Genomic DNA, 105,429 nt, shown 5'->3' on the forward strand with positions numbered 1-105,429 from the left:
TTTCCACATTGGGCGGCTGCCCAGGCGCCCACCTTAGAGAGAACCCTGATTACAGGTGCCATTTTAACAACCGGTTCCGATGGGGCTGAATCCCACCACTGCTCCCCACCCACAGGATGTCTCTGGAGCTAACGTCTCCCGAACTGCAGGCGTCCACCTGCGCTACTGCCTTTCCGCAAAGGAAGCTCTCCCGCCCTGTCGGGGCGCGGTGCTTCTCCAAAGACCCCTCCCTCCGTGTCCTCTTCGGCTCTGCAGGCAGGCGCGCTGCGAGGGCCGCCATGAGCACTTCCTGTGGGAACCGTGGGCCCACACTTTCAACTGAAAACTGCGGCGGTGTCCTGCACTCACTCCCCCTGACTTTCGCTCGCCTCTTAATAGACTTTGCCAGGCGCCGCTGCACCAGCAGATACAGATACGTCCCAGCCCTCTCGCCGCCGGGTCCGCAGAGCCCCGTCACGCTCCCCGGAAACGCTCTTTCCCGGGGTGCCTCGACCGCGGAGGAGTCTGGGAAGCAAATCTTTCGGACTGATCTGCGCCTGCGCGGGCACAATTCTGCACAGAGCAGCCGGGCAGCGCATGCGCAGGCCTTCGGCTTTCGGTTGAGAAGGTGTCCCGGCGGCGCGGGAGGTAGGAGGGGCTGGGCTTTGGGGCTAGGAGTCTACACCCGGGAGGAGGAGGTACAACCATCTCGGCCCTTTCTCGCTCTCCCGAGGGAGAAGATCCTTTCTCCCCCCCTCCAGGGGCGATGTAGAGGCAGAAGCCGCTCGTGGGTGGGGGAAGCTGGGGCTGCCGGAAGGGAGGAGAGGTAGGGGGATCCGGATACCCACGGAGTCACTGTCGGGGGCTCAGTCTGGTGACTGGAATTCGCTGTCCGAGTCCTTGGCAGCCCTCCCCCAGGGTGCGCCCCCTACCCGTTTCCCGTGTGTTACCGGGTTGAGGGGAGTGGGAGGGTCCGCCCCCCACCTGCCCATTCATTCCGCGTCTGCTGTGAGCCTGGCGCCGCGGTAGGTACAATGCTGAGTAGGACGAACCGCGGGCCCTATAGAAATTTGCGGTCCTGTACGACCCGCTACTTCCTTCAGTAAATATTGATTGAGTTCGTATTGGAGATGGACTGTTTTAGCAACAGAGATGTGGAGACTGTAGTATTGAGGCCGGAATTTGCTTATGCCGCACACATCCAACAGGATAAGATTCAGTTTGGTTAGCTTGACGTCCCAAGCGTTAGGACACTGATCTCTGCTTCTTCCTGAAGCCTTCTCTCATGCACCCCCACTTTATCTTAGCTCGGAATGTACCAAAGTCTTAGCAGTTAACTAAATAATTGTCGAGCACTCTTTTTTTTTTTTTTTTTTTTTTTTAACAGAGACAGAGATAGAGTCAGAGACAGGGACAGACAGGAACGGAGAGATGAGAAGCATCAATCAGTTTTTCGTTGCACGTTGCAACACCTTAGTTGTTCATTGATTGCTTTCTTATATGTGCCTTGACCGCTGGCCTTCAGCAAACCGAGTAACCTCTTGCTCGAGCCAGCGACCTTGGGTTTAAGCTGGTGAGCTTTTGCTCAAACCAGATGAGCCCACGCTTAAGCTGGAGACCTCGGAGTCTCGAACCTGGGTCTTCCGCATCCCAGTCCGACGCTCTATCCACTGTGTCACCACCTGGTCAGGTTGTTGAGCACTCTGTATAAGTAAGGTGCCTAAGTAATACGAAGTAAAATGGATGAATCTGTACCTTCAAATTATTTTTAAAGATGTATTAATTTTAGAGCGAGGAGACAGAGAAGGGGGGGGGCAGGAAGCATCACCTCGTAGTCTCTCTGTGCCTTGTCCTGGCAAGCCCCGAATTTCAAACCCGTGACCTCAGCCTTTCAGGTGGATGCTTTATCCGCTGTGCCACCACAGGGCAGGATCCTCCTCAGTTTTGAGTGTAGTAGGGTATATAATTAAGTAAATGAGTGAAAATATAAGAGCTGATGCCCTGGAACCATACTGTTTGGATTTGATCCCAGCCCTGCCACTTCCAAAGCTGTGTGAACTTGAGCCATTTCCTCATTCATGTTGATTCCTTACTATAGAGAAAGGATGGTAATAGATTCTACTGAATAGGATGGTTATAGGGATTAAATGAATTAGACTTGTAAAGCGATTGACCTGGTGCCGAGCATACAGTAAGCTTTCAATAAATGTTACCTATTACATATGATTGTAACTTGGGATAAGCCCTGTTGTGAAAACTATGATGAAAGAAAATAATAAGGATGGAGAGAGTGTACTTAAAGGAGAAGGGGAAACTTCTCAAAGAAGGTGACATGGAAGATGTGAATGAGACAGCCATGCTAAATAGATTCTGGGTCTGTGTGTCTGCCCAGCTCTGGAAAACTAGATGATTAATCGAATTACTGGGCAGTGAAGATTGCATTATTGAATTTGAAGTGAACTTTCTGCCATTGAGTCATTCAGTTTGATTTTCGAACCTATCAGGCCCAACCTTTGCATTTGGTCATCATTCTAGTCACCTGAGTTTGGAGAGCCCTTGCTAGGGTAAAAGGATGGAGAAAGTGGCCTTTTTTTTTTTTTTTTTTTTTTTTTTTTAAGTGAGAAAAGGGAAGATAAAGAGACAGACTTCTGCATGCACCATGAGCGGGAGCCACCCAGCGCTCCCCGGGCTGGAGTATGCTCAAATCAACCAAGCTATCCTTAGTGCCTGAGGCCAATGCTTGGACCAAACCAAGCTATCCTCAGCGCCTGGGGCTGTTGCTTGAACCAGTCAAGCCACTGGCTGCGAGAAGGGAAGAGAGAAAGACAGGGGAGAGGGAGAAGAGAAGCAGATGGATGCTTCTCATATGTGCCCTGACCGGGAATTGAACCTGAGACATTCACACACCAGGCTGACCCTTTATCCACAAAGCCAACTGGCCAGGGACAAAGTGGTCTCTTTTTGACTTGGAAAAATAGATTTTATCAGTGAAGGATGAGCCTCCTGTGTTCTTATCTTTTCTTTGTTCCTGTATCCTGAGTGTCCAAGAGCAAATTCATTCACACTTTCTCTCTGTGTGTCTCTGTCTCTCTCATTACATTGACCGCTGATAGAGTCTCTGGTAGCTGGAGGCCTTGGACCAGCATAGACCTAAGAAATACTTTTTCTGGATTTGGGAGTCATCATGTTTTAGTGGTGACATCCCCTCATGGGATTAATTCCCTAGGCTTCAGCAAAAACAATACTCTTCCAAGATACCCAGATTTTTCTGCCTGTGAAAGACCATGCTTTGATGGGTTTCTAGACACCCCCAGCCCGCATTGTGTTGTGATGTCCTATAGGATGATGGGTCTGTATTAAATAGGCTTTACCTGAGTTTTGACAGAGGTATTGTTACTCCCATACTCTACATGATCTTATACCTTCCTGAAAGAAATGGCATAAAATGACAGTATCTGTCTAATTACACTTAAATGCTTTTGTTTTTCCACAGATGTGAAAGAACCAAATATACTTGATCACCATGGAGATCTTGGAGAATAACTTGAACACCAAGTTCATATGTATTCTATCTCAGAGGCATCTATTGGACAACAAAACCTCTCAGATGTGAACTTTAACAGAGGGAAGCTTTAAACATGCTGTTTAACACAGGCTCAATTTGAAGAAAAACATTTAAAATCATTATGGAGGGGGAAACAGTACTTTTTGCTCAATTTTGCATGCTCTCCAGGTATCTCAGTGAGAAGTAGAGAGGAGCCCTAATGAAGTTGTGGTTCTGAATGAGGCCCAGCTAGGCTCATTCTTGAGCCCCCAGACTGACCCTCACACCTCTGAAAACCAGCTTAAAAGCTTTCAAACTCACCAGATGATGGATGAGTCAGATGATGATTTTAAGGAACTATGTGCCAGTTTTTTCCAAAGGGTGAAAAAGAATGGCACTAAGGAAGCGTCAGGGGCAAGGAAGACACAGAAGGCTTCAAACAGCATTCAGATAACAAGCAAACTGGAAAGGACTAAACAAACTGCTACTAAGAGCAAAACCCTGCAACGCCCCAGGGAGAAGAAAACTCGATCTGGCAGCCAGGCCACGAGGACCAGAAAGCAAGGGGTACCCAAGTGGCAGGAGAGTGAACCAGCTCCCCCTGAGAATGGGGAGGGAAGGGGGACTGCTTCCGCTGGGCTCTGGGAGAGCAGATGGAGCACCCAGACAGGTGACCCAGCTGGAATCACTGCCAGGGCTTCCGGAGAAGAAACCAAAGGTGATTTGTACTGTTTTAAACTAAGAGTCGGACAATTTTCTGTAAAGGGCCAGGTAGTAAATTCTTTTGGCTCTGTAAGCCATACAGTCTCTGTCACAACTCCTCAGTCCCCTAGACAAGATGTAAGTGAACGAGCAGTGTTCCAACAAACCTTCATTTACAAGAACAGGCACCCAGCCTAAGGACCACAGTTTGCCAACTCCTGTTTTAAATAATAATCATAAAAAATATATAACCCCTGTTTGAATTTTCCACATGATTATGTTTGGAGCCCTCTTCTCTTTCTGTTTCCTATTATTGTTTACATTATATAGTGGACACGAGTTACGTGAACTTGAAAATAATGCTGCTTCCCCCATTTTCTCACATCTATTCTATAGTGGGTGCCATGTGGGTTTGAGTTCCAGGAGAATCTTTAATCCTTCCTTTCTCGTCCAGTTACCGTTTTTTTTTTTTTATTCATTTGTTTAAAGCAGCTTCCTTACTCTGCTGCCCTTGATGTGCTAAACCATATGCCTAGTGTACTTTCTTCATGCACAGCTGAAAACCAGCCTTGCATATATAATAATACAGCACAAGGTTTTTGGGCTCCTGAGTTCTGTTTCTAAATTTTTCTTACCTTCACTTCCTGATCTTAAATAATATTTTTTACCCAATGTGGTCAGCATAACTTCTCAGTGGAGTGGTTGGTGGTGAAGACTTAGCTCCCAGAGACTGTTGTGAGGCTTCAGTAGTGTAGTAGTGTTGAAATATTGTTTCAAGCTTCCCCTGAGAGTTGAGTGAAAGGTATACATGATTTCCCCCACACATATCTGCAAAATTGACATATGACTCCAAGGGCTTCATGGAACTCCACTAGAGGCCATCTGAGGACACCGAGTTAAAGGAAACTCTTGACATAGAAAGATATAAATGTTTTTCATTAATATTTATTTAATAACGGCTTTATAGAGATATTCATGTTCTGTAAAATTCACTCTTAAAGTATACAGTTCAATGGTTTTAGTATATTCTAAGTTGTGCAATCATCGCCACTACCTAATTTTAGAACATTTTCATCACCCCCAAAATAAACCCTGTGCTCATTAGCAGTCACTCTCCTGTCATAGATCTTTATAAAGGTACGTTTATATGAGCACAAACAGTGAGGTTACCAAAAACAATCAGTCCTATTCACACTTGAGAGTTAAATCTAAACTCTAAATTAGTTGGTGAAGGACCTCTTTGAAACTTGGGTCTAACCTGTATTTGGTGGAAAGTCTTGTTTCTCGAGCTGGAACAGACGCATGTGAATATTTTGCTCTGCAGAGGCTGCTCCTAACAGCGACTCCCAGCACTGTCCCGGTCTGACCGCCGTGGTGCCCAGTCCCTCCAAACCGCGTGCTGCGGAACTGGTCCTGCAGCGAATGCAGCAGTTCAAGAGAGCAGACCCCGAGCGTTTGCAGCATGCTTCAGAAGGGTGCTCCCGCCAGGCTGCGCTAGAAGGAAACGTTCTGAAGGACCCTGGCGATGCTACGATGGCAGGGAATGGTATGATGGGAGTTTTCTGTCTTCCCAACAGGAATAAGTTCTAACTGGAGGGAAGGAGCAGGAAGCAGCCAACCTTCATTGTGTTTCTGTGGAAGGTGGGCTCTCGCCGGCTTGGGCGTTCTGCCTTTGCCACTTCGTGTATCTGGCCACAGACTGAACGGTCCCTTGGGTCATTTCTGACTTACGTCTCTTTGACGATGTACCTCTTCCTCTTTTTTTTCTTTTGTTTTTTTGTTTTTCTCCTGTATTTTTCTGAAGCCGGAAACGGGGAGAGACAGTCAGACAGACTCCTGCATGCGCCCGACCGGGATCCACCCGGCATGCCCACCAGGGGGCGACGCTCTGCCCACCAGGGGGCGATGCTCTGCCCATCCGGGGCGTCGCTCTGTTGCGACCAGAGCCACTCTAGCGCCTGGGGCAGAGGCACAGGAGCCATCCCCAGCGCCTGTGCCATCTTTGCTCCAGTGGAGCCTCTGCTGCAGGAGGGGAAGAGAGAGACAGAGAGGAAGGAGAGGGGGAGGGGTGGAGAAGCAGATGGGCGCTTCTCCTGTGTGCCCTGGCTGGGAATCGAACCCCGGACTTCTGCACGCCAGGTCGACGCTCTACCGCTGAGCCAACCGGCCAGGGCCCCTCTTCCTCTTGTTTAAATTTTGACTTTTTATTTTGCATTTTTTCCATGCAGAAAAGTAAAATATATATGACAACAAATCCGCTGTATCCTCAGCCTGGGTTTAACGGTTGTTAACATTTGCCATCTATTTTTTTGTCTCTATAAATATACGTGTTTCTGTACTATATGAAAGTAAGTTATGTACATCATTATCCTTTACCTCTGGATTCTCTTCATAACCATTACCACAGTAATTCCATATTATTTCCTGGTGTCCAGTTCATATTCACATTTCCCCAGCTGTCTCAAGGGTAGCTTTTGTAGCTGGTTTCTGAGTATTTGTCAGAACCGTCAGTTTGCACACTGCATATGACTATAGCCAGTATAAGGTCTAAACTCAAGAACAGTCCCTGTGTCTTGTTTTGTTCTGTTTTTTTTTTAATGACTTTTTTTGAAGAGTCCAGGATAATTGTCTTTTAGCATTTGCCACTTTCTGGATTTGCTTGATTGTTTCTTCATGATGTCATTTAACCCCTTCCTGCAACCCCTGAGCTGCACTACACTGAGTAAACCAGAGGATTCATTGGCTCCAGGTTAAACAGTTTGGCAACAGCGCTTTGCAGGATTTACACCACCCTGAGAAGCGCGTCATGTCTGGTGGTTCTATTCTTCATCCCCTGAACAATAGGAATCCTCATCTTGGATGCAAATATAAAGAAGGGAAAGAAAGGAAGAAACTGTTGACAGACCTACAGCTAATGACCATGTAGTGTCTGGTATTGCATTTGCAGATCTCACCTCAGGAGCACTGACCATTCTCAGGCTACTCTGAAGGTCCACACAGGGAGCGAGGTGACATCTGCCCTGGCATCAGACCTTGAGCACCCAAAGGGTACAAAGGAGTTGCTCAGCCAGTGTGTGAGTCCAGCACCTCCCCTACATGTGACTCAGTTGCTCCCATATATCCTTTTTTAAAATTTATTGATTCTAGAGAGAAGAAGGGAGAGAGAAACATTGATTTGTTTTACTTATTTATGCTTTCATTGGTTGGTACTTGTATGTGTCCTAACAATCGAACCCACAACCTTGGCATATTGGGATAGTACTGTAGCCAACTGAGCTATCTGGTCAGGGCTGCTTCCATATATCTGCTCATCATACCCAGTAATACTCAACTGCTTTGCTTAAAAAGAAGAAGAAGAAAAGGAAAGAAAATAGGGAATTAAAATAAAGCAGGATGCTTTACTGGCTTTGGTAGAAAGAGTGATATAGGCCATTAAATATCCAAGAACTGAGGAGTCATGTTTTCAGAACGTATCCTTCGTGAACACCAAGGGTCTGCTCCAGCAGTATCAGACGTGACGGGGTAGCAGAGGTGGGCGTGGCTACCTGGGAGCCATCTCAAGCTATTTCACTCTGACCTGGTTCTTCTGCTCTGGGCAGTAAAGGTCATAGCAATAGGAAAGGTTGAACTTTGAAGAGAAAACTTAGATTTGTTGGGGTAGGAGTCTTATAAACCTGGCATGTCCAAGACAGCTGACTTTAGAAGAAATGGGAAAACTGAAAGGAAAGTTCTCCAGGACTTGATACTCAAAAGAGTGGTCCTGGACCACCAGTATCAATGAGCCTCACCTGGGTGTTGTTAGAAATGCAGGACCTGACCTGACCAGGTGGTGGTGCAGTGGATAGAGCATCTACTTGGGATACTGATGACCCAGGGTCACCGGCTTAAGCGTGGGATCACAGACATGACCCATGATCACTGGCCGGAAGCCCAATGTTGCTGGCTTAAGTCCAAGGTTGCTGGCTTGAGCAAGAGGTCACCGGCTCAGCTGGAGCCCCACTCCTACCCTGTCAAGGCACATATGAGAAATCAATCAATGAACAACTAAAGTGCTGCAACTACAAGTTGATGCTTCTCATCTCTCTCCCTTCCTGTCTGTCTCTCACTCGCTTAAAAAAAATGCAGGGTCTCAGGATCCACCTAGACCTCTATAACGTGAACCTTCATTTTAGGTAGGTCCCCAGGTGATTTTTACATACCTTAAAGTTTGAGACGTACTGTTCTAGGGGCCCTGTGTAGTGCCCCACTTTACTGGATGGTGCCCGGCATGAGGCAGGATAGCGCCCCTGCTCTGGGAGATCTGACACGTGCAGAGGTCTGAAGATGAGCTCATGCCCATGGCTCTGTGTGCCTCTCCACAGGGTCTGGGGCCTGGCTTCCTGCCACAGACAGCGACACTGCAGTGGCACTGGCCCTGCAGCAGGAGTTTGGTCAGGAACGAGCCTCCTCACATGAAGACGGCCTGGAGGAGAAGGGTCTGTTCTTCTGCCAGATCTGTCAGAAGAACCTCTCGGCTATGAACCCCACGCGGCGGGAGCAGCACGTGAATCGGTAGGAGCGGCTCCGCTGTCACTGTTCCTGTGGGTGTGACCTGAGCCAGGGAACCCTGTGGCTGTAATGGCAATCTTGAGATACCTTACTGTGACAGCACCTCAGTGTTGGTATCAAGCTGCTCTTGCTTTTTATTTATTTATTTTTTATTGTATTTTTCTGAAGCTGGAAACGGGGAGAGACAGACAGACTCCCGCATGCGCCTGACCGGGATCCACTCGGCACGCCCACCAGGGGGTGATGCTCTGCCCCTCCGGGGCATCGCTCTGCTGCGACCAGAGCCACTCCAGTGCCTGGGGCAGAGGCCAAGGAGCCATCCCCAGCGCCCGGGCCATCTTTGCTCCAATGGAGCCTTGGCTGCGGGAGGGGAAGAGAGAGACAGAGAGGAAGGAGGGGGGGTAGAGAAGCAAATGGGCGCTTCTCCTATGTGCCCTGGCCGGGAATCAAACCCGGGTCCCCCGCATGCCAGGCCGACGCTCTACCACTGAGCCAACTGGCCAGGGCCTGCTCTTGCTTTTTATTAACAGCTTTGTTGAGATATAATTCACACACCATACGGTTCACCCCTTTAGAGTAAACAATTCAATGGCTTCATTTAGTAATGTTCACAGTTATGCAACCATCACCCCAATCAGTTTTAGAATATTTTCATCACCCCGAAAAGGGAACTTGTGCCCATTAGCACTGGCTTACCATTCCTCCTCCCCCCAGCCCCTGGCAACTGCTAATCCGCTTTCTATCTCTCGATTTGCCTGTTCTGGATGTAAGTAGAATCAAACACTATGTGGCCTTCTGTGTCTGGCTTCTTCACTCGGCGTCGTATTTTCAGGGCTCACCCATGTTGTAGCATGTGTCAGTGCTTGAAGTGCTTTATGGCTGAATAATATTCCATCGTATGGATGGACTACATCTTGTTTATCTGCTCACCCACTGATGGACATTGTGTTGTTTCCACCGTTTGGAGAGTGTGAATAGAGCTTCTATGAACATGCATTTCATGAGTTTGCTTAAGTGTCTGTTTTCAGTTCTTTTGGGAATATACTCAGTAGTGGAACTTCTAGATCATACGGTGACTCCGTGCTTATGTTTAATCTGTCCTCGCTTTCTTCGGTCACCTTTGCTAACAGATACCTAAACTCCGTGTCTGGAGGCTGACTACAGGCTGTGTGGAGGAACAAGGTTTGGGGGAACAAGGTGTGGCCCCCAACATGTCCACGTAGCTGTGGATCCATGTTTGCTTCGATTCACATTACCAGGGAAGGTGGTTCTCCTGTGTTTACTGTCCTCCCTCAGGTGCTTGGATGAGGCTGAAAAGGCACTGAGACCCTCTGCACCTCAAATCCCTGAATGTCCAATTTGTGGCAAGCCATTTCTCACCCCAAAGAGCAGAATCAATCATTTGAAACAGTGTGCGGTGAAGATGGAGGTCGGCCCCCAGCTCCTGCTCCAGGCCGTGCGGCTGCAGGCGGCTCAGCCCGCGGGGGCCTGCGGCAGGCTGGCTCACGCGTCCAGGTGAGTCAAGTGAAACAGAGACAAGCAGAGAAGTACTCTGACTTGTTTAAACATAAAGCCATCTGTGGTGTCAGAGGACAATAGGCCCTCTTTGATTCTGGAAATGAAAGATACGAGGAGGAAATCAGTCATGGTCTCCACAGGGATTGAGGACGGCACTAATTCTGCATCCCGGAAGGCTTTGAAATGGCCCGCGTGAGCGTGGGTCTGTCTGTGGAAGTGACTGTTGGACTGCTTTCCGTGAGGTCCTTCCTCCGGAGAGCTTTTCACTCCGCATCCTGTGGGCCCTGCCTGTGGAGCAGCCGGGAATTCGGAAGTTCACTAGACCACATTTATTTTGTGTGAGGTGCAGCCTCACCATCTCCGTGTAGTCGGTTTTCATGCTGATAATACAGATTACTCAGCAGAGTTCAAAGAGTTGGTGAGACAGAACCACAGGCCTTTAAAAAAATATTTGCATGAATTAGATCTTAAGCGTTAAAATAGGCTGTGCTGATGACACAAGTCTTGAGCATGCAAACCACAGGCACAGAGGTGGCAGAGGGTGGCTTGGCGCCACATACCCCTGCATTATAGGGAACACAGGCGGCGTGGGCCCCGGACTGATGCAGGTTTGGGATTTCTTTCCTTGGACAGCTTTCAAGAACAAAGGGAAGCCCTGGCTGGGTAGCTTAGTTGGTTAGAACATCGTCCTGATACACCAAGGTTGCGGGTTTGATCCGCAGTTAGGACACATATAAGAGTCAACCAATACGTGCTTAAGTGAGTAGAACAACAAAATCGATGTCTCTTTCTATTGATCTCTCTTCCTTCTTCTCTGTCTCTAAAATCAATTAAAAATAAAAAAGCAAAGGGAATGCCATGGACGGTTTGTTTTCCTGGCCACTGCCTGGCACACGGGCCCTGGGCCTGTGAGCTGGGTCATTGCTGAGATGGGGGCAGAGGCTGAGTCTTCGCGGGTGAGCCGGTCTGCCTTCTAGCACGTCCGCACTACCCTCGTGGACTTGGAGGCCTTAAGGCTGAGAACGGACCTTACCGAAGCCATCGCTTGCCTTTTGGCAGGACCACGCTGAAACTACCTGCTCAGATAAAATGTACGTGCTTTTTAAATAACTCCCATGAAGTGAAACAAGGTGTGTGAAGGGCCTCCTAGAAGGTTGTTAGAGTAGAAAGCAAAAATGGACGCCTCACTGAGGGGTCCTCACTTAGGGCCTCCCTTGCCCTGAGGCCAAGCCTGGGGTGTTTGGAACTCAGGTAGGCAGGCCTCCCTGGCCAGGGCACTTGGGCTGCTCAGAGTACCCCACCTGTCCCTGAACCCCTCGCCTGCTTCCATCTGGACCCAGGCCTGCCAGAGGTCCAGCCTACACAGCGGCAGGGCCCCGCATGTTAGGGTGGCTCCTTTTCCTCTTGGAAGCTCTGGTTATCTATCGTGTAGGGTTCCCAGGAAGTTAGAACTGAATCAGGGCTTGCTTGGATCTTCCAAGACGATGCCTGGCCCAGTGGAGGGCATGAGCTTTTGTGAAGGTCAGAGGCGCTCAGAATGCCCTACAGCTGAGGGAGCGTGATCTGAAGGCTGCCCCAGCTCCGTTCCCACCGGTACCCTTCTACTTGCCCAGCCTCAGGAGTCAGCAGGCAGTCTAGGTTCTCTCGGCCAGAAAATCTTTCAGTCAATCTCCGAGCCAAATGAGTTGCTACATGATAGCCTCTTAGGCCACTGGCCACATTGGTGGCCCAAGCTGAGAGGCTTCCCTTCCGGCCTTGGGCAGAGGCACTGCCCTGCAGCCCCTGCAGGAGGGAAGGGTCCTTTCATGGCCGGCGTGTCCATGGTCGCCTAGGTGGCATCTGAAGAATCGATGGGCAGTTGGTGGAATCCAGGGTGCCGACTTGGAGCTGTTGAGTGTTGACGCCACTACATGGGTCTGGCCACATCTGGGGTGTGCAGGTACCAGTGGTGGCATTGTACAGCCACCAAGAACCCGGCTGGGCAGGATCACACAGAAGACCCCAGACCCTTCTGTGTCTCGATTGCGCCGGACTTTTGGCCTAGGTTCGTATGCGCTTACATGAGTCACAAAATGAGGATTGTGAATTCCCGGAGCACTCGAGGCCGCTGTCTGATAAGTCCACATTTACCCTTTCTCTTCCCCACAGAGGAGAAGGGGTCCAGCTCTCTGGTCTAGTGGGGACCGCCTCCGAACAGGAAGTGCTCGCACCTCTGGCGTCACTAACCTTTCTGTTTGGCTGCCCTTAAAGCTTCAGTAATCATGGTGGAGGTCTGAAGCGGAAGGGAGCCCCCAGAAAGAAGGAGCCACAGAAGCGGCAGAAGGTCAGTGAGCACGAGGTGCTGTCTGAGGACCTGCTGGTGGCCATGGCTCTGTCCAGGTCTGAGCTGGAACAGGAGGCTGTGTCTGCGGAGCTCACGCCGGGAACTGCTTTTTCTGAGAGGACCAGGCTGTCAGCAGGTATGTGTGACCACAGTGGTGGCTTCAGGGGCCTCACCGTGCTGCCTCTGGCTAAAGTTACCTCTGGCCCTCAGGCTGTGCGGGTGGCCCTGGTACTGACTCCCACTTCTGTTTCTCTCTAGAGAAGAAGAGTCGCAAAAAGAAAGCGCCCCCTCTCCCACCCCAGCTGTTAGTCCAGGACTCGGAGACCACGGGGAGACAGATCGAGGATCGTGTGGCCCAGCTCTTTGCACAGGAAGAAGCGGAGTTGCCCAGCACGCCACCACTTCCTGAAAGCAGGCTTTTAAAGGAAGAGCTGGGAAAGGCCAGCAGTTGTCTTCAGCCACCTGAAAGGAAGCAGAACTTTCTGTGGGAAGGCAGTGCCCTGACTGGAGCCTGCACTTTGGAATCCTTCTATACAGCAAGCCTGGTGCCTCCCATGGTGCCCCAGTCCACCAAGGTGCACCCCCTTCCGACACATGTGGGCGGGCGCTGGGGACGGGTTGGCAGCTCCAGGATTATAGCACTGGGAGTTAACAGCTGGGGGACAGAAAGTTCTAGAAAGAGCAGAGGGGAAGAGAGAAAGCCTAGGGGTGTCAGTTACAGGGTGTTTCTCTTTGCAATGTCTAGATGGCTCTCTTGGTAAGAATAGGGAGGACCAGCCCTGGCCAGGTTGCTCAGTGGATAAAGCATCGATTCAATGTACCAGGGGTCGGGGGTTCGACTCTGAGTCAGGGTACCTACGAGAAGCAGTCAATGAGTATACAACTAGATGGAACTAAGTGAAACAACTAGTTGATGCTTCTTTCTTGATCTCTCTCCCTTCTCTCCACTCTCAAATCATTAGAAAAAAAAAAGACAGGACCTGGAGAGTTTGTTTAAAATGCAGAGTTCCAGGCGCCACCCCCAGGCGTCTGACAGGATTTGCCTGTGATGGCCCAGGAGCCTGGCAAAGCCGATGCAGGTGGTCTGAGAGTTGGTACTCGCTTGAGGCCATTTAGATGACATTAGGAGAATGGGGCTCCCAGGGATCTTTCTGCAGGTGTGGATGCCACAGGCATGGCCTCTGCCATGATAGAGGCCGGCTGACATAGTGATGAAGAGAAGCTTCCCAGGGTCGCTCTGGGCTGTGGCTGGTACCTTCGGGGACTGCCTGGGTGGTGGCTGCTATGGCAGCCACAAGATCATTCTGGCTTCCGACTTCTTTCAGGGTCTCACACAGGAGCCCATGCTGCCACCAGTGTCACCTGATCGGCCACAGCCAGACGTGTGCATGCCACCTGCCCTCCATAGCACCTGTCCCAGGAACCAGTTGCCCTCTGCCAGCCAAAAGGAATACCAGGCCCTGCAGGACCTCATGGACCTGGCAAGAGAGGGGCTGAGTGTCAGCCCATTGCCCTGCCCTGGGGGGAATACAGGTGAGACACAGTACGGGGCACCTGGACCCTCGCCTCCCCGTGACCCAGACCACGGAGGCCGCTCAGATCTGCGGTTCCCTGGCTCATCCCCGTATGATGGGAGAAAGGCAGTCTCTGTAGGGGCTTTCTTTTTCTTCTCAAAAATAAATGTGACACAGGTAAGTTCATCACCATTTCCTAAACTTTAACCAAGGACAGAACAAGTGATCTGTGGGCTAATTCTGTTTATTTCAGTGCTGTGTCCCTCTCTGTTGGGAGGGGTAGTGGTAAGAGTGGTGTGTGGGCATCACTTTCACTAAAGAAGTCCCAGATAATAATCACTTCCTAGGCGCCTCTGGGGTCAGCTCAACCCCCAGTTCATGCCTTTTCCCTGGAGGCCGACGTTGCCAGGAGGTGATTTTTCTTTTTAACCAGTGAATCCTTCTTTCAGGGATGGATCTGTTGCCTGATGGCCTTCCCCTGACTGGGTTTGTCCTGCCTCCCGAGGAGCAGCACTTGGACACGGGCAGCCAGGCTTCGGTAAGGACCCCTCTGTGGGGCCTGGCCCTGCTCCGCTCTGCAGTGTTGGCTGCCGGGGCTTGTCGTACATTCAGTGGGGTCAGCTCACCGGCCTTCAGGCCCTTGCAGGAGTCCACTGGTCCCGCTGACAGTATTTGAGCTGAGCCAGGCAAAAGCCCACAGGAGCCTCCTGTCCTCTGTCAGGGCTCCACCATGAGGCTTTGTCTCTTTTGTCACTGAACATGGGGGGTAGCTCATTCTCCCAGCCCTGGGGCCTGCTCTGCCTGAAGCCCAGAGGAACCACCAGCACTCTGTGCGGTCACCTCATTCAGCTGACTGCTCTGTTTACTCGCTTCTCAGAGTTTCATTCATTCACTCTGGGCTCACTGTGTCCTCCACCGTGGGTCATGGGCTGGCCTCCCCCAACAGTTCATGTTCTGTGTTGGTGATGAATTGGGTGAAAAGGGGGTTTCCATTAGCGTGTACATCACCCCATTAGTATATCAGTGTCACTCCAAGTTTCCTGGTGACCATGGCACACAGAGAAAGGCCTTAGACCTCCTTTCAGCCCAGTGCCTGAATCGAGTAGACTGGGGTCCTCATCTGTTATTCCGGGATGGTAAGTTTCTTCACGGGGCCACCAACAGTGAGTGTGGAACACTTGGCCTGGCACACAGCGCTCAGCAGCTACCACTGCTGCAGCTCCATCTTTGTTAGAGCAGCCATGCCCCTCCACGTGCGGGCCCCTCCCACTTTAGGCCAGGAAACTCGGTGATGAGAATTGGAGAAAGTTAGTGTATGGCTTGCTGTTCCATGCCACTGCGTGACTTAAGGTGACTTACAGCTGCAACCCAATGGAGGTTCTCCGTTGAGAGGACTGAGAGGGTCCCACCTGGCCACCTCAGCACCATCCCAGTTGGGGAACTGGCACAGTTAGAGAGGTGAGTGACCGGTGGCAGTAACAGCTCTCCTGTTCCAGCTCGCCCTCAGTCTGCTGGCTGCCGACTTCAGTGCCATGGTCAATAACCCACAGCTGAGTGACGTCCAGTTTCAGACGGACAGCGGGGAGGTGCTGTATGCCCACAAGTTCGTGCTTTATGCCCGGTGCCCGCTTCTCATTCACTATGTAAGTGCACGGCGAGCGCGCTGTGCCCGAGCCCTCCATCCCCCTCAAGCCTGTCTCTCTCACCCCCGCCCTGCCTTCGTCCTTCTCTGCTTTCTCCTGTTCCTCACCGCTCTGCCCAGGCTCTCTCTCCGTCTCCCTGCCCCCTGCCCCCCCCAGCCGCCTCACTCCCCCCACTCTCACCCCTCTCCCCTTCTGCCCGCCTCCCACTGCTTTCAACGTTTTCCCCCAATTTGGTGCCATAATGGTTACATTTTTGTGGAGAAGACATGTTTGAGATTAGAAAGTGCTATGAGGAAATGAGTTCAGGATTGGGAAACATCAGCTTTCTTGTTCTGTTGAATAAAAATCCTTTTCCCTCCAGAATTGTTTCTTTTTTCTCTATTTGTGTAATTATGAAGACTAATCATCGATGTCTTTAAAGTTGAGCTGATGACAGATATCTCCGTGTTGACCTGTGTTTGACTTGAATACTGTGTTGTTGGAATCCAAGAAACTGCTGTAGTCACTCAGAAAGTTCTAGTGCCTTTGATATGTCTGTCAGGAGGGAATCAACTAGGTTCTTGAACATCTACTCCTGATTTGATTTTGAAAAGTTTTATGCAGAATTTATGGTCAACAAAATGGAGCGACACTGGCTAATGCTTGTGCCCATGCTGAGGCTGTTTGTAACTTAGAGACTGACAGGAGCCACCCAGCCCCCAGGCCATCTGCGTTGTCCCAAGTCATGACTGTCCAGGAGTAAACCTTCTATACTTTATTTCACCCTCAGGTGAACAGCGAAGGGTTCTTTGCTGCAGAAGATGGCGACCTAAGGACCCAGCGCGTCCTGCTGAGTGACGTGAGCACCGAGGCTGCCCGTGCGTTCCTGCGCTATCTCTACACTGCCAACCCCGGCCTGCCTCCCCAGCTGGTCCCAGACCTGAGCTCCCTGGCCTGCAGGTCAGCACTGTCCTTTCCATTTACTTCATGGCCTCGGACATGAACTGACAGGTTACTGGGGTACTGGCTCATGGGAGGATCAGGGCTGGGGCCTTTCTACACCTTCTAATCCCAGGGTTATGCCCAGTGGTGACTTTGAGCAAGGTGTATTGATAGGTGTCTGGCCAGAAATGGACTCTTGCAGGAGAACTGAGTGCTGTTTAAAGAGTCCTCTGTCAAGTCCTGTGGCTTTAGCTCCCTGGGCATGATGAGAGGGTGGCCCTCCGCCTCCGCCATCCCTAAACACCTGCTCCCCGATGGTCCCAGCACTGAGGCTGGACAACAGCAGGCCTCTCCCAGCCCCAGAAACAGAAAGTAGAGAGGAGGCATAGTCCAAGCCCCGTGAATCTGCACCAGCCAGCCTTATCCACACCCAATATCTCAGAAGAGGTGACAGGTAGCTCAAAAGAAGAAAAAAAAAAAAAGAAAGCATTTTACCTCCTGACAAGATGTGAGGGCTTCTGGGATTTTTTTAAAAAAGGAAACAAACCTTATTTATTCAAGGAAAGGATTGGCTCAGCCTCTAGAGCGGGGGTCCCCAAACTTTTACACAGGGGCCAGCTCACTGTCCCTCAGACCGGTGGAGGGCCCGACTATAAAAAAAACTATGAACAAATCCCTATGCACACTGCACATATCTTATTTTAAAGTAAAAAAACAAAACGGGAACAAATACAATATTTAAAATAAAGAACAAGTAAATTTAAATCAACAAACTGACCAGTATTTCAATGGGAACTATGCTCCTCTCACTGACCACCAATGAAAGAGGTGCCCCTTCCAGAAGTGCGGCGGGGACCGTATAAATGACCTCAGGGGGCCGCATGTGGTGTAGTTTGGGGACCCCTACTCTAGGGTTTTAAGTGTGCCGATTAGACCACAGAGCCTTCAGTCAGGTGGCAGGCTGGTGTACTCCTCGGCCTGGGTGACCTGCGACAGGGTTAGTCTGCTTTGGTGTGCATCAGTCACAACACTGGGTGAGTTTCAAGGCAGCACGTGCTCCCCGGTTCTGCAGCGCCGCCAGTTGTTGTCCTCGGCTCAGCCTGACAGTCACTATCACGTGTGCACAGTGGAGTTAGTGAGCCCTGCCTTCAAGTCCCACAAGTCTCTGTTTTGTTTTTTGTTTTTATTACTTATTTTTTGGTATTTTTCTGAAGTGAAAAGCGGGGAGGTAGAAAGACTCCCACATGTGCCTGACCAGGATCCACCTGGCATGCCCACCAGGGGGCGATGCTTTGCCCCTCTGGGCCGTTGCTCTGTTGCAACTGGAGCCATTCTAGCGCCTGAGGCAGAGGCCATGGAGCCATCCTCAGCACCTGAGGCAGAAGCCATGGAGCTATCCTCAGTGCCCGGGGCCAATTTTGCTCCAGTGGAACCTTGGCTGCGGGAGGGGAAGAGAGAGATAGAGAGGAAGGAGAGGGGGAGGGGTGGAGAAGCAGATGGGCGCTTCTCCTATGTACCCTGGCCGGGAATCGAACCCAGGACTTCCACACGCCAGGCTGACACTCTACTGCTGAGCCAACTGGCCAGGGCTACAAGTCTCTATTTTTAGAGCTGAGTGGCCGGGGCTGGTGCACATGAACCCTGGTTGCAGGTGGGCAGGGAGAAGACCGAGACTGAGCCGTGGTTGTTCCTCTGGGAGGACTTCTGCTCCAGACCTGGCCTGGCCGGGCGCCCAGTTCGCAGCCGCCATCAGGATGGTGATGAGACATGGCGTTTCCTGTTGCAGGTTTGGTGTGAGCAAGCTTGTTCACCTGTGTGAACAAGCGTCCGTCTTGATGGATTCAGAGGGCACACCGCAGAAGGAGAAGGAAGATGAGGATTGTGAAAGCAGAGCAGAGAATTTCCAAGAACTCTTGAGGTCAATGTGGGTAGATGAAGAGGAGGACGCAGAAGCCTTGCTAAAACCCGAGGCCCTCGGAGGAGATGGAGAAAAGGTCAATGAAGCAGAAATGGAAGAAATTTATGAATTCGCAGCTAGTCAGCGAAAGCTGCTCCAGGAGGAAAGTGCCCCAGAGGTTGAGGAAACCAAGCAGCTTGAGGACGGTCCGGGCTCCGGACAGATCCTAGCAGGGGTCCGGGGTAAAGAGCAGGCGGAAAGTGCGGAGCTAACGGCAGCCTCCAGGCAGGGAAGAGACGCTGCCCCAGCCGAAAGGAAGAACGTGAGCCAGTCCAGGTTCCTGCCACTTGGGGGCCAGTGTTCCGATGGAGAGGGGGAGGCAGGAGCCCCAGAGGAAGCCCTGGCTCACACTAGCTCCTCCAGCCCTTCTAAGGGCTGCTGGGCAGAGAGAAAGGAAGGGCCCTTGCTGTACTCAGTTGATGACGAGGACGATGAACAGCCCTTTTCATCAACTCCAGAAGGATACCCTCAGCCGTCCCAAATAATAAGTCATCACAAGAGAGGCAGTGGCACTAGCAGAGAAAGGGGGAGAAGGAGCTCCCGTCCGCCCACTCGCCGGCAGACACCTCCATCACAGCCTGCTCCGGGCAGGAGTCCTGGACAGCCGCACCCTCACTTCCATCGCACAGGTGACTCATCCCCACCCGCTCCCCAGTCGCAGGGCAGAGCTTCCAGGGTGGCCTCCCAGGACTCACCATCAAAGCAGAAGAGGGGCCGGAGCCTTCTCACGCTGCTTAACCATCCAGACTGCCAGAAGGGCAAAGAACGTGGTTCCATGATGGAATACAGAAATACAGGGCTCCTGATCTCACCAGAAAAGTCTCCATCCATTGACCTAACTCAGGCCAAACCGAGCCACCAGAGCTCCAGATCTCAGAATTCTCCATCCAGCATGAACAGAGAAGATGAAATTATTCTTTTATTGGATTCAGATGAAGAGCTGGAGCTAGAAAGAAACAAAATAAAGTCAGGTTTTAATGGTTCCTTGGAAGAAGGAAAAGTTCTAGAAGTTAGCCCCAAGTTCTCTGACCTGTTTTCCATCATCGACGTTGATGCAGAACAGGAACCTTCCCAAAGCCCACCAGAGAGAGAGGCCCCAGCGCAGCAGGACGAGGGGCAGCCGTCAAGGAACGAGGGCTGTGTGGGTGGCAGAGGGACCCCCCAGCTGTTCTGCAACCCCGAGACCAGTCCCAACGAGGACAGCACGACAGACACCTCGTGGCTGGTGCCCGCCACCCCACTTGCCAGCAGAAGCCACGACTACTCGTCGCAGACCCAAATCATGGGCCTCAGATCCAAGACTTCAGCAAGTGAAATAGCTCAGCTTCAGCCCAGGACCCCATTAGGGAACAGGGAAGGGCCCCAGGCCTCCAGTAAGTTTACAGTAATTGTGCCCCAGACGTCGTCGTCCTGCCCGGTGCCTGTCAATCCTAGAAGCCCCTCTAGTCCCCGTCCCAGACGCCACAAGCACTTTTCTCTGCTGGCTCCCTGTCCAACCTCAGGAGGCCTCACTGATTTCAGTGGGCAGTTCCGGAAGCATTCACTGCCTGGGCCGAGTCTGCCCAGTCAGGTCACAGCCAGTGAGGTGGTGGAGGTGGAGGACAGTGAAGATGAGCAGGAAGTGGCCTCCCACCCGGCCAGCAGCAGTCCGCTGCCGGACAGCGGCCCCCCCATTCCGACTGATGACTGTTACTGGCATGTGGAGCCCCTCTCGCCAATTCCTATCGACAACTTGAACCTTGAGCGGACTGGTCCCCTCAGCACCAGTAGTCCGGGCGGTAGAGTGGGGGAGGCCCCAGACAGTACTGACTGCCACTCCCCTGCACCCCCATCCTACTCCACTCCCCTGCACCCCACTCAGATGGGTACCACCCCCACCCGAGGGAGCTGCACCGGCCACAGGAAGCCTCAAGAGAAATCCCCTCCGGCCAGCTCCCCTGGCAGCAGCAGGCTCAGCTTCTTGACCTCCGCTCTGTGGGACGATTGGGATGGAGAAGAAGAGCAGAAGTCTCCAGAGGGTTTTCCTCTGGCCCAGACACCAAATGCCGATCGAGCTCAGAAATCGGATGACTTAGAGAAGCCGAGTGAGTAGTGGGAAGAGCTGTTTATCTTTTACATTCTTTTACACCAAGGGCCCAAGAGGAAACCAGTAATGACAGCATGGGGTGGCAATGCTGAAGGGCCTGCTGGCCTGTGACGAGCCCCTTCCTTGCCTTCCAGACCCCTCTCCAGAGTTGAGGGAGAACAGGCTTGCTATCAAACACAAAATTCTTAGCCGGTAAGTCAGGGCTTTCTCCACTGGCCTGGACTCTACAGCTCACCTGGGCACACTAAAAATCCCTGCCTGTGGACCCCACTTCAGAATTCTGAACCAGCACCCTGGGAGGCCAAAGTGCACACCTCAGGTGGGCCTTAGGACTGGGCGAGTGGAGTTCCTCAAACAGTTTAACATAGAATTGCCATTACAACCCAGCAATTTCACTCCTATGTATACATCCAAAAGAATTAAAATTGGGACTCAGACAGATCCTTGTACACAGATGTTTATAGCAGCTCCATTCACAATAGCTAAAAGGTAGAAACAACCCAAATGCCCCTCAACTGATTGAGTAGGTATATAAAATATGGTCTAATCCAAAAATAAAAGGAATATTATTCAGCTATTGAAAGGAATAAAAGCAATCATACCTGCTACAACACAGCTGAACCTTGAAAACATGTTAAGTGAAAGAAGCCAGTCACAAAAGATCACATATTGTAATTCCATTTATATGAAATAACCAGAACAGTCAGATCCATAGAAAGCAGATTAGTGTTGCCAGGACAGAGAGGAGTGGGGTGACTGCTTGCTGGCTACAGAATTTCCTCTGGAGGGATTCAAACATTTTGCGACTAGACAGAAGTGCTTGTTGTACAACACTGAATATACTAAGTGCCACTGACTTACTTTAAAAAAATGTTTTGAAGTGAGAGGAGGTGAGACAGAGAGATAGACTCCCACACATGCCCTGACCAGGATCTATCCGGCAACCCCATCTGGGGCTGATGCTTGAATCAACCGAGCTATCCTCAGCACCTGAGGCTGATGCTCGGACCATCCAAGCTATCCTCAGCACACAAGGCCTACACTTGAGCCAGTCGAGCCACTGGTTGCAAAAGGGGAAGAGAGAAAGAAGGGGGAGCAGGAGGGGAAGAGAAGCTGACGGTCGCTTCTCATGTGTGCCCTGACCAGAGATCAAACTCAGGACTTCTGCACGTGGGGCTGATGCTCTATCCACTGACCCAACCAGCCAGGGCTTAAATTTTTGTGTAAATTTCATGTCAATTTAAAACAACAGATGCGGCTGTGAGAGAGGCCTGTTGTGGGCCTCAGTCCATCCTTGGATGATGCCAATTCCCAGCTCATTTCAGTCATGGGGAAAACCAAAGCAGCCAGTGTGGGCCCCTGAAGGTGCTGCCTCTCCTCCAGCAGGGCAGACCAAGGGGAGCCACGAAGGGCAGGGTGGCACTGAGCAGTGACCAGGAATGGAAGCAGAGCTTAAGGAGATCGCATCTGCTTGCGACCTGGTGTTTCGTTTCCTCTTTAAGTCCTAACCAATTGGGCTTGACTGACCAGCACTTTCAGCCTTGGGTGGGCATCAGAATTGCCTGGAGAGCTTTTTAAAATGCATGTGGCCGGGCCCCACCCCAGAGTTTCTGCTTCAGGAGGTCTGGGGTGCAGCCAAGAATTTGCATTTCTGCCTGGTTCCCAGGTGATGCCGTGAGAACTGCTATAGGAGACTTGAGACCCACACGCCCAGACTAAGTCAGGGGCCTTCGTCTGAATCTGAGGCGGGCTTTAGGGGTGACAGACTCTGAAATTTTATAAAGGATTTTGTGCAGTTTTTAGGGGACAGCCTGTTCTCGCTGGCGTTTCCAAGTGCTCCATGCTCACAAAAGGGATGAGAAACAAAGTCCCTCTTTTCCTGACTACCCCGTTCACCTTTCATTTTCCCGTCGATTTGAGGGAGAGGGCGGGAGAAGCATCAGCTTGTTTCACTTAGTTGTTCCATTTTGTTGTGCACGCTCTGGTTGTTTCTTGTACATGCCCTGACGGCTTTGAACCCACAACCTCTGGCGCGCTGGGTCAACGCTTTGTCCATGGAACCACCAGCCCAGGGCCCCATTTATATTTAAAATACCTGTTTCTTTCTTCTTCTTTTTTTTTTTTTTTTTGTGGTAGAGACAGAGAGTCAGAGAGAGGGACACACAGACAGGAAGGGAGAGAGATGAGAAGCATCAATTCTTCATTGTGGCTCCTTAGTTGTTCATTGATTGCTTTCTCATATGTGCCTTGGCCCTGGGGCTACAGCAGACCGAGTAACCTCTTGCTCGAGCCAGCAACCTTGGGCTCAAGGTGATGAGCCTTGCTCAAACCAGATGAGCCCACGCTCAAGCTGGCGATCTCGGGGTCTCGAACCTGGGTCCTCTGCATCCCAGTCTGACGCTCTATCCACTGCGCCACTGCCTGGTCAGGCTACCTGTTTCTTTTTTTAAAATAACAGCTTTATCGGGACATTTTCACATACTATAACATTCACCCTTGAAATGTTCCATTCAGCGGGTTTTAGTGTGCTCACAGTTCTGCAGCCATTGCCACTATATCCAGAATGTTTTTATCACCCCAGAGATAAGTCCTGTCACTGCCATTGCACCATTACTCAAACCTATGTCAACCACTTAGCTGCTTCTCCATTCACAAAGCATCAGCATTGCACAAGGCCACCAGGGGCCTCTGTGTTCCGAGTGACACTTTCCAACAGGAAGTCAGGGTGGCAGAGTCAAACGGTGAAGGGGTGGACATCGTTGTTCTCATGGAACAGATGGGACTGGGCTTTCTCCACGTGCATCTTTCTCTTGGTTACACTAAGGATTGGAAAGGGGGAAACCCAGGTCCCTCTTTCTGAAACGTGTCTGTTTTGTTCTACCTGTAAGGTGCTAACCGGAGGAGGAACTTGCCCCCGAAAGTGCCCATAACGCCAATGCCACGGTATTCCATCATGGAGACCCCGGTACTAAAGAAGGAGCTGGATAGGTTTGTGGTGTGCTTGAACAATTGCCCATTTGTGGTACCTTCTCTCCCACGAGTGACCGGGCTTAGCAAGGCTGGGAGCTGAAGGCCCTGCCGCCAGATCTGCCCCGGGCTCTGGTGTGTGGGCTGTGGGGGGCGGGCCCTGTGCCTGCCAGCTTTCTGCGTGCTGTTCCCCAAACTCCCCAGGCCCCAGGAAGCTAAGAAATGAGACTCCCCCGCTTACCCATTAGATGACAGGTCTCCTTGTCATGTGGGTGGTGATGGGACCCTGGCCTTAACAATCTGAATAAGGAGACATCTCTTTTTTTGTTTTTGAGAGTGTGTGTATGGCCATGCAGATTGGCAGTGAATTCGGGCAGATGGTAAAAGAACTGTGGAGCCGGAGGATGGTGGGCCATTCTGATTTATTGGAGGCTCACAAAGACAGGCAAGCCAAAGGAAGAAAGAAAAAGAAAATATACAAAGGGAAAGGAAAACCTGCTTTTCGCAGTGGAGGGCAAGGGATCAGAAACCGACGGCACCTCTCAGTGGCGGGCGCAATCTAATCCCCTCGCCCGGGAAGCACTGTCTCCTTACACTAGTGCTGTCCTGTGCGCCTGCACCAACTGCACAAAGCGCTTGCAGCTAGTAAACCTGTGCGCAAGCTTAACAGCTGTTTTCCCCACAGAGAGTGAAGGGAAAGAAATGAGACGCTGAGAAGCATCAAGCTGCAGTCGCGGCACCTTAGTTGTTCACTGACTGCTTTCTCATATGTGCCTTGACCGGGGGGTTACAGCAGAGCCATAGACACCTTGCTCAAGCCAGCGTCCATGGGGTCATGTCGATGATCCCATGCTTGAGTTGGCGACCCTGCACTCAAGTTGGTGACCTCAGGGTTTCCAGCCTGGGACCTCAGCATCCCAGGTTGATACTCTTATCCACTGTGCCACCATCGGTTAACCTTAGAGACATCATTTTCTTTTAAGATTTTTATTTATTCATTATAGGGAGGGGAGAGAGAGAGAAAGGAGGAGAAGCAGGAAGGATCAACTCCCATATGTGCCTTGACCAGGCAAGCCCAGAGTTTTGAACCAGCAACCTCAATGTTTCCAGGTTGACGCTTTATCCACTGCGCCACCACAGATCAGGCAGAGACATCATTTTTTAAGAGAACATATATCCTAATGAATGCTGCTCTTCACATTGGGCCTAGAGAAATCATTGCCACCACTATTGCTCAGAACATGGGGAACAGCCCTTCTGGAATATTTTTTTCTTTTTCAAGTGAGAGGAGGGGAAGTAGATTCCCACATATACCCCAGCCGGGATCCACCTGGCACCCCCCATCTGGAGCCAATCTCTGCCCATCTGAGGCCATGCTCACAACTGAGCTATTTTTAATGCCTAAGGCGGAGGCTCCACGGAGCCATCTTCAGCACCCAGCATTCAGGGACAGTGTGCTCGAACCAGTTGAACCAAGGCTGCGGCAGAAGAGTGAGAGAGAAGGGGAGGGGGAGGGTTGGAGAAGCAGATGATTGTTTATCCTGTGTGCACTGACTAGGAATCAAACCTGGGACATCCACACACTGAGCCGATGTTCTACCATTGAGCAAACTGGCCAGGACTGGAATATTCTTCAGAGTAAGCTCAATCGGCATGCAGGATAGACACTAACCTCTGAATGAATACTCATAAAAGCCAAACATTTTAAGATTTCAGTTACACAAAACCAGTGATTTGTTGACAATTGTTTACTCTTTGCTGAAGTCAACCTGTTTCCCACTCAGATTTGGAGTACGCCCTCTGCCCAAACGCCAGATGGTCCTGAAACTGAAGGAGATATTCCAGTACACTCACCAGACCCTGGAGTCCGACTCTGAGGACGAGAGCCAGGCCTTACAGGTGCCCGCAGAGGCTCCTTGCAGCCAGACGCACACCACCAAGACCTCTAAGGCTTCAAAGGCAGCTGGCCGCACCAGGCTGGAGGCCACTTCTGACCCTAATCCCCACAGATCCAAGGGACTGGCTAAGGCCAAGGGCACCCAACGTCGAAAGCAGCAGCCTGGCAGACGCGTCCCCCCCATGTCACCAGCCAAAGAGGTGCCACTAGGCCCTGATGATGACGCCCAGCTCCCAGCCTCCCAGGAATCCACGGCTACCTCTGTGGACGGCAGTGACAGCTCCTTAAGCTCACAGAGGTAACCAGAGCAAAGGACAGGGCCGGTGGCTTCACAGGTCCTTTGACCAGGTCTGAGGGTTGGCATAAGCAAAGCCTCATGGCCAATGTAGGAAACCCCAGTTGCTTTCTGGTTTTAAACTCCAGGAAGTCCAGCTGGGGTTCCAGGGTAGCCCCCTGTGGGCCTCCTGAGCCGTCCTTTAAAGTTCCCACATCCGTGAGTGGGGCTGGCCCAGCATGCCTTCTTGGTGGGGGCCTGCTGCCACTGGCCAAGGACAGGAGCCTGACAGCTCAAGTGCCAGGAACACAGCCCTGGGGGGTCATCCATGCCTGAAACCCACTCCTTAAAGAGCCTCCTGGTCTTAGCGGGGCTGGAGGGAAGGGGTGTTGCGAAATACTAATATCTGGTTCTTTGCAGTTCTTCCTGTGAGTTTGGAGCAGCCTTTGAGTCCGCAGGGGACGAGGAGGGTGAGGAGGAGGCCAGCTCTTCGCAGGCGGCCATCCCGGCGGCGGCCACAGAGGAGGCAGTGCGGCGCTACATCCGCTCCACGCCAGCGCTCTACCGCAAGGTCCTGCTGTACCAGCCCTTCGAGCTGGCGGTGCTGCAGGCTGAGCTGAAGCAGCAGGGCATCCGCATGGCCGCGGGGAAGCTGCTGGACTTCCTGGACGCCCACTGTATCACCTTCACCACTGCCGCGGCCCGGAAGGAAAAGGGGAGGAAGAGGCGGCAGCCCAAGGGCCGGAAGAAGGCAGGCAGAACCGCCCGGCCTGCGCCCTGCTCCCCGTGCGTGGCCGTCGGCAGCCTGTGAGGGGCTGTGAGTCCAACTCTGGGCTCCTTGAGCGAAACAGGCTCCACGGGCGTTTCTGGGCCCTGCGGCCACTTCTACTGCCCCCGTGAAAGTGACGACCAGCTTCCTTCCTCTGTTCCCTGGAGTGGTGCTCAGAGCATGTCACCCACGGGCTTCGGGCCGGGCTGCCTCCTTTTAGCCCTGCTAGCCTCTATGTGTTTCAGAGGCCGGCCTCCCCCAGCGGCCAGGGCAGGCAGGGCCCGCTTGGCACACCTGTTCTCTACGTTTATCAACTGCAGTATGTCCATTCCGAGCTAGCTGTGCAGACAGTGTGCCCCGTCTGTCTTCCTTCTTAGCACTTGTGCCGTGACCCCAGGCCCCACCAGCAGACCAGGTGTCCACAGGCCTCCACACTGCCATGCCCCAGGTACTCACTGGTCCTGCCATCCTGCCCAGACACCGATCACTGTCACCAGCAGTCTCCAAACTGGACAGTGCAGAAGGGCCCCGCGCAGCTCTGAAGCCCCCGGAACAAGCATGTGTTTGTAAGCTGGTTTGGGGGTGTGTGGAAGGCTGCCTCCAGCTTCGGGGGCAGTGCAGACCACAGGTAAGGCCTGGAGGAGAAAACGAGTGGGCCTCTGTGTCTTTGTGAACATCCTGTCTGTTTTAAATACCGTGTAGTCCATTTTATATGATGTGCAATAAAAAAGACTGCTTTATGAAAACCTTCCGAATTCTCCCTCTAGGAAAATGAGGGAAAGCAACCGTGACCCTCACCCCCTGTCCCTAAAGTATGTCTGCAGAGGCCTTTGTGCCTGTTCTTTATCGTAAGGGGTCACCCAGGCCTGTTGGCCCCTCATTTCACTTTGGCTCTTAAATAATTTGGCTCTTAGATAATAGATGTTCATTCATCTACACATTTGTCTTTCCATGCCGCCATGTAAAGAGAGCCCTTATCACCTGACCAGGTCGTGGCGCAGTGGATAGTGTCGGACTGGGATGCAGAGGACCCAGGGTCAAGACCCCGAGGTCACCAGCTTGAGCATGGGCTCATCTGGTTTGAGCAAGGCTCACCAGCTTGGACCCAAGGTCGCTGGCTCGAGCAAGGGGTCATTCGGTCTGCTGTAGCCCCCGGTCAAGGCACATATGAAAAAGCAATCAACAACTAAGGAGCCGCAACAAAGAATTGATGTTTCTCATCTCTCTCCCTTCCTCTCTGTCCCTCTCTCTGTCTGTCTCTGCCACACACACACACACACACACACACACACAAAAGCCTTTATCAGGTGCTGCGCTCCAAGGGGACACAAAGCCAGTAGCCTCACCTGGACTTTGACACATTTGCAGGTTCAGGCCACCAGGCCCAGAGTCAGAATCTGCATTTTAACCGGACAAGTTTGTGAAGCCTGCTCTGGCCTTGTGGGAGCCTCAGTAAGGAGGGAAATAAGTTGACGCTTCCAGTCACTTAGTGGAAAAAACAGAGTCTGGCCTGGCCTGTGCTTGGTGTGAGGGTCAGTGCTCAGGTGGCCCGAAGGGACAGCTTCCTGGGGGGGGCTTTGTGAACTGGGCCTCAGGTATCCAGGGAGGTGAGATGGGTTTCCTCAGACACCTACTGCATCCTGGTTCATGACCACGTGGAGAGGACCTGGGCCTCCCAGCATACACTGGCGCCAGGGATGCCAGGGCTCAAATTATCCAGCTAAAGCAGCGGTTCTCAACCTGTGGGTCGCAACCGCGGCGGGGGTCGAATGACCAAAACACAGGGGTCGCCTAAAGCCATCGCAAAATACATATTTCCGATGGCTTTAGCCGCTGAGAAGCCGCACTACCGTCTGCAGCAGTGCTATTCAGCTTGAACGCAGGCCGTTATGGACGTGTGTTCCAAAATGAATACCTGCGGTCATGCGCAGACGTGATTGCATCATCCGTCCGGGGCCTAAGGGGCGGGGGAAGCGGAGGGAACGCTCCACAGTCCCTAGCAGCGCGGCTGCTCGTGCATAGCAGCGCATTACGTGTGTCCGACGCTTGCTGACGTCATCAGTGAGCGGGTGCAGCAAGCGCCGGAGGACAGAAGCCTAGGAGGTGGAGAGGCAATGAGAATACATAATGCATATCAGGTATTTATATTCCGAATAACTGTAGCAAAATTACAGTTATGAAGTAGCCACCAAAATTATTTTTTGGTTTGGGGTCACTGCACCATGAGGAACTGTATTGCCAGGGTCACGGCATTAGAAAGGTTGAGAGGCCCTGGCCGGTTGGCTCAGCGGTAGAGTGTCGGCCTGGCGTGCGGGGGACCCGGGTTCGATTCCCGGCCAGGGCACATAGGAGAAGTGCCCATTTGCTTCTCCACCCCCCCCCCCCTTCCTCTCTGTCTCTCTCTTCCCCTCCCGCAGCCAAGGTTCCATTGGAGCAATGACCTGGGCGCTGGGGATGGCTCCTTGGCCTCTGCCCCAGGCGCTAGAGTGGCTCTGGTCGCGGCAGAACAACGCCCCCTGGTGGGCAGAGCGTCGCCCCTGGTGGGCGTGCCGGGTGGATCCCGGTCGGGCGCATGCGGGAGTCTGTCTGACTGTCTCTCTCCGTTTTCAGCTTCAGAAAAATACAAAAAAAAAAAAAAAAAAGGTTGAGAACCACTGAGCTAAGGACAGATGCTGCTCTGATCAGACTAGTGGAGTCTGGCTGCCTGACCCGGGATGGCGCAGTGGATAGAGTCAACCTGGAACGTTGAGGTTGCCGGTTTGAAACCCCCCGGCTTGCCGGGTCGGGGCACATGTGAAAAGCAACTACTATGAGTTGACGCTTTCTGCTTCTCACCCACCCCTCTCCTCTCTCTAAAATCAATAAATAAAATCTTTAAACAAAAAAGGAAAAGATGGAGTCTGGCCTATTTTAGAAGGTACCATGTGTTTCTCACATGAAAGGCTTTATCTCCCTCCCCTAATATGGACTATTTTAGGGAAGTGAGATGGAGTTAGGAAAGTAGCAACGGGGTCCTTACCCAGCTTCACTGTTTCACAGAAATCATGGACCCAGGTGCAGTGGAAACCGGACCGGGATGTGGTGGAGACTGTGGACCTGGACATGCAGCTTGGGTCGTGGTTCCCTGGGAGAGGCCTGGAAGCCCTCACTCCTGGAAGGCATGGCAGACGCAGAACCTTACCAACTCCAGGTCGATAAGGAGCTGTTGGGGAGAGGTAAAAAGTGGTAAAAAGCCAAAGGCCGGGAAGGCCAGGCTTTGTGGCAGGTCGGGTTTGCATGGAGTGCCCCCCCCCCCAAGGAGCCAGCAGGGGCCAGCAGTGGACCTGGTCAGCAGTGGACCTGGCCAGGGCGCTAGCTGAGAGCTTGAACCTGTGTGCCAAGCAGGAAACTGGGTTAAAAACCAGCCACGGCCTGACCGGTCATGGAGCAGTGGAGTGTCGGCCCAGAATTCTGAGGTCCCCAGTTTGAAACCTCAAGATCCCAAACTTCAGTGCAGGATCATTGACACGATTCCCAAGGTCACTGACTTAAGCAAGGGGTCACTGGCTCAGCTTGAGCTCCTGATCAAGGCACATATGAGAAGCAATCAATCACTAAAGTGAAGCAACTGTAAGTTAATAGTTCTCATCTCTCTCAAAAAAACAAAAAACCCAGCTACCAGAAACCTCCACAATCAGAGACTCAGCGGTCTCCAGGGAAAGAACCTCGAGGCTTCTGAGTTAGCTCTGACTCAGGAACTGGGAAATTCGGGCCAGCTGATTGGTTGGAAAGGAAAACATGGCGGAAGCTGCCCTCTCCCAGACCAACAATGGGCCTCTTGGTGGACCGTAGGCGCAGAGGTTTCCTTCCAGAACCTCTGCCCTGCCAGGCAGGGGACATAGCGCAAGAAGAAAGTATCCTGGGCCTGAAGCAGTGGACCCTTCACTACTCAGCGCAGCTGCTACACCCACACTGCACTGGGACGTGACAGTCTCCTGGGTCTGCCCCACTTCCTGTGGCCCAGCCACGGCCTGGGCATCGTCACTCAAGGCAATTAAAAGAGAACCACAGGAGCATTTGAGAGCTGGTTTGTTCCTCAACATGTGTCATCAGTTTGATCCAAATAAACTTAAACTCTTATAAAAACTTCAAAAAAGGGGAGAGAGAGAGAACAGCAGCCTAGCCTTTGCAGGACCCAGGCAAGGTGGCCCCAAGGCCTGCACAACCCCAGCAGGCCCCACCCCTGCAGGCAAGAAGCCTCAGGCTGTCATCCAGTCGGGATGGGAAGGTTCCAGGCTACTGCTGGTCAGGATGACCGCAGCTCTGGGCGGACAGAACGCCCCAGAGTGAGAACAACCGGGACGACACTGCCCCAAACAGGCAAACATCCTCGGGAGAGGCAGGAGAAAGCCCCCTGCTTCTGGCAGGAGCCGGCAGAGGGAGCCCGTGGGCCAGCCCAGTCCGGTGGTGGGCCGTCCCTTGGGAGTGGGGAGGAACGGTGTGGGCAGGAAAGTGCCCACTCCGGGACGTTCCCCGAGATCCCCGTGGTGGAGGCTGTCCCCTCTTGTGCTCAGGATCCATCCACTCGGAGTTGTGAGAGGAGGAACAGAGAAGGTCTCTTGGCCTCTTTCAGGGTGACAGATAGCCCCGGGCCCCTGCGGTTTCCAACATCCTGTGGGCGGCCTGGTTTCAGCCGCCTTTGCTGCACCTCGAGGCTGCGCTGCAGGCGCCAGTCTGTGCTCTGCAGACCTGGAGCCTCAGAAGGCTTCCCCAGGGCAGCTGCCGGGTCTCCCAGCACCAGGGAAATCGTGGTGCTCAGAAAGCACTGATGGGGTGGGGAAGGCCATGGTAAGGAACAAACACTTCTAACCTGCCCCAGCATCTCCCCTGCCCCTCCCCTCTGTCACTCACACACAACTGTTGAGAAAAGACCAAGTAAGCACACACCTCCTCCCACGTCCCCTTATCCACAGATTGCTGCATGCATCCAAACCCGTTACTCTCCTGCCCTACAGCCATCTCTGGCTCCCACATGCTTGGTGAGGAAACCTGAGGTTCCTATCACTTGGCTCCCACCTTGTCACCTGCTTCTCTCAGTGGCTTGCTCCCTGTCCCTAGAGGATGTACTGTACTTTTCTGCTACTGAAACGTTTCTCGTGTTTTTCACTCTGTTCCTTGTCCTTCCCCCTCACATCTACCCATTGGTACAGCCCACGTGCTGAAGTCCAACTCTGGTGGCCTGAGTGAAGTGGCCCATTCTGCCGTTTCAGGGTGCAGGTAACCTGCCGAGACTCACAGGAAGACACTGTGGGGTACAGCTGGGTTGCAGGCGCCTCTCGGGTGCCAGAGAGAAGTAAAGCAAAGGGGGTTAGAGAGGGTGATGAGGGCCATAGCATACCAAGGCACGCAGGCCTGGCAGTGGGGACATAGGTCCTGCCCCGGAGAGGTGATTTCCCTCTGTGTGGCCTTGAGCGAGTCACTGACTGACCTCACCGCTCACCTGCTCCCCCCTCCCCCCCCCCCCAAGCAAAGGCCTGCTGGTGGCGAGCCTGCTTTTCTCCGTGGCCCCCACTGGACACCGTCTCCTATGCATCAGCTCTGCCGGACCGGGGTGGCGCCCCCTGCCCCTCTGACTTAGGGGGCGGTGATGACAGAGAACCAGCAAGGCAGCCAAGGCTCAGTGATTTGTCTGAGAAGCTGTTGGCTTTTGAAATCAGACAGGAAGGAGGGCTGAGGTGGAGCCGGCACAGGAAGAGGTAAGAAGCCCTCGCTGCTGTGACAGCCGGTGGGCTCCGAGACTGCAGAAGCAGGCGGACTGTGTCCCAGCTGCCCGGAGCACGGCCTCACCCCTGTCCTGGACAGACCCTGAGGGCCCAGGATCCCGCTGACCAGCCACAGAGAGACCCGGAACTTTCCCGCCACCACCTAGCTGTCTCTGTCCACAGGGGCAGGGCCAAGCCTGGAAGCCCTGGGATGGAGCGCGCCCCGGCCCCCTCGTTTTGGCAGCCCTGAGGCAACGAGGCCCAGGAGGTAAGTCAAGTCCAGGCTGCCTCAGTGCAGGACAGGGCAGGAAGAGGAGACGGTTGGCAGGCAGGACTGACTTTTTAGGAGTTGCCCTGGGGAGGGTGGCTGGGGTAAACTCCAGGAGGGTGTCTCCATGGGTGCCACGAGCTACTGAGCAGGACCAGTTCATGGTGTGGAATAAACAAAGTGCCCAAGGACGGCCAAGGGCGCAACACCCAGCTCCTGAGGTACCAGTGATGGGGCGGGAGGAGCAGAAAGTGGCCGAAAGTGCAGCAGATAGGCAAAGGGGACACAGCAGAGCAGCCCACTAGTGAAACTTGGTATCAGCAGACCTGAGCACCTTCCACTGTAAGGTGGAGGCTTCAGTAGCAGACCTGCCCCACGGGCCTGAGGGCGAAGGGAGGCAGTGCGGTGGGTGGGGCCAGCACCCCGTGCCTGCGCCATAAATGCTGCCCTCCTGTCGGGGAGCAGCCCCCGGGATCTCTCCCAGCCCCACCCTGGGATGGAGATGAAGTTCTATCATGCTGAGAGGAACAGTAACCGTGGAGGACTTCTCAGAAGAGGCACTGCTGAACTGGGCCAGGGGTGGCTGCTGGCCCTGGGGTCCTCCCCTGTGGCCAAACTCCTGGAGCCCTGGGGTTCCTTCCAGGCCCCTCAATGGAGACACATGCTTTCCTCAAGCCTGGGGTTCACTCTTGGCCATCACAGGTCATCCTGTGGCTGACTTCCAGGTAGGGTACAGATTGCGTGTCCCCTCCTTCATCCAAGGGGCACTGGGCTCACCTGTCCCTGTCTTCCCACTGGGACTCCAGGGGCCAGTGCAGGAGGAGCAGGAAGCATCAACTCCCGTATGTGCCTTGACCAGGCAACCCAGGGTTTTGAACCAGCAACCTCAGCGTTCCAGGTGGACGCTTTACCCACTGCGCCACCACAGGTCAGGCAGGAGGGCTATGTCTTGCAGCAAAGGAGCCACTCCCTCCCCTGGGAAAGGCCAGTTGGTCTCAGGTCGGGAGAGAGGAGCACCCAAGAAGCTGTGGCCTGTGATACCGACAGCCCAGGCAGGAGGCCAGCAGGGCGGGCCCGCACAGTCAGCCGTGCCGGTGGGCAAAGCCGAGGCTGCTGTTCATGCACAGGCCAAGCAGACAGCTAGGGCTGAGGCCCCTGGGAGGGAGGCTTAGGCCAAGATGAGACTCACTGGCAGAGTCTACGAGTAAATTGAGAACCCGAGTCTTCTCAGGGATGAGGCAGAAGTCCCGTTGTCCAGCCTGAGGGACGGGGTCTGAGCGGCCAACAATAGGGAGCACAGGTCCTTAGCTGCGCGGCCTGCCTCACAGATGAAACTGGGGATGTGTGGGAGCAGGACAGCCTGGCTCCACGGGAGTGGCAGTGGTCCCCAACTGCACGGCTTTGCCCTGCCCCTCCAGCTCAGACCCCTGCAGACAGAAGGCCTCCAGCCTTTGGGTCTCTAAAGGGGACCCGAGGCCCTCTTGCTTGCGGGGGGGGGGGGGGGCTGCGGCTCCCACTGGCTGTCGGCACTGGGCAGAGCCTACCGACGGACCGCCCCTGGTGGCATGTGCGGCCACCCGACCTCACCCCACTCAGAGGCCCGCCGTGGGTTCCACCCTGCCCGGGGTGACATCTGGGGCCAAGGAGCACCCCCTCAGGGAGACTCTCACCAGCTCTGATGCTGGCTCTGGGAGGTCACAGGGGTAGGCTACCTGGTTCCCCTGCTGGAGTCTCCTCCTCTGTCCTTACGGAAACCAGGTGTCTGAAGATAAAGCCAGGTTGGGGAAAGGGGAGTCCTATCTGATTGGGGTCTGAGGGGGAGGGGTGCCAGATAAAATACAGGACACCTGTTAAATTTGAATTTCAGATAAACAACAAGATTTTTAAAACAGTATAAGTTTGTCCCAAGTAGTAGATGGGATGTACTTATACTAAAAGAATTATTTGTTGTTTATCTGAAATTTAAATATCACTGGATGTTCTGTATCTTACTTTGCTAGATTTGGCAACCCAAAGCCCAAGGTCTGTGGAGCAAGAAAGACAGGTGTCTGCTAAGGAGGGCGAGTTGACCCCCACACTGAGAGTAGGGGACGCTTGCCCCTCCCACCTGCCCAGGCACAGTCCCTGCCTTTTCTTCCTGCCTGCTGTTGTCCCTCCTTTGCCCCTTCGCAAGCCTCTCTCTGGTCCAGTGATTCACAGTCCGGCTGCTCATTAGAATCACCAGGGCAGCTTTGAAATACATTCATGCTGGGGCCCTACCCCAGACCAACTAAATTTCTGGGTGGTTGGACTGAGCAGGGGCGTTTTATTTTTTTATTTTTTATTTTTCCAAAGCTGGAAATGGGAAGGCAGTCAAACAGACTCTCGCAGGCGCCCGACCGGGATCCACCCGGCATGCCCAACAGGGGGCAATGCTCTGCCCCTCTAGGGCATCGCTCTGTTGTGACCAGAGCCATTCTAGCGCCTGAGGCAGAGGCCATGGAGCCATCCTCAGCGCCTGGGCCAACTTTGCTCCAATGGAGCCTCGACTGCGGGAGGGGAAGACAGAGACAGAGAGGAAGGAGAGGGGGAGGGGTGGAGAAGCAGATGGGTGCCTCTCCTGTGTGCCCTGGCCGGGAATCAAACCCAGGACTCCCGCACGCCAGGCCGATGCTCTACCACTGAGCCAACCAGCCAGGGCCTGAGCAGGGGCGTTTTAAAAATAGCGTTCTATTAAAAAAAAAACTTGTATGACTCAGCAATTCCGCTTCTGGGTATATGTCCCCCAAAGAATTAAACACGGGGACTTAAACAGATATTTGTACACCTATGTTCCTAGGTGCATTATTCACAAGAATCAAAAAGTGGAAACAACCCAAGAGCCATTGACAGATGAATGAATACACAAAATGTGGTCTTCCCATCAAATGGAATATTATTTAGCCTTAAAAAGGAATGAAATTCTGATACCTGTTACAACACATGTGTGTGTTACAACACAAATGACCTGTAAAACATTCCACTCATTGAAAGAGGTCAGATGCAAAAGGACAAATACTGTATGATTTCAATTCTGTGAGGTCCCCCAGTCGGGCTCACGCAGAAAGAACGGTGGGCGCCGGGGCTGGGAAGGCGGGACGGGCGTTAGTGTTCAATGAGCACAGAGTTTCCATTTGGGAAGATGAGGAACTGCTAGAGGTACATGTTGGGGATAATGGTACAACACTGGAAATGTACCTAACGCCACTGAATTGTACACTTAAAAAAGGTTAAAGTGGTAAATTTTGTTATGCATATTTTACTACAATAAAAAATTTAATTAAAACTATAGTTCTCCAGCCTGACCAGTGGTTCAAAACCTCGCTGGCTTGAGCATGGGCTCACCAGCTTGAGCCACAGGGTTGCTGGCTTGAGTGTGGGATCATAAACATGACCCCATGGTCGCTGGCTTGAGTCCAAAGTTGCTGACTTGAACAAGGGGTCACTCGCTCTGCTGAAGCCCCCCAGTCAAGGCATGTATGAGAGAGAAATCAATGAACACTTAAGGTGCCACAACAAAGAACTGATGTTTCTCATCTCTCTCCCTTCCTGTCTGTCTATTCCTATCTGCCTGTCTGTCACTCTGTCTCTGTCTCTCTCTGTCTCTGTCTCTCTCTGTCTCTCTCTCTCTCTCTCTCTCTCTCACACACACACACACACACACACACACACACACACACACACACACACAGTTCTCCAGACTATGTACTGCCAAGACTGAGAAGCTCTAGGTCTGGCCCTTCTTTAAGGTGGTCTCCTCTTACTCCTGGCCCCCACCTCACCCCCAGCAGTATCACAGTTTGTCACCTGGTCATGGTCCACCTCTGGGCCCTCCCTGGTATCACCCAGTCCAAGAGCAGGACACAGACCCTGGGTACACTAAGAGGCTGCGATTGCATTTCTTCATTTTCATTTATATACATTTAAAATTTTAGATAACTGCTAGTCTAACTTTAAAAAAAAATTTTTTTTTAATTTATCTTATTTATTCATTTTAGAGAGGAGAGGGAGAGACAGAGAGAGAGGAGAGACGGAGAGAGAGAGAAGGGGGAAGAAACTGGAAGCATCAACTCCCATATGTGCCTTGACCAGGCAAGCCCAGGGTTTCGAACCAGCGACCTCAGCATTTCCAGGTCGACGCTTTATCCACTGTGCCACCACAGGTCAGGCCTAACTTTTTTTTTTTTTTTATGAGAGAGAGAGAGAGGGAGAGGGAGAGATACAGACAGACAGAAAGGGAAAGAGATGAGAAGCATCAACTCATAGTTGAAGCACCTTAGTTGTTCATTGATTGCTTCTTATATGTGCCTTAACCAGGGTGCTTCAGCCGAACCAGTGACCCCCTGCTCAAGCCAGAGACCCACGCTCAAGCTGGATGAGCCCATGCTTAAGCCAGCGACCTCAGGGCCTCAAACCTGAGTCCTCAGCATCCCAGGTCAATGCTCTGTCCACTGTGCCACTGCCTGGTCAGGCCAGTGAACCCTCCCCTCTTTTTTTCTTAGGTTAGAGGAGGGGAGGTAGTGAGACAGACTCCTGCATGCGCCCTGACCGGAATCCACCCAGCAACCTTGCCTTGGACTAATGCTCTAGTACCAAGCTATTTTTAGCACCTGAAGCTGACTCTCTTGAACCAACTGAACTATCCTCTGCATCGGGGCCATGCTTGAACCAACTGAGCCACTGGCTGCAGGAGAGGAAGAGGGAGAGAAGGGGTAGAGGGAAAAGCAGATGGTCACTTCTCATATGTGCCCTGACTGGGAATCAAACCAGTACATCCATATGCTGGGCTGGCGCTCTATCCACTGAGCCACTGGCCAGGGACACAAAACCTCTTTTTAAGTGCATAACACTGAGACCCAGAAAACACAGGGCTGGGAGCATGACTGGACCTGGTGCCATGAACTAGGTGTGATTTCTGCCCAGCTCTAAGTCCTGTTTTCTCTTCTAGACCCCTGGAGAAGGGAATGGCTGACCCCCAACCCCGGAGTTCCTAAGTCCCTGCTGGAGGAGCTGCTGTGAGTGGGCCATGGGCTGGACATCCTGCCCTCTGCAGGTGAAAAGGGGGTGGTAAGGCAGGCTTGGGGGTCCTCAAGTGTCTCCCTTAGCTGAGGGAAGGACATGGGGGGATACACAGGAGGGCGGCTGGCCTCGGCCACAGGGAGGGAAGGACATGTGAGCGGGTGGGACTGAGACTTGGCTCCGCCTCTGAGCGCCTCTGCATTCCCATCCCTGTGGAGAGCGGTGCTGCCTGTGGGTCAGGGGCCCTTGTTCTTCCAGGAGACGCCAGGAAACCAAGAAAATGAACTACGCTACTGCTCTGAGGACGAGCTTCCCTCTCTTTTGACTCTTCCATTCTTTTTGTTTGGTTCTTTTCTAACCACTGGACTTTAGTTATTAGAGCAGTTTTAGGTTTACAGAAAGATCGAGAGAAAAACTGAGCACAGAGATTTCCATCTGCCCCCCGCCCCTGTGTATACCCTCCCCCCCCCATTGGGCATCGCCGCCAGAGTGGCACATTGATTACGACAGAGGAGCCTGCACTGACACGCCATTAACAGCCAGAGTCCAAGCTTCCATTAGGGTTCACTCTTGGTGGTGTACATCCTACACACGTGTACAAATGTATGATGACATGCATCCACCACTGTAGTATATCACACAGAGTGTTTCGCTGCCCTGAAAACCCTCTGTGCTCCCTTGAGTCAACCTTCCCTCCTCACCCCAAACCCCTGGCAATCACTGATCTTTTTTTTTTTTTTTAATTTTTATTTATTGATTTTAATGAGTGAGGAAGGGAGGGAGAGAGAGGGACAGGAACATTGATCTGTTCCTGTATGTGCCCTGACTGGGGATCGAACTGGGAACCTCTACGCTTCGGGACAATGTTCTAACCAACTGAGCTATCCGGCCAGAGCAGCCCCTGATCTTTTTACTGTCTCTACAGTTTTACCTTTTCTGGAATTACATAGAGTTGAAATCAAACAGGATGTAGCCTTTCCAGATTGGCTCTTTTCAATCTTCCCTTCTTATAACCACATCGCCGCTTCCAGGTTACAAATGAGGACACCACGGCACAGAGAGCTCAGGCGGCCTACCCTGCGTCACACAACCGGTAAGTGGCAGCGCTCAGGTTCGAGTTTGGGCCTGGGTTCTTATCCACTTGGCCCCCTGCCTCTGAGCAATGCTCCTGACACCAGGGACTATCCTCAGCATCCGGGAACAAATAGTCCTTCCTACCCCTCCCTGGAAGCCAGACTGTGGGCCACTAGCTGGGGTAGCAGAGAGGGTGGGTCCCCAGAGGGTGGGTCCCCACACATCCCCGAAGCCCCTTACCTGTCCCAGGCCCCTGGGCAGGGCGGCAGCAGGCGGCAGGCCCAGGCCCTCTCTGCACAGCTCCCGGCAGCAACCCTGGACTCCATGAGGAAACAGGAGGTGCGCGTGGGTGGGGAGGCCGGCCAGGGCCACGGCCAGGGCGCCGGCTCCCCCGCCGAGCAGGTGAAAGCCCTCGTTGACCTGCTGGCCGGGAAGAGTGGTCAGGGCTTCCAGACCCCGCAGACCCCTGACAGGACACCCGACTCCCTGCAGGAGCCTCATGGCAATGGTAGGCAGACGGAGGGACATCCCCAGGCCTTCTCCCCTCTTCTCCTCTCGCCCCCCATTCTATCCCCTTCTTCTTCCTTGTCCCTCTCCTTGCTCTCACCCACCCTTCCCACCCTCTCCTCTGGCCTCCACCCCACAGACTCAAGGATCCAGAGACACTGGGAGGCCCTTCTGAGCAGGGCAGGAGGCGGCCTGGAGCTGGGGGGTCCCTCGCCCAGGCTGGCCAACCTCCTGCTGGTGGAGGGCCCGACGGACTTGCAGCTGAAGGAGCACGACTTCACCCAGGTGGAGGCCACACGGGGCAGCTGGCGCTCTGCCAAGACCATCGCCCTGAACCGGCTCTTCCTGCCTCTGTCGCGGGTGTCCATCCCACCCCGCAACTCCATCACCATCGGGGTGGCCGGTGTGGGCAAGACCACCCTGGTGAGGCACTTTGTCTGCCTCTGGGCCCGGGGGCAAGTCGGCCGGGACTTCTCACTGGTGCTGCCTTTGACGTTCCGGGATCTCAACACCCACGAAAAGCTGTCCGCAGACAGACTCCTCCGCTCCGTCTTTCCCCACATCGGGGAGTCTGGCCTGGACGTGGCAGCCCTGGCCAAAGTCCTCCTCATCCTGGACGGCCTGGATGAGTGTAAGACTCCTCTAGACTTCTCCAACACCGTGGCCTGCACCGACCCCAGGAAGGAGATGCCGGTGGACCACCTGATCACCAACATCATCCGGGGCAACCTCTTCCCCGAAGTTTCTGTCTGGGTTACCTCCCGTCCCGGCGCAGCTGGCCAGATCCCAGGGGGCCTGGTGGACAGGATGACCGAGATCCGGGGCTTTAATGCCGAGGAGATCAGAGTGTGTTTGGAGCAGATGTACCCTGAGGACCAGGCCCTCTTGGACTGGGTCCTGAGCCAGGTGCAGGCCGACAGGGCCCTGTACCTGATGTGCACTGTCCCCGCCTTCTGCCGGCTGGCAGGGTTAGCACTGGGCCACTTGGGCCGCCACCGGCGGGGGCCTCAGGACGCAGAGCTGCTGCCTCCAAGGACCCTATGTGAGCTCTACTGCTGGTACTTCCGGATGGCCCTGGGCGGGGAGGGGCAGGAGAAGGGCAAGGGGAGCCCGCGCATTGAGCAGCTGGCCCACAGCGGCCGCAAGCTGGTGGGGACGCTGGGCCGGCTGGCCTTCCACGGGCTGGTCAGGAAGAAGTACGTGTTCTATGAGCCGGACCTGAAGGCCTTCAGCGTGGACCTTGCTCTGCTGCAGAGCAGTCTGTGCGGCTGCTTCCTGCAGCGGGAGGAGACGCTGGCCTCCTCGGCCGCCTACGGCTTTAGCCACCTGTCCCTGCAGGAGTTCCTGGGGGCTGCATACTACTACAGCGCCTCCAAGAGGGCCGTCTTCGACCTCTTCACCGAGGGCAGCGTGTCCTGGCCGCGGCTGGGCTTCCTCACGCACTTCAGGAGCGCAGCCCAGCGGGCCATGCAGGCTGAGGACGGACGGCTGGACGTGTTCCTCCGCTTCCTCTCCGGCTTCTTGTCTCCCGGGGTCAATGCCCTGCTGGCTGGCTCCCTGCTGGCCCCGGGCGAGCACCAGGGCTCCCGGCTGCAGGCAGCCCAGCTCCTGCAGGGCTGCCTGCGCCCCGACACGGCGGTCTGTGCCCGCGCGGTCAATGTGCTGCACTGCCTGCGAGAGCTGGGGCACACCGAGCTGGCCTGCAGCGTGGAGGAGGCCCTGCGGAGCGGGGGCCTGGCCAGGCTGACCGGCCCCCCGCACCGAGCCGCCCTGGCCTACCTCCTGCAGGTGTCAGATGTCTGCACCCCGGAAGCCAATCTGTCCCTGGGCGTCAGCCAGAGCGTCCTCCAGAGCCTGCTGCCCCAGCTGCTCTACTGCCAGAGCCTGAGGTGGGCGCCGGGGTGGGGTGCGCAGGGGTGTCGGCAGAGAGGGTGGAGGACCTGGCAGGTGCTGCTCCTGCACCATGACCATCCATATCAGCATCCTGGGGCCGCTGTAACAGGCTGGACTGCACACTAGGTGGCTCAGAGCAACAGAAACATGTCCTCTCACAGATCTGGAGGCCAGAGTCCGCGTCAAAGGTGTCGGCGGGGCCGTGCTCCCTCTGGCACCTGCCCCTCTAGCTTGTGGTGGTGTTCATAGTCTTGGCCTCATAAATGCATCAGTCCAGTCTCTGCCTCTGTGGTCATGTGACCACCTTCCCTGCGTCTTTATGCAGAGCTTTCCTCGCCTGTGAGGGCACTTACCCCAGTATGACCTCACCTCACTTAATTATGTGCATGCGCAACAACCCTACTTCCAAGTCAGATCACACTTTTTTTATTTTTTATTTTTCTTTCTTTTTTTTTTTTTTGTATTTTTCAGAAGCTGGAAACGGGGAGAGACAGTCAGACAGACTCCCGCATGCGCCCGACCGGGATCCACCCGGCACGCCCACCAGGGGCAACGCTCTGCCCACCAGGGGGCAATGCTCTGCTCCTCCGGGGCGTCGCTCTGCGCGACCAGAGCCACTCTAGCGCCTGGGGCAGAGGCCAAGGAGCCATCCCCAGCGCCCGGGCCATCCTTGCTCCAATGGAGCCTTGGCTGCAGGAGGGGAAGAGAGAGACAGAGAGGAAGGGGGGGGGTGAAGAAGCAAATGGGCGCTTCTCCTATGTGCCCTGGCCGGGAATCGAACCCGGGTCCCCCGCACGCCAGGCCGACACTCTACCGCTGAGCCAACTGGCCAGGGCCTATTTTTTATTTTTCTGAAGTTAGAAGCGGGGAGGCAGAGAGACGGACTCCCACATGTGCCCAACTGGGATCCACCCGGCATGCCCACCAGGGGGCGATGCTCTGCCCATCTGAGGTGTTGCTCCATTGCAACAGAGCCATTCTAGCACCTGAGGTGGAGGCCATGGAGCCGTCCTCGGCACCCAGGCCAACTTTGCTCCAATGGAGCCTTGGCTGCGGGAGGGAAAGAGAAAGGAAGGAAAGGGGGAGGGTTGGAGAAGCAGATGGGCGCCTCTCCTGTGTGCCCTGGCTGGGAATCGAACCCAGGACTTCCACACACCAGGCCAAAGCTCTACCACTGAACCAACTGACCAGGGCCCAGATCACACTCTTGAGGCACTGGAAGGTTAGAATGCCAATGTGTCTTTTTTGCAAGGGACACAATTCAATCCATAACACCCTGTGAACCATCCCAGTGCTGACAGAAGCCACACCCACTCACTCCACCCTCAGCCTATCCTCTGTCCACTGCTCTGGACCTAAGTAAGGGGTCAGGGTGGGGAGAAGACACAAGGGCCAGGACCTTTCAGAACCTGAGTGAGTTCCCATGTCCTCAGAAGGGGGAGAGCTAGCAGCAAGTGTCCCACGGATGCACGTGGTGTGTGGGGCTGCTGGGAGACACCCCTCTGAACAGGAGCCCCAGGGCCTCGCAGAGATTGGAGTTCTGCATTCCTAAGACTTTGTAGGAAAACCCTGTGGGCATGGGGGGTGCTGTCCTAGACCTCTGGGCTGTGGAGTGGGGGCTCCATTGGAATGGAGAGAAGGGGAAGGGAGGGTCCCAGCCTGGGTGTCTGAGCTTAGCGCCCCCTCTTGCTGCCCCGATGCCAGCCAGGGACCTCATCTAACCTGCTGTGGGCCGTGGTGCCACTCACTATTGCTGTCCCCCTGACCAGGCTGGACACCAACCAGTTCCAGGACCCCGTGATGGAGCTGCTGGGCAGTGTGCTGAGTGGAAAGGACTGTCGCATTCAGAGGATCAGGTAAGGCTGACCCAGAGACTCCGCCCAGGGTGCTCACGTGTCTCTCGGGGTCTGGGAGTCCTTTCTCATCCTCTCTGCTCCACTGGCAAGGAGGGTGCCTTTGAAGCATATGTCTCAGGCTGCAGGCTGCTCGTTTCTGCCCGTTCCAAAAAGTGCTGGAGGCTCAGGCACTCATTTATAAGAAAAGAGAAAGGATAAGGTGAGAATCAGAGGCTGTCGCGGACATGGAAGCCTTTCTCCAAACACTGTAGGAGCTGATTTGGTCCCAGACCCAATTTTCTCAAAGTTAGCCCTCAAATAGTGTTCTGGGCACAGGATTCTATCTTTAAATAAAATTTTCTTTAAATTTTTTAATTAAAAAATTTAAAATGGAAACTGCATCTTTAATGTAATTAGATTAAAGGTTCTACGCTGCCCGCAGAACAGACCTATGTGCGTATGAAATCTCTTCTGTAATAAGTTCCAAGTTGGAGTAAGACCCCTGTTCATAGTTGAAATGATACCATGACCTGAGGGTGGCCTTCAGAGAGTTAGGGAGGTGATTTTGGGGAACAGGACCAAAAACTGATTTGTTCTTCACACAAGGTTTTGGGTTCTGAAAATAATCTTTAACTGAAAAAAACAAGAATGTGTAATGGGTCAGGAGTAAGACCTTCATTGAGGATAGTGGTTAGAGTGATAGGCTCCATGTGACCTTGTACGGACTCCTCTGTGTCTAAGAAGGAACAAAATGAGATTGCAACTGTATCTACGTGTGAGTCCCGGGGCTCCCGTTACCACCCTGAGGTTCAGTGTTGCTAGAAGGACTCACAGGACCCAGGAAATCTGTCATCTCCACGCTTACAGTTCATTACACAGAAAGGATACAGATTAAAATCTGTAGAGGGAAACAGTGAATGGGGCAGGTCACAGAGAGACCAGGCACGAGCCTCCAGCTATCCCCTCCCAGTGGAGTCCCAGCGATGACATAGGACAACACACACACAGAGCATTCCAACCAGGGAAGCCCACCCACGCCTAGATGTCCAGAGTCTTTATTGGGGGTCGGTCACGAAGACATACCCAACCTCGCGCATGCTGACCATATTCTCTAGCTCCTCCAGAGGTCAAGCTGACACTGCATGGCACAAGGTCCCCAACATATTGTAAATTGTGAGATAAACTATTCAGCAAAACCTAAGTCCTCCAAGTAAGCAGAGATATTCTTATCAGGCAGGGCATTCCAAGAGTTTAGAGGTCACCTCTTAAGAACCAGGGGCAAAATTAATCCTTTGCCAGATATCGCCTCCTAAAGTTGTTGTGAAGTTTCAATGAGTTAATTCAAGGAAAGTGCTTAGGACAAGGCCAGACACTGTATAAGGACCAGCTATTATTAGCAGAACTATCTTTGTCTTGTTATCCATAGATATAACTATAATCCCTTTAAAAGAAACATGATAATGATAATTTCTCATTATTAATGTTTTGTTTTTGTTCTTGTTTTCTTCCTGCATGGGAGCCATCAGCAAAATAGTCAACTTTCAGGTCCTGGCCGGTTTGCTCAGTGGTAGAGCATCGGCCTGGCGTGCAGGAGTCCCGGGTTCGATTCCCGGCCAGGGCACACAGGAGAAGCACCCATCTGCTTCTCCACCCCTCCCCCTCTCCTTCCTCTCTGTCTCTCTCTTCCCCTCCCTCAGCCAAGGCTCCATTGACGCAAAGTTGGCCCAGGTGCTGAGTATAGCTCCATGGCCTCCACCTCAGGTGCTAGAATGGCTCTGGTTATAATGGAGCAACGCCCCAGATGGGCAGAGCATCGCCCCCTGGTGGGCATGCCAGGTAGATCCCAGTTGGGCACATGCGGGAATCTGTCTCTCTGACTCCCTGCTCTCACTTCAGGAAAAAAAAAAAGTCAACTTTCAGTGTTTGGCTTAAAGGAGTCTAGTCTAGATAGTGCTCAGAAATTTTTCTGAATAAAGCCAAATACTTTTTCTTAGGGCCACACCCTCTTTCTCACCTCTCTATAGTTGGAGTACCACATCTCTGTTTGAAATACTCAAGGAATCCTTTACAAAGCCCACATGGCTCATGAAATATTACTTACAAAATATTATAAAAATCTTGGGGTGAGGGGTTTGGACAGAGACTCCCTAGAACCTGAAGTCCTCAAATGTTTTTTAAAGCAGTAGAACCCCTTTCTAAAAAGTGGTATATCCAGCCGAATCCCAGTAAGTCAAACAGACAAAAGGGAAAGCTGCTAAGACTGAGGAAGAGGGGCTGGAGTCCACGCGTCTGGCCCTCTCTGAGACTCCTGGGGGCTCCTGAGCTTTCCTGTAGAACCCAGAGGCCCTTGAAACACAGCTTGAAAAGCACTGGGGAATCTAAGTGTATCCACGGGGCATCCCCACAGTTTTAAATATCTGAGAAACATTAAACCTTATCAGCTACCGTTTCTGAAATTGGGTACAGGAAGCAACATTAGGTTGATCCACCGACATATTTCTGGACTCACCCTTTCGGCAGATATAGATATACTTTTTTTACTTTAAAGTTAGTATGTAATATCTACCATTTTTCTTTCTTGCATTGGAAAAAGGGCTGGAACCAGGAATAAGCTGGAACCGAGTTAATGAGAGCTGATTGATAAATTTTCAGGAATTTTTTTGCAAGCTGTGAGTGCTTGAAATTGGCCACGGTGGGAGTATTTACACCATGAAAATTGGCCAAGGCTACAAATCAGTGTTTTTATACTTTGTTTTTTCCTGGGAGCCAGTTTTCTAGCATACCCTGGCTGGGGTCTATGTGCTAGTCTTCCGTTCCTGCCTGCCCTTTGTCCTGTGTGGTGTAGCAGCTGTTGTGCTGGATTCTGGCCAGACTTTCCTGGGACCCTTTGCCAGCGTGCCCACTCTGGTCCTACCTTGCCCAGCTTAGAGGCTTTTCTGGGCCTGGCATTCCGTTCCAGTACTCACATGATCTCTGCTGGCGTCCGAGCCCTGACGGCACTGGTGAGGGGGAGGGGTTTGGATCATGAGCCTGGAGCGGAGGAAGAGATGATGAGATTTATAGATTTGCAATAACCACTCCTCTCCCTCTCTTTGGGCAGCTTGGCTGAGAACCAGATCAGTAACAAAGGGGCCAAAGCTCTGGCCAGATCCCTCCTTGTAAACAGAAGTCTGACTACTCTAGAGTAAGTACAACACCGAAGGCCAGTCTTTCACCGTTCAGACAGGGGGCGCTTGCGAGTCGTCTTGTGAAGTCACTTTGACCACACTCTCCCCTGGGTGGGCTGGAAGAACAGCTGAGAAAACAGTTATGGTTCCTGCTCAGCCATTCAGACTCACCCAGGAAGCACCAGCATTTTGGCCCTGACCTGGTGCTATCCTTCTCCTCTCCATTCTTGGCCCAAGCCCACTCGTCCATCAGATCCTGTTTTCTTCTCCTCATCACATAGGGCTGCCTTAGGAAATTCCTTGTTTGCCTACATAAAAATCTCTGTCCTGCTTCCACCCAACATGAAATCCTAAGCTCATACATTCTGTTCAGGATGCAGAGTTAAAGATCAGTGTAACTTCTGTTCCTCCTTCCTTCCCCGGGACCTGGATGGAAGGTCACGGTTCCTCTCTCCTCCTTCCACCAGCCTCCGCGGTAACTCCATCGGACCTCAGGGGGCCAAGGCGCTGGCAGATGCTCTGAAGATCAACCGTACTCTGGCCTCCCTGAGGTATATGTCACCTGCTTCCCCCTGCAGAGGGACCAAAAAACCTTGTCAGGTGCCACCCATGGAGTGGGAGGTGATTCAAAATGCAGCCATGAGATAGCAGCTCCCGCCATGGATTCCACAGGATCTTGTATCCTGAGCAAGTTTCCAGGTTTCAGCTCCTCCCTGGTTATCGTGCTTGTTTATGGCCTGAGCAGGGGGTAGAGGTATGTAGAGGGGGAGGGGCAAAATGATCTATGAGGAAAACCTCTTGTCCTCCGTGAGTGAGAAATCCCCGAGACCATGGCGTCAGAATGTTTCCCTGAGGTGTTTTCCAAGACCTCGAAGCCCGACCTCCGGAAGGGTCTCGTGGTAGGCTGTGGTTTGCTGGGCTCCATTTCGGGCCCTTGGTTGTATCCGTCCTTAGTTGAATGTGCACCACCATTTTGTTTTGTTTTGTTTCCATTTGTTTATATAGAAGTGAAATTCACACAAAACTCACTATTTTGAGGCGTGCAGTTCAGTGGCACAAAATACACCCACAACTGAGCAGCTATCACCTCCAGCAACCACCAATTTGCTTTCTGCTCAATGGTGTAGCCTATTCTGGATATTTCACATAAATGGAAGCATGCAGTAGGACCTTTAGTGCCTGTCTTCTGTCACATAACTTGTGTTCCAACTTTATCCACCTATCTACCTTTGAGCATTTATCAGTTCATTCCATTTTAAGGCTGACTAATATTAACGGGCACGTAGGTTGTTTGCACTGTTTGGCAGCGTGAATGATGTTGCCGCACACATTTGTGTACAGCATTTGAGTACGTGTTTTTAATTCTTTCAGGGAGATGCCCAGTAGTGGAGTTTGCGGGTCACATGGTAACTCTGTGTTTAAACTTTTGAGGAACTGCCAGTCTGTTTTCTACAGTGGCCACACCATTTTACATTCCCACCAACAGTGGACGAGAGTTCCAATTTCTCTACCTCCATGACAACACGTGGGTGCTGTGACTTGTACCTGTAATTAGGATTTTGGATGACGTAGCTAGATCACCATGGGCATGTTGGCCCCAGTCAGCAGGCAGGTGCTCAGAGACCCAGAGGGGAGCCTGAGGCTAGAGCAGCAGAGGAAAGGACCAATGGTTCCCTAGTTCCTGTGTGGTGGGCACTGAGGGCACGCAGTGGTCACAACTCCTTCTCTTGCCTGACCAGGCTGTGGCACAGTGGATAGAGCATCAGCCTGGGATGCTGAGGACCCAGGTTCAAAACCTGGAGGTTGCCGGCTTGAGTGTGGGGCTGCCAGCTTGCATGTGGGATCATAGACATGACCCCATGGTCGCTGGCTTGAGCCCAAAGGTCACTGACTTGAAGCTCAACGTTGCTGGCTTGAGTAAAAGGGTCACTCGCTCTGCTGGAGCCCCCCAGTCAAGGCACATATTAGAAGCAATCAATGAACAACTAAGGTGCCGCAATGAAGAATTGATGCTTCTCATCTCTCTCCCTTCCTGTCTGTCTGTCCCTGTCTGTCTGTCTGTCTCTCTCTAGCTAAAAGAAGATAAAAACAAAACAAAACTGCCCCCCCGCTTGGGCACTGGTGACACTGTGGTGATGGTTCCGACCACCACTGGGTGCCCTCGTGTGCTCCATCAGTGACGCAGCTCTTTCTTGCCTCCACAGCCTGCAGAGCAACAGAATCAGTGACGATGGCGCCAGGTCCATGGCCGAGGCTGTGGCAGCCAACCGGACCCTCTCTGTGGTTCAGTGAGTGGACGTGCTGGCCTCCCCTCCGCGTTCTCTCATCTCCTCCTCCAGGGGCCTCTCTACCTGTTTTCTGCAAGGAGGGCTGGGTGGGGCAAGGTCCTGAGGCTTTCTGGCCTGTATTATTATTATTTTTTTAGAGAGAGGAAGAGGGAGAAATTGAGGGAGAGAGAAAGAGAAAAAGAGAGATAGGAAGGGAGAGAGATGAGACGCATCAACTCATAGTTGCAGCACTTTAGTTGTTCATTAATTCAGTGGTCCCCAATCTTTTTTGGGCCACGGACTGGTTTAATGTCAGAAAATATTTTCACAGACCGGCCTTTAGGGTGGGACGGATAAATGTATCACGTGACCGAGACAAGCGTAAAGAGTGAGTCTTAGACGGATGTAAGAGGGAATCTGGTCTTTTTATTTATTTATTTTTTTATTTTATTTTATTTTTTTTACAGAGACAGCAAGAGAGTCAGAGAGAGGGATAGATAGGAACAGACAGACAGGAACAGAGAGAGATGAGAAGCATCAATTATTAGTTTTTCGTTGCGCATTGCGACACCTTAGTTGTTCATTGATTGCTTTCTCATATGTGCCTTGACCATGGGCCTTCAGCAGACCGAGTAACCCCTTGCTCAAGCCAGCGACCTTGGGTCCAAACTGGTGAGTTTTTTGCTCAAACCAGATGAGTCCTCACTCAAGCTGGGGACCTCGCGGTCTCGAACCTGGGTCCTCTGCATCCCAGTCCGATGCTCTATCCACTGCGCCACCACCTGGTCAGGCGAATCTGGTCATTTTTTAAAAATAAAACATCGTTCAGACTTAAATAGAAATAAAATGGAAATAATGTAAGTTATTTATTCTTTCTCTGCGGACCGGTACCAAATGGCCCACGGACCGGTACCAAATGGCTCATGGACCAAATGGTCCATGGCCTGGGGGTTGGGGACCACTGCATTAATTGCTTCCAATTTTTGCCTTGATGGGGGGGCTCCAGCTGAGTCAGTGACCCCTTGCTCAAGCCAGGGATCTTGGGATCATATCTATGATCCTGCACTTAAGCCTACAAGTCCATGCTTCAGATGGCAACTTTCGGGTTTCCAACTGGGTCCTCCGCGTCCTGGGTTGACGCTCCAACCACTGCGCCACCAGATGGTCAAGGTACTTTCTGCCCTGTCTTAATGGCCCCTAGAAAACTTTATGTCCATTGCTTTTCCAGAGAACAGGTGTTGGGCAAAATATTAAAAATGAAGCTTCTTGCCAATCCATAAAATCCTCTCCACAAACATGAGAAAGAAAAAACCAGCTTATTATATGGTAAGCATTCAACTAGACTGTAATGTGGATCATAGGTAACCCACTGATGAGATTGCCAAGACAGAAAGAATTCACACCTCTTTCCACAGCCAACAGCTAGAACCCATTACATACGTGCTTTCTCTCATCCAAGTACTAACCAGGCCCGACCCTGCTTAGTTTCCGAGACATGTTTTTAAGATAAACAACAACTTGGTGGCACGGTGGATAAAGCATTGACCTGGCATGCTGAGGTCACCAGTTGGAAACCCCAGGCTTGCCCAGTCAGGGCACCTATGAGAAGCGACTACTACGAGTTGATGCTTCCCGTCCCTTCCCCTCTTTCTCTCTCTGAAATCAATGAATAAAACTTTAAACAACAACAACAACAAAAATCTTGTCCTCGATTAAGAGGACTGGAGAGCACTGTTTGTCACATGCAGTTCATTCTAAATTAGCCTGGCAGTTGGGGAAGCCATCTGTGTCTGCTAATTGCTTTCAGCCAAAGGAAAGTTAAAACCTCTTATCTTAGGACAGGAAGGCACTTACAATTAGGAGGTTGCTGGATATCATCAGTATCTACTGGTCACTGCTTTCCAGTTTCTGACAAGAGAGGGCCCTTGCCTCTTACTCTCCACGTAATGTCAGTCTCTGGGCCTCACTTTGGCGACAATCGGCAGCCCGTTCCAGGTGCCCCTCCTCCCATGCTGTCATTCATGAGGCCAGCACATGGCACTCAGTAGTCTCTGACCTCTCACCACGAGTCAGAGTATCTTCGGCTTGGGAACGGCTGTGACCAGCTTGGCTGCAGGACCCTCTCTTCTCCCACAGGCTGCAGAAGAACACCATCGGCCCCGCGGGAGCCCAGCGGATGGCAGAGGCCCTGAAACAAAACAGGAGTCTGAAGGAGCTCATGTGAGAAATGCAGAAGGGGCAAATTGGCATCCTCAGTGATTAAAACCCTTTGAGTAGTGAGTTTTTTTTCATGCTCGCTGACCCCCGGGAGTGAGTTTTTCAAAAGATGAAATTAGTTCTAGTTACAGTTTTATTCACTTAAAATCATGCTCGTTTGATAACCAATTTATGGAAACAACAAGGACATACATTTGCCTTTTTTTAATGTTGCCTTACACATGTCTGATCGTTCTCTGGGTGGTCAGGAGGCACGAGGAGGTACAGGAACAATCATACTACTCTCAGGGTTAATACAATGCCCAGCACATCACAAATATTTATGAGCATGGGGATGGGTGGATGGATAGATGGATGGGTGGATGGGTGAATGGATGGGTGAATGGATGGGTGGATGGGTGAATGGATGGGTGGATGGGTGAATGGATGGGTGGATGGGTGAATGGATGGGTGGATGGGTGGATGGGTGAATGGATGGGTGGATGGATGGGTGGATAGGTGGATGGGTGGATGGGTGGATGGATGGGTGGGTGGATGGATGGGTGGATGGGTAGATGGATGGGTGGATGGGTAGATGGATGGGTAGGTGGGTGGGTGGGTGGATGGATGGGTGAATGGATGGACAGATGGATGAATATATGGGTGCAGGATAGCTGGCTTTGGACTCCAAAGCACTGGACCAGGAGAATGGAGACCCAGATTCCCAGGACTGAGTGAGCCATGACTGTCTCAGGCTCACATTTACTGCCTTCTCAGCTGGCAGAAGAAAACATTTCCTAGCCACCTTCACATAAAGAATCACAAACAATTGTCACTACAGAATTGGTCCTGCCCCCTGGCCTTTACCCCCTGCCAGGGAGCCAAGAAAGACTTTGCTACCTTGATCTCTTACAGGAAGCAGGAGGTCACTAATAGACTCAAGCAGGAGAAACCATGTCCTGGCACCTTTGAGACAACAGACAGCCCTCCCCTAGGCCCTTCCCTGCCCAGCTGCTGCCGGAGGCCGGCTCACCCATGCCCCATCTCTTGCAGGTTCTCCAGTAACAGCATTGGTGATGGAGGTGCCACGGCCCTAGCCGGGGCTCTGAAGGTGAACCAGGGCCTGGAGAGCCTGGAGTGAGTCAGCTTGATCACCCTCCAGGGGTGGCTGTGGGCAGGGGTTGGCTTCCCCCAACTCCTCTCTGGTTCCCCGTTCAAAGGGTGGGGGGGGTCTGGAGGAAGGCTCTCAGTCAGGGCCACTTTCCTGCCGGAACCCAACCCACCACCAGCCCTGGGCACACTAGGATCTCGGTGTCTCTCACTTCATGCCCACCCCACTTGACCCACCCTACTATACCAGCTCCACTTCCCTGGACAATTGGGTTTGGTATTGGTTCTGGAGTTTTCAGAGCGACAACAACTACTGAGAGCCCTTTAGAAGTTGGCGCAGGTAACTAAAGAGGGAGTCAGCTGCAGGGGCCGTGGTGTGGGGTCGGGGAGCTCGGCGCTGCCCCCTTACTGGGGACAGCTGTGCCCCTTTCTCCGGGGGCTGCAGACACAGCACATGCCCCTCTCAGAGGCTGTTCGGAACCATCCAGACCCAGGCAGAGTCTGAACTTGGGGGCTGGTTGTACTGGCCCCGCCTGCCCTGCCCTAGCAGGGGCTGGGACGTGGGGGATGGGAGAGGAAAGAGGAGTGATAAAAGTACCAGGTGGGGTGGCACCTGCCTCAGGAATCCCCAGCTCCCTGCTGAACTCAGTGCTTCGGCGGGACCGTGGCTCTCTCCGGGTCCTGAGACAGCCTCACCGAATGTGCCCCCTCTTCTGTCTGTAGCCTGCAGAGCAATTCCATCAGTGACGCGGGAGTGGCAGCACTGACGGGGGCCCTCGGTGCCAACCGAACCCTCCTCAGCCTCAAGTAAGTCCCAGCCTCCCTCGAAAACAGGTATGGACTTCGGGACTGGGAAGAAGAGGCTGGCGCTGGGACGCCCACACCTGACCCCGTGGGCTGGTTACAGTGAAGACCTGTGGTTGGGCAGCTTGGTACTGGAGCTGGCATCCTGCCCGCTTCCTGCTCGCGGAGGGCAGGGCCGCTGGGGCCCGCAGCTGGCCGCTCCTGCTGCTCCCTGCATGTACACAAGTCCTTAGGCACCCAGGCCTGCCCACCTGCCTGCTCCTCCCAACAGAGGGCCCACTGTCCCATTCTCCTCACTGTCCTACCGGTGACAGGCCCGAAGGGGAGACCCTGGCTCGCTCAGCTCCAGAACCCGGGCTTGCTGGAGGCACACGCCACTCCCAGCTCGCTCAGGAAGGCGGTCCCCCCGAAGGTCCTCTGGTTCTGTACGCCCGTCTGCCCGGGCCAGTCTGCCCGTCCCCCGTCTGCCCGGGCCCGTCTGCCTGGAGGCCTCAGCTGCCCGGGCAGCAGCTCAGGGCTCTTCTCTCTCCTCAGCCTGAGAGAAAACTCCATCAGCCAGGACGGAGCCCGGCACCTGGCGCGAGCTCTCTGCGAGAACAGCACCCTGGAGAACCTGGAGTACGTGGGCTGGGGGGCAGGCTGCGCTCCCCAAGGCCCTTCCATGCCCAGGCCTCGGCCCTGCAGGCGCAGGGGCTGACGGCCCAGGCCGTGGTCACTCCTGCCGCTGTGAAATGCTGAAAGGGGTCTGGCTGGGAGGAGGCAGCATGGCCCCTGGCCCCTGGCGACTCTGGCACAAACAAGTCTCCCGCTCTCGTGTCATAAATCACACGAGGATGAAGACAGTGGTGACTCCGCCTGGCCCCCACCCCGTCCCATAGCAACGCACGAGCGTGTGGAAGGGGCCACATCGTGGGGGGCGGCACAGCACAGGGCTCAGGAGCGAACCCGAGCACCTCTGCCGCCTCCTGGGCAGTGACCTATCACAGGCCCTCACCGGCTGAGGCTGAGCCCACTCCCCAGGGGGGTGTCAGAATTGGTTACGACAGCCCAGGGCACAGGCCCGGCACACGCAGGTGCTCCGTAAGCACGTGCGAGGCTGCCCTAGTGGACGGGATGAGCCCTTGGGCTGGAGGACAGCGGTCTGGATTCCTGGGGGCAGGATGGGGCATCCTGGCCGGCTTCTGCTCACTTGCTCCTGTTCCCCTCCCCCCAGCCTGACAGCCAACCTCCTCCACGACCAGGGTGCCCAGGCCATCGCAGTGGCAGTGAGAGAAAATCACACCCTCCTGACCCTTCAGTGAGTCCTGGGTGCCCCCCACCCCCTCCCCTGCAGAGCTGCAAGGACAAGCTGACACAGGAGGCCGAGTCCAGCTTTGGGCATCCCCCACACGGTCTCGGGGGCCTCCGGCAGGCTGCAAGTGGCCCTGCCCTCTGCTCTGCTTCCTGAGGTTGATCCTCGGAGAGGTCAATGGTGGGAGGTGGGTACCCACTGCTGTGCCTCCGTGTCACGTGCTTTAGGCAGGGGCCATCTGGAGTCTTTATTTGAGCCTGTCCCTGTGCCCCCCCCACCCCAACCAGAGAGTAAAAGCTGACTCCTTGGGACTAAAGGTGCAGAGGGTTTCAGTTCTGCCCATCAGTGGTCCTTCTAGATTCTAGAATCTAGAATCCGCCCTGCGGGGACCCCATTCCCTGGTGTCAGACTCTCCTGGGAGAAGCCCCCTCTTTCAGAAGCCCCGGGATGTCCTGGGCTGCCCTGGGCCACTAGTCATGTGGTCTGTGTCTGCCTAGCCTGCAATGGAACTTCATCCAAGCCGGTGCCGCCAAGGCCCTGGGACAAGCACTACAGTTCAACAGGAGCCTGACCAGCCTCGAGTAAGTGGGGCCCCCTGGGGGCCAAGGAGCAGGGGAGTCGGAAACCTCAGCTCCCACCAGGCGCAGGGCTCCCGCCCGCAGCACACAGCCGCCTCTGCCCTGAGGCCTGTGCCACGCTTCCATCACCATCTACTTCTCAAAGAAATCACAGCTTTATTGAGAAATAATCTACCCATTTAAGGTGTATTGATTCACTGATTTTTTTTTGTTTTTGTTTTTTTACACAGAGAGTCAGAGAGAGGGACAGACAGGGACAGACAGGAATGGAGAGAGATGAGAAGCATCAATCATTAGTTTTTTGTTACGACACCTTAGTTGTTCATTGATTGCTTTCTCATATGTGCCTTGACCACGGGCCTTCAGCAGACCGAGTAACCCCTTGCTCAAGCCAGCGACCTTGGGTCCAAGCTGCTCAGCTTTGCTCAAACCAGATGAGCCCATGCTCACGCTGGTGACCTCAGGGGTCTCGAACCTGGGTCCTCCGCGTCCCAGTCCAACGCTCTATCCGCTGCACCATCACCCGGTCAGGCAATTCACTGGTTTCTAGTATGATATATTCACAGCTGTGCAACCATTACCACCATCAAATTTAGAACATTTCTATCACCCTCAAAGAAAACCCAGATCCATCACCAGTCAGTCCCCGCTCCAAAGAGGAGGTTCTAGGCAACCGCTAACTTACCGTCTCTATAATTTACCTATTCTTGACATTTCATATAATGAAATCATACAATATGTGGTCCTTTGAGTCAGGCTACTTTTTTTCAATATAATGTTTTCAAGGTTCAACCACATCATAACACTTCATTCCTTTTTACGACTAATACCACTGTATGGAGGGACCACATTCTGTTTAACCTTCCATCTGCTGTTGCACATCTGGGCTGTTTCCACGTTTTGGTTCTTAGGAACAGTGCTGCTGTGAACATCCATGTCCAAGTTTCTGTGCAGACACGTATGCTTTCGGTTCTCCTGTGTATACACCGGGGACTGGAACTGCTGGGTCAAAAGGCAACTCTAACCTTTCCTGAGTTTCATCTGCTTTTCATCCTGACTGCTTCTCTCTCAGCGTCCAGCCATCTGTCTCTGGGTGGTTCTGTTTGACTCTGAAATAGTGGTGCTCCCCAGTTGTCCCAGGCTGTTTTCCCTTGACCAGCATTGCTTCTGGAAGCTCCCCTCCCCTCCCCTCCCAGGCTTTGCAGTCCTGATGGCCCCACATCTGAATCCGACTTCTCTCCTGAGCTCCAGACCTACGTGTCCACTGTCCATTCTGTCCCTCCCCATGGGTCTCACCGGCACTTCACATTACCCAACGACCTCCCGCATGAGCCGGCTTCTTGGTTCCCCATCATACGAACAGACCCAGCCCACCGTGAAAAGTGGAAACACTGTCATCGCTCTTTCCCAAGTCCTGTCGATGCATGTCCGAGTCCTGTTGATTCTCCTCCCCGTATCTGAGCCTCACGGCCACTGTACAAGCCACCAGCATCACTCACCTGCGTCACTGCAGCAACCTCTACATCCAGTCCACCTTCTGCTGGCCAAGATCTTTCCAGAATGCGAATCTGTCCCTGTCCTGGTGAGAGGTTTCAATGGCTGCCCAGTGCCTACCGAGTGCAGTCCAACCTTTAGCGTGGCTTCTAGGCCCCCAAACATCTGCTTCCTTATGCCTCCTCAGCCTTGTCTCACACTCTAGGGACTTGACTCAGTTTCTCTGGGTTCCTTAGATGGGCCAGGCCCTCTTCGCTACCGCTTAGCCTGTCTAGACCCATTTCTCTGGGTAGTCCGTGGGATCACACTGCAGCCCCGCTTGGCTTGTAGTGACTGCTCATTTAATCACATCTCCCCACCTGAGTTCCAAAAAGGCAGAGCCGGCCTTGCCGGCACACAATATACTCAAATGTCATTTATTTATTTATTTATTTATTTTTACAGAGTCAGAGAGAGGGACAGACAGGGACAGACAGACAGGAACGGAGAGATGAGAAGCATCAATCATTAGTTTTTCATTGCGCATTGCAACACCTTAATTGTTCATTGATTACTTTCTCATATGTGCCTTGACCACAGGCCTTCAGCAGACCGAGGAACCCCTTGCTTAAGCCAGCAACCTCGGGCTCAAGCTGGTGAGCTTTTGCTCAAACCAGATGAGCCCTCGCTCAAGCTGGTGACCTCGGGGTCTCGAACCTGGGTCCTCAGCATCCCAGTCCGACGCTCTATTCACTGTGCCACTGCCCGGTCAGGCTTAAACATCTTTTAAATTATTAATGCAAGCTAGCAAGAGTGGCCTGAGGATAGGGGGCTTTTAGTTTTCTAGTTGGTTTTTTTTTTTCTTTTCTTTTTTTTTTTTTTTTTTACAGAGGCAGAGATAGACAGGGACAGACAGACAGGAATGGAGAGAGATGAGAAGCATCAATCATTAGTTTTTCGTTGCGCATTGCAACTTCTTAGTTGTTCATTGATTGCTTTCTCATATGTGCCTTGACCGCGGGCCTTCAGCAGACCGAGTAACCCCTTGCTGGAGTCAGTGACCTTGGGCTCAAGCCAGTGAGCTTGGGTTCAATCTGGTGGGCTTTTTGCTCAAACCAGATGAGCCCGCGCTCAAGCTGGAGACCTCGGGGTCTTGAACCTGGGTCCTTCCACATCCCAGTTTGATGCTCTATCCACTGCGCCACGACCTGGTCAGGCTCTAGTTGGTTTTGAAAAACATGCGCTTTATGTCCCAAGCCCTCGCTGACAGTGCTTCCATGTATCCTTTTTCTTGATTGCCTCTGATGGCCCAGAATCGTGCAGACCCCAGACTCCTCTGCACATTAATTAGGAGGCCATGGGACTACAGTGGCCACACAGGGTGACCCGGGAGTATCATCGGTGTGTGTGTGTGGTTTGAATTAAACAGAAGGTCCAAGCTCAGCATGTCAAGCTAGAGAGCCGGACCTATGCCCTGTGTGCCCAGGGGGCACTCTGTGTGTTCAGTTTACAGGAGAACGCCATTGGGGACGAAGGTGCCTGTGCTGTGGCCAGTGCACTGAAGGCCAACACAGCCCTCACTGCTCTCTAGTAAGTCCCAATGTGCGCGGCAGCCGGGAATGGACCCTTCCCCGTCCTTCCATACAAAAACCTGTTTGTTTCCCAACCAAGGAACGTGTATCTCTTTTCCTAATGTTAGCCACCTGGCAGGGAAAAGGGTGTCCAGATCAGCCCTGCTCCCGCAGTTCTAACAAGATTTAGGGGTACAAGAAGCGTTTCCCTGCTAACTCTCCAGACTACCTCTACTTCCCGTACCCGCAGTATCTAGACAAGTCCTAGGCAGCAGACGGTGCAGGTGCAAGATGCACTGTTCTTTGGACAGATCACAGGCCAACAATTTTTAGTGCGATCTTCAGCACTTTCAGTCCTAGGTCAAGGGTTGTGAAAACAAAGGGCGACTATGAATGGAAGCGGGGCTCAGGGCCGGGGTGAGGGCTGGAGAGCCTGCCTGTCGGCCAGGCTGTGGCTGCGGCTGCATTGACAGCGTCTCCTCCTACAGTCTCCAGGTGGCCTCCATTCGAGCACCGGGGGCCCAGGCCCTGGGGGAGGCCCTGGCTGTGAACAGAACCTTGGAGATTCTCGAGTAAGTAGCCCAACTCCCAGCTAAAGTCTCTTGCCTAAAGAAACCAAGCCGTTGATTCAAGATGAACAGATATTGAGAATTAAGTGTCAACTTACATCTAACTCAAATCATTTAAGTATCTTCACTTAGAGCAAGCATGCCCCAGATCCCCCACTCCTACGTCACCCCTTTTCCTTGGGAGTCACTTTGTTGGCCCTCCTTTCCCCGAGTACCCGCCCTTCTTGGTCTTGCCCAAGCTGAACATGTCATGAGGTCCTGTTTAGGACTCCGTGGGGTGGTCTGTGTCCTCTGATCTCCATCTTTGAGATCCAGGAGTTTGGGGGCCTCGAGCTCTGCGGGGCTTTCAGGCATGTCCAGGTCACCCCTGCTCCTGCGGCGCTGTGATGCCGAACACACAGGGGCTGCTGGATGGAGTGTTGTCACCTCTGTCTCGGCCCAGCTCCCCCTTTGGAACGGAAAAGGAGAATGAAGGCTCCCACAAACCACCCAGGTTGGGCCGGCTCAGCCCGTCCTGGGTGCCCTTCTTGCTCCCCAGAGCCAAACTCAGTCCTGTGCCCAGGAATGGGGAAGGGGCACCCTGACACCCTCAGCTGCCCAGCCCACACTCATCCGCAGAGGTATCATTTCCACCTCTTAGCTGTCTCTCTTCTTACAGCTTAAGAGGAAACGCCATTGGGGTAGCTGGAGCCAAAGCCCTGGCAAATGCCCTGAAGGTCAACTCAAGCCTCCGAAGACTCAAGTGAGTGGTTGTTGAGCCCTGTCTGCACCCAGAACACACTTCTTCGCTGGAGCCGGAACCTCCCCCCTGGGAGAAGATGCTTTTGATTTCTTCTGTAGCTTCTTCCTTTTGAATAGAAAAAGTTCAGATTATTCTGGTTATTATAGTCTATATATGGTGGATGGGCTTGTTCATTCTGCCTAGCTTAAGTCAGAGGTAAATCACTTAACATCTACAATTTTTGGTCTATATCCTCCCTGGCCCTTGGATGGGACACCCTGGCTCCCATCTGAGACTGCAGTGGGGGTTAAACGCCACCGCGCTGTCGCTATGGCACTTGTGGACAAATCAGCTCCAGAACGGCCCCCCGCCCCAACAGAATGCAGTGTTGCTACCTGGGATGTATTCTTCTGTCCTGAATGGCTCACTGTGGTGTCTCCTTCTTTTCTCTGCCTAGTCTTCAAGAGAATTCCTTGGGGATGGATGGGGTGATATGCATTGCCACCGCCCTGTCTGGAAACCACAGGATCCAGCATATCAAGTGAGTGGGGCTCAGCAGGACCTGCCCATTCCTGTCATTCTCTCTCACCCTTAGAACTGCTCCCAGGTCGGGCCCTACCTTCAGCCCAAGTCTCAGAGCCAGCCAACTCCCAGGTCCCTCCGCAGCTGTGGGGAAAACCTGGGTGTTAGAGAGTCATTCAAAGCCTTGTCCATGGGAGGGGCCCCGGGAGCACAAAGGTTTCACCCAGAGCTCTGAATTCCCTGCAGTGAGCCTCCTGCTCTTTACTACAGAGAGCCAGTAGGCCTCCAGTCCTTCAGCCAAGTTCTCAACTTGTTCCACTCCTTCTCTTCCAGTCTCCAGGGAAACCACATTGGCGAATCTGGTGCCAGGATGATCTCAGAGGCTATCAAGTCCAATGCTCCCTCGTGCACTGTTGAAATGTGAGCAAAGCAAGTTCCTGGTGGACTGGGCAAGTGGACGGGCAGAGACGCAGCTGGAAGCCTCCAAACAAAACGACCACTTTCCAGGGTGACTTCCTGTGATCTCACAATGACGCTGACCTGCACGTGAGCTGGTACCCTGCAAAGAGGTAGGAAAGATGCTGCCAGAGGTCACGAGCACCTCCCCTGGCCCAGGGTCTGTCTAGGCAGGGTGAGACGGACACTTCGGTATGGCACACAGAGGAGAGGGTCTCTCCCCAAGGGACCCAGGACTTAGGCCCTACGCCCGGCAAGTAAGAAGCTGGTCTGAGCTTATTCATACATTGGGGTCTTCATGCATCTCCCCCCAACGTTTGTTTTATTACTTCCTTTTTCCACTCATCTGGTTAAAATCGATCCCCTTCCTCTGAAATGAGTAGCCATATTCCGGCCCATTTTGAGTATCAATGTGGCAATGTTGATAGAGAGGACCTCTCTTTTCCCAAGAAGAAAAGAAAGTTTTAGAAGTATGATCCTTAAAGATATGGGGAAAAAAATGGGAATTTTTTGAAGAAAAATAAAGGCTTAAAAAAAAAAAAAAGAAAAAGGCTTTATTTACAGAATTCTGAAGACAGAAATGAAAAAAAAATTTTCCCCCAAGGTTTCTGCCATTCTTTTATCCATTATAAAATCTCAGAGGCACGGATTATGTCTGGCACACTATCAACAGCACATTAAATGTCGATGCCTTAATGTTATTTCATATTGGGCTTCCAAAGCACTACTCTGGCTACAGCTTCCCCCAGAAGGCTAGACACACTGAGCTTCTGTGTGGCATAAATTCCCTCCGATGTCTGTGTTGAAAGAGTTAAGATCCCAAATGGATACCAAATAAGCAAGGAAGATGCTTATAAAGATTATAAATTATCATTTCAAAATTTGAACAGGAAGCACTGTTGTTCCAAATGTTTCTTTAAAAATGAGTATTCAGGCAAGACTCATCACGGGTCACTAAAACCATGGATGAAAGCCAACTGAGGAAGAAGATATCCACAGTCTCAAAATATCACCCCACTAAGGGTATTTAGAAGGTATCTTACAGAAATCTTATAAATGTTGTCTTAACAAAGTGATTAAATTTAATGTCACCAATAGTGGGACACATGGACATGAGACCCAGACGTGAGGCTCTGAGAAGGACATATCACTGATGTAGTTTTCTTGCCAAAAAAGGTTTACCTGAATCTAATCATGAAGAAAACTAAGGGGCATTCTGTAAAAAACAAAAACAAAAACTAGACTGACCTCTTCAAAAATGTGAATGTCATGAAAAATAAAAAAGGCTGGGGACTGTTTTAAACTGAAGGAAATTAAAGAGACATAACTTAATGCAAGATTTTCGACTGGATCCAAGACTGGAGGGAATAAAATCAGCCATAAAACACATTATTTGGAAATTGATGACATTTGACCACGGGTCATATGTAGTATTTATTGGATTATTTTTTTAAAGATATTTTTGCTGGGTATCGTCCGTTTTTCTTTTGGCACTTTCAAGATGTTGCTATGTACAGTCTTCTGGTTTGCAGTTTCTGGCTGAACTGAGAACTCAACAGAAGAAAAGCTGCAGTAGCTAAATCCTGAAGAAAGCTGTGCCATGCAGGAACCTGGCACTGGAGAAACTGGGAGGTCAGAGCAGCGGAGAAAGTGTGCTCTCAGGGACTGTGAGAGCCCGCTCCACTAGAATTGGAAGGAAAGCCCCTACTTCCTCCAGAGTCTCTCCTGCACCCTCTACTGACAAGTCTAAACATCTTGCTGGCTGACAAAGGAGAGATTACAAACGATAGCACCATTACAACAGAGCAGGCCAAAAGGTGGATTTGGAGCAGAGACAATAAACTAATAAATCAGCACAGTGAAATTTGTCTTTTTTTTTTCCCCCAGGGGAGCAGTTTCTATTGCTATGTCTTCTGGATCAGTAATTTTTTTATGCAGTGTCTGATCTCTTAATGCCAGTTTGTATGGTTTCATCTCATTCTTTTTACTCTCTCGTTTTGTTTGAGGCTTTCTTAATATTGTCCATTTCTTTAGATTTTCCATATCTCGCCTTAATATACTCATGTTTTACGCTACCACCTGACTATATGAAATATAGTTATAACTGTTAAATGTCGTTTTCTACTAATTTTATTACCGATCATTTCTGGGTCATTTTATATAGGTACCTGGTAATTTTTTTTTACAGTGAGAAAAAATTTTAATTGACTTTTAGGGAGAGAAAAGGAGAGGGGAGAGAAAGAGAGATCAATTTGTTGCTTCACTTATTTATTCTTCCATTAATTCTTGTCTGTGCCCTGACCAGGGATTAAACCTACAATCTTGGCGTATCAGGATGACACTCTAACCAACTGAGCTACCTGGCCAGGGCTACAGTGAAAATGTTTTATATTTAGGATTAGCCAGCTGGACTCGATTTAGATGATCTCAATTGTATTGGCAATATCCAAAGCAGCCTAGTCAGGAGCCAGCAGAACATATGCTTTCTTCTCTCCATCAGGCCTGATTAAGTTGATATTGGCCTCGTCAGTACCACAGAGCTTCACAGCTTGTTTGATCTGCTTCCTGTTGGCCTCACCGTCCACAATGAACCCAAGTGCACTGTAATCTCTGCTTCTTCACGGCTGACGGGCAGTCGGGGGAGCTTGAGGATGGCAGTGGCTGAGCGTGTTCCTCCCAGGGTGCTCTCCGAGGGTATCTGGGCTGCCTTCAGAGCTGCAGTGTCCTCATGCCTTGTATTTTTTTACTGGACACCAGACATTGGGAATTTTCTTTCTGGATGCTATTTTTATATTCCTTAAAATACTCTTGAGCTTTATTCTGGAACAGAATTACTTAGAAACACTTGGATAAATACTTGATTTTAAGCTTCGTTAGCCAGGATCAGCCATCCTTTATTCTAAGGTTATTTTGGCCCATCTTCTGAGAAAATGCCTCAGTGCTCTGGGCCCAAGTCAAGAAAACAGTTTGGGGCATATTTACAATAGACACTATAGAAATCCAGGTGTAGGCTCTGGCAGGTTGGCTCAGTGGTAGAGCATTGGCCTGGTGTACAGGAGTCCCGGATTTGATTCCCAGTCAGGGCACACAAGAGAAGCGCCCATCTGCTTCTCTACCCCTCCCCCTCTCCTTCTTCTCTGTCTCTCTTCCCTTCCCGCAGCGAGGCTCCATTGGAGCAAAGTTGGCCCGGGTTCTGAGGATGGCTCCATGGCCTCTGCCTCAGGTGCTAGAATGGCTCCAGTTGCAACAGAGCAACGCTTCAGATGGGCAGAGCATCGCCCCTAGTGGGCTTGCTGGGTGGATCCCGGTCAGGCATATGCGGGAGCCTGTCTCTCTACTTAAAAAAAAAAAAAAAAAAAGATACAGTGACTCTTTTGCATCTGAGAGGCCATGGCGTCTGAGGTGGTTAGCAGGGCCCCCAAACACACCTATTTCTCATTTAGCTTATTGTTTCAGACATGACACATCTCAACTAACTGATGAATTAACTGAGTGTTGAATGTTTTACAAAAGGGGTAATCTCATACATAAAATTTAGGAAAAGATAGAAATAACTGTCACATGGTGTCCTAAAGTTTACACGTACCGTATTAACCTGTGAACTTCCTTCAAGTAAGTATTAGTTATCGGTGCAAATAAAATAATTATACTCTCAAGTAAAAATTATTTAATAATAAAAAAATACGGTAGTAAGTACACTTAAGAAAAGTAACTTCAGAAGCCTTGACTCTATAATTGAAAAACAAAAACTGTTTTGTGCTTTCAAAAAAAGACAAACAAAAAACACCACCTGTCACTTCTCTTCACAATGGAAAATTCTAGTGTTACTCCATCTGAATCCATTCTGGTTTATTTTTTAAGTCAGAAACGCAAATCTGTACTGACACTTTTTCTTAATTTGCTTTCCTAAGAAGGAACGTTACCGTCTGAGAGAAAATGGATTATTTATCATCTGGAGCATCCTCTGTTGCCTGATTTTCAAGGCTTACTTTCATTCAGAAAATTTTAGTAAAATACAGTTAAAGCTTGGTATTGTGAGCATGCAGAAGAAAAAAAAGACTAAAAAATGAAATAAAGGCTAGAATTAAAAGCCTTTAAATTGTACAAGTGATTAATAGTCCGATACTAATTCGTAAAATGAGTCCTTGTACGCAGTTCCAGCCCCAGATTTGTCCTACTGACTCTTAGATGATATATGTGACAATAATCAAAACTCATACAGAAACTTAGTGTATTTCTCCTTGAGATCTTGTCCTATGGATGTGAATCCCTAGGAATACACGCATTTCCCAAGTTTCAGGAGATAAACAAGGCCGGAACAGATCATCTTTGGGTGTGTTCAGGTTCTTGTTTAAGCCTCACGGAGTAACACATAGGAGGCTAAAGCAAAAACAGGTCATACCTTCATGAACAGTGAGTCCAGATGGTTGAGTGAACCAAGCATGCTTCCTTCCTAACCTTCTAAATTACCATTTACCTACAGTCTGAGGGTTTTCATCTGCACGGGTGCCTTGGTAAGAAGGTCAGAAGTCATTGTCACTGTCCTCCAGGGGCTCAGGTTTCCGGACCCTTCGACTGGGTCTGGCTGGAGAGAGAGCAATGCTCTCATCTTCCAAATCGTCGTCGTCTTCATCATCTTCCAGGTCAATCTCACTGTCCTCGGAGTCTTCCTATGGGAAAAAGACAGCAAATACAATTGAGGGTCTCATCTCATTCCTGACACCGTGTTGGCAAGACCCTGCCTCACTATTTTACTAGTAGTTCAAAAACTAGCAACAGAGTAGCAGTCAGGCTGTGGCGACATAAAAATGGACCTACATCTAGATATCGCTGGCTGGCATATAGAGATCAATGTATCTTCTAACTGGTAACCTTCAAATACGAACATGCCATCAAGGTTGGAGCCGTAGGGGCTGGCCATCCCACTGATGTCTCGGGAACACCAGACCTGCCCCAAGGCTCACTGGATGCTGCTTTGCTCCTGGTGGCCCAGAGCCACCAATGCGTAGCAAGGAGAGAGGGGGCTTGGAGAGAGGGGAGGAGAGCTTATTTTGTTTTTTGATAAATAGGGGATGGCAAGCCACACAGGAAACAGGTGTAAAGAGCAAAATAAAAGAAACACTCTCCATCATCTAGATCTAGGGTGACCATCTGAGGATGGTTCCTTGGCCTCGGCCCCAGGCGCTAGAGTGGCCTTGGCTGCGGGAGGGGAAGAGAGAGACAGAGAGGAAGGAGAGGGGGAGGGGTGGATTCTCTGCTTCTCTAAAGACATTTTCTGTGTGTTTAAGGCTGCCTTCTCTGTGCATCTTGCCCAGCACACCTGAGTGACCTCTTCCTCCTGTGAATTTCTGACAGTACACACTGCTGGTACTAAATAAACGGACCTTTTGTACAAGAACATTAAGGCCCATGCTCCCTCTCTGTGTAGCCACTAGTGCCACACGGTAGACACACATGACATTCAACCTGATGGGGAGCTCTGTGATTGGTGTCAGTCTTGTCACCCTCTGCCTCCTGGGACTCACATTACTGCCAGGGACCACAACGAAGAAGACAGGCCCTGAGTGATGGATGGAAGAGGCTGAGAGCTGGAGCCAGCAGGGCCCCTTGTGTCCCCACTCCGTTTACTTTCCAGTCATTATGCACTTAATGATGTTCAGCCTCCCCAGGCTGTGGTCTTGGGAGCACCTCCTTTCACGTTCCCGCTCACGATGGAGCCGAAGCGAGGGCCGGTCCTCACCCCAGCCCACAGCACCCCTTCCTTTCCCGGCCAGGGTTCAAGGGCCAGGCGACTCCCCAGCCACAGCCCTCCTTGTCTCTGGGCTCAGTGCTCACTCTTCCCCCTTGGCATAGGCATCTTTAAGAAACTTCACCGTTCCGTGGGACCCACTCTGAGGGCTTGCTCCCAGGAGACAGGCATGGCGTCCAGGGAAGGCTCTCCGCTGGCCCTGAGCCACCACACAGCACACTCACAAACGGGGGAGGTGAAAAGAAAACCAACCCGCTTCTTGGAGCTGGAAGTCTTGCATTTACCTAACAGAGCTGGTGCTCCTTCCATCTTTGGAAAGTGAGAATAGACAGACCATGAGAAGGGAAAAAAAGGTAGGGCAAGCAGATTCATTTGAAAGAAAAGAAATAAGCCATCAACAAGCAGAAAGGAGGTTCAGCTCCTCGGGCGGCTACAATCGGCCACAAACCGAGTGATGAGGCAGGCGGAGAGGCTGCGCCCCGAGCCGGGCTGCGCAGATGTGCTTAGCTCCTGGCTAATCCCCCCGAGGCCAGCCTCGGACCCAGCAGAACATCACTGCTAACGGGGCGGGCAGGACTCACGTCGTCGTCCGAGTTTCCATCTTGCATTGTGCCCACGACGCGTTTGCTAGGTCTTCCTGGGGGGAACAAAAGCATGAAGAAATGCAAAAAGTAAGGCATGAAACGGCATTCAAGATTGGTTTCCCTTTAGAAAACTGGGAAAAGTATCATAAAAGTTTACTCAAGTAGCATCCAACTAATCAGACCTGTCGACAAATGGGATAAATGTTCTGCATTTCCACAATGGAACAAGGCAACAGGCAGTGAAATGTAAGCACGAATCAGAAATCAGAAAGCGAAGATGTATCCTGTGAACCCCATTGTTAGTGTGCACACAGAACAGGTCTGCTGTGTGTGGAAGAAAGAAATACACTTTCCCTTTATGGACTCAGGTCACCTGTACCTGCATCTATGTCTGAGCTTCAAACAAAAAAAAGTTTAAGTATCACAAGAGTTCATCTTTCAAAATATCATCATATCTAAGTGATTCTCCATTCCTCCTCTAAAAGTTGATGTTGTTTAGATGTGAATTCTACAAAAACTCAGGAGGCGTCCTTCACTGGGTAGAGACAGAGCACTTGAAGGCTGAGAAGCACCCATGGCCCCAGGTCCCGGCCTCGGGAGAGAGGCAGTAAGGGCCGCTCAGAGAGGCGCTTACTCAGGACAGGCCTGGATGTGACGTCTCAGAGCAAGTTATGGAAACTTTCCTTGGGTCAGAAAAAGTGCAGATCTTGTGCTGTTTCATGTCTGTAGTGAGTGGTCAGCAGTCAAATTTAGGGGCACCAGTGCCATTCCAATGAACTAATCATATGACTTTTTAGAGCCTGGACATCCATATGTAGAATGAGAGTCATAACCTCTAACCTCTACTGATGTCATGAAGCTGTTAAAAAATAAAAGGAAGAAAAAGGATATCAGAGCATCTAATTATCCCATGTAAAAAGCAAAATTTAATAAATAAATACAGCTGGACCTAGAATAAGAGAAAGCAGTTAACAACAAAAGTTAACAGGAAGCCCTGGCCGGTTGGCTCAGTGGTAGAGCATCGGCCTGGCGTGCAGAAGTCCGGGGTTCAATTCCCGGCCAGGGCACACAGGAGAAGCGCCCATCTGCTTCTCCACCCCTCCCCCTCTCCTTCCTCTCTCTCTCTCTCTTCCCCTCCCGCAGCCAAGGCTCCATTGGAGCAAAGATGGCCCGGGCGCTGGGGATGGCTCCTTGGCCTCTGCCCCAGACGCTAGAGTGGCTCTGGTCGCAGCAGAGCGACACCCCGGAGGGGCAGAGCATCGCCCCCTGGTGGGCGTGCCGGGTGGATCCCGGTCAGGTACATGCGGGAGTCTGTCTGACTGTCTCTCCCCGTTTCTAGCTTCAGAAAAATACAAAAAAAAAAAAAAAAAAAAAAAAAAAAAAAAAAAAAGTTAACAGGAAATGATGAAAGACAGATGATTTAACCACTTAAATTTATTATGTATATAAAAATGAAACTGAGCTGAAAAAATTAAGTGGTAGGTAAGAAATGTTTTTAAAGACAAGTATAGAGCAACTTAGTGCTATCTATCAGACTTGACATAACCTTTGACCTAAGAATTCCACTTTTAATAATACAGCCTAACGACACACCTGCTGATATGCAGAAAAGTGCATCATCTACAAAGAAAAGAGCAGAAGTAACATAAGTATCTACCATTATGGGAATGCCCAAGGAAATTACAGGTATAGCCATACTATGGAATACTATACAACTATCAAAAAGAAGCAAGCAGATCTATATTTTACTGACTTGGCAACAGTTAAACATATTTAAAATATTTTTTAAAAAGCAGATTGCAGAACCACACAGAGTCTGGTCACATTCAGGTTAACAAACACTTTAGGTGATCCTGGTGTCCATGTTTGAGTATGTGTGAGTAAAGGCAATTTGGAAAGACACACCCTTCGGCCACTGGCCGTGACCTAAGGTGGGGAGTGGGACATGAGGAAGACCCCAAAACCAGATTTGCTCCACATATTTCATTGCTTAAATCTGTTGCAATGAGAAAGTATCAATTAGAATAACACTTTTAAAAGGCAGAGAAGTAAGCCCTGGCTGGATGGCTCAGCGGTAGAGTGTTGGCCTGGCCTTTGGAAGTTACAGGTTCAATTCCCAGCCAGGGCACACAGGAGAAGCGCCCATCTGCTTCTCCACCCCTCCCCCTCTCCTTCCTCTATATCTCTCTCTTCCCCTCCCGCAGCCAAGGCTCTGAGGATGGCTCCGTAGCCTCCACGTTGCAACCAAGCAGTGCCCCAGATTGGCAGAGCATCGCTCCCTGGTGGGCGTGCCGGGTGGATCCTGGTCAGGCGCATGAGGGAGTCTGTCTCTCTGCCTCCCCACTTCTCACTTCAGGAAAATTAAAAAAAAATAAATAAATAAAAATAAAAGGCAGAGAAGCTTGGGTAAGTCCCTTTTTGTACATTAATTCTCTGACCACAAGGTACGTAACTACACTGAGCAAGCAGTTTGGACTCAAAAAGGGCAAAATATAGTGCAGTGCAGAGGCAGTGTGTTCCTGTGACCTCTGTGAGAAACACCAGACCTCAGATAAGAATCGACCGTTCTTGGGACTACAGGTAAGAGCACTAGTGACGAGGATGACCCCCGAGCAGCTCAGAGCCGCATCCTGATAAACAGGGCAGGATAAACCCTGGAGCAGGGCCACTTCACAGTGTGCTCTGGGCCTTGATACCGAGGAGCCCTGACCCGGGCCTGGCCGTGGTCAGGCCGGGGAGGAGGGCGAGTGAAAGGGGCCGTGGTACCTTGCATGAGCACCTCTATGGCTGTCCGCAGCTTGGACAGCCGTCTCTCTTCCAGTTCACTGTCAGATTCATCATCCTCCTGGATGTCAATGTCTGAGTCATCATTACCTGGCAGGAACACAAGTAAGCAAAAACAAAACAGAACAAAACAACTAAAAACCGGCTGTGTGCGGTGGATCCACCATTACTTCCCGAACAGTCTGTCCAGTAAGGCGCTCGTACAAGATCTGCACTTCTTAGCCTTTCTTTTGATGCATTAGAGTTTATGAGCCTCTCAGGATTTGCCGGTACTTAGCAAAGAGTGAATGCAGACAATAGCTTGTTTTTTCTAAAAAACAATTTCTCTGGGGCAGGGGGAACACACAATATGGAGTACAGAAGCTGTGTTGTAGAATTGTTCACTGAAACCTATATGATCTTGTTAATCAGTGTCACCCCAATAAATTCAATTTTAAAAATTGCCAAAAATGTAGTAGCTGACAAAGGTAACTAACCTTTAAAAGGCTTATTATGACTCATTGACTTGAGTTGGATTTATAAGAATGAGTTCTTGATTAAACTGTAAGGAAGTAAAAAAAAAATTGTCGAAATACTTAATATCCTTTAGAATAATCGATTTTCACTCTGTATCTCTTCATGCTGTAATGAATACCACACTTGAATCTCCTTTGTAAATATTTACTTGTTCTAATAAAAGAAATTTAAAAAAAACTTTCCAAGGCTAGAAAAAAGTGGGTCAAAGATACGAGATAGAAACTCTATTCCAGCATGTGAGGCAGGACAAGGAACATTCGAACAGCCAGTTGTCAAGGCAGCTGGGAGTTCTTGTTAGTTGGAGGGAAAAAAAAATTTTCTGTTTAGTCTTAGGCAGCGTTACCAGAACTCAAGCTCCTTGAAGATAACAAATATGGAGAATGCCCCACCGCAAAGGTCAGTGACTGCACGGAAACAAGACTGCAGGCGAGGGGACCAGGCTACGAAGGGCCTGACAGGGCCGGCCAGAGAAGGGTGGGAACTGGGGACTGCGATGAGGGCTGCTGCTCAAGAGCTCCTTTACTGGAGAAAATTCCATTTTAAGGATGTAGAAAGAAAGGTCATTCTCAATTCCATCGCCTTTTTCATTAATTTCTTAAATACTCTCCTGGAGTTCTGAGCAGGCTGAGTGTGTCCTAATGGAAACCCACGGAGCCCGTTTCCACGGCGGGAGAAAAGCTCAGTGCCCAGCCCCGGATGACTGGGTTAAGGATGGAACTGGAGGAGTGTGCAGTTGCTCTGATTACTGACCCCTAAGTCAGTCTGGAAGTAGAGCAAGTATTCACGGAGAAAAGCTTTGCTTAGGCTCTGATCTAGGAGGGTGATGGGATGGCAGCTGTGTCCAGCTGGGCACTGAGGAAAGCGTCCTGCTTCCCTTGGCCATGGAGAGAAGAGCTGTGTCCGCAGCACAGAGGGGCAGACCTGGCAGCCGGAGAGGGCCAGGAAGAGCATCCTCCAAGACTCCAACACAATCACTCTGAAAACCACCACCTTACAAAGGCCCTTACAGAGAGTACAATTAAAAATACTGAATGAATTGATGACTATAAAACAAAATCACTGTTCAGCTTAGTTCACTTTTTCTTCACCCAGAAAAATTGTGACATTAAATCCGTAACCAATGCAACACATATCAAATGGTATCATGAATTCTAAAACAGTATTAAAACAGAGATCTCAGGCTCAACATGATCTCTTCTGACAACTCAAAGCAATACACTGAAGATTAAGCAGGTAAACCAAAGCTAATGCATGGTGACACTGAAATCGCTGAGTTTTCAGTGACATGTTAAAATTAAGTACAGCAGACAATGGTGCTGGTATAATTCAACAAAATAAGAATAGTCTTTCCAACAAATGGTGCTGGGACAAGTGGAGAGACAAATGCAAAAGAATGAAACTGGCGCCTTACTTCACAGTATATACAAAAATTAACTCAAAATGGATCAGAGTCCTAACTGTAAGAGTTAAAACTATAAAACTCCTAGAAGAAAACATACGAATCATCCTTGGTAACCCTGAATTAGGCAGGGTTTTTACTTAGATATAACACTAAAAGCACAAGTAACAACAACAAAATTGATAAACTGGACTTAATTAAAACTTTGTACAGCCTGGCCTGTGGTGGCACAGTGGATATAGCGTCGACCTGGAGTGCTAACATTGCTAGTTCAAGACCCCAGGCCTGCCTGATCAAAGCACATACAAAAGCAGCTGCTCCGAGTTGACGCTTCCTGCTTCTCCCCTCACACTCCTCTAAAATCAATAAATAAAATCTTTAAAAAAAGAGGAAGGAAGGAAAGGAGGGAAAGAGGGAGGGAGGGAGGGAGAAAAAGAGGGAGGAGGGAGGGCGGGAGGGAGGGAGACAGACAGGTCATCTTAAGAACATTAGGATGAGTAAAAATGAGAATGGTCCTTTATAAATATTTTCTTAACTCCTTTGTCCACTTGAAGCTAATTAAGTGCTATTCTTCATTAAGTTGGTTTAAACTGGAAATACTTCTAAAAAAATTAAATCACACATTCTTCTAAGAATCTTTGTCCTTCAAGAGATCCCAAACCTATGGATTGCTAATGAAAGTCTGAGGTCAGAAGAACAGGGCAAAATGAGAAAGGTCTTTTTTTTTTTTTAATTATTTTTATTTATTTACTCATTTTAGAGGAGAGAGAGCGAGAGAGAGAGGGAGGAGTGGGGAGGAGCAGGAAGCATCAACTCCCATATGTGACTTGACCGGGCAAGCCCAGGGTTTTGAACCAGCTACCTCAGCATTCCAGGTCGATGCTTGATCCACTGCGCCACCACAGGTCAGGCAAAAAAGGTCTTAATGTGTGGGCCTGGGGCAGAACTGGATGCAGCCAACCAACCAGAGCTCTACCTGTGCCAAGTCTCCCAGGAGGAGATAAACCCCACACACGACTTACTATGGCTTCGGGCTCTCCTGGCTGACCTGGAATCATAAAGGTGAGGGGCTGCTTTGGCTAGAGAGGCCCTTGGAATTTCCTAACTTACCCTAGGAGGATTTCCCAGCAGGCCCTATTCTCCTTCCAGAGTTTCCTGAGATTCAGGAGAGGCACAGAGCAAGTACAAAAGGAGAAAGGTACAAAGGGAAAAGGCAGAGAGCGAGTGAGCATGCCTGATGTCCCAGGAATACCACATCTGAAGCTCTGGAAAAGATGTCACCATGAAAGAAGAGCCGGAAGAGAAGTAACTCTATGAGACAAAGCCATGAATTCAGCAGAAGAGCATGTGCTGCTATAGCTCCTGAGGCTGACTTGACACATTGGAGACTAACCAGTGTGCTAACCAGTCATGGAGAACATTCCTTCCCAGAATCTAGGTCTTATACAAAGGTAGTGCCCGCTCTGCTGCATACGGGTGGGGGTGGGGAACTGTCCTTAGGCAAGCGACCTGCTCACCGGCACTGTATTATGATGCTTGTTTTCCACCAACCTGACCTAAAACGAACAACTTACAGACCTCCACGACAAAGTTTTCTTTCATAATTATACATTACATATAATTCAAACTATCTTTTAAATAGAGAACAATATTTTTTTAGTTGATATGAAAACCAAATGTGCTTTAAATGCTATGTAGTTTAAACCACTCTCTTGAGTTTTGACAAAATTAAAATAGTACCTGATATAAAAGTTGTGAGAAAACTGCCTTTTGAAAATAAAATATACATATAAATATTTTAAATTACACTTTGATTGATTTTAGTGTGAGAAGAAGGGAGAGAGAGGGAGGGAGGGGAAAGAGAGAAAGAGGAAGGGGGAAAGGAGAGGAAGAGAGAGGAAGAGAGAGGGAAAGAGAGGGAGAGAGAGGGAAAGAGAGGGAGAGAGAGGGAAAGAGAGGGAGAGAGAGGGAAAGAGAAGGAGAGAGAGGGAAAGAGAGGGAGAGAGAGGGAGGGAGGGGGGAGAGGGAGACAGGAACAGTGATCTGTTCCTGTATGTGCCCTGACTGGGATTGAACCAGCAACCTCTGTGCTTTGGGACAATGCTCTAACCAACACAGCTATCCAGCCTGGGCTACATATAAAGTTTTCAATGCTAAAAATATTACTCCAGAACAAACACATCTACTTTGAAAATACAGACTTACTCGCACTCTTGAGCAGTCGCTTTTCTTCTTCCTTCAGCTTGTTCTGCATCAGATGGAGAGTATTTTCAGCTTCCTATGGTACAGGAAAAATAAGACACGGAAGAGATGACCCTTTTCTGTTTCTGTTTTTTCCTTTGAGAGCACACTTATTATCGCTGGGGACAGTGAAATAAGGAAGGACTTGGGCTAGAAGAAACCACCGGGGAGAGACTAGGCGGGCTGCCACTGGCTCACTGGAGAGTCGAAAAGGGGCCCTGGAGACAGGTTGAGGGGGTGAGCTCAGGACAAGCTGCCACTGCCCACTGCTCCCCTGGTTGCAAGTCTCACCTAGGGACTTAGAGTTCAGGAGATGCATGCCTGAGAGGGAAGAAAAGTGTGGGTGTGCTCCCAGGAGGGAGAGTTCATGACCCTTTTCTGGACACTTTATTATTCTTTACCATTTGAGTAAGTACTGCTAAGTTTGTGATATAGAACCAGAAAAAAATCTAAACTAAAAGAAGGTGGGTGAAGAATACTAACATTGCCTGAGATATTACTACAGTTGGGAAACTTGACACTCTTTCTCTATAATCACCCAGCAACCCTATGGAAAGGGAGGCTTCCAGAAGGGACACTGACCTAGGATGGGCCTGAATGGGCCCAAACCCATGCTCCTCCCCATACACCTCAATGACTCTGAACAAACTAAATGACACAATGAAATACCCATTGTGTATGCCTACACCGATGAATCAACTGCGAGTACTACAAGCCTCTTGCTCTGAAAAGAATAAAGCACGAACCATTGTTTTTCTGCCCTGCACAACTCCAGCCCTGAAGAACACTAACTGGTTGGACTGATAAGGATGGGAAAAGAAAGAAATACTAGTTTTAATTCCTAAAATACATTTTTTTAAAATTAATATTTCAGTTAGGTTACAAAATGTGGCCCTGATTATTTTCAAAACAGAGGATGAAAGACAAAATTAGCCTTTAAAATGTTTGTTGTTGACAGGAACATTAAAAAGAAAGCACTATGCTTTGGACACATTAGGAGGGACCAGGTATTAGCAGCAGAGAGCAGGTGTGGCCACAGAGATAAAGAGGGAAATGCTTGTTGAAGGAAGAACAGGCAGCCTGATGCATGCTCTTCAGAATGGCATGTGAACCCAGGGGTGGCCCCACATAACAGCATCAAGTGTCTAGTTTATTCTCACTGGCCTTTATTGTTCATTCCCAGGCACCTAATGCTTAAAATGTCCTGGACTCTAGGCTCTCTCCAATGCCCTCAAAATGTGCCTGTCCTATATCCTGTTCCTCCAGGGCTTGCCTCTGACACAGTGTTGGCAACAGGGCCTTGTCAAGATAAATGTGTCTACATGCATGTGGTAGTCACTCACAGCCAACCCTCTTGGAGAGAAAACAGCTCCACCTAATTTAAATGCCCAGGTTTGTAAGAAGGAAGAAGGCTAGCATAACCTTTATACCAAAAGCTGTCAGGGACAGTGTAAGAAAGGGAGATTGTAGACCAAGTTTACCATGAACCAAGATCCAAATGACTATTCTTGGGTTAAACAGAAATACCTTAAGGGATAAGGGCAATTCAAAAAGTGAGTGTGATTTGGTCCAACTTCTTTTGCACCGAATTCTGTATTTATCAAGTCACACTGGTATCTGAACTATCCCTCCTAAATGGCCTCAAACACTGGCATGAAAGGAACCTATAAGCCGGTCAGGTTCTGGGTCACACGTATTTCCCAGAATAATCAATAAAATGCAATTCCTCTTTATAAAGCATTCTCCAATAAGCTAGTTTGGGTGATTCAATTTAAGGGCTTAAAAATCTTTTTTTTTTTTTAACTTTTTTAAAATTTATTTATTCATTTTAGAAAGGAGAGAGAGAGAAGGGGGGAGGAGCAGGAAGCATCAACTCCCATATGTGCCTTGACCAGGCAAGCCCAGGGTTTCGAACCGGCAACCTCAGCATTTCCAGGTCGACACCTTATCCACTGCGCCACCACAGGTCAGGCTTAAAAATCTTTAAGTGGGCCCTGGCCGGTTGGCTCAGCGGTAGAGCGTTGGCCTAGCGTGCGGAGGACCCGGGTTCGATTCCCGGCCAGGGCACACAGGAGAAGCGCCCATTTGCTTCTCCACCCCTCCGCCGCGCTTTCCTCTCTGTCTCTCTCTTCCCCTCCCGCAGCCAAGGCTCCATTGGAGCAAAGATGGCCCGGGCGCTGGGGATGGCTCTGTGGCCTCTGCCTCAGGCGCTAGAGTGGCTCTGGTCGCAACATGGCGACGCCCAGGATGGGCAGAGCATCGTCCCCTGGTGGGCAGAGCATCGCCCCATGGTGGGCGTGCCGGGTGGATCCCGGTCGGGCGCATGCGGGAGTCTGTCTGACTGTCTCTCCCTGTTTCCAGCTTCAGAAAAATGCAAAAAAAAAAAAAAAAAAAAAAAAAAAATCTTTAAGTGAACTGACCAAGCATGCTTTTAGACTCAAGACCAGTTACGTAATTTGTGGGACTCAGTGCAAAATAAAAGGCACTTGCCCCAGCCCTGGCTGGCTGGCTCAGTGGACTGGCTGGCTCAGTGGACAGAGCATCGGCCCGGCATGTGGACATCCCAGGTTCAATCCTGGTCAGGGCACACAGGAGAAGTGTGCCTCTCTTCCTCTCCCTCTCCCCCTTCTCTCCCTCCTCCCCTCTCACAGCCACTGGCTCTATTGGTTTGGGCGTCAGCCCTGGGTGCTGAGGAGAGCCTGGTTGGTCCAAGCAGTGGACTCAGGTTCTAAGGGTAGCCAGCTGATTCGAGCATCAGCCCAGATGGGGGTTGCTGTGTGGATCCTGGTCAGGGTGCATGTAGGAGTCTCCCTTAAAAAATAAAGAAAATAAAATGCACTTTCCCTAACTGGATAGCTTGGTTGGTTAGAGCAGCGGTTCTCAACCTGTGGGTCGCGACCCCAGCGGGGTCGCCTAAAGCCATCGGAAAATACATAATGCATATCAGGTATTTACATTCCGAATCATAACTGTAGCAAAATTACAGTTATGAAGTAGCCACCAAAATTATTTTTTGGTTTGGGGTCACCGCAACATGAGGAACTGTACTGCGGGGTCACGGCATTAGAAAGGTTGAGAACCACTGGGTTAGAGCTTTGTCCTGACGCAGAGTTTGCCAGTTCAGGGCACATACAGGAACAGATTAATGTTCCTGTCTTTCTTTCTCCCTTTCTCTCTTTTTTAAAAAGCAATAAATAATTCTTTAAATGCACTTAAAAATTATTAAGGATTGTGCTGGCTGGGTAGCAGTTGGTTAGAGCATCATACAGATACACCAAGGTTGCAGGTTCAACCGCTGGTCAGAGTACATTAAAGAATCAACCCGTGAATGCATAAATAAGTGGAACAAGAAGTCAATATTTTTCCTTCTCTCTCTTTCTTCCTCTCCTCTAAAATTAAAGAAAACATTATTAAGGATTTCAAGATGGAAACAGCAGAACATTACAGTAAGCACAGGATCTTGCAAGTTCAAAGTCTTGTGTGACCGCACAGGTCACATGTTAGGCCTGTCTATAGTCCTAACTAACCAAACCCTGATTATAAACTAATATCAAAGAGTAGTTTCACCTGACACCTATATAATTTTATTAACCAATGTCACCCCAATAAATTCAATAAAAAATTTTTAAAAAAGATTTGGCTGATAAACTAGTATCAAACATTCACTGATTTTTTTTTAATAAATTCCATTTATTTATTTATTTATTTATTTATTTATTTATATTTTACAGGGACAGAGAGAGAGTCAGAGAGAGGGATAGATAGGGACAGACAGACAGGAATGGAGAGAGATGAGAAGCATCAATCATCAGTTTTTTTGTTGCGACACCTTAGTTGTTCATTGATTGCTTTCTCATATGTGCCTTGACTGCAGGCCTTCAGCAGACCGAGTAACCCCTTGCTCGAGCCAGCGACCTTGGGTCCAAGCTGGTGAGCTCTTTTTTTTGCTCAAGCCAGATGAGCCTGCGCTCAAGCTGGCCACCTCGGGGTCTCGAACCTGGGTCCTCTGCATCCCAGTCCAACGCTCCATCCACTGTGCCACTGCCTGGTCAGGCCATTCACTGATATTTTTTACAAACTGACTTGTCAACAAGTACAAATTAACACACCAGAAGGCATGGTCTGTGCAAAATCATTAAGCACTTACTGGCCCTGGCCAGTGGGCTCAGTGGGAGAGCATTGGCCTGGCATGTGGATGTCCCAGGTTCAATTCCTGGTCAGGGCACACAGGAGAAGTGCCCATCTGCTTCTCTACCTTTCGAACCCCTCTCCTTTCTCTCTATATCTCTCTTCCCCTCTCACAGCCAAGGCTACATTGGAGCAAAGTTGGCCTAGGTACTGAGGATGGCTCCATGGCCTCTGCCTCAGGCACTAGAATGGCTCCAGTTGCAATGGAGCAATGTCTTGGACGGGCAGAGCATCACCCCCTAGCGGGATTGCTGGGTGGATCCTGGTTGGGTGCATACAGGAGTCTGTCTCTCTGCCTCCCCACTTCTCACTTCAGAAAAATACAGGGGAGGCCTGACCTGTGGTGGCGCAGTGGATAAAGCATCAACCTAGAAATGCTGAGGCCACCGGTTTGAAACCCTGGGCTTGCCTGGTCAGGGCACATATGGGAGTTGATGCTTCCAGCTCCTCCCCCTTCTCTCTCTCTGTCTCTCTCTCCTCTCTCTCCCTCTCTGTCTCTCTCTCTCCCCTTCTCTCTCCTCTCTAAAAAATGAATAAATTAAAATAATAATAATAAAAAAAAATACTGGGGGGAAAAAAATAATTAAGCACTTACCTCAAACCTCTCTTGCTCCAGCCTATGATGATCCTCGAGTTGTTGTTCCAGATAAGCCAGATTTCGAAATTTCTCCACATAAATGTCATACTGCTTTCGTAATTCTTCCTCTATCTTCTCATATTCATCCATAAAGGCTGGCCTAGCATGATCAAATGGAATCAAAAGTGAAAGATAGAGTAGATTGAAACTGGGATACAGAATTTCATATTCCACCATGGTTTTCTCTGAAAAGCCGTGAATTAACTGGAGGAGGGGCTTCACTGCTCTCTAACTGTGGGAAGCTAATTTCCCTCCTTCTCTTTTCTCCCCCCAAAATGAACATACTTTTTTTTAGTCAAAAAGACATAATTTTAATAAAAACTTGAAGTAGTGCTCAAAGTACAAAGAATAAAGTAAAAATTACTCATAATCCCATATTTGACGTACATCCTTTCAGACTTTTTTATACATAGATACATATAGAAATGCATTTTTTCTTTATTTTTTTAGAGGGAGTGAGATGAGATGCATCAACTCATAATTATGTCACATTAGATGTTTATTGATTGCTTTTCTTACATGCCTTAACCAGGGAAAGGAGGGAGGGATGATGGGACTCCAGCTGAGCCAGTGACCCCTTGCTCAAGCCAGCAACCATGGGGTCATGTCTATGATCCCACGCTCAAGCCAGCGACCCTGTGTTCAAGCTGGTGAGCCTGCACTCAAGTTGGATGAGGCTGCACTCAAGGTGGTGCCTTGGGGTTTCAAACCCAGGACTTCAGTGTCCCAGGTCAACCCTCTATCCACTATGCCACCACCAGTCAGGCAGGAATGTATTTTTAAGCAAACATTAAATATATTACCTTAAATTAGCATTCTTTAACTAGTGTGCTGTGGTGTGCTGCAAGAATTTTTAAAACATGCAATACCTGCCTGACCAGGCAGTGGCGCAGTGGATAGAGCGTCGGACTGGGATGCAGAGGACCCAGGTTTAAGACCCCGAGGTCACCAGCTTGAGTGCGGGCTCATCTGGTTTGAGCAAAGCTCACCAGCTTGAACCCAAGGTCGCTGGCTCGAGCAAGGGGTCACTTGGTCTGCTGTAGCCCCACGGTCAAGGCACATATAAGAAAGCAATCAATGAACAACTAAGGTGTTGCAACGAAAAACTGATGATTGATGCTTCTTATCTCTCGGTTCCTGTCTATCTGTCCCTATCTGTCCCTCTCTCTGACTCTCTGTCTCTGTAAAACAAAACAAAACAAAACAAAACAAAAAACAAACAAACAAAAACACATGAAATACCTGACTATTTAGTCAGAAGCCCTGACCTCTATTCCCTTAGATTCTAAAATAAAAAAAGACAGCAACTAATACAATGGATGTCCAGTGTGAATAAATAAAAATCATACCTATTTTTTTGTCAGATCGGCAAAAAATATAATTTTGTGTGTGTGCTGCAGAATCTTATTAATTAGTTTATCTGTGCCATGAGATGAAAAAGGTTGAAAATTGTTGCCATAAATAAAGCTCTGCAGCCTTTTATTCTCACTTAACATGCCACTGATTTCAATAAAGAGTTTAAAAATCCCTGGCCGGTTGGCTCAGTGGTAGAGCGTCAGCCTGGCGTGCAGAAGTCCCGGGTTCGATTCCCGGCCAGGGCATACAGGAGAGGTGCCCATCTGCTTCTCCACCCCTCCCCCTCTCCTTCCTCTCTGTCTCTCTCTTCCCCTCCCGCAGTGAGGCTCCATTGGAGCAAAGATGGCCCGGGCGCTGGGGATGGCTCCTTGGCCTCTGCCCCAGGCGCTAGAGTGGCTCTGGTCGCAGCAGAGCGACGCCCCGGAGGGGCAGAGCATCGCCCCCTGGTGGGCGTGCCGGGTGGATCCCAGTCGGGCGCATGCGGGAGTCTGTCTGACTGTCTCTCCCGGTTTCCAGCTTCAGAAAAATACAAAAAAGAAAAGAAAAGAGAAAAAAAGTTTAAAAATCAGCATATACCACACACATCTCTCAAAATCAACAAATCAGCATTATCTTAGTTGGGCATATTACTCTGCTGCCTTGATGTTTCAAAATTTAACCAGTCTCCTGAAAGGAAACATAAGTTGCTATAAATTAAAGCTAAGTTTTTAAACAAAATTTAACACCAAAACTGTAACAAAAAGCTACTTCAACTGGTTTGCCGAATTACTTTTTCTTATTAAAGGGAAAACACTATTCTTTTAAAAATACAAACAGATACACTAAAAACAATTTTATAATTGTTTGTACTAAAGCAAAACACAGCAACTTTTCTATTAAAGAAATGATTTATTTATTTATTTATTTATTTTTACAGAGACAGAGAGTGAGTCAGAGAGAGGGATAGAACAGGGACAGACAGACAGAAATGGAGAGAGATGAGAAGCATCAATCATTAGTTTTTCATTGCGCGTTGCAACACCTTAGTTGTTCATTGATTGCTTTCTCATATGTGCCTTGACTCAGGGGGCTACAGCAGACCGAGTAACCCCTTGCTTGAGCCAGCAACCTTGGGTCCAAGCTGGTGAGCTTTGCTCAAACCAGATGAGTCTGCACTCAAGCTGGCGACCTCAGGGTCTCGAACCTGGGTCCTTCCGCATCCCAGTCCGACGCTCTATTCACTGCGCCACCTCCTGGTCAGGCGCAACTTTTCTATTAAAAGGATCTGAGGCGTAACAAAAATAAATTTACACTTGAAAAGCATACCTTTTTTTTCACACTTATAAGAGAAAGTTTATTTAGAAAGTCACAGAGATGGGCATACAACACAATCAACAGTTAAATGAAATGTTTACCTGAAACCTATGTACTCTTAAATGAGCAATAATATTTTTTTAATTAAAAAAAAAAAGGCCCTGGTCAGTTGGCTCAGTGGTACAGCATCAGCCCAGTGTGTGGATGTCTCAGGTTCAATTCCTGGTCAGGGCACACAGGAGAGGTGCCTATCTGCTTCTCTACCCCTCCCCTTTCTCTTCCTCTCTCTCTCTTCCCCTCCTGCAGCCATGGCTCTACTGGAGCAAGTTGGTCCCAGGCGCTGAGGATGACTCCATGACTTCTTACTGCCTCAGGCACTAAGAAGAGGTTGGTTGTTAGGCAATGGAGTGAGCACCAGATGGGCAGAGCATTGCTCCCTAGTGGGCTTTCTGGGTGGATCCCAGTCTGGGCGCATGCGGGGAGTCTGTCTCTCTGCCTCCCCTCCTCTCACAGAAAGAAAGGCATAGGGGTAGAATAAGTGAACTATAGCCCTGGCTGGATAGCTCAGTTGGCTAGAGCATAGTCCCTAAGTGTAGAGGTTGCCGGTTCGATTCCTGGTCAGGGCATGTAAGAACACATTAATGTTCCTGTGTGTGTCTCTCTCTTTCCTTCCTCTTTCACTGAAATCAATCAATAAAAATTTTTTAAAATCCCCAAAAAACAAAGAAGTGAGCTGTAGAAGAAATGTGCTCAGGAAACAAGTTATAAAGGCAAAAGAAGGGCCCTGGGACCTCAAAGGAGAAAAGGTAAAGGTAACATGTCTGGGGTTAGAAGGAAAGGGCGGGGCATAAAGGCTAGGGCATGCTCCCGGGGCAGAGAGCCTTGAAAGGCTGAACTTGGCCCTGGCCGGTTGGCTCAGTGGTAGAGCGTCAGCCTGGCGTGCAGAAGTCCCGGGTTCGATTCCCGGCCAGGGCACACAGGAGAAGCGCCCATCTGCTTCTCCACTCCTCCCCTTCTCCTTCCTCTCTGTCTCTCTCTTCCCCTCCCACAGCCGAGGCTCCACTGGAGCAAAGATGGCCTGGGCGCTGGGGATGGCTCCTCGGCCTCTGCCCCAGGCGCTAGAGTGGCTCTGGTCGCAACAGAGCGACACCCTGGTGGGCAGAGTGTCGCCCCCTGGTGGGCAGAGCATCGCCCCCTGGTGGGCGTGCCGGGTGGATCCCGGTCGGGTGCATGCGGGAGTCTGTCTGACTGTCTCTCCCCGTTTCCGGCTTCAGAAAAATACAGAAAAAAAAAAAAAAAAAAAAAGAAAGGCTGAACTTTGTTGTTTTTTAATTGATTTGAAAGAAAGAGAAACACTGATTTGTTGTTCCACTATTCATGCACTCATGTGCCCTGACCAGAGATTGAACCTGCGCCCTTGGCGTATCAGGGTGATGCTCCAACCAACTGAGCTACCCGACCAGCGCAAGGCAGAACATTTTAATGAGACAAACCTATCTGGTGGCCTGATTCTAGAGGCAGAAGTGGCATGGTCCCTTGGCCGGGAGGAAACCTTTGATGTTCCCTGGGTAACTGATGTTGTCCCCAGGCGCTGCCTCCCCACAGGTCTTGGAACAGTAGACAGACTGTGCCAGTCACCAGTATCTCAAAAGAGCAAGACACATTCAGAGCAGATACAGCTGCTGGCCAGAGGAAGGAGTAAAGAGAGAAAAACAAACAGAGATTGGAAAGGGAGAAAGAGCAGTGACATGGGAGAAAGAACAATAAAATAAAACAGCAAGGGAAGGAGGGTACAAAACAGGGTGATGGGGGGAGAGGAGTAAGAGAGAGTTCTTCCAAGAAAAGCTGAGGAACATGCTCGAAAGGCTCCTGTGACCTAGAAGGTGTTTCACACCACTGTCTTGTCTATCTACAAGCCCTGGAAAACACACCTTCTGTGAGGGAAAGCCAGAAGGAGGGGAAATTACAGGTGAGGAAATAAAAGTCCATGATCTACTTAAACCAAGAAATAGAAGTAGGTTTCTGTTTCCACCTAATTTATGGCAAAGCACAGATCTTAGGAGACCAAATCTTGTATAACTTTCACCATCTGGATGTACTTACTTTGCCCTGAATTCCAAGAAGCTATAAAAGCTGAACAGAAGTTCAAGAATTGCCCTGGCCGGTTGGCTCAGCGGTAGAGCGTCGGCCTAGCGTGCGGAGGACCCGGGTTCGATTCCCGGCCAGGGCACACAGGAGAAGCGCCCATTTGCTTCTCCACCCCTCCGCCGCGCTTTCCTCTCTGTCTCTCTCTTCCCCTCCCGCAGCCAAGGCTCCATTGGAGCAGAGATGGCCCGGGCGCTGGGCATGGCTCTGTGGCCTCTGCCTCAGGCGCTAGAGTGGCTCTGGTCGCAATATGGCGACGCCCAGGATGGGCAGAGCATCGCCCCCTGGGGGGCAGAGCACCGCCCCTGGTGGGCGGGCCGGGTGGATCCCGGTCGGGCGCATGCGGGAGTCTGTCTGACTGTCTCTCCCTGTTTCCAGCTTCAGAAAAATGGAAAAAAAAAAAAAAAAAAAAAAAAAAAGAAGTTCAAGAATTAAGCAGTTTTCCAGACATACTGAAAGCAGTAAAGAGAATGAGTTTAGCACTGCGCTTATCTGAGCAGGCAACACCCAGACATTCTGAAGTAGAGGCAGCCTGACGCAAGGCTCCTTCCACGGCCTGAAGGGTTCGTATCACTGACTCTGTATGAACTTCCAAAGACAGCTTTCCACGCATTCACTAGGTGTTTGTATCTACCTGACACTCTGCAGAGTCTGGAGTCGCTTCCGGTTTCTTTCCAGTTCTAATTTCCTCTTCTCGATTTTGGCTTCTAAATTAGCTTCATCAGAGGCCACATTACCGAGCAGGTCTTTAGTCTTCTGAACCTGCATCTAGGTTTAATAGAAAACGGATGAGACAAGATGCTAATAAGGACCTCTGACCTGACTCTTGGAAGAGTGGGATTTCTCAACTATATCATCATGCACAACAACATCATGCTTCACAGAAACAAAAGTAAGCAGAGAGAACTGAGCAAACCCTCCCACAAGTCATTGCTCATTGAACTAATTATTTCCCCGGGGGAATATCACATAGGCCCAGACAAAATTATTACCCTTTTTCCCTCCGTGAGAAGAGGTGTTTCTGTCCAGAAAATAAAGATGGAAAGAACAGTGTCCCAAGCGGAGCAGTGAGGGGCCCAAGATCTTCTGTCCGGCTCACTTGTTTAGTCTGGTTACACATCACTCTGAATTGTTAGTCTGCTTTTATTTATAGCTTGCTCAGGCTACTCCCATAGTTACAAATATCTGGCTTTTAGAATATACAAGGATGGGCAAAAGTAGGTTTGCGGTTGTTCAAATGGAAAAAGATGTGCCGGTTATGATTATGATAATAGCTTTATTAAGTAAAAAGAATGTCACAATGGTACGGTACACTTAGGTACAATCATGTAAGTACTTAAATTGTCGGCTTTCATTACTTACACATTTTTTGTAGTCTACTTGTTATACTCAAGCACACTTTGGCACAAAGTTCTTACCTACTTTAACCCACCCTTGTAGGCACATACAAGTATGACTTTATTTAAGAGTGGGCAAAAAGAAACATTAGTTGGGCAAAACAAGAGTGGGCAAAAAGAAACCAGTCCTGCCTGCTAGGATTGCACAGAAGAGGTTCTTTTTCTCTCTCCCTGGACACTGGACTTTGACTATAGACTACAAGAAACAAAGAAGCACTCTGTGAGGTCAAAGTGGCTGCCTCATGCAAGATAAACCAGCCTCTGGGAGGAGCCTGGGCAGCAGTGGGACACAGGCCCTTGGACAAGGGGGTGGAGTGAGAAAGGGAAGCGGATGACAGATCACCGATGAAAATGCAGGCCTCCCTGTCCTCTTCTGAGAGCAGGTTCATTTGAAATAGGGGTAGTCCAAGTATGTGCAGTGTGTCTTCACACTCGTGTTGTCTGGGAACCTGGCTGGGTTGGGGTCTGTGGCTTAGACTTGCAACCTGCTGTAATACTGTTTGAAACTCAACCAGCGAAATGTGGAACAGCCTCCTCAAGTTTGGGCTCTCTGACTCTGCTTTAAGTTCTTTTTTTCGTATTTTCCCAAAGTTAGAAGCAGGGAAGCAGTCAGACAGACTCCCACATGTGCCCGCCTGGGATCCACCCGGCATGCCCACCAGGGGGCAATGCTTTGCCCATCTGGGGTGTTGCTCCGTTGCAGCCAGAGTCATTCTAGCACTTGAAGCAGAGGCCATGGAGCTGTCCTCAGCGCCCGGGCCAACTTTGCTCTCATGAAGCCTTGGCTGCAGGAGAGGAAGAAAGAGATAGAGAAGAAGGAGAGGGGGAAGGGTGGAGAAGCAGATGGGCGCTTCTCCTGTGTGCCCTGACTGGAAACTGAACCTGGGACATCCACATGCCAGGCCGACGCTCTACCACTGAACCAACCGGCCAGGGCCTGCTGGGTTCTCCCCTCCAGTACTCTACATATGTGTGGTGCACCATAATAGTTTATTGGCTGTTTACAGGCAGGTCTCTGAAATGCTATGGGATACACAAAATCACCTAAGGAGCCAGGTACTCTCCACAAGTCTGAGACAGTGTGTACTTGGAAGCAACTACTTTTATTGATAAATTTTTGGTATGAATTTTTCATCTAAAACAACTAATCATTTCCAAGATGCTTTCATGTAAACAGTATCACTAACAATCCATTTGCTGCAAGTGCTTTAAAAATACCAGCAGAGAGCCCTGGCCAGGCAGCTTAGTTGGTTGGAGCATCGTCCCAATATCACTAAGGTTGCAGGTTCAATACTCAGTCAGGGCACGTACAAGAAGCAACCAAAGAATGTACAACAAAGTATAACAACAAATTGAAGCTTCTCTCTTTCTCACTTTTTTTCTCATCCTCATATCAATAAAAGAAAATTTAAGCCTGACCCCTGATGGCACAATGCATACAGTGCAGACCTGGAATGCTGAGGTCTCAAGTTCAAAACCCCAAGTCACCAGCTTGAGTGCAGGCTCATCTGGCTTGAGAGCCGACTCACTAGCTTGAGTACAGGGTCGCTGGCTTGAAGCCCAAAGTCACTGGCTTGAGCAAGGAGTCACTGGTTCGGCTGAAGTTCCCCCCCACCATCAAGGCAGGTATGAGAAGTTATCAATGAACAATTAAAGTGCCACAACTACAAACTGATGCTTCTCATCTCACTCATTGCCTATCTTTCTCTCGGAAAAAAAAAAAAAAAGGTTGTATGGAAAAGCCATTGGAAATGGCTTGAGTGGGCTCCTAAGTTGGGTGGGATGCAGTCACAGGGAATCACCAGGGTGGAGTGAATAAGCAGAACAGAGATTCATAGGTGCAACGAAAGTTTTGATGCTGCCAGAGAGGAGATGGGGTGGAGGAATGGGTGAAGGGATTAAGAAGTACAGATTGCTAGTCATGGGGATGTAAAGTACAGCATACGGAATACAGTCAACAATACTGTAATAACCATTGCAGTGTCAGAAAGGTACTAGACTTTCTAGGCGATCACTTCATTAATTGCATGTCACACCACTGGATTGCACACCTGAAACTAATATAATAGTGTACGTCAATTTTAATGAAAAAAATTATTTATAAAAAAGAAAAAAATCACCAGCAGAGATGTGAGTTCACTCTCACAGGAAGACAAGGTAGGTCTTCTTTCTGAATAAACAAACAACTCAAGTTGATAGCAACTGTTTTTCTGAATTATTGGATTAAAACCTAGTGCATTTACCCGCCCTCAAAAATAAAAATGCTTTTGGCCCTGGTCTGTTGGCTCAGTAGTAGAACGTCGGCCTGGCATGTGGAAGTCCCGGGTTCTGGGTTTGTGTCGGGAGCCGATCAACGACTGCTGGCTGGCAAGGTCACAGCAGGAGAAGACCCACAACTGCTGGCTGACAAGGTCACAGCAGGTCTCTGAATATGTGTGGTGCACCATAATAGTTTATTGGCTGTTTACAGGCAGGTCTCTGAAATGTGGGTATGTGGGCATGCCGGGTGGATCCCAGGCGGGCACATGTGGGAGTCTGTCTGACTGCTTCCCTGCTTCTAACTTTGGGAAAATACGAAAAAAAGAACTTAAAGCAGAGTCAGAGAGCCCAAACAGCAGGAGAAGACCCACAACTGCTGGCTGACAAGGTCACAGCAGAAGATCAAAAACTGCTGATTGACAAAGTCACAGCAGAGAAGACCAATGGCTGCAGGGTGACAAAGTCACTGTAGTGAAGACCAATGGCTGCAGGGTGACAAAGTCACCGCAAAGGAAAGGCACAACGATACTTCCCCCTTTGACCTTTTGAATTAATCTGGCCTTATATCCCCCCTTTTCTGGGTATGTGCTATTATTTGTAGCACAGGGATAATAGTACCGTGCTTTCCCTGTAGATTTGTAGTAATTTCTTTGGAAATGAGACAGAAGGTGTAAGTTCCACAGAAAAGCCTGTAAGCCCCTTGAACTGGGCTCATAAACATAAGAGGCTGGCTATGATATCCCTCATAAAGGGTTAAGTTTGTAGGAGAATTTCTTCTTATTAATTATGTTAGAAAGAATAAAGTTAGAACTTAACTAGTGTATGAATATAGTAAATGAATAAAGTTTAACTAGACATTAGAATCTTAGGTAAAGTGGAGTGGAGTGGCCTGTTGCGTGGCCTTGGATAGGAGTGCAGCTGGCAAGTAAAGAATGTTTTGTTAAAAGACTTGTTTTGTCACTGAAGGCAGTTGCTGGGCTTTTCTCAGTAGAACATTCTCATGAGATTTTTGTATTTTCCAAGAATAAGGAGAGGAATGTGGTGGGATTCATAGCAGCAGTGGCAATTAATGCCTTCTGATATTATGTTGCTACTAGCTATCTTGCAAATGCGCTCTATGTATCTTTAAGTAAAAGTTACTCTTAATACTATGTCAGTTTCTTAAATAGCAAGCCTTTTGTAGTCTCGTGGGAAAAGAATTAGGACACTGCATGAACTCAAGGCCATTTGCCTGAGCAAGCGGTGGTCCTTTTGCTAGTCCTTGATGATTTTGTCTGCTATCTCTTTCTGCGCCCTCGACTCACAACCACAGTAAAATAGTTATTAATTAGTACTAATCTTTTAGAAGTTTGTACCAATATCGTTATTACTATTCAAGTTATTGTATAACTGTACTTTGAATAACTTACCACCTGATTTGTAGTTTATAGATATAAATTTACTGTTATCTGGAAATATGTAACCATAGTGAAACTAAAACAATGATGTATTCAAAATACCATGTGATTGTAACTTAGTGTGTGTGCATAAAAAGGAAGCTAGACCAGCATTTAGCGGAGATGGCAGTAAATGCTAACCAGAGAATAAAGAATTCGGCTCTCTCACTCGATTTTCGTCAACGCCATCTCCTCCTGTGGGACCCCTGGATTCCCCCCGGGGCTGGACCCCGGCAGGTTTGATTCCTGGTGAGGGTGCACAAGAGAAGCACCCATCTGCTTCTCCACCTTCCCCCTCTCCTTCCTCTCTGTCTCTCTCTTCCCCTCTCGCAGCCAAGGCTCCATTGGAGCAAAGTTGGCCTGGGTGCTGAGAACAGCTCCATGGCCTCTGCTTCAGGCACTAAAATGGCTCTGGCTGCAATGGAACAATGCCTCAGATGGGCAGAGCATCATCACCCCCTGGTGGGCATGCTGTGTGGATCCCAGTGGGCGCATGCAGGAGTCTGTTTGACTGCCTCCCCACTTCTCACTTTGGAAAAATATTCAAAAAAATTTTTTTAAAGGCATCTGTTCCTCAAATTAAAAAGATCAAGTGATAAACACAACTTCCCTAGTAGTCTGAAATAAATGACCTATATTTTTTAAAAAAAGCCCTTTTAAGTATCCATGTTGTTATGTTTTTGTTTTTAGAATTATCAAATATTATGGCTATTTTTCAATAAGGCAAAGACATATTTTTAGACATATTTTCCAAATTTGTTTACATGAGAGGAGGGGAGATAGTGACAGACTCCTACATGTGCCCTGATCAGGATCCACTTGGCAACCCCCTCTGGGGTCAATGCTCAAGTACTGAGCTATTTTTAGCACCTGAGGCTGATGTGCTTGGACCAACTGAGCTATTCTTAGCTCCTGGGGCTGATGCTGGAATCAATCGAGCCACTGGTTGTGGGAGGGGAAGAAGGAGAGAATGGGAAGAGGGAGGCGGGGAGAGAAGCAGATGGTCGCTTCTCTTGTGTGCCCTGACTGGGAATCGAACACCACAAGTCCATATGCAGGACCAATGCTCTATCTACTGAGCCAGTCAGCCAAGGCCCAAATTTAGTTTTCAATTAAAGTTGACATACATCAGATTAGTTTCAGGTGTTCACATAGTGATTAGACACTTATACACCTTATGAAGTGTTTACCATGGTAAGTTTAGTACCCACATGGCACCATTCATAGTGGTTACAATATTAACTGTATATTCCCTATGCTGTCTTTCCCCATGACTACTTTTTATAACTGCCTATTGGTACTTCTTAAACCCTTTCACTTTTTTTGCCCAGCCCACCCAGCCCCCACCTCCAATCTGCCAACCATCAGTTTGTTGTCTTTATCTATGAGTTTCTATTTGGTTTTTTAGATTTCATATATAAGTGAAATCATATAGTATTTGTCTTTGACTTATTTCACTTAGCATAATACTCTCTAGGGCCCTGGCTGGTTGGCTCAGCGGCAGAGCATCGGCCTAGCGTGCGGAGGACCCGGGTTCGATTCCCGGCCAGGGCACACAGGAGAAGCGCCCATTTGCTTCTCCACCCCTCCGCCGCGCTTTCCTCTCTGTCTCTCTCTTCCCCTCCCGCAGCCAAGGCTCCATTGGAGCAAAGATGGCCCGGGCGCTGGGGATGGCTCTGTGGCCTCTGCCTCAGGCGCTAGAATGGCTCTGGTCGCAACATGGCAACGCCCAGGATGGGCAGAGCATCGCCCCCTGGTGGGCAGAGCGTCGCCCCATGGTGGGCGTGCCGGGTGGATCCCGGTCGGGCGCATGCGGGAGTCTGTCTGACTGTCTCTCCCTGTTTCCAGCTTCAGAAAAATGAAAAACAAACAAACAAAACTCTCTAGGCCAATCCATATTGGAAAAGGCAAGATTTCATTCTTTTTATGGCCGAGTCCATATATTCCTGTGTGTGTGTGTGTTTGTGTGTATCACATCATCTTTATGTATTTGTCTACTGATGAACACATAGGTTGTTTCCATAGCTTGGCTATTGTAAATAATTCTACAATGAACACAGAAGTGCTATATCTGTTCAAATTAATGCTCTCGATTTCCTAGGATATTAATTACTCAGAAGTGGAATTTCTGGGTCATATGATAGCTCTATTTTTAATTTTTTGAGAAATCTCTATACTGTTTCCACAGTGGCTGCACCAATTTACAATCCCAATAGTGTGAGAGGGTGTCCTTTTCTATATACTCACCAACCACTGTTTGTTGACTTATTGGTAACGACATTCTGACAGGTGTAAGGTGATATCTCATTGTGGTTTTGACTTCCATTTCCCTGATGATGATTAGTGATGTTGAGCATCTTTTCATAAGTTTGTTGGTCATTAGTATGTCCTCTTTGGAGAAATGTCTATTCAGGTCCTCTGCCCATTTTTAAATTGGATTTTTTCTTTTATATTGAGCTTCATGAGTTCTTTATACATTTTGGATATTAACCCCTTATAGAATATATAATTTGCAATAACTTCTCCCATTCAGTAGGTTGTCTTATTGTTTTGTTAATGATTTCCTTTGCAGTATAAAAGCTTTTTAGTTTGATGTGGTCCCACTTACTTTTGCTTCTGTTGTCTTTTGAAATAATATCTTAAAAGTTGTCCACCAAGTAATGAACTATGCCCTTATCTAGCTGTTCTATTTTTGATATATACTTAGTGCTAAAGGCACATTCATACCATGTTAAGCTGATTCAGCTAGGGCAATGACAAGCACAAAAATACTATCGTAAATTTTTTAAAATTTAGAATCAATCATAAACTTACAAACAGCTAGAATATAATACAATACATTTAAATTTTTTATTTATTTATTTTAGAGAGAGGAAGGGAGTCATAGAAACACTGATTTGTTCCACTTATTTATGCATTCATTGATTGACTCTTCAATGTCCTGACTGGGGACTGACCCGCATCACTGGCCTATTGATACAAAGCTCGAACCAACTGAACCAGCGAGGCCCAAAGAATTTTTTCTTGACTTAGGTAAGTTGCTGACCTAATGCCCAATCATTTTTAGACATTCTACTGTGTATTTCTTACAAAATGGACTTTCTCCTACATAACCATAATACAACCATCAAAAAAGAAGATGAACGCTGATGTACCACTGCCACCTAACCCTTACACCCGAGTTTCCCACTCGTCCCCATGAAGTCCTTAACAGTAGATGGAGGTCACCCTTGGCATTCAGCTGTCATGTCTCCTTAGCCTCCTTCATTCTGAAATGTCTTCTGAGCCTTTCCTGGACTTCCATGACCTTTTCACTGTTGAAGAGTATGGGCCAAGTAATTTATGGGATGTCCCCAATGTGCCTTTGTCTGATTAGCTCCAGATTATAAAGCTATATCAGGAATAGCACAGATATGACATCATATCACATATGCTTAATTTTGATCTGTTCCATTACTGGTGATGTTCACTTTGATCACTGATTAAGTGGGTGTCTGTTAGGCTTCCCATGTGAGGCTACTCTTTTGCCCTTGTAATTAACTGTATTTTATGGAGAACTACTTTTAAACTATGTGAAAAATTAGCTGTCAATATATTCACTTATGTTATTATATCAGTGAGCACTCATGGTCTGCCATTTCATCCAATGGTCTATAATCCATTACTATTATTTACTTTGGTGTTTACATTGTCCTAGTGTGACCAGGGGGAAGCCCACTCAAGCTGGTTTCTCATGGAGCACTTCTTACTTTTTGACACAAGATCTTACACTTTTCTGTCCCAGCTTTGTAATCAGCCATTTCTTCCCAAGAGCCCTGGTTCCTTTTAGTGGAGAATGGCATTTAAAAGCCAAGATTTGGGGCCTGACCAGGCAGTGGCGCAGTGGACTGGTCAAGGCACATATGAGAAAGCAATCAATGAACAACTAAGGTGTTGCAATGAAAAACTAATGATTGATGCTTCTCATCTCTCCGTTCCTGTCTGTCTGTCCCTGTCTATCCTTCTCTCTGATTGTCTGTCTCTGTAAAAAAAAATAAAATAAATAAATGCCAAGATTTGGGTGTTGCATGCTCAGAGGTAAGAAGTGTAGGAATGTATATGAAGGCATACATGTACATATGTGTGTATATAAATATTAAACATATATGAAAACTTATTACTATATTTACCTCTCTGTATATTAAAAATCATGCACTTAATTAACACTTCCAATTTCAGGGTTGAATCGCTTCTTGGCCTTTTGGCTAAAATCAAGTGTAGTATCTGTTCTTATTAGTTCAATTTCAGGGTTCACTGTAATTTTCTTCATTTTCATATTTGTAACTCCCTTTTCCAACAGTGAGAAACTTGGCTTCTGTTGTCTTTACTATACAGGGTGGGGCAAAAGTAGGTTTACAGCTATTCATATGGAAAATAATAAACAATACAAAAACAGTTTTGTGTACTTACAACTGTAAACCTACTTTCCCCCACCCTGTATTTACTTACTTGAAACAATATACCTGACTGTAACCAATCTCCCCTCTTGACTGCTCTGCCCTTCTTACCCTGCTGAGGCTCGGGCTCTCTGTGCTGGGTCTCTCAGGGAGCATGACCATATTAGAACAGGGTCTTATAAAAACCTAGCAATCTTACAATTCTGTACAACTTTCAGCAAATTTTTATGCCTACTCCGAATTTACATAAGGCCTGCCCCACTTGTGTCTACTGAATAAAATTAATCCTAATAATGGTTGAATACCGACTGTATTCTGGAAACTATGTATGACGTGCACTGTCATAATAAATGCTCAAAGGACCCTCTATGGCAGGCACTGCCATTCTCTCCACATTGCAGATGAAGAAAGTGAGGCACAGAGAGGTTAAGTAACTTGCCTAAGATCACAAGGTGGGATTCAAACCCAAACAGTCTAGTCTAGAGTGCCCCTCACTCTCTGCTTCCAATGAATGAACAAATAATAATTGATTAGTGGCTTAGTAAAGGATGGCAATCGTTCCATTTTAATATATTTAAATGTCCAGCAATGAAAAAATGGTTAAGTCAAGTGTGAAGAGTCCATATAATAGAGTATTTACTAAAATTATTGAAAAATTTAAGAGAATTATTAAACTATTAAAATTGACAAATTTTTAATAACATGAGAAGCTATTCATATATACATTACAAAAGAAAAATAGCAGTAAGTGACCTAAGTATTTCAGAATGTTCTCTAAATTTTTCATTTCTCTACTAACACATCCTTCTTTGTTACTAGGCCTAGCTCATTCTGTCTTATGGAGGCAAGATATCAATATTTACAAGGCCCAGGCACAAAAACATTAAATAAAACCCAGGTAATCTTACCAAAATATCTTTTATTGCAACTCTCATCACTTTTTCAGTCTCGTTTATTTCCAGAGGTCTGGCAATTGCTTCTGTTCTCAGTTCCTATGGGAAACGATAAAAAAAATTACATATATTTTCCAAAGAGGATTTCTCAAAACTAATTCCCAGATCTAGATATGGCTTATAGACTGGCTCTTTTAAAGTTTCATTAAAACATGGTTCTCCCGCCTGACCAGGTGGTGGCGCAGTGGATAGAGCATCAGACTGGGATGCGGAGGACCAAGGTTCGAAACCCCTAGGTCGCCAGTTTGAGTGCGGGCTCATCTGGTTTGAGCAAGGCTCACCAGCTTAAACCCAAGGTCGCTGGCTTGAGCCAAGGGGTCACTCGGTCTGCTGTAGCCTCCCAGTCAGGGCACTTATGAGAAAGCAAGCAATGAACAACGAGGGAGTAGCAACAAAGAATTGATGCTTCTCATCTCTCTGCCTTCCTGTCTGTCTGTTCCTCTCTCTATCTGTCACAAAAAAACAAACAAAAAACACAAAAACACACATGGTTCTCTATCACTCCACAGGGAGCTTGCTGGGCGCATGTGGGAATCTGTCTCTGCCTCCCCTCCTCTCACTTAATAAAAAAAAAAAAGAAAAATCATGGCTGCCTGATGCAAAATCACTTCCACCATCACCTTCTCCAAATGTCTTCTGTAAGCCTACTGCCCACCTGGCTCTTTGCAGCGCTCAAGGCCTCCCTTTTCTTAGGCCCCAGGTCCCCACAGCACCATGGGCAACTTACTATCCCTCATCTTTTCTATTAAATTTGCTTCTTTACCTACATTCTCTTCAGAGGACCCTCAAACTAAGTGCAGTTTAACTTGCTGTCTGAATCTCCTGCCAACTTCCACAATCTTTATGATTAAGTCGCTCTAAGTTGTCTATCACTGACAACTGCAACCCATGAGAAGGGTTGCCTTCGTTCTGTCCTAGCATCAGTCATGGACCAATCAAGGGAAGTATTTGTACCTATTATATCAGTACTGGGAACTTCTGAGACATGGCATTTTCACGTGGATGCAGTTATGAGATTCCTGAATCACTTTATCAAACTCTGGCTTGTGCTTCCTTTACTCCATAGTGTACCTTACCTCCCCACTAGTAGAAAACTTTTGAGGGGAGGGATTAAGACTTACTCAAGGGCTGGTGTCTTTCCCGTGGCTGGTGTTGATCTTCAGTGAATGCTGGCTGAGTATATGAAAAACAAATCCTGGCTAAGGGATCTTCCTCAGATTGTGACTGTACACAGAATGTGAGAAGGGTCACATAGCTTCCATAGTAATAGTTCAGTCACTGTTCCATCAATTCAGTACAGGATGGTATTAAAAGGGTCCCCAGTGAAATCCTGGTGAAGCCATTGCTCCACTGACAGAGAGTAAGTGACCAGCTCTTGTCTCTAGGTCTGTTAGGAACATGTCTAGACATGTGAACTACTGCACTATCAACTAAAAATGTGGAAAGCCTGAAGTTGCCTCAGTAGTTATCATAAATTAGCTATGAGGCATTAGTGGCAGTTTTGTTCAGTCAACTACACTTCTGCAGGTGGCAACCACTATATCAAGAGCAGGGATGGGGACTTGGCACCCGAGTTTCCCACTCCCAGTCTTCTAGGGCAGAAATGGAAAGCGAGAAAAATTAAAAAACCAACACACTGTAGCAGCACCGCCAGAACACAGGCAAGGAAATGAGAGTGGGCATGGCTGACACACCCGATGGGAACCAAATGAGTCCAATGTATTTAGTTATTTATTTTTAAATTTTTACTTACTGAATTTTAGAAAGAAAGGCAGGAGGAGCAGGGGAGGGATGGGAGGCAGGAGGGATGGAGAGAAGGGGGCAGAGAGAAAAAAACATCAATTTGTTGTTCCATTTATTTATATATTTATTCATTGTTTCTTGTATGTGTCCTGACCGGGGATGGAATCTACAACCCTGGCCTATCAGAACGATGCTCTAACCAACCGAGCCACCTGGCCAGGGCAAATGTATTTAACTTAAAAATATTAGATGAGAGCATGTGTGCTTCAAGTGCCATAAATCCTTACAGGTAAGAATTAAATTTCATTTCTTCTTAACCCAGTGGGTCCCAAACTCTGCTGTACATTAGAACCACCTAGAGGTCTTTACAAACTGGATGCCTGGCTCTCACCCCAGACTCGATGATTCACTGGTTTCGGGGTCAACATGGACATCGGGTGATTTAAAAGCTCTATAGGAGCTCTATGGGAGTGTCCCAGAACCATATCCTTAAACAGTTCCTTAAACATAACGGGCGGAGCATACTCCTTGAATGACATTACCTAGCACAGGACTGCAAATAAATTTCAAATGTTAACATTAACATCAACTGATTGGCAGTACCAAGATGACTGGTCCCCAAACTTTGCTGTGCATGAGAATCGCACGGGAGACTTTGAGAGTCCCCAACACCCCAGCTACATTTTATACCAATGATGTCAAAATGAAAGCCAGGAAGGACTAGTTTTTAAAAATCCCCAGGTGACTGCATTGGGCAGCAATATTTGGGAACCATGGTTCAGAGAAGGATTTTCTTGAGAAGAATGCTGAGGCTCAGTTTACTGGGTAAAAGCATCATGATCAATCTAGGCTGGACGGGCACTGGAGAGAAGTTTCAGCAACACGCTATATATACAGCTCACAAAAATTAGGGATATATATATATATTTTTTTGTATTTTTCTGAAGCTGGAAACGGGGAGAGACAGTCAGACAGACTCCCACATGTGCCCGACCGGGATCCACCCAGCACGCCTACCAGGGGCAATGCTCTGCCCACCAGGGGGCGATGCTCTGCCCCTCCGGGGCGTCGCTCTGCTGCGACCAGAGCCACTCTAGCGCCTGGGGTCTGCCAAGGAGCCATCCCCAGCGCCCGGGCCATCTTTGCTCCAATGGAGCCTTGGCTGTGGGAGGGGAAGAGAGAGACAGAGAGGAAGGAGGGGGGGGGGTGGAGAAGCAAATGGGCGCTTCTCCTATGTGCCCTGGCCAGGAATCGAACCCGGGTCCCCGCACTCCAGGCCGACGCTCTACCGCTGAGCCAACCGGCCAGGAAAAATCAGGGATATTTTATCATTTCATATTCATTTTGTAATATCCCCTAATTTGGGGGGGGGTATTTTCTGAAGTGAGAAGCGGGGAGGCAGAGAGAGAGAGAGACTCCCACATGTGCTCAACCAGGATCCACCTGGCAGGCCCACCAGGGGGCAATGCTCTGCCCATCTGGGGTGTTGCTCCTTCGCAACCAGAGCCATTCTAGCGCCTGAGGCAGAGGCCATGGAGCCACCCTCAGCACCCGGGCCAACCCTGCTCCAATGGAGCCTTGGCTGCAGGAGGGGAAGAGAGAGACAGAGAGGAAGGAGAGGGGGAAGGGTGGAGAAGCAGATGGGCACTTCTCCTGTGTACCCTGACCGGTATTTGAACCCAGGACATTCACATGCTGGGCCAACACTTTACCACTGAGCCAACTGGCCAGGGCCCAAATATCCCCTAATTTTTGTCAGCAGTATACTTGCCATTCTTGAACTAGAAGTCAAAGGTATTAATAACAGATCGGTGCCCATTAGAACCAGGAACAGCAGCTAACACCACATATTACCTTCTCACACATTCTCTCATTTAATCAGATACAGTTTAATAAAATCAGAAGAACAGGGAAAAAAGAACTAGTAAAGAAAACCTTGAAAACCTGCTTAGCTGAGAAAGTAATTAAGCCGTCTGAGCACCGCTTACCCTCAGCTCTACCTCCTTGCCTAGCAAGTCATACAGAGATGCTCCTTTGGAGGTGATTTCAGAAGCAAGCTGCCTGGCTGCTTTCAAATCTGCAATCTGAAAGGAAAATATAAAAAACAGGAACCTTAGTGACAGGTTTTTAATAGACATTCAAAAACAATCAGTCTGTTAATACCAATCCCTACTCCAGTCGAATATTTGACTACAGAATACATTCTCCACAAGACATCTACTTCCATCCTGAGGAAGGATGAAAGCACACCAGCTTAGAAAAGAATGATTTAAGTCTCTCTAAAGACCCAAATGTCAAGTCAAATACGATCTTCCACCAGGAAGTGTACAGGATGAAAGCAGCCATGCCTCCTATTTAAACTAGGTCACAACAGAGGTCCCTGGCAGTGGCGGGTGACTAAAGGAACGTAATCTGAGGGACACACTCCTAGTTCAGCATCCTGATGCCCTGTTTAACCTTCCTGTCTCATTGTCTGCCTTCAGACTGCTCTCCACAGGCTGCTGTGAGGCTCCGATGAGCTAACAGGCAACAGTACCTGGCTCCCACAGGGTGGCAGCCATTGCTATGAAGATGATGATGATTTAGCATCTAGCCTTGTGCATAAGCTTCTTTCTTAGGAGTTTCGTGTTAACAGTCTTGCTTGACTATGCCAAATTTTCAGAGCCCAAACATCACCCTGCTCTGCCCAAACTACCTCTCTCCTAACCAAAAATCCCCGTGTTTTTCTTTTATTATCAAGCCATCAGCATTCTGTCAGCATTCATTCACAGTGGCTGCCTTTCTCCCTATTCCTTGTCCTCTAAGTATCTGTTCCACTAGCTCTAGCTTCTCCTACCTCACTAGCAGCTGGCTTTCAGTGAATCACTGAATTCATTTTTTGTATTTTTCTGAAGTAAGAAGTGGGGTGTGGTAGACAGACAGGCTCCCGCATGCACCCAACTGGGATCCACCCGGCATGCCCACGAGGGGGCGATACTCTGCCTATCTGGGCCGTTGCTCCATTGCGACCAGAGCCATTCTAGCACCTGAGGTGAAGGCCATGGAGCTGTCCTCAGTGCCCAGGCCAACTTTGCTCCAGTGGAGCCTTAGCTGCAGGAGGGGAAGAAAGAGATACAGAGAAAGGAGAGGGGGAGGGTAGAGAAACAGATGGGCGCTTCTCCTGTGTGCCCTGGCCGGGAATTGAACCTGGGATTTCCACATGCCGGGCTGACGCTGTACCACTGAGACAACCGGCCAGGACCTGAATTAATCTATTGTGACTTCTGCTCTTATCCAAATGCTGATGAGTACACAACTGACAAATTGCTCTTAGTCAAGAAGTAAGGAAAGAAGTGGTTCTATGAGTATATGACATGTTCCATTTCAAAGTTTGAGAAACTCACATTATGTCCCTTCCCACAAAACTTTCACTGTCCTTACCTTTGAGCCAAGATCAAACTTGAATTTGCTGATATCGTCCTCTCCTATTTTAGAGCCCTCCGTCCCTTTGGTCTTCATGGCATTATAAAGGACAGAGGTGATCTTCAATAGTTCTTTCACTGCATACCCATCTGCTTGATAAAGCTTCTTAGTATTGAGTTTTATACGTGCCTTGGTAGCCTATTTTCAAACAAACAAAAGAAAAGCATAAGGCCCTTTCCATGTAAAATCTAAACAAAATTTCATGTAGGCACTTTGAAAATATTCTCAACTGGAACATAAGCTGATCATATTGAGTCAAACTTTCAAAAAAAAAAAAGAGTCAAACTTTCAAGTGACTCATGTATTGTAAGTGGGTATATAAATTGATACAATTTTGATGGAAAGCAATTTGGTAAATGAAAACAAAATTACAAATGACATGTATCTTTTGACCTAGCAATTCCGGTCCTGAGAACTTATCCTGGAGATGGATGTATAGGTTTTTACAGTACTGCTTCAAAGAGCAAAGGTCACAAATACCTAAATGTCTATCTATATAAATTACATAAATTGTGGTTTATTGCAGCAAGCAATACTGCTCAGGTGTTAAAAAAGAATAAGGAGGCCTGACCTGTGGTGGCGCAGTGGATAAAGCGTCGACCTGGAAATGTTGAGGTCGCCGGTTTGAAACCCTGGGCTTGCCTGGTCAAGGCACATATGGGAGTTGATGCTTCCAGCTCCTCCCCACCTTCTCTCTATCCTCTCTCTCTCTCTTCCTTTCTCTCTCCTCTCTAAAATGAATTAATAAAATTAAATTAAAAAAAAAAAAAAAGAATAAGGAAGTTCTACATGTATTTGGAAAGTTTTCCAAAATGCACCATTAAGTGAAGAAAGATTCTAAACAGCATGCCAACATTTGTATAAAAAGAAGGAAAAAATATATATATTCTATTTGCTTATATTTGCATAAACTCTGGAAAATATCAATAGTGATTACTGGGAATAGAACTGGGCTGATGGCAGACAGGATAAGAAGTCATTTGTGTGTGTGTGTGTGCGCACGTGTGTGTGACAGAGACAACAAGATAGAGGAACAGATAGGGACAGACAGAAAGGAAAAGAGAGAGATGAGAAGCATCAATTCTTTGTTGCGGCTCCTTGGTTGTTCATTGATTGCTTTCTCAAATGTGCCTTTACCAGGAGGCTACAGCAGAGCAAGTGACCCCTTACTCAAGCCAGCAACCTTGGACTTCAAGTCAGCGACCCTGAGCTTAAGCTGGTGAGCCCATGCTCAAGCCGGATGAGCCCATTTTCAAGCCAGTAACCTCAAGGTTTCAAACCTGGGTCCTCTGCATCCGTCTGACACTCTATCCACTGCGCCACAGCCTGGTTAGGCAAGAAGTCATTTTATTCTATATCATTTCATGATCTAAAAAAATTTATGAACCATGAAATATATTATTCAAAAATAAAAATTTAACAAATAATGAATTAAAAGTAAGAACTTTGCTGGCAAAATGGTTTTACAGAAACATGATAATGGAATGGGTTTAGAAACTTGAAAGAAGCCCTAACTAGGACTCTAACTCTTTCTAATATATTTAATTTTACAACTCCATCAAATAACTATGAACTAACCATGAACTGGGCAACTGCTTTAATGAAGAAAACTCTGTCCTGTTCCGTCTCAATATCAGAAGGGATGTCAGTCTGAGGTTCATACCTATTAGAGAGAAAATACACACCAATTAAGTAGAAAGTCCACGAAAGAGCAAGTGGGCAACTTGAGAGGCCAATGGATCCATAAAAGGAAGCTCTCTGAGTCCCCTGCTAAGGTCGTAATATTAAGAAAGACTTCAAAAGCAACACAAAATACCAAACATCCAAGAGAACAAATCCTCAGGCTAAGAAAAAGTTTAACTGATTTCAAAAGTCAAAATTGGGGCTCACCTTACAAAACTAAATCTCGCTCAGACCTCACAGTTTAATTAAAATAATCAGAAGGATTACTTTGGCTGATGACCCTCGACCCAGAGTTAACTAATTAGTTCTGAGAAACAGCAGTTGTTGGGAGTTAGCAGACTGCAGCCCTTGGCCTCATTCTGTAAAGGCTGCGAGCTCAGAAGGGTGTTTACATTTTTAAAGAATTATTAAAAGAACAACAACAACCCACAAGATGGAATATGCAACAGAGATCTTATGTAATCTGCAACCACCTCTAAGGTCTTTACTATCTTCTTAACAAAAGTTTGCCAACTCCAAATGTTAGATACTAGATTTCTCACACAAAATGAAATAAAATTATTTCTAATCCAGTGTACTCATTAGAGTGTGCAGGGAGTCCCTCATGAAGGTGACAGGATGGAAAGAATCTTGGCCCCCAGTGGCACTTCCTATTGAAAACACTCCTCTCACCACTGCCTGGTGTATTCCTTCTCCCACAGCTGTCTTTAAAACTCAACTAACTTTTAATAGGTTACAAGTAAGTCTGTTAAACCCATATTTTATTGACGTATTCCTTTAGCTTCACAACAATATCCTGGGTTTTTTTCTCTTTTTTTTTTTTTTTTTAAGTGAGAGGAGGGGAGATAGAGAGAGAGACTCCCACCAGGATCCAGACAGCAACCCCTACCTGGGGCTGATGCTCGAATCAACCACGACAGGGGAAGAGACAGAGAAGGGGAAGTGGGAGTGGGAGAGAAGCAGATGGTCGCTTCTCATATGTGCCCTGACTGAAGATTGAACTCGGGCCATCCGCACACCGAGCCAACACTCTAGCCACTGAGCCAACTGGCCAGGGCTAACAATATTCTGTTTCTAGATGAGTAATAAGTAAAATCAAGTATTCATTCTTAGACCTCGATAAAGTGCAATTCTAACCTTTTCACAAGCCAGAGAAGAATTTCAGATACAAGTCCAAAATTTGGTGTGCGGAAATTTTCCATAGAAATATGTCGAGGGCATCCCAACGCTCTCATCATCTCAGTAAAATCTGTCCAAGGTAAAATACAATTTGATTAATTCATCATCCAACAGCAACTACTTATTAACTTACTTCCTGTGTTTTCCCTTCTTCTTCCCCAATCTATTTATAATTTTAGGGACTATTTATCATAAACTCTCTAAAAGGGAAAGGAAAAAGTAGATAAAAAAAATAATCTGCTTCCTGAAAAACATGTAAGTTCCCTGGGAAAAGTGAAAGCTGTACATTAAAATGGGGTTTAGAGATTGGCTGTGAATTTGATTTCTCTTTAATATCTCTTTTCTTTCCTGGATATCTTCTAACCACTCAATATGAGAAACACTTGACATTATAAAATGTCAACAGTGGTTATTTTGTGGAGGTGATGGTGGTAAAGTTCATGTTTCTGTCCCTTTTTTTTTTTAGTGAGCACATAGGCCCTTAATAACAAATTTTAAACATTAGATGCATAGTATCTAGAGAAATCTTATAGAGAATGGTTAAACTATAGAGCACTATTTAGATTTATTGATTGATTTTACAGAGAGAGGAGTGGGGAGAGGGTGAGAAGTATTAACTCATAGTTGCTTCACTTTAGTTGTTCATCAATATCTTGTTGTATGTGCCTTGACCAGGCAAGCCCAGGGTTTCAAACCTGCGACCTCAGCATTTTAGGTTGATGCTTTATCCACAGTGCCACCACGGGTCAGGCTAGATTTATTTATTTATTTACTTACTTACTTACAGAGACGGAGAGAAAGTCAGATAGGGACAGACAGGAACGAAGTGAGATAAGAAGCATCAATCATCAGTTTTTCATTGCAACACTTTAATTGTTCATTGATTGCTTTCTCATATGTGCCTTGACTGGGGGCTACAGCAGACCAAGTAACCCCTTGCTCAAGCCAGCGACCTTGGGTCCAAGCTGGTGAGCTTTTGCTCAAACCAGATAAGCCCACGCTCAAGCTGGTGACCTCGGGGACTCGAACCTGGGTCCTCCACATCCCAGTCCAACGCTCTATCCACTGCGCCACTGCCTGGTCAGGCCAGGCTAGATTTATTATAAAACTGATTAAGAAACAGTAATATTAGCACTTGTTGATACAGAAAGTTACTGTCACTAAGCTTTAAGCAGGACTTGGAAATAAACACAACTAACATATTTTGAGTTCCCACAATGTGCCAAGATCTGTATTCAGTGTGCTTGTGGCTATTTAACGTCTGTCCTCACTCTTCTTGAAGGCAATTATTCAAAATGAGCCAACAACATTCACAAAGAAGCTACCCAGGCACCAGAGGTTAGGTCATTTCACCAGACAACAGAAGAGAAAGCATGAGCAGAGGAAATGGAAAATAAAGCAGCAGCCTTCTACCACATAGTCAGGCATTGCCTGAATATTTCTTCCCACTAAGCAGTAGTTCAGTTCTGTCCATTCTGCAGTATTATTGTCAGAATGGAGACAATTTGAGTAAGATTCTTACCATAAATTGCACAATTGTACAAAATTCATTTAATGTGAAAATGTTCAGTAATGTCAAAATGTTCAGAAGTCTCCTTCTTGTACAGTCTTCCCCATACAACTCCATTCAATGTCCCCTAGCAGAGTGCTCTAACAACGAGGGAAGAGGAACTTGTTTCTATTGTACAACATAGTCACCAAGAACCTTCAAATCCCAGAGGGCAAAATTCATACCATGGTGCTAGTAGGTGATGCATTTTCCTGCATACTTATATGGCAGAAAAAGAGCACTTCATAATGGAAAGGAGTAATCTTTAATGATGAAATTTGAGGCACCAGTAATTCAGTTAGAAATTTGGCCTTACAGAGGCCCCTCAAATCACACCAAATTGGCAATCACCTGCTACATCTATGTAGGCGGAGTCACTTAGCCAAACTGCTTCTGATTCAGAAAATGACACTGTATAGAAAGGCAAGGAATTCTAATTCACACAGTACTGTCTTGATCCTGGGTTCCAGCCAGTTCTGGTTGTGTGACCTAAAGCAAGCTCCTTTACATATCTGTGCCTCAAATATTTAGTCCAGAATTACACCACCTATTTTACTGTTAAAGTGAGGACTAAAATAAGATAGTGAATGCAAAATGTCTGGTGTGTAACAGGTGTCTCCCAAAGTATGAATAACCAATTTTCTTTTCCCTATTCTTCTACTTCTCCAACCTTCTAGCAAAGGCATTTGGGTTCCCTCTTAATTAGCCTCTTTAGAAAGGATGAAGGCTTCGGAAGTTAGCTGAATTCAAACTCCAGTGCCAGCTCGTACCACCTGTATCCTTGACTGAGTAACTTGGCTTCTCTGTGCCCGTTTCCTCATGTCTAAATACACAAATGTAGAATCAATCATTCAGAGGAGTAAATAAAATGAAGCACACACACTGAACAGTTAGTACCTGGCAGGTCATAAAAACTCAAAAAACTTGGGCTGCAATTATTAGCAGTCCCCTCCTCCGTCTTGTTCGTTTCTCTGAGCTCTAATTTAACCTAACCTTACCTAACTAACTCCAAAACGGTCTCTGCGTTTTCTAATACCATTGCGAAGAGCCCAAGGGTTACACAAACCAATTAAAATTTGATAAAATTAGCAAGAAAACCTGACTCCAAGGAACCACTGAGCTAAAGCCAGTCAAAATTAGATAAAATTCAAATTTCGGTTCCTCAGCGACAGTAGCCACGGCCAGTGGCAGATACAAAACTTCCCATCATTGCAGAAAGCGATGTGCCATGGCTGGGGCGCTCAGCTTGGGAAGCCGCAGCAGGCCAGGGACGCCCCGAGGCGCAGAGGCCCGGGAGGAGTCCGGCGGAGCTCAGACCAAAGGACCCGGCAGGCCGGAGTCTCGGGTCTTTCGGAAGGCCCTGAGATAACAAGGGGAAAGGCGGCCTTACTGCGGAGGTCGCGGAAAGACATGACGCTCAGGAGCCCGCTAGCCGGAAGTCTCTGTCGTTCTTCACTCAGTGCTCGTGTCTCTATGGCAACGCACGGAGCTCTCGACGGCGCGCAGCAGGGGCCAAACCAAACAAGGACGAAACGGCTGGACTGCGCGCGCGCACAAGGGAAGCGGTGGACTACATAAGGATGTCCCGAATCAATCAGAAGCTCCGAGCTGCAGAGTGTCCGAACCCCCTTCACACGTCTTGCACAGACATTTGGCACTGGCTGACTAGTTCTGAGCACCTACTATGTGCTTAAACCGTGCTAGGCGCCCTACATCCTGCTCTCCATTTCCTCAACGCCTCTAGAATGTTTGATAACGTCACGAAGCCGGGTCTCCCTTGCCCAGCACGCTTCTTCCTGCCATGCATAAACTGCTAGCTGTGCGCGCATCAGAAGCCCCCGGGGAGGAACCGCAGTGTTAAAGGGCAAAACCCCCCAATACAGATGGACGGCCAGGATTGATCTTGGTACCGCGGGAGGATGTCAGTCCTGGACCCGCGCACGCGCACCCGACTCATTCGTCACGACAGGTCGGAAATTGATCCGGGTCCTGGCGCGCCAGTGGTTGTCTTGGTAACTTTTTTTTTCTCCACCCCCACCCCAGAGGTGGAGCGTTTGTGCGCCTGCTTGAATGACGGGAAGGTTCCTGTGAGAGGACCGTGCACAATAGATGACCAGATCAGCTGGGTGTTCACGTGGGAGCATTCCTTAGGGCTGCTATGGTGGACAGGCGACAAAGAGCCGGGAGGTGAAGTGAACTGAGTTTGGCAAGGTGAGAGAAGAGGTGACTGCCAACCGCTGGAATGCCCTCCACCCCTGTATTGGTGTTGGCGAAGTAACAGGCGCATAAATGCACCAACTATGAGGAGAGTCCGTAGATATATTCACACAAAGATGACAACGCACTTAAGTAGACAGTAGTCTTTCAATAAATGGTTGGAAACAATTGTAAATCCAAATAAATGAATCTCCACACCTAAAACCTAAAACCGTCACTTATCACGGTAAATTGCTGTTCATATCAAGCGCCCAATGAAGTATCTTTAAGTTAAAACAAACAAACTAAAACTAAAACTGAATTTTCTATTAGAAAATTTAGGGACCTGACCTGTAGTGGCACAGTGTATAAAGCATCAACCTGGAATGCTAATTAAGGTTGACCTGGAATGCTGAGGTCACCTTTTCGAAACCCCAGGCTTGTGCCTTCAAGGCACATATGAGAAGCAACTACTAGGAGTTGATGCTTCCCACTCCTCTCCCCACCCCTTCTTTCTCTCTC

At 49.2% G+C, this 105,429-nt stretch overlaps 3 protein-coding genes and 1 pseudogene across 9 annotated transcripts; 3 read left to right on the plus strand and 1 right to left on the minus strand.

Moving 5' to 3' along the window:
* The first annotated feature begins 531 nt into the window (after positions 1-531).
* Positions 532-27,375, plus strand: SLX4 (SLX4 structure-specific endonuclease subunit). 2 transcript variants are annotated; one of them, XM_066275086.1, is made up of 15 exons: positions 532-627; positions 3,473-4,241; positions 5,550-5,771; positions 8,587-8,776; positions 10,070-10,288; positions 12,542-12,750; positions 12,873-13,189; positions 13,940-14,147; positions 14,578-14,666; positions 15,625-15,771; positions 16,541-16,710; positions 18,479-20,733; positions 23,624-23,723; positions 25,487-25,897; positions 26,294-27,375. In XM_066275086.1, the coding sequence occupies exons 2-15, from the start codon at positions 3,848-3,850 to the stop codon at positions 26,682-26,684; spliced, it is 5,322 nt and encodes a 1,773-aa protein (XP_066131183.1). In that variant the 5' UTR covers positions 532-627; positions 3,473-3,847; the 3' UTR covers positions 26,685-27,375. The 2 variants fall into 2 exon arrangements, with proteins under 2 accessions (XP_066131183.1, XP_066131184.1); XM_066275087.1 differs by lacking the exon at positions 532-627 and adding an exon at positions 699-1,004.
* A 4,992-nt stretch (positions 27,376-32,367) lies between these two features.
* NLRC3 (NLR family CARD domain containing 3) lies at positions 32,368-63,193 on the plus strand. Of its 3 annotated transcripts, none has more exons than XM_066275088.1 (22): positions 32,368-32,651; positions 36,668-36,832; positions 36,987-37,104; positions 37,618-37,722; positions 38,720-38,781; positions 39,012-39,270; positions 39,409-41,158; positions 42,932-43,018; positions 46,098-46,181; positions 46,632-46,715; positions 48,369-48,452; positions 50,568-50,651; positions 51,681-51,764; positions 52,461-52,544; positions 53,076-53,159; positions 53,755-53,838; positions 54,330-54,413; positions 57,390-57,473; positions 57,943-58,026; positions 58,682-58,765; positions 59,202-59,285; positions 59,600-63,193. In XM_066275088.1, exons 6-22 carry the CDS (start codon positions 39,087-39,089, stop codon positions 59,688-59,690), a joined length of 3,204 nt encoding a protein of 1,067 aa, XP_066131185.1. In that variant the 5' UTR covers positions 32,368-32,651; positions 36,668-36,832; positions 36,987-37,104; positions 37,618-37,722; positions 38,720-38,781; positions 39,012-39,086; the 3' UTR covers positions 59,691-63,193. The 3 variants fall into 3 exon arrangements, with proteins under 3 accessions (XP_066131185.1, XP_066131186.1, XP_066131187.1); XM_066275089.1 differs by having other exon boundaries at positions 39,063-39,270; XM_066275090.1 differs by lacking the exons at positions 36,668-36,832; positions 36,987-37,104 and having other exon boundaries at positions 37,618-37,684; positions 39,063-39,270.
* Positions 63,194-63,376: 183 nt separating this feature from the next.
* CLUAP1 (clusterin associated protein 1) lies at positions 63,377-104,640 on the minus strand. Of its 4 annotated transcripts, XM_066275092.1 has the most exons (12): positions 104,102-104,632; positions 101,121-101,232; positions 99,879-99,963; positions 98,259-98,438; positions 96,827-96,922; positions 93,051-93,134; positions 83,249-83,382; positions 77,779-77,920; positions 72,960-73,032; positions 68,822-68,929; positions 66,053-66,108; positions 63,381-64,392 (listed from the first exon to the last, which is right to left on the minus strand). In XM_066275092.1, the coding sequence occupies exons 1-12, from the start codon at positions 104,121-104,123 to the stop codon at positions 64,246-64,248; spliced, it is 1,239 nt and encodes a 412-aa protein (XP_066131189.1). In that variant the 5' UTR covers positions 104,124-104,632; the 3' UTR covers positions 63,381-64,245. The 4 variants fall into 4 exon arrangements, with proteins under 4 accessions (XP_066131190.1, XP_066131189.1, XP_066131192.1 ...); XM_066275093.1 differs by lacking the exon at positions 68,822-68,929 and having other exon boundaries at positions 63,377-64,392; positions 104,102-104,640; XM_066275094.1 differs by lacking the exon at positions 101,121-101,232 and having other exon boundaries at positions 63,384-64,392; positions 104,102-104,629.
* Positions 91,931-92,097, plus strand: LOC136336803 (U2 spliceosomal RNA; annotated as a pseudogene).
* Positions 104,641-105,429: the final 789 nt, after the last annotated feature.

This window comes from Saccopteryx bilineata, chromosome 4 (genome assembly GCF_036850765.1).
Source record: "Saccopteryx bilineata isolate mSacBil1 chromosome 4, mSacBil1_pri_phased_curated, whole genome shotgun sequence".
Taxonomy (NCBI): Eukaryota; Metazoa; Chordata; class Mammalia; order Chiroptera; family Emballonuridae; genus Saccopteryx; species Saccopteryx bilineata.

What these genes read in the sequence shown, in the direction of transcription:
- NLRC3 (XM_066275088.1), top strand. Translation starts at nt 39,087, where the DNA reads ATGAGGAAACAGGAGGTGCGCGTGGGTGGGGAGGCCGGCCAGGGCCAC. An exon ending in CGGACCCTCTCTGTGGTTCA is followed by an intron (nt 48,453 to 50,567) that starts GTGAGTGGACGT and finishes CTTCTCCCACAG; the next exon opens with GCTGCAGAAGAACACCATCG. An exon ending in CGAACCCTCCTCAGCCTCAA is followed by an intron (nt 52,545 to 53,075) that starts GTAAGTCCCAGC and finishes CTCTCTCCTCAG; the next exon opens with CCTGAGAGAAAACTCCATCA.
- CLUAP1 (XM_066275092.1), bottom strand. Translation starts at nt 104,123, where the DNA reads ATGTCTTTCCGCGACCTCCGCA. An exon ending in GTCTTTCCGCGACCTCCGCA is followed by an intron (nt 101,233 to 104,101) that starts GTAAGGCCGCCT and finishes TACCTTGGACAG; the next exon opens with ATTTTACTGAGATGATGAGA. An exon ending in ATGGAAACTCGGACGACGAC is followed by an intron (nt 64,393 to 66,052) that starts GTGAGTCCTGCC and finishes TTTTTCCCATAG; the next exon opens with GAAGACTCCGAGGACAGTGA.
- SLX4 (XM_066275086.1), top strand. Translation starts at nt 3,848, where the DNA reads ATGATGGATGAGTCAGATGATGATTTTAAGGAACTATGTGCCAGTTTT. An exon ending in CGGGAGCAGCACGTGAATCG is followed by an intron (nt 8,777 to 10,069) that starts GTAGGAGCGGCT and finishes GTCCTCCCTCAG; the next exon opens with GTGCTTGGATGAGGCTGAAA. An exon ending in AGGCTGGCTCACGCGTCCAG is followed by an intron (nt 10,289 to 12,541) that starts GTGAGTCAAGTG and finishes CTGCCCTTAAAG; the next exon opens with CTTCAGTAATCATGGTGGAG.